The sequence below is a fragment of the Corylus avellana genome, chromosome 6 (genome assembly GCF_965113065.1).
Source record: "Corylus avellana chromosome 6, dhCorAvel1.hap1.2, whole genome shotgun sequence".
Lineage (NCBI taxonomy): Eukaryota > Viridiplantae > Streptophyta > Magnoliopsida > Fagales > Betulaceae > Corylus > Corylus avellana.
The window spans coordinates 3,244,682-3,366,577 of NC_142495.1; the positions used below are offsets into that span (position 1 = coordinate 3,244,682).

The 121,896-nt window shown below is 36.9% G+C and overlaps 19 protein-coding genes and 2 pseudogenes across 20 annotated transcripts; 16 read left to right on the forward strand and 5 right to left on the reverse strand.

Annotated features, from left to right (window-relative positions):
• Positions 1–4,762: 4,762 nt before the first annotated feature.
• Positions 4,763–7,707, forward strand: LOC132187081 (red chlorophyll catabolite reductase). Its single transcript, XM_059601248.2, has 2 exons — positions 4,763–5,114; positions 6,977–7,707. The coding sequence occupies exons 1-2, from the start codon at positions 4,797–4,799 to the stop codon at positions 7,601–7,603; spliced, it is 945 nt and encodes a 314-aa protein (XP_059457231.1). The 5' UTR covers positions 4,763–4,796; the 3' UTR covers positions 7,604–7,707.
• Positions 7,708–8,536: 829 nt separating this feature from the next.
• LOC132187240 (putative calcium-binding protein CML13) lies at positions 8,537–11,415 on the forward strand. Its single transcript, XM_059601486.2, has 7 exons — positions 8,537–8,644; positions 9,418–9,517; positions 9,606–9,642; positions 9,726–9,753; positions 10,246–10,398; positions 10,478–10,580; positions 11,089–11,415. Exons 1-7 carry the CDS (start codon positions 8,642–8,644, stop codon positions 11,151–11,153), a joined length of 489 nt encoding a protein of 162 aa, XP_059457469.2. The 5' UTR covers positions 8,537–8,641; the 3' UTR covers positions 11,154–11,415.
• A 580-nt stretch (positions 11,416–11,995) lies between these two features.
• LOC132187802 (pentatricopeptide repeat-containing protein At5g39350-like) lies at positions 11,996–15,729 on the forward strand. Its single transcript, XM_059602240.2, has one exon. It carries the CDS (start codon positions 12,020–12,022, stop codon positions 15,140–15,142), a length of 3,123 nt encoding a protein of 1,040 aa, XP_059458223.2. The 5' UTR covers positions 11,996–12,019; the 3' UTR covers positions 15,143–15,729.
• Positions 15,730–19,863: 4,134 nt separating this feature from the next.
• On the forward strand, positions 19,864–20,731 carry LOC132188760 (ethylene-responsive transcription factor ERF109). Its single transcript, XM_059603295.2, has one exon. It carries the CDS (start codon positions 19,940–19,942, stop codon positions 20,621–20,623), a length of 684 nt encoding a protein of 227 aa, XP_059459278.1. The 5' UTR covers positions 19,864–19,939; the 3' UTR covers positions 20,624–20,731.
• Positions 20,732–22,963: 2,232 nt separating this feature from the next.
• LOC132186543 (ethylene-responsive transcription factor ERF109-like) lies at positions 22,964–23,723 on the forward strand. Its single transcript, XM_059600521.2, has one exon. It carries the CDS (start codon positions 23,040–23,042, stop codon positions 23,721–23,723), a length of 684 nt encoding a protein of 227 aa, XP_059456504.1. The 5' UTR covers positions 22,964–23,039.
• A 5,262-nt stretch (positions 23,724–28,985) lies between these two features.
• LOC132186545 (ethylene-responsive transcription factor ERF109-like) lies at positions 28,986–29,717 on the forward strand. Its single transcript, XM_059600522.2, has one exon. The coding sequence runs from the start codon at positions 28,986–28,988 to the stop codon at positions 29,655–29,657; it is 672 nt and encodes a 223-aa protein (XP_059456505.2). The 3' UTR covers positions 29,658–29,717.
• A 1,149-nt stretch (positions 29,718–30,866) lies between these two features.
• LOC148584777 (uncharacterized) lies at positions 30,867–33,195 on the reverse strand. Its single transcript, XM_088517845.1, has 3 exons — positions 33,120–33,195; positions 32,329–33,026; positions 30,867–31,968 (listed from the first exon to the last, which is right to left on the reverse strand). Exons 2-3 carry the CDS (start codon positions 32,887–32,889, stop codon positions 31,309–31,311), a joined length of 1,221 nt encoding a protein of 406 aa, XP_088373971.1. The 5' UTR covers positions 32,890–33,026; positions 33,120–33,195; the 3' UTR covers positions 30,867–31,308.
• Positions 33,196–33,729: 534 nt separating this feature from the next.
• LOC132186546 (ethylene-responsive transcription factor ERF109-like) lies at positions 33,730–34,401 on the forward strand. The gene has a single exon (XM_059600523.2). The coding sequence runs from the start codon at positions 33,730–33,732 to the stop codon at positions 34,399–34,401; it is 672 nt and encodes a 223-aa protein (XP_059456506.2).
• A 4,213-nt stretch (positions 34,402–38,614) lies between these two features.
• On the forward strand, positions 38,615–39,346 carry LOC148584778 (ethylene-responsive transcription factor ERF109-like). The gene has a single exon (XM_088517264.1). It carries the CDS (start codon positions 38,615–38,617, stop codon positions 39,284–39,286), a length of 672 nt encoding a protein of 223 aa, XP_088373390.1. The 3' UTR covers positions 39,287–39,346.
• Positions 39,347–40,497: 1,151 nt separating this feature from the next.
• Positions 40,498–43,325, reverse strand: LOC132186354 (uncharacterized). Its single transcript, XM_059600285.2, has 4 exons — positions 43,159–43,325; positions 42,751–43,071; positions 41,960–42,657; positions 40,498–41,599 (listed from the first exon to the last, which is right to left on the reverse strand). The coding sequence occupies exons 1-4, from the start codon at positions 43,319–43,321 to the stop codon at positions 40,940–40,942; spliced, it is 1,842 nt and encodes a 613-aa protein (XP_059456268.2). The 5' UTR covers positions 43,322–43,325; the 3' UTR covers positions 40,498–40,939.
• Positions 43,326–43,360: 35 nt separating this feature from the next.
• Positions 43,361–44,031, forward strand: LOC148584779 (ethylene-responsive transcription factor ERF109-like; annotated as a pseudogene).
• A 4,200-nt stretch (positions 44,032–48,231) lies between these two features.
• Positions 48,232–48,963, forward strand: LOC132186547 (ethylene-responsive transcription factor ERF109-like). The gene has a single exon (XM_059600524.2). It carries the CDS (start codon positions 48,232–48,234, stop codon positions 48,901–48,903), a length of 672 nt encoding a protein of 223 aa, XP_059456507.2. The 3' UTR covers positions 48,904–48,963.
• A 906-nt stretch (positions 48,964–49,869) lies between these two features.
• Positions 49,870–59,836, reverse strand: LOC132186355 (uncharacterized). Its single transcript, XM_059600286.2, has 8 exons — positions 59,699–59,836; positions 54,135–59,481; positions 53,791–54,044; positions 53,564–53,711; positions 52,529–52,727; positions 52,121–52,441; positions 51,330–52,027; positions 49,870–50,971 (listed from the first exon to the last, which is right to left on the reverse strand). The coding sequence occupies exons 2-8, from the start codon at positions 59,289–59,291 to the stop codon at positions 50,312–50,314; spliced, it is 7,437 nt and encodes a 2,478-aa protein (XP_059456269.2). The 5' UTR covers positions 59,292–59,481; positions 59,699–59,836; the 3' UTR covers positions 49,870–50,311.
• A 2,660-nt stretch (positions 59,837–62,496) lies between these two features.
• On the forward strand, positions 62,497–65,950 carry LOC132187005 (initiation factor 4A-like protein). 2 transcript variants are annotated; one of them, XM_059601155.2, is made up of 7 exons: positions 62,505–62,792; positions 62,877–62,925; positions 63,050–63,187; positions 63,921–64,154; positions 65,184–65,223; positions 65,316–65,413; positions 65,692–65,950. In XM_059601155.2, the coding sequence occupies exons 1-7, from the start codon at positions 62,743–62,745 to the stop codon at positions 65,707–65,709; spliced, it is 627 nt and encodes a 208-aa protein (XP_059457138.2). In that variant the 5' UTR covers positions 62,505–62,742; the 3' UTR covers positions 65,710–65,950. The 2 variants fall into 2 exon arrangements, with proteins under 2 accessions (XP_059457139.2, XP_059457138.2); XM_059601156.2 differs by lacking the exon at positions 65,692–65,950 and having other exon boundaries at positions 62,497–62,792; positions 65,118–65,223; positions 65,316–65,375.
• A 2,010-nt stretch (positions 65,951–67,960) lies between these two features.
• Positions 67,961–70,044, forward strand: LOC132188572 (protein DETOXIFICATION 48-like). The gene is made up of 2 exons (XM_059603069.2): positions 67,961–68,534; positions 68,637–70,044. Exons 1-2 carry the CDS (start codon positions 68,406–68,408, stop codon positions 69,999–70,001), a joined length of 1,494 nt encoding a protein of 497 aa, XP_059459052.2. The 5' UTR covers positions 67,961–68,405; the 3' UTR covers positions 70,002–70,044.
• Positions 70,045–72,367: 2,323 nt separating this feature from the next.
• On the forward strand, positions 72,368–72,898 carry LOC132188828 (calmodulin-like protein 30 pseudogene; annotated as a pseudogene).
• A 4,317-nt stretch (positions 72,899–77,215) lies between these two features.
• On the forward strand, positions 77,216–78,373 carry LOC132188347 (membrane-associated kinase regulator-like protein). The gene is made up of 2 exons (XM_059602771.2): positions 77,216–77,778; positions 77,895–78,373. The coding sequence occupies exons 1-2, from the start codon at positions 77,311–77,313 to the stop codon at positions 77,901–77,903; spliced, it is 477 nt and encodes a 158-aa protein (XP_059458754.1). The 5' UTR covers positions 77,216–77,310; the 3' UTR covers positions 77,904–78,373.
• An 814-nt stretch (positions 78,374–79,187) lies between these two features.
• On the reverse strand, positions 79,188–83,733 carry LOC132188473 (B3 domain-containing protein Os01g0234100-like). The gene is made up of 7 exons (XM_059602932.2): positions 83,504–83,733; positions 83,330–83,410; positions 83,045–83,079; positions 82,783–82,933; positions 82,181–82,387; positions 80,158–80,248; positions 79,188–80,043 (listed from the first exon to the last, which is right to left on the reverse strand). The coding sequence occupies exons 1-7, from the start codon at positions 83,672–83,674 to the stop codon at positions 79,316–79,318; spliced, it is 1,464 nt and encodes a 487-aa protein (XP_059458915.2). The 5' UTR covers positions 83,675–83,733; the 3' UTR covers positions 79,188–79,315.
• Positions 83,734–87,697: 3,964 nt separating this feature from the next.
• LOC132187625 (putative membrane protein At3g27390) lies at positions 87,698–92,142 on the forward strand. Its single transcript, XM_059602001.2, has 9 exons — positions 87,698–87,915; positions 88,143–88,251; positions 88,394–88,589; positions 88,705–88,838; positions 89,341–89,629; positions 89,720–89,826; positions 89,962–90,136; positions 90,664–91,112; positions 91,847–92,142. The coding sequence occupies exons 1-9, from the start codon at positions 87,825–87,827 to the stop codon at positions 91,989–91,991; spliced, it is 1,695 nt and encodes a 564-aa protein (XP_059457984.2). The 5' UTR covers positions 87,698–87,824; the 3' UTR covers positions 91,992–92,142.
• Positions 92,143–96,690: 4,548 nt separating this feature from the next.
• On the reverse strand, positions 96,691–98,371 carry KRP2 (KIP-related protein 2). Its single transcript, XM_059601430.2, has 4 exons — positions 97,835–98,371; positions 97,661–97,710; positions 97,257–97,442; positions 96,691–97,084 (listed from the first exon to the last, which is right to left on the reverse strand). The coding sequence occupies exons 1-4, from the start codon at positions 98,180–98,182 to the stop codon at positions 97,015–97,017; spliced, it is 654 nt and encodes a 217-aa protein (XP_059457413.1). The 5' UTR covers positions 98,183–98,371; the 3' UTR covers positions 96,691–97,014.
• A 13,934-nt stretch (positions 98,372–112,305) lies between these two features.
• On the forward strand, positions 112,306–121,517 carry MAP1D (methionine aminopeptidase 1D). The gene is made up of 10 exons (XM_059603165.2): positions 112,306–112,557; positions 113,387–113,456; positions 114,853–115,081; positions 115,357–115,518; positions 115,616–115,657; positions 117,682–117,753; positions 119,349–119,428; positions 119,924–120,021; positions 120,463–120,510; positions 121,048–121,517. Exons 1-10 carry the CDS (start codon positions 112,461–112,463, stop codon positions 121,191–121,193), a joined length of 1,044 nt encoding a protein of 347 aa, XP_059459148.2. The 5' UTR covers positions 112,306–112,460; the 3' UTR covers positions 121,194–121,517.
• Positions 121,518–121,896: the final 379 nt, after the last annotated feature.

Consider the following 121,896-nt stretch of genomic DNA (forward strand, 5'->3'; position numbering starts at 1 on the left):
AGTCACATATATTTTCATATGTGTAGTTTAAAATGAAAAGCATAAAAAAATTAAAATAAAAATAAAAATAAAAAAGCACAAAAAAGGTAAACTAATTTTCAATCGTCAACTTCTATATTTCCATGAAACTGATCAAATAAATTTTGTGCAACCGTCAACTTCTATAGGAAAGTGTTTTGAAACGTTGTTGCCGTAGAAGAAGATGGCGAGTTTAGAGTGAGAGAGACCGACGTGATTTAGGGTGAGAGAGATAAATGTAAGTTAATAAAACGAAAGGTCAAAATGAATTAATTAAGGAAAAAAAAAAAAAAAAAAAGCCGAACAAAAAATTTCAAAAAACAAAACGAAAACATATTCATCTCTACCTAATCTCTAATTTAAAACGGTGTTTGGTACCCAAAAAAAATAAAAAAATAAAAAAATAATCTAAAAAAAAAAACTAAAGATTATCAATTCACAATTGCTAAAAAATTTATACATAAAAGTGCAAAGATACATTCATCTCGAATATCTCATACCTCAAATCATAGTTCGGAGTCACATATATTTCTATGAAATTGATTAAATAAACTTTGTGCAACCGTCAACTTCTATAGGAAAGAGTTTTGAAACGTTGTTGCCTTAGAAAGAGATGGTGAGTTTAGAGTGAGAGAGACCGACGTGATTTAGGGTGAGTGAGATAAATGTGAGTTAATAAAACAAAAAGTCAAAAGGAATTAATTAAGAAAAAATTGTGTTTTAATAAAGGGAGAGATATTAATGAATTAAGACACTTAATTTATTAAAAAAAAAAATCGTGATTTAGGGTGAGAGAGATAAACATGAGTTAATAAAAAAAATGGTCAAAATGAATTAATTAAGGAAAAATCATACACTTAATTCATTAAAAAAAATAGAAAAAGGAAAAACCCCTTTCAATATTTGCACGGTTCAATTATTAAAAATTATGAGTAAAAAAATTTATTTATTTATTTAAAAAAAACATGGACACGTGAGTTAATAAAAAGAAAGGTCAAAATGAATTAATTAAGAAAAAATCGTACACTTAATTCATTAAAAAAAATAGAAAAAAAGAAAAACCCTTTCAATATTTGCACGGTTCAATTATTAAAAATTATGAGTAAAAAAATTTAAAATTTAAACAAAATATTGTTGGTGTGAAAAGAAAAAGGTTATAATTTCATTTATATTATTTGTTTCCTTATTTGATTCGGACATTAATAATACTTAATTTATTGAAAAATTTATGTATGAAAAACTCTTGAAATACAATCAACACAATTAATTAAGCTAATTAATGACCGGAGGTAAAAATTAAAAAAAAAAATTGTTCAGATATTAAAAACATGGACACGTGTCGCAATTCTAAGCACTCTTAGATATTACAAAATATGGACACGTGTCGCAATTTTAAGCACTCTCTACGTCAAAAACTCAGCTATATATGATCAGGTTTTTTGTGCTATTCAATAAGAGAATGACACGCGAGCAAAAATTGAAAAATTATGAAAACACTAGATTATTTGCTGTTCTCTTTCAACAGCTGTCTTCTAATCAAACCAATAAAAGAGTATTGACTACACCAAAGTTGTTTTTTTTTTTTTTAATAAGTGACTACACCAAGTTGTTGAAGGATGGGGGTTTACATTGAAATGGACAAGATGTAATTGTGTTGAGTGTGAAGGAAGTGGTCTGATGATGTGGGTGTGAAAAGGAAGGTGGCGTATGTTATTTGCCCCGATGGAACCCATCAAAGAAACTCTCGTGATGGGATTAGGCTTCTAGCGGTGAGGATTGGGCTTTCCGCGAGGATAAGAAAGTGGTGTTAGAATTGGGAGAACGAGAATTTTGGAGTTTAGAAGAAGATCAAATAACAAATAATTTGAGTTTTTGTGTTCCACGCTACATGTCACTCTCTATTTGAATGATACAAAAATATAATTGAAGTCTTTATAAATAAATGTTATTCTCTTTTATCTTTTGATATTTCCTTAATCATGGATGTGAGGTGTCCGAGGTTAGTAGTGGCCAATATGCCGGAACCAAATCTGAGATCTCCTTTCATTTGTGATAAAAGCTTCATATTGCATTACATAGTGATAGGCTGATGGCAATTAGACTTTTTTTCTTTTCTCTTTTATCTCCTCAAATCTTATGTATAGTGATCTCTCTTAATATTAGATGCATAACAATTAATTAATTAATTAATAATTTTTTTTTTTTTTTAAGAGAATCACCCCCACATGAACTTTGGGATGAAAAGATAATGAAGTAATATGTAACATTACTCATCCACTTATTCAAGCAAGTAACTGTCATATGAGCTTGTTACATGTGCGGACTAAATTAGTAACAATTTAAACAGCAAATTACTGAAATTCCAATCCTAATAAAGTAATGAATAATGATAAAAATAAGACTTTTTGTCTCCCATTTATCAATTTGAATTTAGTATTATTAAATTTTGATATTTAAAGATAAAAGAGGAACGCAAATTATATTTTTATATTACAACTATCTATAAGGAAATAACCTCAGTCAAGATGTGGTGTAACACTCATATTTTACAGCATCTAATAAGAAAGTGATACATCAGCTGAAAACACAAAATACAACAAGAATGAAAACACTGGATCCTAGCAACAACAACAAAACCTATTGACAATAATCTTTTCCCTTTCAAGAGAAAAAACAAGCTCCTCCTCCCCTCTTTCCTGATCTCATCTACCCAAAGCCACTATCTAATGCTACAGGATCTTATGGTTGTGTGTATTTCATTTGATTATGATGAGAGCAACCACACCACAAGCAACTAAGGCCAAGCGTTGAAGCCACCGCCAATTGGTGGTTTGGGAGGTGGAATCCGGTGGTGGAGCTCCATATCTGGCAGTGCTTCCCAGTGGAGAGCGGCCATATTTGTACCGGTTTGGCCACCGTCGCCATCTTCAGTCTAGCAGGCACGATTCCAGCCAGTCTTTGACCAGATCTAGCCATGGCATCCTGCCACTACGGGAGTAGCCCATGCCTCGAACCCTATTACCAGGGCCGGCTTAATGTTTTCTGGGGCTTTAGGCGAAACTTTTAAATGGGGCCTTATTTTTTTTTAATATTTATATATTAATTAAATAATATTTATTTTAATATTATTATTATATTTAGAGTTCTCATTTTTATTAATCCTTACAAAAATAAACACAACAATAAAAAAATCAATTTTTATTTTATTTTTATTTTTATTATTATTATTTTTTTTTATGAATCTTTACCTCTTTGATACACCAGTTTCAAACAAAACCCACAAAAAAAAATTGACAAAAACTCATACAAAACCCACAAGAAAAATCAAGTATAGAAATAAATATTACCAAAAAAAAAAAAAAAAAATCAATTTTTTTATTTTTATTTTTATGAATCCTTACCTCATTGATACACATGTTTCTCTCTCTCACCTAGCCTCTCTCTCTCTCTCTCTTGCTTAATCTCTCTCCATCATGTTCTGTTTTGAGTGAAACTAAGGAAATAGACAAAAGAAGATAAGAGGGGAGGCTATTAGCAGTGGAGAAGAAAAGAGAGAAAGAAAAAGAAAGTGGGTGGTTAGGTAGGGTTAAAATAATCTTTCATTATCAAATAATTTCAGATGCATAGGTAGATATGCTCTTTTTAAGTATAAGGACATTTGCTTTTCTTGGTTAATTGGTCTTATTTTACCATGAGCTTATTATATTGGTGCCTTATTAAATTGAGGCATTTTTTAAATTACTTACTTATCATGATTAGAGGCCTTAAGTTTTTGTTAAAAAAATAAAGTTTAGGCCTAATTAAAAAAAAGGGCCTTAAATTACAAAAAGAAAATTATTAAAAAAAATTTGTGGGCAAAAAATCTTTTTTTTTTTTTTTTGCCTTATTAATCCGGGGCCCTGGGTGAGCGCCTCACTCGCCTAGTGGTCTAGCCGGCCCTGCCCATTACCATCGGATCTAGCCATGACGTTCCTTCTCTGTCCACTGCCATCAATCTCATCCACAAGCGATTTCTCAATCATGTTGCCATGGCACATCGGCACTAGCTTTCTCCTCCCAAACCTATGATTGATAGTGGCTTCTAGCGGATTATGGCAACGGCGTTGGGCAGAGAAGTGGTAGAGCCTTTTGATGATTGATTTTATTTTTATTTTTATTTTTTATTTTTAAGACCGATGTTTCCGTAGATATTGTACTTTGTGTTTTTAAATGATGTGCCAACCACTTATTAGTAGCGGTAAAACCCGAGTAATTTTAGAAGGCCTACTTGTGTCTTACTAAGAATGATGTGGCTATTAAAATCACCATTGAGCTTGTGATTGATCATTATTAAGTTTTGATCTAAGAGTAATTTTAATAGCCACATTATTCTTAATAAGACACAAATAGCACATAAGCATGTCATTTAAAATTACTCGTAAAACCTCATTTTACATCTCATCCCTCTCATTCTATAATCCTGAAGGTTTAATTTTAACCATACCATCAACCGTTGGGAAAAAAATTAGGTATATCAAAATCGTCATCCTAATATGTACAAAAGGAGGTTTAGATATGTTCTCAATGAATAGCTCAATCGGCTGTAGATTATGTTCCAAAAAACGGACGTTACTAGTTTGAATTTACGTTTCTCTTTCAGTGGGCATGTAAGAAAAGAAAAGAAGAAAAAAAAAGTGGAGGAGGAGGAGGAAGATTTGATACGTGTAAGACTTTCCTTTATGCTTATGACCATTAGCTAGTTGCCACACGTGTCTGAGACAGAGTAGTCTCAAATCTCAATGGCTTTCACTTTATCACCACCACCACATCTTCTTCCTCCGAAAACATCAAGAGCAGGGCCTTCATTATTTGTTTGCCATTCATCATCTTCTTCTTCTCGCATGGGCCAGCAGCCGCGAGGGTCGAAGCTCATGGAGTTCCCACACCTGTTAGACCCACATAGGGATACGATGGTCAGCCTTCTCTCGGCCGTTGAGAGTCGCCTCGGCTCTCATCTTCTTCCTTCTTCGGTCCCTCCTGATGTTGAATACTACCAGAACGAAAGTGGCTCTTCTCAAGGCACTCTTTGCGTTAGATCCGGCATCGACTCCTCCCCTGTACGTACTCCTGATTTACGAAATTAATTTAGCCTTCATTATAGTTTGTTGAAGCTTCATGGAATTAGCCCCAGATCGAACAACACAAGTGTAATCTTTCAGGAATCTTCTTTCTCCTAAAAAATAGCCCGTCGGCGAGTCCTTTGTGCTTGCTTAGTTCTTCTTTCTCCTAAAAATCACTGTTGTTTTGGTTTTTCTATATGAAGTGACTGGTGCATAGGTTTTTTTAATTCATTTCTAAGACACAGAAATCAATTAAAAAAACATATATAAAGAATTTTACTGCTGCAATTTCTGAATTTCAACTTTCCAAGGATTACACAGACGATAATACAAAGGTATTTGGCAGAAAGTAATCTTCTTAATTGCTTCAGGTTGGGCTTCATCTTTGTCAATTGTCACGGTGTTTCAGTTGTTGTTTCTTGTCATCCAGATTGCTATGTTTTCCCACCCAACTATTGTGGTTGTTCTTATCCTTATTCAATGCTCAATACTATAGTCATCAAGGTAGCACAAAAGTAAGGATGAAAAGGGTGTTGTTCTAATTATTACTCTTCTATATAAGAAAGAAAAAAAAAAAAAAAAAAGGTTTTTTTTTTTTAACCAAGATTCTCTACAATTTCTAGGATATTCTATCATGTACAATTCTTTAAATTTTAATCATTGCTTTCAAATTAATGAATCAGATTTTATCATATTTTTGTTATTAATTAAATATGGAAAATATTGCAGGGTTGATATAAAGTGGTAATTACTTCATTTGAGAACAATGGTTGGGCTTTAAAGAATTGTATTCAGTAGAATATCCTAAAAATTGTAAAGGAACTTAATAGAATTTCTAAAGGCATGGTGAGCAGGATAGTGTTTTATTTCTTTTAAATTGGGTTGAAGAAACTTCTTTCAACCTAGTATATAAAAATATCATGTGTTTATTTATATGTGAGATGCACATGTAATTTTAATAGCAACGATAAAATAGAAAGAAATTTATTAAAAAAAATATGTGATTCTCATATGTTATTTAAAAATGCATGTGCATCTCATATGCAAATAGACACATGACACTTTTATATATTAGGTTGAAAGAAGTACTCCAAGCTCAATTTGAAGGAAAAGTGGAAAACTATGTCCGAGCTAAGATAGTTCATTGTTTCTAACGTAAAACAAGCTTATGGAATTAATCAAATTCAGCAAATTCAGCAAATGAAATTTATCTTTTTCTTTCATAGGTATACTAAGAATCCGCTTGCTTTCATAGTGGTGATACTTTCTTAGTTGCTATTAATTGTTATTGTTTTATGAGTAATGTTATATACTATATCATCATTTCAATCTCATCCCACTGATCTAATGTTGTGGTGCCCAACAACACTTTGGTCTTTTTATTTTTAAAAAAAGGCCGATCTAAGGATTAATTGACACTATCACATTAGTTGAGTGAAATGTGAGTGTAGTATTTTATAAAAAATTACTCCTATTTTATATTTCAAACATAAATTAAAGAATAATGATATATACCACATCAATATCATATCACTATCTCACAAAAACGACATGACATTGTTAATCCACCCTTGAACTAGCTCTTCTTTTATATATATATATATATAAAAGTATGATGAAATATTGGTATGATACATAAACATTATGCTAAACTAAATTTCAGTTGCTCTAGATTTTAAGCCGGGTACCAACTACCAACATGATGGTGCTATTTACTTGTTGGTCGTTTGAAACCCTTCTGTCAATGAATGAGTGAACAAAAGAACTTCCGCTATTGCTCTACTTGCAAAAACTCTATAATATGTCTGCCATATATGATGGGATGTGAACAAGATCTCTCTATTGCATGGTTCCCGCAGGTTGATTTCATACTGGCAAGCTGGCTACACTTGGAGCAACCAACAGGTGGCGGTGCCTTGGACATAACCAACATCGCCGGCTACCTCAAGTCATCAACGGACGTGCCCCACTTCCAATTCGAGCTTGTGCAATGCAGCCCCACATACTTCATCCTCTTCCTTGACTTAATTCCTCGCAGGGACACTGTCCGCCATCCTGACTACCTCAAAGCCTTCTACGAGGACACCCAACTCGAGGCTTGCCGGCAACGGCTAGCCCAACTCCCTGAGGTGCAGCCCTACTTCTCATCGTCCCTTTATTTTCGCGGCGTGGTGTCGCCGACCGGAATCTTGGTTAGCATAAAATGTGAGGAGGGTGGAAGAGAACGTGTGGAAGAAATTATACGTGAACATATTGGTCCCATATCGAATGAGGTTGCGGGAATTTGGATGGATATGTGTGTTGGTGAGGGTGGTGGCCCTGGTGGGGAGGTTAGGGAGGCGGAGAGAGCAGAATTGGAAAAGAGAGACAGCTTTATCAAAAGCAAGGCGATAGAGATGGACTTGAGCTCTAGCTTGCCCAAGCAGTTCGGGCAAGAAGTGGCAGACCGAGTCTTGCGAGTCATCAGAAGTGTTTACAAGACATGATTTGTTAATGTTTTTTTTAAAGGTATTTTGGTGTGACTTAAAAGTAAAATTAAAGATATTTGTGAGTGTTTTATATTTTGATTTTTATGTTAATAATGTTTTTTGTTTTGAAAAGTGAGAAGAAAAAGGTGTTATTAAACAAAGTTGATGCATGTACTTTTGAAGTGTAGTTGATGTCTTTTATTTACTTGAATACTTTCAATTTATATAAACTTTTGAGTTAGGGGGTCCATTTGAATATGATGAGACTCAAAGCAATTTATTCATGGACCTCTTATTGTTTGTTTCAAATGCTATTTTTATGAAAAGACCCTAATAACCTCGTGTCTTATTTATTTTTAACAGGCTGAAAAAATCAATTCCTCAAAAGGATAAAAATTTGTTCTAAAGAGGAATTTTGTCTAGCCACGCAATATAATTAGGGGTGGGCAAAACCCACACTACCCGCCCCGCTTACCCATATAGACAGGATTTTAGGGTTAAAACTGAAAAATCGGGTTGAATTTTTGCCAATCCATATAGGGCAAGTCGAATTGCGGTTATGAAATTTTTGTTTATGCGGGTATCTGACCCACTCCACATGAATGTAAAAAGAAAACCTAACCCTAATTCCTATCTCTATCTCCTGCGCTTCTTTCTCTCTCTCATATTCGATTCTGCACCTCCCTCTCTCTATCGTTTGCACCTCTTCTCCCTCTCTCTCACCTAAAAAGAATATCAGTGCCTTTGTTTGTTCTTGCTGAACTGTATTATGAAAATTGAAGCACGTCTGGTAAACTTTGTTCCAATCTAATAAGGTATGGGCCTTGGATCATGTCTCAGGCCCAATTCAGGCCACCTTAAGAGTCCAAAATTTACAACCCGACCATAGTCTAGGGCCGGGCCGCAGTGACCCATGGACCAAGTCTAGAAACTCTTTCCTAATACAAAAGCTTCAAAGTAAAAGATCGTGCCGAGACACTTCGATCCCAGCCAGGTTTCTCTCGGAGGACTTTCTTCAACAACCTTAACGCGTTTGCAAACTCATCGAGCGAAGCTATGGTACGTTCTCCCTACGATTCGATTCCCAAATTGATTGAATCTTTTATGTGTCAGTTTTTTCGTGGTTTGGAGTTTAATATCTCCGAATTTAATGCCTAATTTGTTGGGCATTTTGGTGTCTAATCGTTGAATTATTGGTAATTACTTGATAGATTGATGTTTTAGTAGCGGATTTGCTTCAAATGGGAACAAAATGTGTACCCAAAGCTAGGAAAATGTTATGGAAATAGGCTCATATGGTTAAAAAAAATTGAATTGTGATATAATTTATCAATTGGTTTTTCATAAAGTTAAGCACCAATCGGAAGAGAGAAGTTAGCGTAGTTAAATTTCACACAATCTTTCGTATGAAACTTTTAAAGGTCATTATATATGTAATAAAATTTGGGAAACTTTACTTAAATGATCATTCTGGGAACATTGAATTAGGCGTGGGACATCTTAGTGGACTAGTGTATTGTTGCTTTAGTTTCTTTTGCTAATATGGGAAAGTTTGACAAGTAACGCAGTTTTTGAGGGGGGGCTCTCAAGCCTAGTCTAATGGTTCGTGACTGTATTCTACGTGGTTTAATTTGATAATATTTGTTGGTTGTGGAGGATTGCGTGAAGATGGGAGATGAATGTTGAGACAGGTTAAAAATCCAGTGTCGCTTGGATCATGCGTGTGTGTGTCAAGTGCTCATGAAGTCATTTACCTTTTTATTGATCGTTTATAGAGAGCTATTCTTGGTAAATGACATTGTTGTTTCTCAAATATGAAACCAACTCATCAGGATAGGAAAGAAAAACAGAGAGCACGTCATCATGGGTTAACTCAGCAAAAGAGGCAAGAGATTAAGGAAGCATTTGAGTTATTTGACACTGATGGCTCAGGTATTGCAATCTGTTGCTATCATATTTGTCTTTGGTATGGTTATCTTATATATGTTCTGATAATTTTTTTTTTTGCCTTCTTGTTTAGGCACTATTGATGCCAAGGAGCTGAATGTCGCCATGAGGTATGCAATTCATGTCAAATGTACTAAGAACTTTTAAGTTGATTGGTCATAAGAGAATTACAACCATGTTCTTCTCTTTACAGGGCCCTGGGTTTCGAGATGACAGAAGAGGTAATTTCTCTACCCAGTATGCTCCCTTCTTTACCAGGCACATGCGTGCATGTCCCTGCATGAGTCTGTTCACATGGGTTTTTGAAGAGTACAAAGTGCTTAGTTCTCTGTGGCAGTTTCGGAAGGGGAAAAAAGAAACAGCCAATTAATTAGGAAGGGTGACACATACACACACACACTCACTCTCTCTCTCTCTCTCTTCTGTAGTGCTTGTATGTAGTGCTATTTGCTCTTATTTTACAGATTTGGTTGCATCTGTAAATCTGCTTGGTTAAAGCTTGGGCATATGGTAGACTTCTTCTTTAGAGTGATATCTGAGTGACTGATGTAATGTATGTGGTTCTACTTTCTTGGTATTTCTAGGAGAATCTGTCCATGTTTCATGAGAGGTTCTTGAATTATATTATGAGCCATGTAGTTTTTTCTCTTTATCTCAAAGTTAGATTTTTTAGATTCTTGACTAAATGGCTAAAATATACTGTGTAATTCCAGCAAATCAATAACATGATTGCGGATGTCGACAAGGATGGCAGCGGTGCAATTGATTTTGATGAATTTGTGTACATGATGACAGCCAAAATTGGAGAAAGGGACACTAAGGAGGAGCTCATGAAAGCATTCCACATTATTGACCATGATAAAAATGTAAAAATTTTGTTCTCTCAGATATCATCTATGTTTCTTCTTGTCAATAACTGAGGTCTTTTTTCCCATTTGCATTTAGGGAAAGATATCTGTCGCAGACATTAAGCGTATAACAAAGGAGCTGGGTGAGAACTTCGCTGACAAGGATATTCTAGAGATGGTTGAGGAAGCTGACCGTGATCGTAAGTTTGCATACTCATATATTGGATGCAGCTTTTATTCTTTAGCATTTTGTTTATATATATATATATATATATATATTATGATCCTTATCTATTGTTTGTGAAACTTGATTACATGGATTTTAATGAGCAATAGGATCATCTTTTTCCAGAGTTGCCACTGGTTAAATTTTACTGGTTTTATATTTGGAAAGTAAAATCACCCTTCTATATAGCCTAAGCGAAATTGCTCTCCAAGAAATGAAAGGTGCTCCCCTCCCACACACACAAAAAACCGCACAACATTGGACTGCATCACGGTTTGATCATCAATAGTGACTGCATCACGGTTTGATTTTTTTTTTAAAAAAAATATATATATATGTTCATGGATTGGAAGATATAACATCAAATTTCTGTTAGTTATTTTTTTTTTGTAAGTAGATTATCATTGGTAATTATTTTTGTTTTTCGTGCATTGTGAGTAAATGATGAATTTGGATGTGATTGGCTTTTGAAATATGTACAGGTGATGGAGAAGTTGATGCTGACGAGTTTATCAGGATTATGACGAGAACTGCATATGGGTATTAGAAACTCTTGAGTATCAAGCTTGTTGAGAGTTTGATCCTGTGCAGAAGGTTTATTTCTGGACTATGCTGTTTCTGTACTCTAGTTATCCCCGAAGAAAAGAAGAAAAAAAGAGTGGCTTATTAGATATGTTATGGGTACATCCAGACTTATATATTTCAAGTACATTATGTAACTTATATTGGTCATATGGAGGTAGTCCAAGATAATGTTAAGCGCGTATTTCTTAATGTGACAATAAAAATTATTTGATTTCGAGGTGGAAGATTTGTCGTGTGAAATCATTCTTCCCTTCCCTTCCCCCTCCCCCCACCCCTCTTTCGAGTTTCTGAACATGGAGAATGGTGTTATGTGTCTGAACATGGAGAATGGTGTTACACTTGGGAGAAGGCCTTCCACTCTTCGATCACTACCATCTCTCTTTAAAAGTCATCTGCCGCTATCATTTTCACCGGGCACGGGCCCTTCCACTAATGAGGCAGGTAGTGATATACTGCATGCTTGACGTAAAATTTTATTATTTTAATTTTTTTTAAAAAAAATTAAAATTCGGCGTGCATCACTGTTGATGCAGTATATCACTACCCAAGCGGCCCTTTGATTAAGAAATGATGGAACCGGATTGGTTTGGATCCATTTCCCATTTTTATTTTAGTTTTAATTTCGTAAATTATGATGATTATTTTGTTGTATTTGTTGGTCCCACCCCCTCCTACTTAGCTTTAGAATACGTTTGGCACTTAGCAGACGGACTCGTATACTCTTTCCCTCTTTCATCTGATACGATGGTTATCTTGCTATAAAAAATAAAATAGAAAAATAGAAAAATAATGCAACAGCCTGAAAACGCATAACTGTAAAACGAACGGATGCTCAGGTTTTTTCAGCTGGTACGGACTGTAAATGGAGGGAAACCCCGAAAAAGAAATATGCCAGCAACGGTCAACATGGTTTTGAGTCCAATAATTCCAAGGCGTTTTCTTTGTGCTCTTTCTCGTCCAAGTCCAATGCCACCTTCTTTCAGATTCTTTGCTACGCTTCCATGTCCCCCAAAATTCTCTCCTCTGGGAGCTAGACAATCCATGAACACGCCTCCGTTGCTTAGTTCAAGCAATCCCAGAAGAGCTGAGTTTCTGCGTCTGGCAAGGCTTTGCCGAAGCATCAAACAAGTGGAGCCTCTGATGTCACTTCTAATAGTGAAGGGTCTGATTGAAGACGAGTCTTCCATAGGAGAATTCGTTTGGTCTTGTTTTTATCTGGGTGCTCCAGATGTAGCTGTCTCTGCATTCCGACGAATCAAAAAGCCCAGCGTGGTGTTGCAGAATTTGATGGTCAGGTGCCTTTGCAATTGTGGACTATACGAAGATGTCATGTTTCTCTATCTGAGTTGTCGGGCTTCGGGTTTGCCGTCTGATGATTTCACGTTTCCTTTTGTGATCAAGGCGTGTTCGGCTCTAAATGCACTGCGAATCGGAAAGGAGGTTCATTGTGTTGTTTTGAGAACTGGTTTTGAGAAAAATTTGGTTGTACAGACGACTTTGGTTGATTTCTATGCGAAATCTGGTTGCGTGGGAACCGCACGTACGCTGATTGATAGAATTCCACATCCAGACATAGTTTGTTGGAATGCGTTGATTGCGGGTTATTCTTCAAATGGGCTTGATGAGGACGCCTTTGAGGTTTTCAGGCAGATTCTTATGATGGGTTTGAAGCCCAATGTGAGCACTTTTGCCAGCATAATTCCTGTCTGCGCTCGTTTGGGATGTTTGGATATTGGAAAATGTCTTCATGGCTTCGCTGCCAAGTCTGGATATTTTTCAAATGATTTTTTGGTTCCTGCTTTAATTTCAATGTATGCTGGTGATGTCAATTTATCTAGTGCGAGGAGTTTGTTTGATTCGTTACTTGAAAAGAATGTTACCGTTTGGAACGCTATGATCTCTGCATATACACAGAGGCAAAACACTTTTGAAGCCTTTAAGGTGTTCCAGCAAATGATCCGTGCTGGGTTGCAGCCTAATTTGGTCACTTTTGTGTCCCTTATTCCATCATGTGAGAATGCCAATAGCCTTTGTGTTGGTGAATCCCTTCATGCATGTGTTATAAAGCATGGGTCAGAAGATCAGCTTCCCGTGTTAACTTCCCTTGTATCAATGTATTCTAAGCTTGGAGATGTCAATTCAGCTATCTTTCTTTTTTACCAGATGCCCCAAAAAAACCTCCTCTTATGGAATTCAATGGTTTCTGGACATGTGTATAATGGCCAATGGGATGCAAGTTTGGTCACATTTCGTGAAATGCAGTTTGCAGGATGCAATCCTGATGCAGTCTCCATTGTGAATATCCTTTCTGCCTGCTCCAAGCTAGAGGCTGTTTTGCTAGGCCAGTCTGCCCATGCAGTTAGTGTTAGAAAGGGTATTGACTCAAACCTTAATGTGACAAATGCACTCTTGGCCTTTTACTCTGATTGTCATCAGCTCTCCTCTTCCTTTCAGTTGTTTAATTCAATGGCTGGAAGAAATGCTGTATCATGGAATGCTTTGATATCTGGGTGTGTAAGCAATGGTGATGGGGAAAAGGCGGCTGTCCTTTTTCACCGGATGCAGAAAGAGGGCACGGAGTTGGATTTGGTTACCCTGATTAGTATTCTCCCCATTTTCTGCGAGAGCAAAAATCTAGTGCAAGGAAGGGCTTTACATGGTTTTGCTATGAAAACTGGTTTTGACTCCGACGTTTCTTTAGTCAATGCACTTATTAGCATGTATTGTTACTGTGGAGATCTTGAAACTGGGAGGTCACTCTTTGAAACCATGCCTCAAAGAAGTGTTGTCTCTTGGAATGCTCTAATAACTGGCTTTCGACGATGTTACAACTTACAGCATGAGGCTTTGATCTTATTTAGTCGAATGGTAAAAGAGGGTCAGAGGCCAAATTCTGTAACCTTGCTAAATATATTGCCTCTATGCTGCAACCAGTTGCAGGGTAAGTCTATACATGCTTTTGCAGTGAGAACAGGAGTTGCAAAAGAAACCCCTCTTGTTTCATCTCTTATATTCATGTATGCCAGAATTGAAATTTTAAATTCATGTCTATTGCTGTTTCAAATGGGAAATAGGGGGGATATTTCTCTGTGGAATGCTATTATGTCTGTGCACGTCCAATCAAAAAATGCCAAAAAGGCAGTCGCTTTCTTCTGTGATTTGCTTCAACTGGGACTGCAGCCTGACAAAATCACAGTCCTGAGTTTAATTTCGTCGTGTGTTCAGTTAAATAGCATAAATCTCACCCACTCTGTACTGAGTTACCTGATACGCAAGGGCTTTGACAAAGACATGGCCATCTGTAATGCCCTAATAGATTTGTATGCAAGAGGTGGACACATTTTAAATGCAAAGAAACTGTTTGACGGGTTGGTTGAAAAGGATGCTATATCTTTCAGTGTGATGATCAACGGGTATGGGTTGCATGGGGATGCTGAAGCTGCCCTTGACCTTTTGTCTCAGATGGAAGTTTCAGGGATGAGACCTGGTGATGTTATTTATTTGAATGTTTTATCAGCTTGCAGCCATTCTGGCTTAGTTGAGAAAGGACGCGCGGTGTTCAACTCTATGGTAGAACTAGGAATATCGCCAAAAATGGAGCACTATGCTTGCGTGGTTGACCTTCTCGGGAGAATAGGTCACTTGAATGAGGCTTATGACATTGTTAAGGGACTGGCTTGTAAACCTTCTGTAAGTATGCTTCAGTCCTTGTTGGGTGGTTGCAGAATCCATGGCAATGTTGAACTCGGAGAGAGAATTGGTGAGATGCTCTTTGAAATAGACCCAGAAAATTCTAGATCATATGTAATGCTTTACAATATCTATGCTGCAGCTGGAAGGTGGACAGATGCTGATAAACTGAGGGCTGATATGGAACGAAGACAGTTGAGAAAAATACCTGGATTCAGTCTTCTTGTGGAAAATGAACTTCAAGAGGAGGCATTGTCTTGAAGCATTGTGGACGGAACAAATTAAATTGATTCATGGACAACATCGCCAAGTGATATTGTGCATTTTCAAGGGAAAATCAATGAAGTTGACTATCTGGCCAGAGAACCAAGAAGGACAGGGTATTAAGCAAATTGAACCAGATTTGCCTGTGTTTATCATCTCCTGATTTGTCCAGGGCCCAAAAACCTGGAGACACATTCTTTTGACTCCTGGTTACCTGTCAGATTGAGTCATCAAATGGAAACACTCGTATAAGTGACATGGTGGACATGTTTTTGCCAAGCTAGAAGAGGTCAATATCGGGGAATGAGGGATTCAATTTAGCTAGTTGGATGTAGAAATTCAATTTAGCTAGGGAATGAGGGATTCAATTTAGCTAGGGAATGGGAAATTCTGTTGGGAGAAATCGGATGATGAAAACAACAAAGAAGCTGCTACAGTTACGATGGACTGAAGTTGAGGAAAAGAGAAGAATATGTTTCTTCGTTCACACTAGGTGGTCGCATACTGGAGGGAGCCGGGCTTGGCGATTTGACATGTTGGACATACAGTCAGCTCAGCATCCGACCAGGTCCAGCTCAATGTTTTCTGGGGCTGTAGACGAAACTTTTAAATTATCTCTTTTTTTTTTTAATATTTATATATTAATTAAATAATATTATTATATTTAGAGTCATTTTTATTAATTTTTACAAAAATAAATACAACAATAAAAAAATCAATTTTTTTTTTCTTTTATTTTATGAATCCTTACCTCTTTGATACACCTATTTCAAACAAAACTCACCAAAAAAATTGACAAAAACTCATACAAAACCCACAAGAAAAATCAAGCATAGAAATAAACATTACCAAAAAAAAAAAAATCAATTTTTTTTAAAATCATTACCTTGTTGATACACATGCTTCTCTCTCTCTCTCTCTCTCTCTCTCTTCATCACGTTCTATTTTGAGTGAAACTAAAGAAAGAGAAAAGAAGATAAGAGAGGACGCTGTCGACAGTGGAAAAGAAAAGAGAGAAAGAAAAAGAAATGAAAGAAAGTGGGTGATTAGATAGGATTAAAATAATCTTTCAATATCAAATAATTTCGGATGCATAAGTAGATAGGCTCTTTTTAAGTACAAAGATATTTGTTTTTCTTGGTTAATTGGTCTTATTTTACCATAGACTTATTATATTGAGGCCTTATTAAATTAAGATATTTTTTAAATTACTTACTTATCATGATTAGAGGCCTTAAGTTTTTATTAAAAAAAAAAATTAAGCCTGATTAAAAAAAATTGGCCTTAAATTACAAAAAAAAACAAATATATTATTAAAAAAAAAAAATTGGGCAAAATCTTTTTTTTCGAGGCCTTATTAATCCGGTACCCCTAAGCGTGTGCCTTACTCGTCTAGTAGACGAGTGGTCTAACCACCCTGCATCCGAGTCACTGCTCTAAAAGTTTTGGGAGCATTCCATTGCAAAGCAAGCTGCCAACACAACATGTCATTTCATATGCTGTTGACAGCTGTTATGGGCAATTTCGTCGAGTGGCGGCGTTGACGTACGAAGTCTGACATTCTCTCATTCCTCCTCAAATGTTAATTCCGCAGCCAATTTAATTAGGTATTGGTTGTTTTCCAATTCAATGTAACTTAAATAATAATCTGCGATGGAGGGAAACAAATTTCAAAACAAAATAATATGCAACTGTTTTTTTTTTAAAAAAAAAAATAATAATAATGTTATAGTACACCACAATGTTATTCCTGTGGCACTACAAATTAGGCTTTTTTTTTTTTTCTTTTTTTTTTTTTTAACAATGGTTGGTTGACAATACCATATAAAAAAAGTAGGATAAATGTGAAATAAAAATCAAGTATTCGGATATTATTCATATATTAGCACATTATAATCTTATAGTTAACTTATGTATATGATGAATTAATGAAAAATTGTACTTTTTTTTTTTTTTTAGAAATGAAAAATTGTACTCTACTAGCATACAATTCCCTTACACAAATGTCAAATAAACATAAATGTTGGGAGATAAAGTGATTATAAAATTTTTACTAATAGTACATTAATATACATATTTAGACATCTCACTAATTAAAAAACTTAAGTTAATAAGGTTGGGTCTACTTAAGAATATTAACTACTTTATTATTATTATTATTATTTTTATATATATTTTCTCAATATGATGTTGGAAATAATTTGGATGGTGTACAAATTCTCATTGATATAAAATAATTACAATATGAAATTAACAATAAAATAAAATAGATGAAAAGTAGAGTATAGAACAATCTTACAATATGCTATATATATATATATATATATATATATATATATATATATATATATATATATATATTCTCAATATGATGTTGGAAATAGTTGGAAATAATTTGGATGGTACACAAATTATCATTGATATAAAATAATTACAATCTAAAATTAACAATAAAATAAAAGAGATGAAAAGTAAAGTATAGAACGATCTCACAATATGTTATAGAATCACGCAAATGCGTTATTCTTGAAGGTTGATTCGTGCCTCCTGGAGTATATAACTCGATGTGATCGGATTATTTGACACGCAACTTCTCAGGATTAGACTATAGCGTCTACTTTCATTAAGGACGTACTTCCAAGAACAAAGAGTAATAGGACAATTCAAATATTTTCTTGTAGAACAACAATTCCATAATTGAAAATATAGAAGTAATATATATATATATATCAAGTGCTCTTTTTTGTATGTTTTATTGACAAGAAGGTTGGCTTAATATATAGAAATGAAGGTCACGTTTTCCTTCTTAAAGAGAATCTTTTAGGATCCAAAGCCTTGAATGACTTCATGACCAAACGGTCAAAAATGCTTGAAAACCACAAAAGACAAATACCTTTAAACCTTGTTAATGTCAAATGTCGAAACTGGTGAACAATTAAAACTCAAGGAATTGTTAATGGCCAACGGTTAGAAACAATAAAAGTGAAAATCAATAGATTTGATGACTAAGGGTCAAAACGTATGGAGAAACTTAATGCCCTTAATGACCAAACGATCACAAAAATTATTTCTCAAAGAAACCACTAGCAAATATCAAACAAGGAATAAAAGGGCTTATGAAGAAAGAAAAGAAGAAAATAATTTGTTTATAACACATATATTACAACATATGAGACTCCATACTTATAGGTGGAACGATCTTGCTTGGACCTCTTTCATGTGAGACCCGATAAATATTAATAGGATCTCTTTCATACGTTGTCATATTTCTAATTGTCCTATCAGCGTGAAACATTTCTAATTTATGACATCATCCAAATATCGTTACCTTTGAATGGTTTTTGACCCTCTCTTATGCTAGTTGGGTATGTTGCGCTGTAAAGCTCAAGTGCAGCCACGGTTAAAAAAACAAAAAAAAACTTTCAGATGCCGTGTCTCCTCCAGTCGTAAGCGTTCAGCTACATATTCCACGTGGTAGTGAACCCCATGCTGGTCATCACTCGTACGGTCGTGGCGTCGTGCCCCACTTTCGAAGCACTTCTCTCCCCCAAACAGAAACATCTAAAAACCGAAGTAAAAAATAATAATAATAATTTTACTCTTCACGTTTTTTTTTAAACATTTAATAAAAAATATAATAAATGTGATAAATAAGTCAAGTAGAAAAGATTGCATAGGACATGTGGACTCCCGCCCCTTAAATATTTTTTCTCTTTCTATTTATATTTTTATATTTTTTATATTTTTTTTTCTATTTTAAATGACATATCTTGCAATATCATTAGTTCCAAGGGATTATGTCAAAATGCAGAAAGAGAAATGATATATAGTAAATTGATATTTAATAGGTTTTTATGCAATTGTGATATAATTATGATGATGGGGTGATTATTATTAATTAATTTTTTATTTTTATAAGCCCTTATTAATATAAAAATTAATTTTTACTATCACATCGTTGTAGTTGTATGTCAATCAAATAGGAGTTTATTAAATAACATTACTAAAGAAAGAGACCTATTTGTTCAGTCAATTTTTAAATATTAAAAAACGATTTGCAACTAACTGAAATTACTTTTCTTCTTTTTTTCCCCTTAAATACAAGTTGTCCTATTAGTGTGAAAAAAAAAAAAAAAATCTAATTTATCTTTGAATAGTTTTTTTTTATATAGAAATATGTTAACATCTAATAAAAACTTTATATTTTATCCATAAAAATTCATGTGGTAAGATCATCTTCTCTTTATTTTGCCTTTTTTTCCTCTGCAAAAAAAAATGAAGTGTCATCTTGTCAAGTGAACTTTTATGAGCAAAATATAGAGTTTTTAGTAGATTATAGCATTTCTCTATTTCTAACCCTTTCAAACAGTTGGGGATGCTGCGCTGTAAAGCTCACGTGCAGCCACGGCAACCGAAAAAACCCACATATGATGTCTTACAAACCGTCTAAATGCCGCGTGTCTGCTCCAGACGTAAGCGATCAGCTCAGTATCCCACGTGGTAGAGAACACAAGAAGCTGGTCATCACTCGGCCCCACTTCTCTCAAGCCTTTACCTTCCAAGAAGGAAACATCTAGAAACCGAAATAAGAATGACTGTGTGGGAACGGCGCACCAGCTGGCAAGTGGCAGCCACATCAACTCCAGCACCTGCGACCCTCCTCCTATAAAATCGCTCCCTTCGCTCGCTTCGGCAGCGAACCAGGCCTTCGTAGCAGATTAGCTTTGCAAAAAGACCCTCAGGAAAATCATAAATTCCTTGAGGATCCCCAAACTGGATTCGTCTAATGCAAATATGTCCTATCCTAGGATACGATGTATCTCACAGGAAGTGGAGCACTACATCATGGTGTCAGCTCTCAAACACGTGATCACCGGCGGCACTGATCATGGTCTCACCCAGGACTTTCACCTTCAAATACTACCACCCGTCACCCAGAATGCCACCTCAGTATCATTCCATTCCACCACAGCCAGCGGGACCAAGAGTGTGGATGCTGACGCGTGCCCATTATGCAGGATCAACGGCTGTCCGGGGTGCAATCACATCCCCCACATTAGGGAAAACAAGAAGAAGAAGAAGAAGAACGAGAGCAAAACGACGACGACGAAGAAGAAGAAGCACAGGGGAGTGAGGCAGAGGCCGTGGGGGAAGTGGGCAGCGGAGATAAGGGACCCAAGGCGGGCGGCGAGGGTGTGGCTGGGAACATTCGAGACGGCGGAGCTGGCAGCGAGGGCCTATGACAAGGCCGCCATCGAGTTCCGTGGTGCGAGGGCCAAGCTCAACTTCCCGGCGTCGGACTACGCAGAGAAAAAGCAGAGCGCGGAGCATGAGATAGCTGACGAGGATATGCCAAATGTAGCGGCGGATGAGTCTAAGAGAACTAATAACAAGAGCGAGACTGAGAGTGTGAAAGAGGAGTTGTGGGATATGTTTACGGAGGACGACCTTAGAGGGATGGTCATGGATTTGCTTTGAGAATGCAACAAAAAAAAAAAAAAAACAACTTCGATTATATTAGCGCCGTGAGAATAGGATTTACAGCCTCCAAGGAGTCCAAATGGGTAGTTCGACCATGTTTCATAGAGCGGAAGTGACTAATTCGAATTCGCTAATTCGAATTCTTTTTTTTAATCCTTGTGTTAAAAAAAAAAACAGGAAAAAAAAAAGTAAGGTAGTATTAGAATTAGAATCCCATTTGGCTCCATTAGTTAGTTTAAATTAATAAATTTATATATTTTTATATATAATTTCAATATGGGAATTGGTTTTTTTTTTTTTTTTTTTTTTTTTTTTTCCAGTTATTCATTATTGGGAATTTAGGATTGCAGAGATCAAAGGACAGAATTAGGAATTTTAGGAATGCAGAGACCAAAGGAATTAGAGAGATATTAAATCACAATTTATTCTAAAAATTAAACCTTAATAAGATATTTAGTGGTTAAATCACTATTTATCTTAAAAGTTTAAATTGATTAAAAATAATAATTAATTTAATTTATATTTTAAGAAGAGGTAATGAAAAGATATTGGGTTAACATTCTAAAATGCAAAGATAAACTAGCTAGAAGTTTATAATGTTTGGAGGTAATCTATAAGCGAAATATCTTAAGTATATACTATACGTGCCCCCTATCATTAGAATCAAATTTTAGTTATACAGAATTGATTTGTATTTAATTAACTTATTGTTAGGAAAGAAAATTCAAATTGAATATTTGTGCTATTTGTGCTATTTGTGTGTAATACTTGCATTCTATTTTTCTATTTTTCTAGATCACGTGATTGTAAATACTTGTTATATGTTATACATCCTATCGATGTATTCTTAACTTGTAGTTGCAAACATATTCGGATCAGATTGTGTTTTTTGAATGCTTATTTGTGTTTACTTGGTAATTAAATGACTTATGCAGTCCAAGTGGGAGATTGTTGTATTTTATTTCACTTTTGGGTGGACTGCATAGTCATTTTAATATTTAGGTCCATAATGGGCTGTACCAATTTTATAAGCAGTTGAGGAAGCCATGTACTCTTACTCTACATATATAATGAAGTTAGCCCATTATACTTTATTAGGTCATCAGAGCAATTAGGGTTGAGAGACTAATGTCCTCTACACACACAACACAACAGGACAAAGGGAAGAAGATGGCAGACTCATCTTCCAGCAAATAAGGTACGTTTACATTATTTTTATTGTTCACATGCTATGGAATAAGACAGATTTATTTAGTAAAATTCTAACATTATGTAGAAATGCAGAAAGAGAAATGATGTATAATAAATTGATATTTAATAGATTTTTATGCTATTGTCGTACAATTATGATGATATGGTGACTATCATCGATTAATTTTTTATTTTTATAAGCCCTTATTAATATAAATGTTAATTTTTACTATCACATCGTTATAATTGTATGTCAATTGAATAGGAGTTTATTAAATAACATGACGAAAGAAAGAGACCTATTTGTTCAGTCAATTTCTAAAATCTTAAAAAACGATTTGCAACTAACTGAAATTACTTCTTTTTTTTCTTTCTTTTTTCCCCTTAAATACAAGTTGTCCTATTAGTGCCCCAAAAAAAAAAAAAAAAAAAAAAATCTAATTTGTCTTTGAATAGTTTTTTTTTTTTTTTTTTTAGAAATATGTTAAAATCTAATAAAAACTCTATATTTTGTCCATAAAAATTCATGTGGTAAGATCATCTTCTTTTTGCTTTGCCTTTTTTTCCTCCGCAAAAAAATAAAGTGACATCTTGCTAGGTGAACTTTTATGAGCAAAATATAAAGTTTTTAGTAAATTATAGCATTTCTCTATTTTTAACCCATTGGGTAAAGATAAACAGCACGCAGCGTGCCGTGCAAAAAAAAAAATTTTCTTAAAAAAAAAAAAATTTGCATTGTCGCGCGTGGGCGTGCCACGCACGACGCGTGCTCCCAATCAGTACTCCCTCCCTTTCAGACAGTTGGGGATGTTGCGCTGTAAAGCTCACGTGCAGCCACGGCAACCGAAAAAACCCGCATATGATGTGTTACAAACCCTCTAAATTCCGCGTGTCTGCTCCAGACGTAAGCGATCAGCTCAGTATCCCACGTGGTAGAGAACACAAGAAGCTGGTCATCACTCCCACTTCTCTCAAGCCTTTACCTTCCAAGAAGGAAACATCTAGAAACCGAAGTAAGAACGACTGTGTGGGAACAGCGCACCAGCTGGCAAGTGGCAACCACATCAACTCCAGCACCTGCGACCCTCCTCCTATAAAATCGCTCCCTTCGCTCGCTTCGGCAGCGAACCAGGCCTTCGTAGCAGATTAGCTTTGCAAAAAGACCCTCAGGAAAATCATAAATTCCTTGAGGATCCCCAAACTGGATTCGTCTAATGCAAATATGTCCTATCCTAGGATACGATGTATCTCACAGGAAGTGGAGCACTACATCATGGTGTCAGCTCTCAAACACGTGATCACCGGCGGCACTGATCATGGTCTCACCCAGGACTTTCACCTTCAAATACTACCACCCGTCACCCAGAATGCCACCTCAGTATCATTCCATTCCACCACAGCCAGCGGGACCAAGAGTGTGGATGCTGACGCGTTCCCATTATGCAGGATCAACGGCTGTCCGGGGTGCAATCACATCCCCCACATTAGGGAAAACAAGAAGAAGAAGAAGAAGAACGAGAGCAAAACGACGACGACGAAGAAGAAGAAGCACAGGGGAGTGAGGCAGAGGCCGTGGGGGAAGTGGGCAGCGGAGATAAGGGACCCAAGGCGGGCGGCGAGGGTGTGGCTGGGAACATTCGAGACGGCGGAGCTGGCAGCGAGGGCCTATGACAAGGCCGCCATCGAGTTCCGTGGAGCGAGGGCCAAGCTCAACTTCCCGGCGTCGGACTACGCAGATAAAAAGCAGAGCGGGGAACATGAGAAAGCTGACGAGGAGATGCCAAATGTAGCGGCGGATGAGTCTAAGAGAACTAATAACAAGAGCGAGACTGAGAGTGTGAAAGAGGAGTTGTGGGATATGTATACGGAGGACGACCTTAGAGGGATGGTCATGGATTTGCTTTGAGAATGCAACAAAAAAAAAAAGACTTGGTTTATATTAGCGCCGTGAGAATAAGATTTACGGTCTCCAAGGAGTCCAAAAGGGTCGTTGGACCACATCTTATAAATCGAAAGACACTAATTCAAATTTTGTTTTTTAATCCCTTGTAAAAAAAAAAAAAAAGGTACGGTAGTGTTAGAATTAGAATCCCATTTAATTTGGCTCCATTAGTTAGTTTAAATTAATAAATTTATATATTTTTATATATAATTTCAATGTGGGAATTGGAATTTTTTTTTTTTTTTTTTTCAGTTATTCATTATGGACAGAATTGGGAATTGAGGATTGCAGAGATCAGAGGACAGAATTAGGAATTTTAGGAATGCAGAGACCAAAGGAATTAGAGAGATATTAAATCACAATTTATTCTAAAAATTAAAATTTATTAAAATATTTAGTGGTTAAATCACTATTTATCGTAAAAGTTTAAATTGATTAAAAAAATAATTAATTTAATTTATATTTTAAGAAGAGGTAATGAAAAGTGATTGGGTTAACATTCTAAAATACAAAGATAAACTAGCTAGAAGTTTATAATGTTTGGAGGTAATCTACAAGCGAAATATCTGAAGTATATACTGTACGTGCTCCCTATCATTAGAATCAAATTTTAGTTATACAGAATTGATTTGTATTGAAGTAACTTATTGTTAGGAAAGAAAATTCAAATTGAATATTAATTTAGGAAGGAATTATGAATTTTACATTCGGATAGGAGAACTGAGATAAATTCTTTTCCAAGATATATTTCAATGAACAAAGAAGGAAGAAGCGAGAAACAGCGAATATGGTGAATAGGGGTCAAGAGGATTTTGCTCAGATATTCCAATAATACATCAGCAATAGGCCCCAGTGCCACTTCTGATTGTGACTCATGATTGGGAATTCCAATCGCGTGTACTGCTGACTTAAGAGATTGTTTTAAGAGAGCTGTTAGAGATACCATTATTTTTTTTCAAATTTTCTTTCCTAAATAATTTGGACCCACATTCATTTAAAAGAAAAAATATATATATATTGAATAGATTAGATCATTTGGAAAAAAGAATTTGAAAAAAAAAAAAGTGTTAGGATGTTTAATATTATCCCAAATCTTATAATATGTAATCGAAAGAAAATCAAAATTGAATAAAAATTAAAAGGGAATTAAAAAAAAAAAACACAAAAATGTTTTCGGTGGGAATAAGGCCCACTAGACATACTTTTGCCGGCCGGCGTAGAAGATGTCAATATTAGGGAGCAGCCGAACAGGGAATGGTGGGGGGCTTAAATTTAACGTCGTATACAGCAGCCAAAGGAATGTGCAGGTAGTGGACGGCGGAAAGATCATTGATTGACATGCAAAAACCGTGAGGAATTCTCTTGCGAGTGGTCGGAAAATGAAAACAGAACATAAAAAGCTGTACATGTACTCACAAAAATCTGTATTATGTTCCCCCTATTGCTATAGCCAGGGGACCAGGGTTGACCCTTTCCATTTTTGTCATGTTGGAAATTCAGCCAGCTCGGCAGCCGCATCATTGTTTCAAAAGTTTCCTTTACAAGTAGGTAGGCCCACGTTGGACGGTCCATGTCCTTGTCATCTTATCAGCTGTAGACAGTTGTTATGGCGAAGTTCGTTGAGATACGGCGATCAGCTTAACCCGGTCTTGGTCTCTCATGCCTCTACTCTGGTCAAGTCCTACATCCAATTTGACTTTTCCATAACTGTTTCCGCCTAATTATATATGGGAAACCGGGAGAGGGAAGGATTTTCCCAAACCAAAATAATGTTAGCCGCATACATTTTTAATGTGACAATAAACATTATTATTAAATTAAAAATGTACAACTATTTCAATAATAATTTTTAGGGGGTAATTATGTTTTTTCCCATCAACTATCACGCATTGTTAATTTTCCTTATATGTCCCCAAGACGTAGCTCAATCGACTGTGAGCCACGCCGATCACTAATTCGAATTTTCCATTCCCCATTTCTTTGTGTTGGCTAGAGCTGTTAAGTGAGCGAAGCGTCTCGCGAGCAAGCTCGGGCTCGGCTCGCATAAGCTCGGCTCGTGCTCGACTCGAATATTAAATGAAGCACTTCATGAACACAAATCCTGGCTCGAATATTAAACGAAGCAAGCTCGGCTCGACTCGGCTAAGCTCGTGAACAGCTCGTATAAGCTCAAGTGTATATATATATATATATATATATATATATATATATAAACTAAGTAATAAATAATTAATTATAAATCTCATTATTATTAAAACCTTAAAATTGCATTTATATTTAAGTGTTAGAGAATGAAAAATTCTAGACCCTTTGTGATGAAAGAGAGAGAGAGCAATCATTAAAAAGACCTCGATTCAATTAGAGCAGATCCAAACGAAAGGAAGAAGAATAAAGTATAAACTATTGAGGGAGATTGCGAAAGGCATAAACTATTGATGAATCAAACAGACTCAAACACTATCACTACATGTCTGGTGAGTAAGAGTGAGAGAGTGAGAAATGAGAGTTCAGGTGGAAGATCCGTTGTGACTGGTGAGGGGGATTGAGAGAGAGACGTTAAAAAAATATTTTTTTGTAGGGGGCGTTGTCCCAATGCAATCTGAATGCAACCTGTTAACTTGTCCCACATTGTTAAGAAAACATCAATCTCCAAGTTTGCTTATCTATAAAAGGATGCATATCCTCTCTCTTTGAAACCAAATGCCTTGCTGTATTGACTCAGGCTCCATACTTGACTAGTCAGGCTAAGCAAATACTCATATGCAAAGTAACTTCTTAAGCTGTTTAAGAATACTTGAAGTTAAAATTTTTTTTTAAAACAAAAACATTAAATATAAGAGCCAGCTCGCGAGCTGGCTCGGCTCGACTTATTATTAGCTCGAGCTCGATTTTTTTGGCTCGCCCTTAAGCTCGACTCGAGCTCGAGCTTGAGTAAAATTTAAACGAGCCAAGCTTGAACAAGGGAAGCTCGCTCAAGCTCGGCTCGTTTACACCCCTAGACTGTTGGCCATGTTAAAAAAAAAAATCCCCATGAACTGCCAACCTTACTGTTCAACCCTATTAGACTACCATTTTCTTCCCAAAACTTCCCTTTTGTCAATCAAACTCGTTAAATTGGATTGAATATTCTCTTTTAAACATTAAATGTCATTAAAAGACATAAATACCCCAAATAAAAAGTGTAAATTTATAAAATTTATAAATTCATTTTAAAAAAAAACAGCGATGGCCAACAAGCCACCCCCAGAAGTAGCCAGGGGTGGCTTGCTACCACCCCCCAACCCACGTCCACTCCTAGATCTGGCTATGGGTGGCCCATGCCCATGGGGCATGGGGGTGGCGCTACCAACCCTCAACCAGATCAAAGGGTAACCCGAAGGCCACCCCCACCTCAGGGGTGGCATGCAGGCAAGGGCAAACCTACACAAGTTCTAAAATTTTAAAATTACCCTTAAAATTTAAAATTTTATTCCTACAATTTATGGATTTTTATGAAATGTCTCCCAAAAACTAAATTTTTACATTATGTTCCCCTAATCTTAATTGTCTAGTTCCACCCTTGCACGTGAGCCACCTAAGGTGGCTAGGGTGGCCACGTGCCACCCCGGTGGGTCGGAGGGTGCGGCGAGCCACCATCGGCCACTTCTGGGGGTGGCTCATTGGCCACCTCTCAATTTTTTTTTTTTAATAATTTATATATTTATTTACTTTTAATTAAGAATGACACGTATTATTATTCTATTGGTAATGACGTGATACACTAATGAAATCCGTCAAGTATTTTGACGGAATTTGATTATAGGGACTAAATTGTTATTTTGGCTTATCCCGATAATCTTTGAATTATTATTATTATCTTTTTTATATCACACATGAATTTTTAATTTTGACAACCATATTGACTGATTTTACATTTATATATGTTTTTTTAGTTTAAGTATTTTTTAACTGTTTTTAGTTTTTTATATTGACTTTTTTATTTTTATAAATTAATTTATAAGCGTTTTTAATTTTAATATATTTTTAATTTTTATTTATTTATTTAATTTAGTTTTTGATTTTTGATTTTTTTTTTATTGAAACTGGCACCGATACATTAATAATATATATTTTTTTATGTAATTTTTGTTTATAAAGTTATGGTATTTAGGTCATTTCAAATTTTTTTAACGAGTTCGACTGATGGATGGGAGGTTTGGGGAAAAAAATAGTAGTCTGACAGGGTCGGGTAATAAGGTTAACAGTTCACGGGAAGAAATTGACAATGTATGATAGTTGATGAGAGAAAAGGTAATTACCCCTAATTTTTACTGTAAAGTTAGAAACGTGGACTTAAAAGTATATATAGTATTTCTCTTTTAAATTTGAATATTAAGTTCATAAAAAAAAAATTTATTTTATAATTTTCAATAAAATAGATACAATTGATGAGTCTATGTTGAGATAATATTTTATGAGTAATACTATTTAGTAAATTGTCGCACAACTTGATACTGTAGTAATAAAAATTAGCTTTTAGATCAACACTTCTAAAAAAAAAATGCTAATTTTTACTGTTATATCATCTTAATTGTGGGACAATCATTTAACATTCTATATAATAGCATTTATGATATATTTAAACCAACATTTAATTTAAAAATATTTTAATAAAATTATATAAGTGTTAGAACATTTCTAATTTTTAACGATATCTGACACAAAATATCTTGATCTTTTTTGGCATTGAAATGGCTTTGACCCTTCAAAAAAAACAAAAAAAAAAAGGCTTTGACCCTTTTTGGTAGTTGGGCGCGTTGCCGCTGTCAGGCTCACGTCCAGCCACGGCCAGAGAAAAACATGAATACGATGTCTTATAAACCCCTCATCTATACGCCGCGTGTCCTCTACAGACGTAAGTGTTAACTGTAGCATTCTTCGTGGCAGGGAACACGACCTGGCACCACTCGGACCCCATTTTTGAAGCACTTTTGTACGAAGCAGAAGGAAACCTCAGCAAAAGATCTACCGTGTATAAACTGCGTACCAGCTGGCAGCTACGTGGAGTCCCGCCTTATAAATAATAAACTTCTCCGGGAAATGCTTTTTTGCATTCTCCCCCCCTTTCTTCGCCTTCGAATTCACAAATCACTCGCACAATCGTTACCTCTGCAAAAGGACCCTTGAAGAAATCAGAAATTCTTGAAAGACCCAACCAGAGACTGAAATCGTTTCATGCTGTTACATATGACCTCTCCTGGGATATATCGCCCTGTGTCGGAGGAAGTGGAGCACGACATCATGGTGTCAGCTCTCAAGCAAGTGATCAACGGCGGCATTGATGGTCTCACCCAGGATTTGCACCTTCAAATGCTACCACCCGCCGCCCAGAATGACACTTCAGCATCATTCCCTTCAATTGGAGCCAGCGTGGGTGCTGACGCGTGCCCAGTATCCAGGATTAACTGTCCGGGGTGCGATCTCTTCCTCCCCATTACAGAAAGCAACGAGAAGAAGGACAAATCGTCGACAGCGATGACGACGACGAAGAAGAAGTACAGGGGAGTAAGGCAGAGGCCGTGGGGGAAGTGGGCGGCGGAGATAAGGGACCCGAGGCGAGCGGCGAGGGTTTGGCTGGGGACGTTCGAGACGGCGGAGCAGGCGGCGAGAGCATACGACAGGGCTGCATTGGAGTTCCGCGGAGCCAGGGCGAAGCTCAACTTCCCAGAGTCGGACTACGGGGAGACAAGCCAAAGCGCAGCCGCAGAGGAGGCTAAGCCAAACGTAGGGGAAGGGGCGGATGAGTCGAAGAGCAGCAATACAGTGAGTGTGGAAGTGGGAGAGAGCTCTAAGGAAGAGAATGAATTCTGGGATAAGTTCACTGAGGACGAGCTTAGAGGGATGATGACGGATTTGTAGCATTCGCTTTGAGAATAAACAAAACTTGATAAAACGGAGACGTATTAGCATTACAGTATAGTGTCGGATAAGTGACTGCAGGGCTGTTTTTGGGTCCCAGGCAGTTGGAGTCGAATATTAGTTGAAACGTAATTTAAGTTGTGGTTTAAGGTTATTAAATTCCTAGGAAATGGGTCCAAGTTCGTTTGTTGTTTGAATATGTGATTTAAAGATTGAAATTATGTATCTATTAAAAAAAAAAAAAATGAAATTCTTTTTTCTATTCGTATTTTTCATTTCATGGTTGAGCAGACCTCCAAAAAGAAAAATTTGTAGTAGTAGTAATTTTAATTGTCTTTTGCAATCAACATATCTGAGAATTGTTTCTTCATTTCGGACATTTTTTATATTATTCCTGCTTCTGCTAGTTAGCATACCAGGAAAATTCACATAAGCACCAATATATGCATCCACAATGTCGCCAAATGCTAGTTACCTCACTAGCTGTTGTCTTCACTCACAACCTCCTATCATCATCTGCACACTTTAGGGCGGAAATATTGTAATGAAGCACTTACCAGTTCCCTCGACTTTCCATCCAATCAAACTGATGAAAAAGCCTTTCGTTCTCTTCCTTATCCTCATTCGTTTCCATTTTTTTCACTTATTTTTTCTTCTCCTAGCTAACAGAAAGGGAGGAGGAAAAAGGACCCAAAAAAAAAAGAAAAGAAAAACATCCACCCACTTGCTTCCCCCCCTTTTTCCATCCTACCAGAGAAAAAATAAAAAATAAACAGCTCTATTCAACTTTCTTTCTGCAAATGCAAAAACAGAAGGAGGAAAAAGGACCCAAAAAAAAAGAAGAAGAAAAACATCCACCCACTTGCTTCCCCCCCTTTTTCCATCCTACCAGAGAAAAAATAAAAAATAAACAGCTCTATTCAACTTTCTTTCTGCAAATGCAAAAACAGAAGAAGAGTAATTAGACCAAAAATGATAAAAAGGAAAAACAATGGGAGACATGCAATAAAAAATAAACAGCTCTATTCAACTTTCTTTCTGCAAATGCAAAAACAGAACAAAAGTAATTAGACCAAAAATGATAAAAAGGAAAAACAATGGGAGACATGCAATAAAAAATAAACAGCTCTATTCAACTTTCTTTCTGCAAATGCAAAAACAGAACAAGAGTAATTAGACCAAAAATGAAAAAAAGGAAAAACAATGGGAGACATGCAAACCTCATAGTCTAGACTTATCATTACTAACAAGCAAAAAATATGACCTGGATCATTAAAAAATTTAATACATCCATCCCAGGAGATTAACAATGTGGTTTGCAGCCAAAATACAAATGATAGACCACGAATGACTGTTAGGCACCGGTTAACAACAATAGATAGAAGTGCCTATCAACAAATATCACACTACACCCATCCCTCCCCCTCCTTACTGAACAACCTAGAAGACTAAAAATTTGGTATTTACCACCCAGTTGTGCAACCTTCTTTGGGAAAACCGTCATAAACATCTATAGATTCTAGTCAACAAAAAGCACATCTCAACACTAATTGGATCCTACCAATACAATAGAATAGATGCTGCAATAAGTAAGCAAAATTTTTATTTTGAGAAATGCTTCAATCTGATGCCTTTCTCCTCAAATCCAACTTCATGACGCTGTTGAGGTCCCACTATTAGTCTGTTTAGCCACATAAATTTGCTTCATCTTTGATGAGGGAAAGCTTTTTTCTGCACCCAAAGACTGGTTCCTTCCTTGGAACCCCATTCTGCGATGGGACCATTCAGCCCCCGAATTCTTTTGAGAAACCCCACCTCCTCTTTGATAATTATACCCTGAGGAATGACTGTACTGCTGTGCAGACATATTCTTGTGCTGAGCCGACGACTGAGTTTTAAAAGTGGAACTTGTGTTTTGGCCACTGCTGTTTCTGCTACCGCCAGTCTGAACATCAGTCTTGCCACCATCTGTGATGGCGTTTACAGATGAGCTATTAGTGACCACAGCCTGTGCTGGAGCCCCAGTGCTAGTGGAGCTTGATGGGTCTACCAACCCTAGTTCATCCCGCAATTGGGTGACAGTTGCATCAGTTGCCACAGGAAAATTCCGGTTGCTGTCAGAGGGTGTTGAAGATCGGGAGTCAACAAACCTGTTGGCAGTCAATGACTGGTTAACTGGAGGCCCATGGCTAAATGGAGAAGTATGTACACCTTCCACCGGTTTTTGCAATGGAATTGACAGAGGAACAGATTGAAGAGGTGAAGCAGGAACACGCTGCCAACGAGGTTGGACTGACAAGTCCGGAGAAGACTGGGTACAGTAATTATCATCAAACTGTTAGTTATGCCAGAAAGAAAAGTAACAGTGACTATTAAAAAATATAAAGCAAGATATATATAAAGTTAATGTTCTTCCATCTTCTTGCAGCAAACAGTGCCTACATTCGTCGAACTCATATGACAGATCTAGCTAAATGGCATCACTTCTATGTTATCCATCATACTACAATTATACTGCTGTAAACACCCGCTCCCTAAGTTACAAAAATAAAATTCAAAATAGTTTTTTTGGGGGAGGTTTTCTTCTCTCTCTTTTTTTGTGGGGGAGGGGGGTATCATTCTGCCAACCATATGCTTAAAAAAAATTCAGAATCACTATTTCAAACTTTACCTGGAAAGGAGAAACATCAAACATGGCCAAAGGAGAAGGCATCGGCAGAAGAGGTGACCCAGGGGCAAGATGCTGGAGCGGAGCAGGCATGTTCGACGGATTGCGCTGTGCAGAAACCATATTCAAGTTATTTATGTCCCCCTCACCCACAGTCATTGAAGATGATGCAGGATTGTGCTTCCAGTCAGGTTGCTTGCCAGATGGAATGTAAGTGGCACCCATGAAACTCAATCCAACTTGTCCAAATTGTCCAACTGGTGCAAAATGGTTATACACAACCATGTGTGGAGGGCCTTGAACCCCTGGGATGCCTCCAGGAGGACTGATGAAAGGGCCAGTAAATCCTGCTGGAGGACCATAGAATGAATCTACACCAGAATGGCATTGTTGCCAGGCTCCAAGTGGCCCTGAGCCGGATGCACTACTCTTCTGGGACTGCGATTGGGGAGTAGATGAAGATTCATCATGTGGTCCAAATGCAAAGATGGGACCCCCCAAAACGTGGTTCATCTCATAAAAAGGAAAATGAGAAGGTGGCCCTCCGGGAAAATGTGAAAGCATCTGGCTTGAGGAGTTCTGTGGGCTCGGCAGGGGTGGCCATAAGGAAATTGGCGGGGTCTCAACAGATAGATCAGCAGGAAGAGCAACACTCAGAGATTCTTCAGCCCTAGACTGACTTGCTAATTGCTGATCACCACCTGCACCAGCCAAATAATAAAAATACACTTCAATAGGGTATAAATCATGTTAATAATTATGATGAAAAAAGAAATAAAGAAAGAAAAAACCACCTGCTGTTATTCCATCAATATCTGGTCCAAAACTTTTGGTTTCCGACAAAGAGACGGGGCAAGTACCCAACCCATTCCCGACAATCTCATCATTACTGATGGCCGCAACAGCAACAGCAGAAGCAGCTGCCTCAGCTTCAGCTTCAGCTCCACAATCCTCTAAGTGATCACAAGATTCAGGAGCACGTTTCTCTTTTTCAAAGAAAAGACTGCAATCATTCTCAGCTCCAGGAAGATTGTGGGATATTTGGATGTCTGACCGATACCGAAGAGAAACAGCACGGTTGCTAGGAGGGAGAATTGTTGGAGAGGTGACCGCACCTGATAATAAAGATACAAAATGCTTTCAGAATTGAGGCAATTGAAACCCCAAGATATTCTTGAGTTTAAAAGAGAATACATGCTCACCAAATTGGATTTTCTCCCCCGCAAGCAGGGAATTGATTGGGCTTGCACCAGAAGAAAATGACTTATCCTTGGTCAAGATGGATGATGATGGCATGGTGGGCTTGCTAGCTGAGCTATTTTGATCTCCAACAGAAGAATGAGAATCAAATTGTTCAGGCTTCATAGCCTCACCAGAGACTGAAATCGTTTCATGCTGTTAGATATGACCTCTCCTGGGATATATCGCCCTGTGTCGGAGGAAGTGGAGCACGACATCATGGTGTCAGCTCTCAAGCAAGTGATCAACGGCGGCATTGATGGTCTCACCCAGGATTTGCACCTTCAAATGCTACCACCCGCAGCTCAGAATGACACGTCAGCATCATTCCCTTCAATTGGAGCCAGCGTGGATGCTGACGCGTGCCCAGTATCCAGGATTAACTGTCCGGGGTGCGATCTCTTCCTCCCCATTACAGAAAGCAACGAGAAGAAGAACAAATCGTCGACAGCGATGACGACGACGAAGAAGAAGTACAGGGGAGTAAGGCAGAGGCCGTGGGGGAAGTGGGCGGCGGAGATAAGGGACCCGAGGCGAGCGGCGAGGGTGTGGCTGGGGACGTTCGAGACGGCGGAGCAGGCGGCGAGAGCATACGACGGGGCTGCATTGGAGTTCCGCGGAGCCAGGGCGAAGCTCAACTTCCCAGAGTCGGAATACGGGGAGACAAGCCAAAGCGCAGCCGCAGAGGAGGCTAAGCCAAACGTAGGGGAAGGGGCGGATGAGTCGAAGAGCAGCAATACAGTGAGTGTGGAAGTGGGAGAGAGCTCTAAGGAAGAGAATGAATTCTGGGATAAGTTCACTGAGGACGAGCTTAGAGGGATGATGACGGATTTGTGAGCCGTGATTCACAGAACAAGGCGTGTTAAGAAATTTTTTTTTTTTTTAAAAAAATATTTTTGGGTAAAACAAAACAGCACGTAGCGTGCACCTAAAAAAAAAAAATTAATTAAAAAAAAAAAAAAAAGAAAAAAAAGTTGCACACCGCTCGCTAAGCACGCCGTGTGCTGTGAATCATTGCTCAATATTTTAATAATAAAAAAAAAAACAATATAAATATATTTATATATTGAAGAGATTAGATTATTTAGAAAAAGGAAATTTGAATAAAAATGTTAGGATGTCTAGTATTATCCCAAATCTTATAATATGTAATCGAAAGAAAATCAAAAGTGAATAAAAAAAAAAAAAAAACACACAAAAATGTTTTCGGTGGGAGTAAGGAGGCTCACTAGACATACTTTTGCCGGCCGGCGTAGAAGATGTCAATATCAGGGAGCAGCCGAAAAGGGAATGGTGGGGGGCTTAAATTTAACGTCGTATACAGCAGCCAAAGGAATGTGAAGGTAGTGGACGGCGGGGAGATCATTGATTGACATGTGAAAACCGTGAGAAATTCTCTTGCGAGTGGTCGGAGAATGAAAACAGAACATAAAAAGCAGTACATGTACTCGCAACAAATCTGTATTATGCTATAGCCAGGGGACCAGGGTTGACCCTTTCCATTTTTGTCATGTTAGCTACGTTTGGCAAGGGGAAGCCCTGCACTGTAGCTGGAACGGTACTGTTCCAGCTACAGTGCAATCTGACACCAATCTTGACTTTGTAAATTTTTTTTTTTTTTTAAAAAAAACAAAGTATTAAAATTGGGTTAAAAATTGCTGCACGTGATTTTTTTTTTTAAAATTTTTTTTTTTTTCAAAGCAAAAAAAAAAAAAAAAAAAAAAAGGGAGGAGAACGATGGGGTGGCTGGAGCCACCCCTGGGGTGGCCGGACCACCCCATTTTTGGCCAAGGTCCACCCCCAGGCCGATCTGGGGGTGGTTCGACCACCCCCATGGCCCAAAAAAAAAAAAAAAAGGATCGGTGCATTTGGGGGTGGCCGGAGCACCCCCAAAGGGCTGGGGGTGGTTTCGGCCACCCCATACGGCCGGTATGGGGTGGCCGAAACTACCCCAGCCCTTTGGGGGTGCTCCGGCCACCCCCAGGTATGGGGTGGCCGAAACCACCCCCAGCCCTTTGGGGGTGCTTCGGCCACCCCCAAATACACCCCTTCCTTTTTTTTCTTTTTTTTTTGGGCCAAGGGGTGGCCGGACCACCCCCTTGGCCACGGGGGTGGTTCGACCACCCCCAGATCGGCTAGCCACCCCCTTGGCCAAAAATGGGGTGGTCCGGCCACCCCATTTTGGCTAAGGGGTGGCTGGAACCACCCCATCTTTCCCCTATGTTTTTTTTTTTTTTTTTTTAATATTTTGCTTAAATTTTTTTTTTTTTTTTTTTTTAAAAAAAAAAGAAAAAGCTGGCCAAATGTCAGCCTCGCACTGTAGCTGGAACAGTGTCGTTCCAGCTACAGTGCGGAACTTTCCTTTGCCAAACATAGCTGTTGGAAATTCAGTCAGCTCGGCAGCCGCCTCATTTTTCCAAAAGTTTCCTTTACAAGTAGGCGGCCCACGTTGGACGGTTCATGTCCTTGTCATCTTTTCCGCTGTAGACAGTTGGATAAGTTCGTTGAGTTGCGGCGATCAGTTTAACCGGGTCTTGGTCTCTCATGCCTCTGCTCTGGTCAATTCCTACTTTCAATTTGACTTTGCCATAATTGTTTCCGCAAAATTCTCTACGGGAAACCGGGAGAGGGAAGGATTTTCCCAAACCAGAATAATGTCAACAGCATATATTTTTATTGCGACAATAAAAATTATTATTAAATTTAAAATGTATAACTATTTCAATAATAATTTTTAGAGATAATTATATTTTTTCTCATCAATTATCACGCATGGTTAATTTTCCTTATGTCCTAAAGGCGTAAATCAATCAGCTATGAACCACGCCTTATGAAGCGGAGTTCACTAGTTCGAATTCTTCATCCCTCATTCCTTTGTGTGGCCACGTAAAAAAAAAAAAAAAAATTCCCCATGAACTTCCAACCTTGCTGCTCAACCCTATCAAACTACCATTTTCTTCCAAAAACTCTCATTCCATCAGTCAAACTCGTTAAATTGGATTGAATATTCTCTTCAGACGTTGAATGTCATTAAAAGACATAAATACCCCAAATAAAAAGTATAAATTTATAAAATTTATAAATTCATTTTTTTAAAAAAAAAAAAAAATAGGGGATGGCCAGCGAGCCACCCCCAGAAGTGGCCAGGGGTGGCTCGCTGCCACTCCTAAATCTGGCTGGGGGTGGCCCATGAGCCACCCCTAGGGCATGATGAGGGTGGCGCTGCCAACCCTCAACTAGATCAAAGGGTGGCCCAAAGGCCACCCCCACCTCAGGGGTGGCATGCGGGTAGGGGCAAACCTACACAAGTTTCAAAATTTTAAAATTACTCTTAAAATTTAAAATTTTACTCTTACAATTTATGGATTTTTATGAAATGTACCCCAAAAACTAAAATTTTACATTTTGTCCCCCCTAATCTTAATTGTCTAGTTCTGCCCATGCACGCGAGCCACCCAAGGTGGCTGGGGTGGCCACGTGCCACCCCCGTGGGTCGGAGGGTGGCGGCGAGCCACCACCGGCCACTTCTGGGGGTGGCTCATTGGCCACCTCTCAATTTTTATTTTATTTTTTAAATAATTTATATATGCATTTGCTTTTAATTAAGAATGACACGTATTATTATTCTATTGGTGATGACGTGATACACTAATGAAATCCGTCAAGTATTTTGACGGAATTTGATTACAGAGACTAAATTGTTATTTCGGCCTATCCCGATAATCTTTGAATTTTTATTATTATTTTTTTTATATCACACATGAATTTTTAATTTCGACATCCACATTGACAGATTTTACATTTATATATATTTTTTTAGTTTAAGTATTTTTTAACTGTTTTTTAGTTTTTTATATTGACTTTTTTATTTTTATAAATTAATTATAAGTATTTTTTAATTTTCATATATTTTTAATTTTTATTTAGTTTTTAATTTTTGATTTTTTTTTTATTGAAACTGATACTGATACATTAATAATATATATTTTTTTATGTAATTTTTGTTTATAAAGTTACGGTATTTAGGTCATTTCAAATTTTTTTTAACGAATTTGACTGATGGATGGGGGGTTTGGGAAAGAAAAGAGTAGTCTGATAGAGTCGGGCAATAAGATTGACAGTTCATGGGGAGAAATTGACAATGCGTGATAGTTAATGAGAGAAAAGGTAATTACCCCTAATTTTTACCGTAAAGTTAGAAACGTGGACTTAAAAATATATATAGTATTTCTCTTTTAAATTTGAATATTAAGTTCATAAAAAAATTTATTTTATAATTTTCAATAAAATAGATACAATTGATGAGTCTCTGTTGAGATAATATTTTATGAGTAATACTATTTAGTAAATTGTCGCACAACTTGATACTGTAGTAATGAAAATTAGCTTTTAGATCAACACTTTGAAAAAAAAAAAAAAAAAACGCAGATTTTTACAGTTATATCATCTTAATTATGGGACAATCATATAACAGTCTATTAAATAGCATTTATGATATATTTAAACCAACATTTAATTTAAAAATATTTTAATAAAATTATATAAGTGTTAGAACATTTCTAATTTTTAACGTTATCTGACACAAAATATCTTGATTTTTTTTGGCTTTGAAATGGCTTTGACCCTTTCTGGTAGTTGGGCGCGTTGCCGCTGTAAGGCCCACGTCCAGCCACGGCCAGAGAAAAACATGAATACGATGTCTTATAAACCCCTCATCTATACGTCGCATGTCCTCTGCAGACGTAAGCGTTAACCGCAGCATTCTTCGTGGCAGTGAACACGACCTGGCACCACTCGGACCCCATTTTTGAAGCACTTTTGTACGAAGCAGAAGGAAACCTCAGCAAAAGATCTACCGTGTATAAACGGCGTACCAGCTGGCAGCCACGTGGAGTCCCGCCTTATAAATAATAAACTTTTCCCCCCCTTTCGTCGCCTTCGAATTCACAAATCACTCGCACAATCGTTACCTCTGCAAAAGGACCCTTGAAGAAATCAGAAATTCTTGAAAGACCCAACCAGAGACTGAAATCGTTTCATGCTGTTAGATATGACCTCTCCTGGGATATATCGCCCTGTGTCGGAGGAAGTGGAGCACGACATCATGGTGTCAGTTCTCAAGCAAGTGATCAACGGCGGCATTGATGGTCTCACCCAGGATTTGCACCTTCGAATGCTACCACCCGCCGCTCAGAATGACACGTCAGCATCATTCCCTTCAATTGGAGCCAGCGTGGATGCTGACGCGTGCCCAGTATCCAGGATTAACTGTCCGGGGTGCGATCTCTTCCTCCCCGTTACAGAAAGCAACGAGAAGAAGGACAAATCGTCGACAGCGATGACGACGACGAAGAAGAAGTACAGGGGAGTAAGGCAGAGGCCGTGGGGGAAGTGGGCGGCGGAGATAAGGGACCCGAGGCGAGCGGCGAGGGTTTGGCTGGGGACGTTCGAGACGGCGGAGCAGGCGGCGAGAGCATACGACAGGGCTGCATTGGAGTTCCGCGGAGCCAGGGCGAAGCTCAACTTCCCAGAGTCGGACTACGGGGAGACAAGCCAAAGCGCAGCCGCAGAGGAGGCTAAGCCAAACGTAGGGGAAGGGGCGGATGAGTCGAAGAGCAGCAATACAGTGAGTGTGGAAGTGGGAGAGAGCTCTAAGGAAGAGAATGAATTCTGGGATAAGTTCACTGAGGACGAGCTTAGAGGGATGATGACGGATTTGTAGCATTCGCTTTGAGAATAAACAAAACTTGATAAAACGGAGACGTATTAGCATTACAGTATAGTGTCGTATAAGTGACTGCAGGGCAGTTTTTGGGTCCCAGGCAGTTGGAGTCGAATATTAGTTGAAACGTAATTTAAGTTGTGGTTTAAGGTTATTAAATTCCTAGGAAATGGGTCCAAGTTCGTTTGTTGTTTGAATATGTGATTTAAAGATTGAAATTATGTATCTATTAAAAAAAATAAAAAATGAAATTCTTTTTTCTATTCGTATTTTTCATTTCATGGTTGAGCAGACCTCCAAAAAGAAAAATTTGTAGTAGTAGTAATTTTAATTGTCTTTTGCAATCAACATATCTGAGAATTGTTTCTTCATTTCGGACATTTTTTATATTATTCCTGCTTCTGCTAGTTAGCATACCAGGAAAATTCACATAAGCACCAATATATGCATCCACAATGTCGCCAAATGCTAGTTACCTCACTAGCTGTTGTCTTCACTCACAACCTCCTATCATCATCTGCACACTTTAGGGCGGAAATATTGTAATGAAGCACTTACCAGTTCCCTCGACTTTCCATCCAATCAAACTGATGAAAAAGCCTTTCGTTCTCTTCCTTATCCTCATTCGTTTCCATTTTTTTCACTTATTTTTTCTTCTCCTAGCTAACAGAAAGGGAGGAGGAAAAAGGACCCAAAAAAAAAAGAAAAAGAAAAACATCCACCCACTTGCTTCCCCCCCTTTTTCCATCCTACCAGAGAAAAAATAAAAAATAAACAGCTCTATTCAACTTTCTTTCTGCAAATGCAAAAACAGAAGGAGGAAAAAGGACCCAAAAAAAAAAGAGAAGAAAAACATCCACCCACTTGCTTCCCCCCCTTTTTCCATCCTACCAGAGAAAAAATAAAAAATAAACAGCTCTATTCAACCTTCTTTCTGCAAATGCAAAAACAGAAGAAGAGTAATTAGACCAAAAATGATAAAAAGGAAAAACAATGGGAGACATGCAATAAAAAATAAACAGCTCTATTCAACTTTCTTTCTGCAAATGCAAAAACAGAACAAAAGTAATTAGACCAAAAATGATAAAAAGGAAAAACAATGGGAGACATGCAATAAAAAATAAACAGCTCTATTCAACTTTCTTTCTGCAAATGCAAAAACAGAACAAGAGTAATTAGACCAAAAATGAAAAAAAGGAAAAACAATGGGAGACATGCAAACCTCATAGTCTAGACTTATCATTACTAACAAGCAAAAAATATGACCTGGATCATTAAAAAATTTAATACATCCATCCCAGGAGATTAACAATGTGGTTTGCAGCCAAAATACAAATGATAGACCACGAATGACTGTTAGGCACCGGTTAACAACAATAGATAGAAGTGCCTATCAACAAATATCACACTACACCCATCCCTCCCCCTCCTTACTGAACAACCTAGAAGACTAAAAATTTGGTATTTACCATCCAGTTGTGCAACCTTCTTTGGGAAAACCGTCATAAACATCTATAGATTCTAGTCAACAAAAAGCACATCTCAACACTAATTGGATCCTACCAATACAATAGAATAGATGCTGCAATAAGTAAGCAAAATTTTTATTTTGAGAAATGCTTCAATCTGATGCCTTTCTCCTCAAATCCAACTTCATGACGCTGTTGAGGTCCCACTATTAGTCTGTTTAGCAACATAAATTTGCTTCATCTTTGATGAGGGAAAGCTTTTTTCTGCACCCAAAGACTGGTTCCTTCCTTGGAACCCCATTCTGCGATGGGACCATTCAGCCCCCGAATTCTTCTGAGAAACCCCACCTCCTCTTTGATAATTATACCCTGAGGAATGACTGTACTGCTGTGCAGACATATTCTTGTGCTGAGCCGACGACTGAGTTTTAAAAGTGGAACTTGTGTTTTGGCCACTGCTGTTTCTGCTACCGCCAGTCTGAACATCAGTCTTGCCACCATCTGTGATGGCGTTTACAGATGAGCTATTAGTGACCACAGCCTGTGCTGGAGCCCCAGTGCTAGTGGAGCTTGATGGGTCTACCAACCCTAGTTCATCCGGCAATTGGGTGACAGTTGCATCAGTTGCCACAGGAAAATTCCGGTTGCTGTCAGAGGGTGTTGAAGATCGGGAGTCAACAAACCTGTTGGCAGTCAATGACTGGTTAACTGGAGGCCCATGGCTAAATGGAGAAGTATGTACACCTTCCACCGGTTTTTGCAATGGAATGGACAGAGGAACAGATTGAAGAGGTGAAGCAGGAACACGCTGCCAACGAGGTTGGACTGACAAGTCCGGAGAAGACTGGGTACAGTAATTATCATCAAACTGTTAGTTATGCCAGAAAGAAAAGTAACAGTGACTATTAAAAAATATAAAGCAAGATATATATAAATTTAATGTTCTTCCATCTTCTTGCAGCAAACAGTGCCTACATTCGTCGAACTCATATGACAGATCTAGCTAAATGGCATCACTTCTATGTTATCCATCATACTACAATTATACTGCTGTAAACACCCGCTCCCTAAGTTACAAAAATAAAATTCAAAATAGTTTTTTTGGGGGAGGTTTTCTTCTCTCTCTTTTTTTGTGGGGGAGGGGGGTATCATTCTGCCAACCATATGCTTAAAAAAAATTCAGAATCACTATTTCAAACTTTACCTGGAAAGGAGAAACATCAAACATGGCCAAAGGAGAAGGCATCGGCAGAAGAGGTGACCCAGGGGCAAGATGCTGGAGCGGAGCAGGCATGTTCGACGGATTGCGCTGTGCAGAAACCATATTCAAGTTATTTATGTCCCCCTCACCCACAGTCATTGAAGATGATGCAGGATTGTGCTTCCAGTCAGGTTGCTTGCCAGATGGAATGTAAGTGGCACCCATGAAACTCAAGCCAACTTGTCCAAATTGTCCAACTGGTGCAAAATGGTTATACACAACCATGTGTGGAGGGCCTTGAACCCCTGGGATGCCTCCAGGAGGACTGATGAAAGGGCCAGTAAATCCTGCTGGAGGACCATAGAATGAATCTACACCAGAATGGCATTGTTGCCAGGCTCCAAGTGGCCCTGAGCCGGATGCACTACTCTTCTGGGACTGCGATTGGGGAGTAGATGAAGATTCATCATGTGGTCCAAATGCAAAGATGGGACCCCCCAAAACGTGGTTCATCTCATAAAAAGGAAAATGAGAAGGTGGCCCGCCGGGAAAATGTGAAAGCATCTGGCTTGAGGAGTTCTGTGGGCTCGGCAGGGGTGGCCATAAGGAAATTGGCGGGGTCTCAACAGATAGATCAGCAGGAAGAGCAACACTCAGAGATTCTTCAGCCCTAGACTGACTTGCTAATTGCTGATCACCACCTGCACCAGCCAAATAATAAAAATACACTTCAATAGGGTATAAATCATGTTAATAATTATGATGAAAAAAGAAATAAAGAAAGAAAAAACCACCTGCTGTTATTCCATCAATATCTGGTCCAAAACTTTTGGTTTCCGACAAAGAGACGGGGCGAGTACCCAACCCATTCCCGACAATCTCATCATTACTGATGGCCGCAACAGCAACAGCAGAAGCAGCTGCCTCAGCTTCAGCTTCAGCTTCACAATCCTCTAAGTGATCACAAGATTCAGGAGCACGTTTCTCTTTTTCAAAGAAAAGACTGCAATCATTCTCAGCTCCAGGAAGATTGTGGGATATTTGGATGTCTGACCGATACCGAAGAGAAACAGCACGGTTGCTAGGAGGGAGAATTGTTGGAGAGGTGACCGCACCTGATAATAAAGATACAAAATGCTTTCAGAATTGAGGCAATTGAAACCCCAAGATATTCTTGAGTTTAAAAGAGAATACATGCTCACCAAATTGGATTTTCTCCCCCGCAAGCAGGGAATTGATTGGGCTTGCACCAGAAGAAAATGACTTATCCTTGGTCAAGATGGATGATGATGGCATGGTGGGCTTGCTAGCTGAGCTATTTTGATCTCCAACAGAAGAATGAGAATCAAATTGTTCAGGCTTCATAGCCTCACCAGAGACTGAAATCGTTTCATGCTGTTAGATATGACCTCTCCTGGGATATATCGCCCTGTGTCGGAGGAAGTGGAGCACGACATCATGGTGTCAGCTCTCAAGCAAGTGATCAACGGCGGCATTGATGGTCTCACCCAGGATTTGCACCTTCAAATGCTACCACCCGCAGCTCAGAATGACACGTCAGCATCATTCCCTTCAATTGGAGCCAGCGTGGATGCTGACGCGTGCCCAGTATCCAGGATTAACTGTCCGGGGTGCGATCTCTTCCTCCCCATTACAGAAAGCAACGAGAAGAAGAACAAATCGTCGCAGCGATGACGACGACGAAGAAGAAGTACAGGGGAGTAAGGCAGAGGCCGTGGGGGAAGTGGGCGGCGGAGATAAGGGACCCGAGGCGAGCGGCGAGGGTGTGGCTGGGGACGTTCGAGACGGCGGAGCAGGCGGCGAGAGCATACGACGGGGCTGCATTGGAGTTCCGCGGAGCCAGGGCGAAGCTCAACTTCCCAGAGTCGGAATACGGGGAGACAAGCCAAAGCGCAGCCGCAGAGGAGGCTAAGCCAAACGTAGGGGAAGGGGCGGATGAGTCGAAGAGCAGCAATACAGTGAGTGTGGAAGTGGGAGAGAGCTCTAAGGAAGAGAATGAATTCTGGGATAAGTTCACTGAGGACGAGCTTAGAGGGATGATGACGGATTTGTGAGCCGTGATTCACAGAACAAGGCGTGTTAAGAAATTTTTTTTTTTTAAAAAAAAATATTTTTGGGTAAAACAAAACAGCACGTAGCGTGCACCTAAAAAAAAAAAATTAATTAAAAAAAAAAAAAAGAAAAAAAAGTTGCACACCGCTCGCTAAGCACGCCGTGTGCTTTGAATCATTGCTCAATATTTTAATAAAAAAAAAATAAACAATATAAATCTATTTATATATTGAAGAGATTAGATTATTTAGAAAAAGGAAATTTGAATAAAAATGTTAGGATGTCTAGTATTATCCCAAATCTTATAATATGTAATCGAAAGAAAATCAAAAGTGAATAAAAAAAAAAAAAAACACACAAAAATGTTTTCGGTGGGAGTAAGGAGGCTCACTAGACATACTTTTGCCGGCCGGCGTAGAAGATGTCAATATCAGGGAGCAGCCGAAAAGGGAATGGTGGGGGGCTTAAATTTAACGTCGTATACAGCAGCCAAAGGAATGTGAAGGTAGTGGACGGCGGGGAGATCATTGATTGACATGTGAAAACCGTGAGAAATTCTCTTGCGAGTGGTCGGAGAATGAAAACAGAACATAAAAAGCAGTACATGTACTCGCAACAAATCTGTATTATGCTATAGCCAGGGGACCAGGGTTGACCCTTTCCATTTTTGTCATGTTAGCTACGTTTGGCAAGGGGAAGCCCCGCACTGTAGCTGGAACGGTACTGTTCCAGCTACAGTGCAATCTGACACCAATCTTGACTTTGTAAATTTTTTTTTTTTAAAAAAAAAACAAAGTATTAAAATTGGGTTAAAAATTGCTGCACGTGATTTTTTTTTTTTTAAAAAAAAAAAGGGAGGAGAACGATGGGGTGGCTGGAGCCACCCCTGGGGTGGCCGGACCACCCCATTTTTTGCCAAGGTCCACCCCCAGGCCGATCTGGGGGTGGTTCGACCACCCCCATGGCCCAAAAAAAAAAAAAAAAAAAAAAAGGATCGGTGCATTTGGGGGTGGCCGGAGCACCCCCAAAGGGCTGGGGGTGGTTTCGGCCACCCCATACGGCCGGTATGGGGTGGTCGAAACTACTCCAGCCCTTTGGGGGTGCTCCGGCCACCCCCAGGTATGGGGTGGCCGAAACCACCCCCAGCCCTTTGGGGGTGCTTCGGCCACCCCCAAATACACCCCTTTCTTTTTTTTTTTGTTTTTTTGGGCCAAGGGGTGGCCGGACCACCCCCTTGGCCACGGGGGTGGTTCGACCACCCCCAGATCGGCCAGGGGGTGGCTAGAGCCACCCCCTTGGCCAAAAATGGGGTGGTCCGGCCACCCCATTTTGGCTAAGGGGTGGCTGGAACCACCCCATCTTTCCCCTATGTTTTTTTTTTTTTTTTTTAATATTTTGCTTAAAATTTTTTTTTTTTTTTTTTTTTTAAAAAAGAAAAAACTGGCCAAATGTCAGCTCTGCACTGTAGCTGGAACAGTGTCGTTCCAGCTACAGTGCGGGACTTTCCTTTGCCAAACATAGCTGTTGGAAATTCAGTCAGCTCGGCAGCCGCCTCATTTTTCCAAAAGTTTCCTTTACAAGTAGGTGGCCCACGTTGGACGGTTCATGTCCTTGTCATCTTTTCCGCTGTAGACAGTTGGATAAGTTCGTTGAGTTGCGGCGATCAGTTTAACCGGGTCTTGGTCTCTCATGCCTCTGCTCTGGTCAATTCCTACTTTCAATTTGACTTTGCCATAATTGTTTCCGCAAAATTCTCTACGGGAAACCGGGAGAGGGAAGGATTTTCCCAAACCAGAATAATGTCAACAGCATATATTTTTAATGCGACAATAAAAATTATTATTAAATTTAAAATGTATAACTATTTCAATAATAATTTTTAGAGATAATTATATTTTTTCTCATCAACTATCACGCATTGTTAATTTTCCTTATGTCCTAAAGGCGTAAATCGATCAGCTATGAACCACGCCTTATGAAGCGGAGGTCACTAGTTCGAATTCTTCATCCCTCATTCCTTTGTGTGGCCACGTAAAAAAAAAAAAAAAAATTCCCCATGAACTTCCAACCTTGCTGCTCAACCCTATCAAACTACCATTTTCTTCCAAAAACTCTCATTCCGTCAGTCAAACTCGTTAAATTGGATTGAATATTCTCTTCAGACGTTGAATGTCATTAAAAGACATAAATACCCCAAATAAAAAGTATAAATTTATAAAATTTATAAATTCATTTTTTTTAAAAAAAAAAAATAGGGGATGGCCAGCGAGCCACCCCCAGAAGTGGCCAGGGGTGGCTCGCTGCCACTCCTAAATCTGGCTGGGGGTGGCCCATGAGCCACCCCTAGGGCATGATGAGGGTGGCGCTGCCAACCCTCAACTAGATCAAAGGGTGGCCCAAAGGCCACCCCCACCTCAGGGGTGGCATGCGGGTAGGGGCAAACCTACACAAGTTTCAAAATTTTAAAATTACTCTTAAAATTTAAAATTTTACTCCTACAATTTATGGATTTTTATGAAATGTACCCCAAAAACTAAAATTTTACATTTTGTCCCCCCTAATCTTAATTGTCTAGTTCTGCCCATGCACGCGAGCCACCCAAGGTGGCTGGGGTGGCCACGTGCCACCCCCGTGGGTCGGAGGGTGGCGGCGAGCCACCACCGGCCACTTCTGGGGGTGGCTCATTGGCCACCTCTCAATTTTTATTTTATTTTTTAAATAATTTATATATGCATTTGCTTTTAATTAAGAATGACACGTATTATTATTCTATTGGTGATGACGTGATACACTAATGAAATCCGTCAAGTATTTTGACGGAATTTGATTACAGAGACTAAATTGTTATTTCGGCCTATCCCGATAATCTTTGAATTTTTATTATTATCTTTTTTATATCACACATGAATTTTTAATTTCGACATCCACATTGACAGATTTTACATTTATATATATTTTTTTAGTTTAAGTATTTTTTAACTGTTTTTTAGTTTTTTATATTGACTTTTTTATTTTTATAAATTAATTATAAGTATTTTTTAATTTTCATATATTTTTAATTTTTATTTATTTTTTTTATTTAGTTTTTAATTTTTGATTTTTTTTTATTGAAACTGATACTGATACATTAATAATATATATTTTTTTATGTAATTTTTGTTTATAAAGTTATGGTATTTAGGTCATTTCAAATTTTTTTTAACGAATTTGACTGATGGATGGGAGGTTTGGGAAAGAAAAGAGTAGTCTGATAGAGTCGGGCAATAAGATTGACAGTTCATGGGGAGAAATTGACAATGCGTGATAGTTAATGAGAGAAAAGGTAATTACCCCTAATTTTTACCGTAAAGTTAGAAACGTGGACTTAAAAATATATATAGTATTTCTCTTTTAAATTTGAATATTAAGTTCATAAAAAAATTTATTTTATAATTTTCAATAAAATAGATACAATTGATGAGTCTCTGTTGAGATAATATTTTATGAGTAATACTATTTAGTAAATTGTCGCACAACTTGATACTGTAGTAATGAAAATTAGCTTTTAGATCAACACTTCGAAAAAAAAAAAGAAAAAAAACGCAGATTTTTACAGTTATATCATCTTAATTATGGGACAATCATATAACAGTCTATTAAATAGCATTTATGATATATTTAAACCAACATTTAATTTAAAAATATTTTAATAAAATTATATAAGTGTTAGAACATTTCTAATTTTTAACGTTATCTGACACAAAATATCTTGATTTTTTTTGGCTTTGAAATGGCTTTGTTCTGGTAGTTGGGCGCGTTGCCGCTGTAAGGCCCACGTCCAGCCACGGCCAGAGAAAAACATGAATACGATGTCTTATAAACCCCTCATCTATACGTCGCATGTCCTCTGCAGACGTAAGCGTTAACCGCAGCATTCTTCGTGGCAGTGAACACGACCTGGCACCACTCGGACCCCATTTTTGAAGCACTTTTGTACGAAGCAGAAGGAAACCTCAGCAAAAGATCTACCGTGTATAAACGGCGTACCAGCTGGCAGCCACGTGGAGTCCCGCCTTATAAATAATAAACTTTTCCCCCCCTTTCGTCGCCTTCGAATTCACAAATCACTCGCACAATCGTTACCTCTGCAAAAGGACCCTTGAAGAAATCAGAAATTCTTGAAAGACCCAACCAGAGACTGAAATCGTTTCATGCTGTTAGATATGACCTCTCCTGGGATATATCGCCCTGTGTCGGAGGAAGTGGAGCACGACATCATGGTGTCAGTTCTCAAGCAAGTGATCAACGGCGGCATTGATGGTCTCACCCAGGATTTGCACCTTCAAATGCTACCACCCGCCGCTCAGAATGACACGTCAGCATCATTCCCTTCAATTGGAGCCAGCGTGGGTGCTGACGCGTGCCCAGTATCCAGGATTAACTGTCCGGGGTGCGATCTCTTCCTCCCCATTACACAAAGCAACGAGAAGAAGGACAAATCGTCGACAGCGATGACGACGACGAAGAAGAAGTACAGGGGAGTAAGGCAGAGGCCGTGGGGGAAGTGGGCGGCGGAGATAAGGGACCCGAGGCGAGCGGCGAGGGTTTGGCTGGGGACGTTCGAGACGGCGGAGCAGGCGGCGAGAGCATACGACAGGGCTGCATTGGAGTTCCGCGGAGCCAGGGCGAAGCTCAACTTCCCAGAGTCGGACTACGGGGAGACAAGCCAAAGCGCAGCCGCAGAGGAGGCTAAGCCAAACGTAGGGGAAGGGGCGGATGAGTCGAAGAGCAGCAATACAGTGAGTGTGGAAGTGGGAGAGAGCTCTAAGGAAGAGAATGAATTCTGGGATAAGTTCACTGAGGACGAGCTTAGAGGGATGATGACGGATTTGTAGCATTCGCTTTGAGAATAAACAAAACTTGATAAAACGGAGACGTATTAGCATTACAGTATAGTGTCGTATAAGTGACTGCAGGGCAGTTTTTGGGTCCCAGGCAGTTGGAGTCGAATATTAGTTGAAACGTAATTTAAGTTGTGGTTTAAGGTTATTAAATTCCTAGGAAATGGGTCCAAGTTCGTTTGTTGTTTGAATATGTGATTTAAAGATTGAAATTATGTATCTATTAAAAAAAATAAAAAATGAAATTCTTTTTTCTATTCGTATTTTTCATTTCATGGTTGAGCAGACCTCCAAAAAGAAAAATTTGTAGTAGTAGTAATTTTAATTGTCTTTTGCAATCAACATATCTGAGAATTGTTTCTTCATTTCGGACATTTTTTATATTATTCCTGCTTCTGCTAGTTAGCATACCAGGAAAATTCACATAAGCACCAATATATGCATCCACAATGTCGCCAAATGCTAGTTACCTCACTAGCTGTTGTCTTCACTCACAACCTCCTATCATCATCTGCACACTTTAGGGCGGAAATATTGTAATGAAGCACTTACCAGTTCCCTCGACTTTCCATCCAATCAAACTGATGAAAAAGCCTTTCGTTCTCTTCCTTATCCTCATTCGTTTCCATTTTTTTCACTTATTTTTTCTTCTCCTAGCTAACAGAAAGGGAGGAGGAAAAAGGACCCAAAAAAGAAGAAGAAGAAAAACATCCACCCACTTGCTTCCCCCCCTTTTTCCATCCTACCAGAGAAAAAATAAAAAATAAACAGCTCTATTCAACTTTCTTTCTGCAAATGCAAAAACAGAACAAGAGTAATTAGACCAAAAATGATAAAAAGGAAAAACAATGGGAGACATGCAATAAAAAATAAACAGCTCTATTCAACTTTCTTTCTGCAAATGCAAAAACAGAACAAGAGTAATTAGACCAAAAATGATAAAAAGGAAAAACAATGGGAGACATGCAAACCTCATAGTCTAGACTTATCATTACTAACAAGCAAAAAATATGACCTGGATCATTAAAAAATTTAATACATCCATCCCAGGAGATTAACAATGTGGTTTGCAGCCAAAATACAAATGATAGACCACGAATGACTGTTAGGCACCGGTTAACAACAATAGATAGAAGTGCCTATCAACAAATATCACACTACACCCATCCCTCCCCCTCCTTACTGAACAACCTAGAAGACTAAAAATTTGGTATTTACCACCCAGTTGTGCAACCTTCTTTGGGAAAACCGTCATAAACATCTATAGATTCTAGTCAACAAAAAGCACATCTCAACACTAATTGGATCCTACCAATACAATAGAATAGATACTGCAATAAGTAAGCAAAATTTTTATTTTGAGAAATGCTTCAATCTGATGCCTTTCTCCTCAAATCCAACTTCATGACGCTGTTGAGGTCCCACTATTAGTCTGTTTAGCCACATAAATTTGCTTCATCTTTGATGAGGGAAAGCTTTTTTCTGCACCCAAAGACTGGTTCCTTCCTTGGAACCCCATTCTGCGATGGGACCATTCAGCCCCCGAATTCTTCTGAGAAACCCCACCTCCTCTTTGATAATTATACCCTGAGGAATGACTGTACTGCTGTGCAGACATATTCTTGTGCTGAGCCGACGACTGAGTTTTAAAAGTGGAACTTGTGTTTTGGCCACTGCTGTTTCTGCTACCGCCAGTCTGAACATCAGTCTTGCCACCATCTGTGATGGCGTTTACAGATGAGCTATTAGTGACCACAGCCTGTGCTGGAGCCCCAGTGCTAGTGGAGCTTGATGGGTCTACCAACCCCAGTTCATCCGGCAATTGGGTGACAGTTGCATCAGTTGCCACAGGAAAATTCCGGTTGCTGTCAGAGGGTGTTGAAGATCGGGAGTCAACAAACCTGTTGGCAGTCAATGACTGGTTAACTGGAGGCCCATGGCTAAATGGAGAAGTATGTACACCTTCCACCGGTTTTTGCAATGGAATCGACAGAGGAACAGATTGAAGAGGTGAAGCAGGAACACGCTGCCAACGAGGTTGGACTGACAAGTCCGGAGAAGACTGGGTACAGTAATTATCATCAAACTGTTAGTTATGCCAGAAAGAAAAGTAACAGTGACTATTAAAAAATATAAAGCAAGATATATATAAATTTAATGTTCTTCCATCTTCTTGCAGCAAACAGTGCCTACATTCGTCGAACTCATATGACAGATCTAGCTAAATGGCATCACTTCTATGTTATCCATCATACTACAATTATACTGCTGTAAACACCCGCTCCCTAAGTTACAAAAATAAAATTCAAAATAGTTTTTTTGGGGGAGGTTTTCTTCTCTCTTTTTTTGTGGGGGAGAGGGGTATCATTCTGCCAACCATATGCTTAAAAAAAATTCAGAATCACTATTTCAAACTTTACCTGGAAAGGAGAAACATCAAACATGGCCAAAGGAGAAGGCATCGGCAGAAGAGGTGACCCAGGGGCAAGATGCTGGAGCGGAGCAGGCATGTTCGATGGATTGCGCTGTGCAGAAACCATATTCAAGTTATTTATGTCCCCCTCACCCACAGTCATTGAAGATGATGCAGGATTGTGCTTCCAGTCAGGTTGCTTGCCAGATGGAATGTAAGTGGCACCCATGAAACTCAAGCCAACTTGTCCAAATTGTCCAACTGGTGCAAAATGGTTATACACAACCATGTGTGGAGGGCCTTGAACCCCTGGGATGCCTCCAGGAGGACTGATGAAAGGGCCAGTAAATCCTGCTGGAGGACCATAGAATGAATCTACACCAGAATGGCATTGTTGCCAGGCCCCAAGTGGCCCTGAGCCGGATGCACTACTCTTCTGGGACTGCGATTGGGGAGTAGATGAAGATTCATCATGTGGTCCAAATGCAAAGATGGGACCCCCCAAAACGTGGTTCATCTCATAAAAAGGAAAATGAGAAGGTGGCCCTCCGGGAAAATGTGAAAGCATCTGGCTTGAGGAGTTCTGTGGGCTCGGCAGGGGTGGCCATAAGGAAATTGGCGGGGTCTCAACAGATAGATCAGCAGGAAGAGCAACACTCAGAGATTCTTCAGCCCTAGACTGACTTGCTAATTGCTGATCACCACCTGCACCAGCCAAATAATAAAAATACACTTCAATAGGGTATAAATCATGTTAATAATTATGATGAAAAAAGAAATAAAGAAAGAAAAAACCACCTGCTGTTATTCCATCAATATCTGGTCCAAAACTTTTGGTTTCCGACAAAGAGACGGGGCAAGTACCCAGCCCATTCCCGACAATCTCATCATTACTGATGGCTGCAACAGCAACAGCAGAAGCAGCTGCCTCAGCTTCAGCTTCAGCTTCACAATCCTCTAAGTGATCACAAGATTCAGGAGCACGTTTCTCTTTTTCAAAGAAAAGACTGCAATCATTCTCAGCTCCAGGAAGATTGTGGGATATTTGGATGTCTGACCGATACCGAAGAGAAACAGCACGGTTGCTAGGAGGGAGAATTGTTGGAGAGGTGACCGCACCTGATAATAAAGATACAAAATGCTTTCAGAATTGAGGCAATTGAAACCCCAAGATATTCTTGAGTTTAAAAGAGAATACATGCTCACCAAATTGGATTTTCTCCCCCGCAAGCAGGGAATTGATTGGGCTTGCACCAGAAGAAAATGACTTATCCTTGGTCAAGATGGATGATGATGGCATGGTGGGCTTGCTAGCTGAGCTATTTTGATCTCCAACAGAAGAATGAGAATCAAATTGTTCAGGCTTCATAGCCTCATCAAGTTGGGTTTGTGTTAGAGCCATAACCTGCCAGACAAGTCAGTTTCAAGTTCTCGGCAGATATAATGACCAAATCATTACAAAATATGATGGGGGTAGAGTAGAATCAGCTGAAAATAGATCAGCGCCTGTTGCTTGACATCGCGTTAAGGATCAATAATTTATGCATTGTCAAGTTCAAAGTAGCAACCATCAATCTTGAGTTTTACCTGATCACTTCCCAAAAAAAAAAAAATCAAATGCCTAAGAAAAAAAAAATCATGAACTCTTGGAACTGTGCTATATTAACTTATGCTGCTTACCAGGAAAAAAAGACTTTGTTCGACTCTCACTATCAATACACAGCAGTCGATCTCCAAAATTTCAAGAAAAAACTTTTCACTAACACAGATCCATTACACACGTACACAAAACTCATGCAGCACACATTACATACAGAATACATGCAAAGCGTTACTAGGTGTCCCTAATAGTTCTAAATGCCCAGCCTCACATCAACCACACGAGGGCCAAATATAACAAGATGAGTCCATATTACGAACCAAACTCATGCAGCACACTCATTAAAGTCGGCAAACCAAGGTACTAAATAAAACAAATTAAGCCCGCACTAAAGTAACATAATTTTTTCCCAGGGTCTAAAGGTGACTTTAATTTGATCAATTAAAATACTGTATTAAGGAGGGGGGGAAAAAGGAAAAGAAAAACATAAAAATAGCAGGAGCCTATAATCACACACACACAAACAAAAGCAAAAATAACCAAGTCTTTTCCCTAACTCAAATTTGATTGAGCAACAGAGATTGCAAAAAATAGAATTGACTAGGGACATTGAAAAGTCAGCAACACTTAGTCTTGCATACCTGTTGATTAATTGGTGAATCACCCCAAGACCCCAAAGATGATGTTTGAACATTATCAACAACCTTATTTTTGCTCTCAAATATCACTCCTGGTCCAATGCTCTTTCCACCACCGGTTACTACAGGAATGGAGCTTGTCTGGAGGGACCTGTAACAGAGAATATGAGATTTCCATGTCTAATTCATATCCTTTTGGCAATTTAAAATTTCTTCAGGTGAGTAGATACCTGATTCCCTGGGATCTCATATCAGCTTGGGAATCAGTTTTCACAGGAGGAGTACCAATTGGAGCCAATGGTTGTGACACTATGGCAGCGTTAAATCCAGCTGATACTTCAATGTTTGCCAAGCGACGCCCCTCAGAGGAAATGAGATCAGGCCGAAGGCTCTTTGACGCTTCTCCACTCGCTGATGCGGGAATTTTACTTAACTTGGCTGGGATGATAGTGTTCTGTGAAGTAGAACGAGGCTTACGTGGCATCTGGTATAAACAACACACTAAAGTAAACACAATATTCATACAATGCAAAGCAAAGCGCACAACAGATTGAAAATGAGAATGCATTTAAACCTTTGAGACCCGAGACTTTGCCTTGCTTTCTTTTTCTCTTTGTTCACGACGATCATTCAGCATTTGCCTCTTTGACCTCACCTCAATAAAGTCATCTTCATCGCTAGGTGCTTCAATGCCAGGTTGCTCGAAAACACGCACAATTCCACTTTGCAAAGAAGCATCAACATCCTCTTCGGAACAAATATTCCTTTTAAGGTTTCCCTCTCCAGAAGGTAGGATGTTCTGACTCTTTGTCAAGGCTTCCTTTCCAGATCCCTTTTCAGCCCTGCTTCCAGAATCCATCTCCCGTGAAGTAGATAGACTTGAGCTCAAGCATTCTGAGTCTAATGTCTGTTGCAATTGCTTATTTGACACAACCACCTTTCTAGGCACACTTCTTGCTGAAATTTCTGTACCCCTTCCATTGCCGTTTGGCTTATCATCCATCCCAAGGTGGTTAGATGAGACCAAACCAGTAGATTGCCTCTTATCAGCACTTTCCCGAACTCGAAACTCAGTGCGCTGAATATTACGCCGAGGCCTCCTCTGGAATCCACTAGAGTCTGTGCGAGAAGCATCAGCAGCTTGATATGAAGATTTTGGGCCAGGATTTTTAGCCGTGAAGACATATCTTTTCCCTCTGCCACCAGATATTGGCCGTTGAGCCCTTGGCCCACTCAAATCTCTTTCCTTTGAAACCAACTGAGACGCTGCTGCTTCATTTTGATGCTGCCTTTCTGATTCTCTCATATTGGCCAAGGAATTGTAGTTCTTCACAACTGCATTATGGTGCTCCGGATCTTCATCCCGATAACGCGATTCAGACCTAGCACTGTTATCACCAAAATGGGAAATCCTTGCATGACCCTGCTGCATAACACTATTTCCAACATTTTGTCTTGCAGGCAATGAATTCACCTCTTTCGATATGTTCCCTTGAGATAGGTCTAAAGGCGTTGAAACAACATCTGGTTGGTTATCAATTGCAAGAGACATAGCATTGTTCTTCATCAGATTATGAGCAGATGTGTCTTGACCGGTTTGAAGTGGCAGAGGACCTCCTGTGTTCCGATTTAAAGAATAACTGGCTTGAACATTGGGCTGAACAAATGAGATGGCTTGAGGAGCCAATGGCAGTACTCCCTGAGAAATAGGAGATGTATACCTTAGCTGGCCAAACTGGAAGAGAGGAGGCTGTGATGGGTGCATGTGGCTAAGGGATGGGCCAACCTGAGGATGCAGATGAAGAGGCATCTGAATTGAGCCAATTTGTATGGCAGGAACTGGAGATGGTATCAGAGAAGGACCAGAAAACAGCCCAAACTGAAGTTTAACAGGCACCTCAGCTTGACTCGGTACAGCAGGTACAGTAGACATGACAGTCGGACCAGATGAAGAATGTGAGGCCAAGTTGATTGAAGATGGAACAGGATGCTGAGCAGACATACCAGAGCTACTAGAAGCCTCCACATGATCTAAAATCTCAGATGCTGCTGAAGTATGAGGAGCATTATTGGGCTGAATAACCAAATCCTGCATTGCCTTCTCAGTTTCCTGAAACATTCTGGAAGAACCATCACCGCTCACCTGAGTAGTGGCATTGACAGGTTGAAGGGCTTGTCCATCACCGCACATTCCATTAAAAGATCCACGTTCTTCTACAGTGCCTGTGGATCCTTGTGATATCACAAAAGTACTTTCTTCATTCCTCGAACTTCTTTCAAAGTCATCATTAGGCATCCCAACTGCAACACCCTCATTGAAGCCTAAAACCAAATTATCAATCATGTGGGGTGACCCTTTCTCCTCTAGATGCATATCTTCGAATTCCTGGTCTCCTTCATGCACTTCATCTTCTTCCTGGTATCCATCTTCATCCTCGTCATACTCTTCCTGCAACTGCAGCTGTTCATCATTCTCTAATGTCCATTCTTCATCATCACCTGTAGAGACAGCACTTGAGGTAGTCATCACATTCTCTTTCTCAGCTTGGGTGGGTAAGCCAACAGGTTCATTTTCAGGTTCTGACAGGGGAGCATCTTGAGATCCTCCAGCAGCTGATACTACTGCAGAATCTCCAGATTCATCCAGATCATCATGAGAAAGATGAGTTGGAGAATTAGGAGGGCTTGAAACAGAGAGTGAAGACTGCGAGTCACACCTTGGGGTGGCGTTATTATCTAGCTTTGGTTCCTCATTCTCGATATTCTGTCGCTGGATACCAATTATTTCACGTTGTCCAATATTCTCTTTATGACTATCATCATACCCAGTCTGCATGCTAGGCTCACTTCGTGCTGCATGATTGTACTGCATCTCATTTTCCAGAAAAGTAGAAGGGCCAGGGCGTTCATTCTCAACCCTGTAGGTCGTCTTGTGCATGGAAGTTAACGATGGAGGGGGGAGAACACGAGGCTGCCTCATGGAATACCGTGACCTCCCAAGGGAATAAGGCCCATCTGACTCTGTATTTGGATACGATCGTTCAGAATCTTGAGGATAAAGACTACCACGAGGACGGCCTTGCCCCCATCCAGCATCACCAAATTTTTCAACAAAATTCTCATGATACTCAGAGTCAATCTCCGTGTTGCTGCCATAATGATCTCCATCCCCAGAAAGGTTCCACCTCTGCCCTCTTGAATGAGTGAAATCATCCATGTGAGGCTCTGGAATCCCACCTCTATGATAAGTCCTAGAAGACATAAATCCAGCTCCTCCATGGAACTCTTTTCTAGAAAAAGATCTTCGACCCACAGATACCTCTCTCCTGGGACTATGGTGACCATTCTCCTGGTCTTGGATAAGGAAGTTTGAGCTGCTCCCATTCTCATACACATCTCTTCTCCATGAAGTAACAGGTTTTCCTCTGTCCATAAAGGCAGAAGAACCATCACTCGAAAGGTGAGGCCTAGAACCAATCTCAAAGGGCCTATTAAGACTGGATGAATCAGAAGATGCTGAAGTTGTAATCCTCTCCACCATTCTTTCACCATCTTCCCAATCACCCAAGTCGGCTAGCCTGGAGGCATCTCTTTCTTCTACCATCCCAGACATTTTCTCATCTGCTGAAGCCAGAGAATTACTTCCTGGCTTTGCTCCTTCAGCCTGCCTCTTGGCAATCCTTTGCTCCAATTCTAAAAGCTTTTGTTTAGCAGCTTGTTTCCTCCTCTCTTCCTCCATAAACATCCTTTGTTTCTCCTCATCTCTAGCTATCCTCTGTTCTTCAGCTTTTTGAATGGCTTCCATTTGTTCTTGTTCTGCTCTCCATGCTGCCTCCCTGGCTTCCTCTTCCAACCTTCTCTGCCTTTCTTCCTGTTCCCTGGCCAACCGTGCTCTCTCCTCTTCTTCTCTTCGAGCTAGCTCTAAAGCTCTTTCTTGCTCTTCAATGATCCGCTGCCTCTCCTCTTCTTGCATCTTCTGAACTCTCTCAAGTTCAGCCTCGAAAGATTCCCTTACAGGATCATGAAAATCAGTCTGTCTAGGCACATCTTTCTTCCTTTTAACGACACCAACAAGACCACCAGAAAAGGGATCCCGTCCATCAAAACCAGTAGCTCCAAAGTCTTTCATGAAAGGGTCCTCCAAATAAGGTTTCTCACTCTTTGAGAGTGAATGCTTCTCCCTACCAAAATTGAGTAGTGGATCATTAACAGGAAGCCCTTTACCACCCGATGAATATGAGGATTTCGATGCTGAGTTATTTTGAAAAGCATCACCCCTGTATTTGTTGTAATGTTCATTGTGGTACCGTTCCCGTGTAGTCCTTTCAGCCCCTCTGCTGCTATGCAGATCTGTACTGTTGTTCCATGGCTGTCTCCCTCCCTGTCTATACCCAATATCTGTTCTTCCAATATCATTATTAGCATTAGCTCTGAATGGTGATGGAGTGTACTTATTCTCCTTAATTGTTTCTCTATTCAGGGTAGACGGCCTCGCACTGACACCATTTCTATCATTTTCAACTTTTGGAACACTAAATCCATCTTTGGGAAGAGAGGCAGCAGCTCGCCATGAGTTTCCTTCCCGCCCATCTTTACCAGGCATTCTGACATCTCTGCCGAAAGGGTCCGCTTTACAGACTTCACTGGAAGAAACCTTTCCAGCTTCATTGTCACGCTGACCCCACCTGTCAAAATGATTATGAATCGGCTTTTGTGGTAAAACACTAACCCTGGGGAAATCAAAATCTCTTTCCCAAGAAGCTTCGCTCCTAGGAAACCCATGATCTCTGCCCCGGTCTGTCAAACCAAAACTCGTGTCACGCTCATCATCAGCCCAATCTGATCTGGGATTCAACCGAACAAGCGGCAGTGGACCTGGAAAATACTCTTCCTTCCTCCGAGCTCGCTCTGACACCCATGAGCCACCAGAACTGTTACTTTCAGCCCCATTCTCAATCAAACCATTCCCAACACCATGATGGGATGACTGCACTTGAGGGCGCATATCAACAAGCGAGCCCAAACGGGAACCATCCCTCTGCTCATTGGATGACTCATCGCCAACTACTTGCTTCTGTTTCTGATTTAATCCATCCTTCTGCTTCTGTGTAGGCCCCGATGTGGAAGGCAAAGCAGCCTGCAAAGAAGGAAAATCCTCGCCCCTCAAAACCGTGGCTTTCTGCGCCACAACAGGAGGTTGAGGCTGACCTGAAGAAGAACCTGGGGGTCCCGCAATGACCGACCGAGCCGAAGGGGGCAAATACACACTGCTACCCCTACTCACCCCATCAACACTAAGCACACCCTGGTCGATTCCATCAGTCCCATGATCACTACTAAACCCTTCTTTCTCTTTCTCTTTCTCTTGTAAAGCAATCATGCCCGGCTTTGTCCACCCCATACCAGACGAAGTTGGCCTTGGCCCAGTTCCCGAAACCCCACCAGCAGCCCCACCACCCGACCCCAATGAATCAAACCTCTCGTGCTCCTTTCGCAACGAGGGCAAGTTCAAGGGGGGTGGAATAGAAAGCTTCGGCCCAGCCTTCTGCGAGCTTCGAGGCCTCGTGAGGACCACCATTCCTCCTCCTCCACCACCACCGTGACCACTGGGACGGGTCCGATTCGACCCGTACGAGCTGGAATTAGACGAGTGGTGATGATGAGGAGGTTGCCCATAGGACTTGTTCAGATTCACTGACACAAACTTGGTCCCGACTCCGGGATTAGCCATGGCACGGTCCCACCCGAAACGTAACCGGTTTAACGGATTCGGATCTCCGCCAACGCATCAAAACCCTAGCCCTAATTTTCCCCTCCACCACGAAAATAATGACTCACAGATTGCTATTCCCTTCTCACAGATCTTACGCTAGAAATCGATGATCCAATACAATCAAACCCTAGAAACTCTCTGCCAAACCCTGATCAAAGCAACAACCAACAAATTTAAAAAAAAAAAAAAAAAAATCAAAAGCTATGATCGATTACGCAGAGGTTGATTAATTGAAGTAAATAAAATAGTGATCAGAGAAATATGAACAGAGTGTGTCTTGGTTTGGTTAGGGTTTCGATGTGGTGGTAATGAGAAAGCAAAGAGATCAACAAGAAATGGGAGGGGGCGTAGGATAAGGAGCTCACCTCCGGGGGCGTAAGTTAGCGAACGGCCGGGATTAGCGTGCGCCGCGGAGAATCGAGCACGAGAGAGCGTCAGATAGAAGCCCTACTGTAACCGGAGAAAGCGAGAGAGGGAATGAGAGATGAGCCAAGTGCGCGAGAAGAAAGTCTTTAGAACTGTTTTCGTGTCTGGATGTCTTCGTGTTTGTTCCCCTGTATTTTCGTTAATTTTATTTGTTCCCCATAATAATGAATAATTGGTAAATACATCCTTTTATGTATACATAAGAGAACTGCTACACATCCCAAATCTTCTTCTCAAAAGTTAGTTCTCAAATAATATGTCAACATTTTATGAGATTTATTATTTTGAAAAATGTGTCACCAACTCATAAAATGGTGACAAGGTTTAAAACTTTAAATCTGGTTATCCCAACCTAATTACCGGTCCATATTGTATTATATTAATTTTTCAATAAAAATTCACATGTAGCTACTGATTTGATTGAGTTACATGAGTTTTCATGAAATACAATTTAGAACACGTTTGATCAATTTAGCTAATCGGGCCCAAGCCAAATAAATATTTTTGTAAGCTTGATTAAGTATTTTTCAGCTTCAAAATTTATATAACCTAGTTAGGAGAAGGTTCAAACAGGCTAACTTTGGTGATTCCATAACTTATAAATTCAAGGAATAATTTTAAAAAATTCTGAATTTTTTTATAAGTTTATAGAATGAAGATAGACTAATATGTATTTTTTCTAAATGAAAATGTTTTAAAAGTATGGAAAATTCTAAATGAAATTATTTTGACAAGTTAAATGTTTATTTAAATTAAATTATTTATTTTTGGATTAATTCCAACAACAACATAAAACGGTGTTTAACTATATTAAACACTAAGCTTATTTCTATACAAATATTTTATAAAAATGGATAACCCAATAAAGGTCTTAGTTAAGACCAACCTCTAGCTAGAATCGGAGTATGTTTAGTTTTAGTGATATCCCTTGTCCCTTTTATGCATGTGTTTTATGTATGATTTTATGTTATGCTTATACAAAACTTATGATTATCAATGTTCTAAATTGGTTATGTTTTATGAACGGCATGCTTTGAATTTATTTAATTATAAGCTTTATTAAAGTTAAACTGCTATAATGTCACTCAAATACATGAGGTACTAAAAGAAGGAAAAGTTCATTTTAAAGAAGAGAAAATCGTCTTTCTCAAATTGCCCCTTAACGGGTTGGCGGTGTTACATCCCCATCCTATAACCTCTATTCTTCCATCTTTTTTCCTTCTAATAAAGTCCCATAAAAGCTAGCTTTGATGTTGTTATAGTTATTGGCATTTTAGCTTGAAAGCAATACTCACCAAAAGTGGCAGGAGGCTATTAAAAGTCACATCTTATGTGCAATGTGTTTTACCTTCTCAGTCGGTCGAGGGATGTAATTTGGCCTAGAAGGTACCTTTCCATGATTGGTAACATAGAGACACCAAATTACATAAATCTTGGATCCTTTTGCACACTTGTAGGTAGCCATCAACTAATTGGCTTTTCTTTTTTTTTCCTTAGCCATCAAGCAATTGCCTTTATTAGAATTAAAAGTTGGCCACAAAGGAAGTGGTGGGACAAGGGAAATTAGTAGAGGGGGGATAGTCAGCATAATCCATGTGTACATTTTATTCTGTTTGAATATACAATCTCTTGTTGTCTCATTAGGCTAAAAGGGTATTGAAAACGTGATTATATATATCAATTTAAAATCTTAATTTACTCAAATTTTATATTTGAAAAATAATCAGGATAAATAACAAATTTATGTAACTTAAATCAATATTTTGTATAATAGATATAAAATATACTAATTAGACAGCTTGCTCAAAAAATGGTAGAGATTTTAAAAAGATATTGTGTATTTATTAATTTATTCATTGATTAAATTGACATTAATTTTTCTAGTTGCAACAACCATATATTGAAATAGTTTTTTCAGTAATAAATATTGTCATAAATTAAATTAATTATTCAACTGAATAAGATATTATTAGATGAATGATTGTTTGGCTAGTATTGAGCATTGAGAAAGATATATTCAATAGTACAATAAATAAATCATGCATTGATTTTAAAATATAAAAACTCATCGATAACAAACTTCATAAATTAATGTTAGGCATAACAAAAAATTACAAGTTATATTTATATATTTTAAATAATAACTAGTTTTTTGTTAATTATATTATTTAATATTTTAATCATTTTTTGTTTTAACCCTTGTTGAGGCACATTTTTGGTTGTTGTCTAGGCATTCAAAATTGGGTGAATAATTCCTTTGGGCTTAGGTTCATTAAAGAGGGAATCAAACCTCGAACTCACTCAAATTAGAAGAGTTGGTGGCATAAAACTACAAAAGACTCAAGCCCACAATTCTACTAGACAAAAAAGCCCAAGGTTCAACAATAGTAATTTTGACGAGTTTAGCAATGACAACCATGTCAAATTTAGTAGTAATAGTAGATGCATAATATGCATCTATTGGTAATCATAGTTGTGCGCCCAACAATAATAATAGTAGCGTGTTTAATGATGATAATAGTAGATGTGTATTATGCCTGTGCCTTCATTTGTAGTGGTAAAATGCATTATTTCTCTTGTTAATAACATATAATTTTTAGATGGATGTAAGAGTAACTTGTAGTATTATTTATTCCGTTAACAACTCAGCACGCTTTAATAGAATCTTATATTAAGTTGTATTTCTTGCCGTGCCAAAATATTCTTTGTAGCTCATGTCAAACACAGAATATATAATCCGATATGCTCTCTGTCTCTCTCTCTTCTCTTCTCTGCGATTCACAGCCCAGCTTTGACCCTGCCCCTCGATCGAACCCGTTAAACCGCCCGAGACCCGACACAAGTCAGCAAAGCTGGAAATAAAAAATAAAGGGTTGCTCTTGAAACGACGCCGTGTAAAGAATTACGCAACAAAATCGACAGGGAAGGAGAAACTAATTGTAGAGTGAAAGTAAAAAAGCGAGGCGTCTCAGGTGGAGAAGCAATGGCGATGGACGCAGTCGAAGCTCCCTCTCTGCCCCCTTCCCATTTCAGGTACAATTTATTTTTGTTTATTTTTAATTTTTAATTTTTGAAGTTTCCTCTAATTTCAACAACGCCATTTGTTGTCTCTCGCAGTCAACAACGCCATTTCTACCTAGCCGTGGACAGGCTCCGATTCAAAATGGTTTTTTTTTTCTTCTTCTTCTTAATCACTTAAAACTTCTCAGTATCACAATTTATACATTACAATGAAAACCCAAGTCAAAACTAAATTATTTGATTTGGTGGTACGATCGAATTTGGCGCAGGAGACGTTGGTAGACTTGTTGGGCGTGGTGGGACGGCGTCACTCCCTGCCGACGGTCGTGTGCTGCAGCTCGCGCGACGAGCTTGACGCCGTATGCTCCGCCGTCTCCAACCTCCCCTTTATCTCTCTATCCCCTCTGGTACTTTTCTTTGATCTTTAACTTGTGCACTTAATTTTATGACTTTTGTTGATTTATGCATTCTGGGTCAGCAGTGTTGCTATATATATATATATATATATTCTTTTTCTCGTTGCGCCTGTATTTGTATTATGAAATCTAATGAGCAAGTAGTAACGATTGAAGGGTGTTTTGCTGTAGTGAACGTAATTCATGTATTAATGATCTCTTTATTTTTGGGTAAGGGCTCATGGGTCGCTTCGTTAAAGATTCTTTACGAATGGAATGTGAAATTGGGATGAATTCGTGTTTGAGCTTGATAGTGTGAGCAAACCTTGTTACATATATGATCAAGTCATTGTATAACATTAGCAGTTTAGCACGCTCTCTCATGTTGCTTTTGTACCTAATGCTGTTTGGTTTTATTCATATCTCATGACAAACTCCCACCGGGTGTAGGACCAATTTTTGCCACGCAGTTGAAGTATTACTTTCAGGGATGTTTCCTATTTTTAATATTAAATTTACCCAATATATTGTGAAACACATACATGACCCTCCCTCCTCCCTCTTTCTTCTTTTTTGTTTCTACATGTGCTGTTGCATTCTCTGTTGATGCATTCATTTCGGAGATGTTGTAAACTTGTTGGCCATCAGCACCCGTGTTTTCAGGGTTTGAAACTTGGGAACCATTCATTTGCTAGAACTTTGAATGTTTGCTAATATAGCGTGCATATTGTTTTCCATATGCCAGTACAGTGACCTTGCTGAAGCAGAACGTGCTCTAGTTTTGGAGAAATTTCGGCAAGCCACAATGAACTGGAACCAAAATGTCAGTGTGCAATCAGGAGATGACAGTGAAATTGGAAAAGATGAACAAAAGTCTCATATGATAGTTGTGACTGATGTTTGTCTCCCACTTCTTGCTTCTGGGGAGTTGCCCATTTCTGCTCGTGTTCTGATAAATTATGAGTTACCAACAAAGAAGGTGCAGTCTGTCCTTCCTTCATAACTTGATAAGTGGAACAATTCCATGCCTTCATTTGTACAATCTCTTGAAGCCAATTTTCTCGACTGTTCATCACTTCTTATGAAAGATGTCATATCATGTTCTTGTGCAAATATACTTTGAGCTTGTTTGACCTTGCAATGATCCTACAGATCAGAGCTCTTTTCAATAGATTGCAATTATAATGCCAACTTTTTTGTTGTTTGCACACAAATTGTCTGTGTAATTGCATGTTTTAGCACCCCAGACTACCACATCTCCAAATGACTGAACGACAGCGTGTGCAGTTTTTCCCTCTTAATCTTCCACTTGGTGGGGTTGCGCCCTATTTTGCAGAGGATATTGTCTCTATGAAAATTGATATATCATCCTAGATGTCATACAGCATCCAAAGTCTTCTTTCTGTGTGGTGCCTTGAGAGGTCTTTAAAGGGTGTCTACAGACTAGCTGATGACAATCTACCTAATGTTTTGCCATCTGCGTTTATAACACAAGAAGTAAAACACAGAAAGAAAACAATTATTTTTTTATTTTTTTTATTTTTTACGTTGGAGAACCTCTTCAAAGCAGGGCCCTTTGGACCCACCCCTGCAGAGTAAACTTCAGTCCCGTGCACCGCATCCTCAGAAGTTTTACTATACGAAACTGGTTTAATCACTGGCTTTCACCAGGGGTGTGGTCCCAAGAGATTGTTTGCACCCATGAGATGTTGAACTTTGGACCTTGAAGGAAGCAAACTTTAAGACCAAGGCTTCAACCACTTGGGCCAACCCCTTGGGTTTCCTAGGCTACTTCATTTTCCATCCAAAAGTCGACCCATACTTAATAATTCCTCATATGTTGTGGCAGTTTCCTAGCCATCACCCTCGTGATCGCTAAAGACTGAGATTCTATATTATTAAATATCTTTAATGCATGTGGATGTGTTTTATTTGTTTCCAGTTATATGCAGTATGCATGGGTTGGGTTGTGACCTTTTTTCCCATGTTGTGTGTGCCCGGCTTGTAGGAAACATATATGAGGCGCATGGCAACTTGTCTGGCAGCAGGTTCTTTCACCTATGCCATAACATTTTACTCGTCAGATGGCATGGATTTTTGCATTCGCATTCTGACAATAACTTAATATAAATATCTGCAGATGGGATTGTAATCAATATGGTTGTTGGGGGTGAAGTGGTCACCCTCAAAAACATAGAAGAAAGCAGCAGTCTTGTCATAGCAGAAATGCCCATAAATGTGAGTTCCTTGCTTACCTTGTGTTCCTTTATTTATGCTCTAGAAAACGTCTTTTGACAAACATGAATCTAAAGCACAAATAATTGCAACTGATGGAGTCCCCTTTAATTTTTTCGAGTAAAAGTTAAATGTAAATCTATCAATAGTTCATTAAACTGGACCATATTTATGTCCTATTTTTGGACCTTAGAATTCTTTTTTTCCACTGACGTGTTGTCACCTTCTATTTCTTGTTGTTTTCTGGGTCTGAGATGGCTTTGAAATTTGGTCTACTGCAGATCTCTGAGATTTTGTGAAGATGTATGGTCTTTTGCGATGCCAGAAACATGTCAAAAGACTTGATTCCTTGTACTCTTTTAATTGTTGAAGCATGTGATCATATTTCAGTGAGTACTCGGAACAATATTGATTTTTTTGTCTGAATTGTTCAGCTTATTAAAAAACGATACCAAGTTATTTTGTACTTTAGATCTGTTATTTTAGCCAGAAATATGGAAGGAAAGAAGAGAATAAACATAATTTGGTTCGGGGACAATATTCATTCTAAATTAGAAATTTTACTTTGAGGACTGCTGTTGGTTAAGTCTAATCTTAATCATGTGTGTATAAGCTCTTGAACACCTTCCCCTTACAAGCCGGTTTTCAATAGTGAGTTCTACCCAAGATTTGTATAATTTGGTATCAGAGTTAAACACCACATCACAAGTTTAAGTCACGGAGGGGGTGACCTATGAGCTGGGTTAAAATACTGATGGGTGAGTGGAGTTTTCAAAAAAGAAATAGCTATTATCGAGTCAGTGTCGATAGAGTACTAAGCCGCTGTGGACGCCGTCTGCAGAAGTGTAGTGATATGTTGCGATTTTGTGTCCCATATGGGTTAAGTATAATTTTAATCATACTTATATAAGCTCTTGAAGTCCTTCCTTTACAAATTGATTTTCCAAGAAATGTTTGAGTCTCTGACCTATTTCTTTTGGCATAAGAATGCTCCGTGAGGGTAATAGTATTTGATTAGCCAAGAGTTTAGTTAAGTTTTAACAATTAATTTTAGCTATTCACTTTTTAAAAATATTTTTGTCTCATAAAATAATTTTTTTTTTTTGGAGAAATTACGATTGCTTCTTCCAATTATCACCTCAATTGCAATATATATTGCCTATAAACTAAAAAAAGTTCGTAATGTTTTTCCTGAACTATTTGCCCCTTTTACTTGGCCCTAGCATTAAAAATGGTTTTGTTAAATCTGACGAAAATGCATGTGACCCAAAATAACCATAATACCCTTCTAAATTTTTGTTTCTTTTCGAGAAAAAGGCACCTTGGTCTCTACTTATTAAATTTTCTTTAATTTAAGGACATTTGGGTATTTTCGTATATTTCGGGCTGAAGCTCTCCAAGCCAATACCTAGGAAGTTGGAACGCCCCTATGAGCTAGAAGTTAGGTTAGAGATGAAATGACGTGGTTTTGGTAAAATATGCCTTTATTTAAAAATAAATAAAACACATCTATATACCGGTGTCTAAGCAAAGAAAAAAAAAAACAGAGCTACTGTAACGTCAATTCTTAAAATTGTCGTCGATATTTCTGCATTTATGAGAAAATGCTAGAGTTGAAATAATGGGTGGTTGCTCGCTAGCAGTACTGCAGCCTATGGTTGAGGTAAGATTTTCGGCAGCCTTGGGTCATCTCAGCGCCTGCCAAATTTGACGTGGCCAATTTTTATTTTATTTTTTAATCTTTTTAAATAACGTCAGATATTTTGCTTGCATCTCTCTTCTTTTTTTTTTTTTTTTTTTTTCAAATTGAAGAAAAGAGATTAAAAGAAAATTTAAATTTAAGGTATTAACACTAAATTTGAGACATTAGCACCAAATTTATGATGATCGAATTCCTTTTGAGTAATACAATCTCTAAATGGGTTAACTTGTTATCCCTAGATTTTAATTTTAAATTTAAAAACAAGTTTTGAGACATTAAAAATTAAATATTAACTCATAAAAATTTAACTTAAAAAAAAATGACAAATTTTTTTATTTATTATTTTTTAATATATGTCTTACACTAGAGGCAGCCGCATAGCAGAACTCATTTTATATATATATATATATGAAACAATATTATTTTGGTGTTTAAATATATAAAACTCTAAAAATGACGTCGTATGTAGTAAGTTATTATTTTCTATTTTTTTTTCATTTTAAAAAGCGCTTAGCGTTTAATATTGATTTTTTCTTATTCAATAACCACTTAATGTCTAGGCAAATAAAGGAGATGGTTATTCGATTTTACTAATCGTCTTAACAGTTGTGGTTAATAGTTTAGTTAATAACTGTGAACCGTAATTGTCATAAAAAATGTGTAAGAAAAACATTGTTTTCCCAGCAAGTCACGGTTTTTTGGTTTTTTTTTTTAAGTGTTAAAAAAAAAAAAAGAAAAAAAAGAAGAAGAGAGGTGATGTCTGCCGAAAGTAGCTTGTGCTCCTAAAAGTCCTAATCGTGCAACGCAAAAAAGTTTGATGTCTGATAAATTTTTTTTGGAGTCTTTACCTAACGGCTAAAACAGCACATTAATGTAGTATGTAGTATGAGAAAAAAGCTTGCATGCCTTCTTAAAAGGCACGTGGGTGGTGCAGTGTCCAGAAGCACACGTGCACAACCCTGATAGAGACTCAAGACCCGACCCGAAAGTCAGACCCACTGTTTTGGGCATCTGCACTGATTTTGTGATTTGTTGACAGCTTTCCATGCTTTGGCATTTGCAGGGACTGCCACCAACTGTCTGAAGTCCCTCCCAGAAAATGACGAACAACCCGCATGGCCACCTCTTTATCTTGCTCACACTCGTCTCTTTCCCACCATCTAAACCCAACCAACCGAGAGAGAGAGAAAAATCTCTTTCCTTTGGGTTTGTTTGATTGTCATCTATTTTTCAACATTTTCACGTTCATTTCCTCCTCCCTGCACGAAAGTACTGAAAGGTTCTATCAAAAAGATGTATGAGGATGCACCTTCAGCCCCATTGTTATCCTTTTACAACTCCTCGAAATTGGAGGAAAGTGCTGAGAATGATGAATTAGGTGTTGAACAAGATTCTCAATACTCCCGCCCCACTCTTTCAGAGGTTTGTTTTTGTGACGCCAGACTTCTTGTAGTTTTCTTTGCATGCTGTGCACTTGTACTAATTCTCTCTCTCTCTCTCTCTCTCTCTCTCTCTCTCTCTCAGGTGGTTGAAGAGATCAAACAGCTATATATCATAGCCATTCCAATGATCCTTACCGGGCTTTTCATCTACGGCAAATCTGCAATATCAATGTTCTTCATGGGGAAGATAGGGAAGGAAGCATTAGCCGGTGGCTCTCTCGCAATCAGCATAGCTAACATCTCCGGCTACTCTGTCATTTCCGGGCTTGCAATGGGCATGGAAGGGATTTCTTCTCAAGCTTGCGGGGCCAAGCAATGGCATCTCATGGGTCTAACCCTCCAGCGCACTATCATAATACTCTGTTTAGCCTGCATACCCATTTCATTTCTGTGGCTAAACTTCCAACCCATCCTTCTCTTTTGGGGCCAAAACCCCACCATTTCATCCATTGCCGCTACCTATCTCGCCTTCTCTCTTCCCGACCTCCTCTTCCAGTCCCTCATCAGCCCTCTCAAAATCTTCCTCAGAACCCAAGAAATAACCCTCCCTCTTATGCTCACCGCAGCTTTCTCTCTTGCCCTTCACGCCCCCATCACCTCTTTCATTGTACATCATCTCAACCTCGGCATTCGAAGCATTGCCTTGGCAGGCGTGTTAACCGACCTAAACCTCCTTGTCATGCTTCTGCTTTACATCTGCTTCTCCGGCACTTGCAGAAAATCATGGCAGGGCTGGTCGCGCGAATGCTTCAAGGAATGGAAACCAATTCTCGACCAAGCCATCCCCAGCTGTATCTCCGTCTGCTTAGAGTGGTGGTGGTACGAGATAATGATACTTCTTTCAGGCATTCTCACAAACGCCGCCGAGGCAGTCGCCACCATGGGAATTCTTATACAGGCAACTGCGCTGGTCTACAACTTCCCTATTGCTCTGAACCAAGCTGTTTCGACTCGGGTCGGTAACGAACTCGGCGCTAACCGGCCATACAAGGCGAAGAAGTCGTCAATTATAGCGCTATCTTGCGCCGTTTTCACCGGCCTCATGGCCATGCTGTTCATGATAACCATGAGAAATGCTTGGGGTCGGATTTTCACCGCCGATAAAGCGATACTGTCGTTGACGGCAGCGGCGATGCCTGTGGTGGGACTGTGTGAGCTAGGGAACTGCCCGCAGACAACCGTTTGCGGGGTGCTGAGAGGCAGTGCCAGGCCATCTCTGGGTGCTTACGTCAACCTGGGATCGTTCTACGGCGTTGGATTGCCGTTTGCAGTTTTCATGGGCTTTGGGATGGACATGGGCCTATTGGGCCTTTGGTTGGGCTTACTGGCTGCTCAGATGGTGTGTGCTGCAATAATGGTGCTCGTGCTGTCGAGAACGGATTGGATGGAACAAGTAGGCAGGGCCGAAGACCTTACTAGTATTCATGTGGAGGACCAACACCCTTGACGGATAATTAGCGGCCTAAAGGCTCACACTTATAAGCTTACCATACGAAGCAGATTAAAAAAACAAAAAAAGAGTTCATAGTTGGTGTTTTTGTTTTTTTGTTTGCAACTTGTAAAATTAGTAGTTCGGTTTGTGTTGATGGATTTGCAAAGAATCCACCAACCTTTTCGTCTGTGCTTTATTTCTCCATGCTCAACTCATTCACCTTTCATTTAGTTAGCAATTTATGCGATTACTAGTTTCAATTGTTCAATTTTGAATTACAAGTTATTACTTTAAGGATATGCAAATTTCCAACTTTTCGACCGTAGACTTGTCGATGACACGGTTTTGACCCGACTCGCCTCCGAATTCGTTATAGGTTACAATATTTTAACAAGATATTTTTGTAGGTAAAACGGTATTGTTTCGAAGCCTTCATCGTTTTAAGGCTTAAAACTTGAAATCTTTTTGCTTCTGCGGTTTGTTTCATAAGGATTCATCTTCTCTTCTCTTGTCCCTTTTCGTAGTTTGCATCCACCCTGAAGGAGATGAATTTCTCTTTGCAATTTGCACCTACGACCATTTTCGACTCCTTCACCTCCAAGATACACTCCCGTAATTTACTTTATACACTAAAAAAAGAATTTATAGCTCATAGGCCGGATATAATGGATAACTAAACTCTCTAAAATAGAAGTCAATAACCCCCCTCCAAAAAAAAATCAGCTTAGGCTACAAAACCTTTGGTTAATATAATATAATTTAGTCATAATTGAAATTATGTCTAGATTTGACATTTTTCTTTGACAAAAAAAAAAAAAAAAAAAAACGCTTTATCCTATATATGCTAGTGTATATCGCACTTTCACATGCATTGTCACCATGTGATTCGAAAAGCATCCCTTTACCTCTTTCTTTGTGGTGTTAACTTAATTAAATGGAAAGAGTAGATGCAATCTATGTGCGTCGAAAACCATTCTTAACAAATCAGAGAGCTTCGAGAATCTCCATGGGACTGTCATTTATAGCTCCAATCGTTTGATTCTTTAGTGGAGGTAACTGGTAAGGCAACTGAATCAAACAAATGAAACTGGGGCTGAATTTTGATGCACTCGAGTTAAAGCACAAATGATCTGTTAATTTTAATGAGAAAATCTGCTTAGAGAGGTTACCATACATTACAATGGGACCCTTTTGAACCACATAATGGTAGTACGGATCATGATATATCAGGTCAAATGATTTTTCCTTTTTTATTTTTTTATTTATGAATATTAGTTGGAGGTTTATGTTGAGATAAAGTCCATGATAAACTAGAAGACGATTCTTCAATTGTTTTTTGGTTGTCATCCATATCCTTAACACACTATAGTGACGGTAGTTGTGGACCTGTGGTTGAGTTTGACACTAGGATGAATCCGACAATAAAATTTGTTGAGGTTGGTACAAATACAGTACAGGTTGGCACGGTACGATTAATCCCAACCACCAACGATTCGCCCCAACCACCATCGATTCCCGGGTGCATAATTGATAACTTGTATTTGATGGATCGATAGATAGATGGATAATCAATAGATGTGTAACTCGTATATGTCACCTTTAGGTGGTGACGTGCATGTGGTCAATTTCACACGTCACTAATTCCTATTAGTGACTTTTGAATTTTTGACATGTCACACACGTCGTTAATTAGTAACACATTATAATTCCCACGTCGTTCTGACAAGCTCTTTTGATAATTACAATTCTTCTTATAGGCATTTCTAATTAGCACCTCAACTGATTTAACAATTTCCTGTGAGGCGTATAGAATTTCATAATAAATTAAAAAGAAAAAGAAAAAAGAATTAAGTTGTTTGTTGTTTGGCATATATCCACACGTTAAAGTCTTTTTAATTACATATTTCCTTAATATTTAATTTGAATAATTTCAAATACAAATAAATTCCTAACAAATTCCTTATAATTAACTTACGTAATACAAATCAACATTTCTATTCTTATTCCTTAGTTCATGATGGAATACAAATCAACATTTCCTTGTCACAGCAAGAAACCAGCTACTTCGCCGAAAAGAGGTTTGAGGGAGAATCAATGAATTGAAGACATTGAAGAGCATGTACGTCAACTTGTTAAAGAGAGAATATCTTTTTGCTCTGCATACTTTTTTAGCCCACCGAACTCTCCTTTCTCCCGGTGATGAGATCCGTGTGCTCAGAATTATGGAATTCTTGCAAGTTGCGTGAAGTTAGTGTTTGTGAAAAAGGAATACGCAAATCTATCGTCCCTTAATCAAGAGAATAAGTTCTTGCCAAATGTTTTTCCTTAATAAATAGATGGAAGGCTAATTAACATTGCTGCATAGGCCGGAGCTTTACAAAATGTCGATGAGTTTTCTCGATTTCCAGTGTGGGGTTTCACGAAAGTCGTCACTAAAACCAACCCAGTCGAGCAACTCCACGTCACGGTCTTTCCAGCCAAGCATGGAGGAGATGAGATGGGTGTTCGATAAATTTGACGCCAACAAAGATGGGAAGATCTCCCGCGAGGAGTACAAGTTAGCACAAAGGGCACTGAATAAAGGAATCCCGGAAACGGAGTTGGTCAAGTTATTTCAGACCATTGATTCTGATGGAGATGGGTTCATTGATTTCAAAGAGTTCATGGAAATGTTTAACGTGGGTGGCAGGGTAAAAGCGACTGAGATTCAGAGTGCTTTCCGAGCGTTTGATTTGAACGGCGATGGTAAAATAAGCGCGGAGGAACTTTCGCAGGTTCTGAAAAAGCTAGGAGAAGGTTGCAGCCTCAAGGCTTGCCGGAAAATGGTGAAAGCGGTGGACATGAACGGGGATGGTTTTATTGATATTAATGAATTTATGAGCATGATGGCAAGCGGCAAGAAACTGCCATGATCGAGTGGCTTAAAGTCAAAATATTAGATAGTTTAAGGAGCCATTACAATTTGGATCAAGTTTGAGAGATAAGTGTAATTTTGTTTTCTATTTATTTATTTATTCAGCACTCCTTTAAAATAAAAAATAAAAAATAAAAAGAATTATTTATGCTTGGGGGACTATGTTGTTCATAATCTGTGCTTTTAACTCAATTGAAGTGTCCTCCTGCACATGCACCCACGCATGCAACAATTTGAGTTTTACACTAGTGACTAGCCTAAATAATAAATGAATATTTACTCTATTTAAATATCATTATTATTATTATTATTATCATTATTATTGCAATATTTCAATTTTTATAATGTCATTCGTTCATTCATTCATTCAAAAATGCATCAAATATTACAATTTTCAGTGTTTACAATATCATTTTCTTCCATTGACATAAATTAAAGCATTTAATTATAATGTCATTTCAATTTACCATTGAGATTACAATGTCCCATTCTACAATAGAAAAAACAAAAACACCTTCTATAAAATAAAAAATTCAGAAAAAAGTAATTTATTAGAGTTTTAAGCTTTAACACATGCACAGATCTAATATCTTCTTCCTTTTTATTGCTTGCCCTGCATTAAGAAGTCTACGTACGTGTTAAATGCATATTTTTTGGAGAAATGTTTGGCTTTATTAAAAAGTTCATCTTTTGGTCATTTTAATCTTAGGTGGCATGATCAATTTTTCAGAAATTTATTAATTTATTGTTTAAAATCTATTAATTTTAAAATGGACCATGCCACCTAGAATTAATATGACCAAAAAATAAATTTTTTAATGTAGCCAAGCATTTCTCTATTTTTTGCATGCTCAAAATTATCCATCTAAAAGTATATGACCCGTGACGAGGCCCATGACTCATGAGAAGGTTAGCTGGTAGCCTTGCTCTTGGACACTTTGCTTATATATAATTGCAAGAATAAAGCAGTGGATTTGAAAAAAAGGAAAAAAAAAAGAAGAGATAATCCTAAAGAAATGCTAGAGATGCGGTCAGGCCATGCCAATAGCTAGCTAGATTCGGTTCTCCACCACAGCCTCCTCAAGCCTTAGCTTTAGCCTTTAAGGCCGGCATGCAATCCTAAGAGAATAACCTTGCGTTTTATTTGTATATTTCTCATAGATTTTTGCACAGAGAGAGAGAGGGGGAGAAATCGATGGCTCTTGTGTTGTATGCAGGTGCAGCCTCAACGAGGGATGACAGCGGAACAATTCAAGGCTTGGCTGCGCAGGTTTGACGCGGATCACGATGGAAGTATAGCCATGAGGAGCTAAAAGAGGCTCTGCAAAGCTTGAGAATTTGGTTTGGGTGGTGGAAGGCCCGTCAGGGAATGAAGGAAGCCGACTCCAATCACAATGGCCAAATAGACAACCCCAAGGAAATAGAGAAGCTTGTCAACTACGCCCAACAACGTTTGCACGTCAAAATTTATGGAGAATAGTTGGTCGGTCGGTCGTATTTCATGTTACATATGCATGCATGCGTCTGCTAGCTTGTTCTGATCAATCCACACTAGCTAGTAAGTATTAATTTGGGTTTTATTAATTCCATGCTTTTTGTGTTTGTTGAATAATGAACATCATTTCCCAAGCTTGAGTTGGCCGTATATTTATTGCTGATCAAATCACTTGATTAATTGTTTGTCTCTGCTCTGTTTTTTTCCCACTTGTATCTTCCTTCTACTTTGTTGATTATATAGGACTCAGAAAAAGCTTAGATGTGGCTAGAATTTGATAAAACATTTTGTGCAGGGTGCCAGAAGCAAAACCAATTATTACACCCAATTGATCATAACCACTCTAAATTTGACTATTCCCCGAGCAAAATTGTGAGTATTAAACACGATAAAAATTGAAAATATCCATAAATCATTTTTCTTCTGGGACAAGTTGGGCTTTGTGTAGATGTTAATCAATACAAATTCACAACTCAACCCAATTCAACCCAATCCAAAGTGTCAGATGAATAAGAGCACCGGTTCGGCCAGCAGGCGAGCGAGCCAATAAAATATTTTGATATGGGGCAAAAGCCGCAAAAATATAAAAGACTTTTTAGAGAAAAAAAAAAAATTTAATTTAATTTTGAGAGTTCAAAGAAATTTCTTACAATTTAACCTCTAAAAATAATGACTTGTCCCGTGTGAAAAAAATATGCGCTTTTTGAAAGACGGATTTATAGTTGTTTGTTTCTCATGCGGTTTGTAGAAAAAAGTTTCACCCTACTCATTCCTTGGGTTTTTAAGAAGGAATTTTCTATTCAAGTTATGGAACCCTACTCGAATAAAGGCTCTCTTTGTTATAGAATTACTTTTATATATTATAATTCAAAGCGTCTCTCACATAAATTAAGTACAATCTTAACTAAAGAGTCTAATGTATATAAGATAATACTTTCTCCTTACAAGCCAATTTTAAAAAATTGAATTCAACTCAAAACTTACATATAAGAACACTTATATATAATTTTTCCTTCCCAAAGAGGAGAGAAACTGTAGAGAATCACTGTCTGCAGTAATGCATTTGCACTCGCAGGTGGCTCGTACGCCGCGCTACTCGACTCAATGACGCGTTGTATAAATTGGTTCCAGAGACTACAAAAACGAGCCGCTCTTCCTTCAGATCTGTTATTTGGAAATGAGCCAATAAGTAGATAATTAAATTATACATTAGAACCTATAAAACAAGTTTTTTATTTAGAGTTTTTTTCTTTTTTAATGTTTTTCTGGGCAATTAGTTTCATAACCTTAAAAGGTTACTGCTAGCAAGATTGGAGACCAAATCGAGGTTAAAAAAAGAAAAAAAAAAAAAAAAAAAGGCCCGAAAGCCCTGCACGCTCGATGGGAATCCACCACGTGGTGTATCCCTATTTGATTGACCAGTTGAAAAGGATTAAACTATGTGAGAGTGACAACCATGTCCTTGGAATACAAGTTAATGATATAATAATAGGGGTTCCTCCTAAAATCCTGATACACTCCACTTCCCCTTTATTCGTCGCACATGGATGTTTCCAGAAGATCTACAAATATTTGGTCAAAAAAGCAGTCCAATATTATGGAAAATTCAAACTATATATCGACTTCCCACCTGACTTGTGTCAGAAGTCTAAAATAACTTATAAAAAAATCAATCCACCAAGCCAACCCGATTGGATCGGTTTCGGATGCACGGGGATTTCAACAACCCCAAATTAAACCAATGCTTGCATTTGTACTACTTAAAAAAAAAAAAAAAAAAGAAAAGGCTTTCATTAGCAAAACTATTATTCTTTATTATCCTTTCCTGCCAATAAAAAAGAAAAAAGAAAAATAAAATTTTCTTTCCCTTTTTTAACAGGAAATTATTACTTATTAAGTAGCACTTAATATGTATTATTTAATTTTTATTTATCAAAGGCAACCTGGTCACGTGGTCCATTTGATCCGTCTGCATCGCCAGCTCATTCACTGCTAATTTACTTCTAAGTCAAAGCGCGGTCAACCAGACCAATACATGCCAACTGCCAAGCCTCTCTGGACTCTGCCACTGCGTCTCTCTCTTTCTCTCTCTCTCTCACACACAAAAAGATGAATTCTTCACTGTCCAATTTGATGACGTTCATCGTTGCATAGCCTCACATTTACTCACTTTCTTCTTTCGAAACAAAATAAATCTCCCTTTATATATATATATATGTTTGGACATTTACGGTGAGTGAGTAAAGTGTGCCATGCATGCTTCGATCATCACTGATTCACTGCAATATTGCTATTCTTGTGAATATTACCCACGTCATTATAGCGTTGCATTATGCATGCTAATCCTTTTAGAATCTTGTGAGTTTGCTCCTTCTGTCACATTTAAAACTGAATATCTGATGTGAAGATTTCTCGGAATCCATATATGACAAGTGTGAAGAAACTTTTGACCATGGTGAAGAAGATTACAGTAAAAAAGGCCACTTTTCTTGGAAACTTCGTAAAAGCTCTTCACCAATATTTCATTGCCTTATAAACAGAAAAATAGGGGGATTGGTTCAAACAAAAAAAGGGAACCTTTTTATTTGTTTATTTAATGGGAAGAATGAAAGAGAGGTTCTCAGCAACTTCGCAAACATCGAATGAAAACATTATATGATTTAATGGCCAATTTAACATGTCAAGACAAAACATCTTATCATGGCATGCGAATTGCGATGTGCATGAATGTCCAAAGAAACAGAGGAAAAAAAAGAAAAGAAAAAAAACATAAATCTCCAACCCCATAGGCCCTTTTAGATATAAATACAAATATATGGGTTGTAACAGTAGAAGAGGGGTCCCTACTCCTAGTAGAATTTATTAGGGTTTATTTTGGTTTCACTCTTTTTCATTTCATGTTGGTTTGAAAGTCCATGGCATGCTTAGACATGTACAACTCCGAGCATAAGGGTCACCACTGCGCTCCAATGAGCCCAAGAATCTCCTTCTCCAACGACTTTGTGGATATCCAGCAGGCCGCCAGCAGGCAAGAAAGGAGCTCCAGAGATGCGCCAGCGTCATCGGATTTCGAATTTTCCGTGACAAACTATTCCATGATGAGCGGCGCCGACGAGCTTTTCTTCAAGGGTAGGTTGTTGCCCTTCAAGGACAATTACAACAACCAAATGCAGAGGACCACCACTCTCAGGGATGAGCTTCTTGTTGATGACGACGACGAACACGTGTCGATGAGGCCGCCGAAGGGGTCGACACGGTGGAAGGGGCTTCTGGGTCTGAAGAAAACCCACATTGGGTCCAAGAAAGCTGACAAGGGTGAAGCGTCCGTCGAAAGAAGGCCTGATTTCGTTCGTGAGGAGGCCCATGTCAGCAAGGCTTCACAGGTGAAAAAAAAAAAAAAACACACACACACACACACACTTTTTTGCTTTTTTACTTTTTTGTATTTTTATTTTTGGGTTTGTCTCATTAATTTGCTTAATTCCTTCATTGATCGCAGGAGCTGTAGAACTAATGGGGTTCGAGTTACAGAAATGTGGAGATTGGGATATAGATACTTAAAAGGTGTGTGGCATTTTTTTTGGGAAGGAGAGGCTAGAGTGATAGTTTTCTGTTTGGACAAAACTTAGAGAGGGTCCTGATCTGATCTGAATTAGTAGGTTGGTTTTCAACTTTGGTGGATTTTTTTTCTTCTGAGCTTTCAACTTTGGTAGATGTTTGTCCGGTTTCGCTGCTTGGTGTAAAAAATGATTGCAGTTGAACTTGTCTCATGTTTTTTTTTTTTTTTCTTTTTTTTTCTTTCAATTTTGTTAGTAATTTTCTCCTTGTTCAATGGTGTTATGCATCTTCCTCTAAGATCTAATTGTACGTATCGCTCTAGCTTCTATGAATGGGGAGGTGGAAGAACTCTCCTTTTAGCATTTTGTGCACAGAAAGAGGGAAAGCCTCACCGAAGATGTTATTGTTAATTACTCCTACCTCCATGTGAGAAGATGACATCGCCAACATACTGAGATTCTAAGGTATCTTTTTAACTAGGAAAAAAAATAAAAAAGGGGTGTTCTGGGGAAGGGGTAGTTTGATAGGCAATGTGCTATAAATGTGACAGCTAAGCCACCGCTGTTCATAGTGTAAAAAATCAGTGTGGTGTGGCAGTGCATTGGGGTCCGGTCCGTGACCAACATAAATGGTCTTACCCCATCCGGAAAGGAAAAGCATAGGTACTTTAAGAGCAGGCTCCAACTCACCTCCTTTATTTATTTTTGGTCCAACTCACCTCCTTTGTTTCTCTCGTTCTACTTCTTTAGCTGTCAACTAATTGTGATTTCTTTTACCAGCATTTCCACCTTCAAAGGCTTTTTTTTTTTTTTTTTTTTTTAGGTGTAGGGGAAGGAGAAAACATGAACGAATAAGCATTATAGCCACAACTAAAAAAGAAATCATATTTACTTCGTATGTATACCAAGAAGGTACAAAGGTTGTAACCCAACCCAACGCCGTAGTAGAATCGGGACTAAGCACTCACTCTCTCTCTCTCTTAAGGGGGTATGAGAAAAATTGATACATTTTCCAGTTTCGACAGTAAAGCAGTAATTTGCTCATGATAAGCCGCTACTGTTACACATGGGAGAATAGAAGTATAATAAAAATGGTAGGCAAGCAAGCCAGTAAAGTTCCTCTCCACCACATGCATGGTGTTCAACTATTGCGAGTATCTAAAGCCCCTTCTCACACAGCTCCTACAATACCAACATATTAATGTTACTAACTGTTAGTTATGTCAGAAATTTATCAAATCATACAACAAAGCATGGCTGGTCTTGTTGTTTTAAGATACAGCGGGAGATTAGAAAAAACATATCCACAATGCATAACTGAAAACACAAAAATATATACATTTGGCGCTTAGCATGGACAATGTCACCATGGAGCGGTAGCCTCTACCTGGAACTTGAACTCGTAGCTTTCAGCTTTCGACTTCATGTTATCAATATAGGCACCAAATCCATAACAGGCTTCCTTTAATTCCGATAGTTTTGCTTCAATATTCCTTATTTCATCTTCTGCGCAACCTTGTTCAGTTCTAGCTTCGAAGTACCTCCTTGTATTTGTGGCACTTTCTGATTCATAGGCAAGGCTTATAACCCGCCGGAGCCGAGAACGTAAGAACCTTACATTCATGCCTAAATGCTCAAAGGCTTGCAAAGTCTTGTCCCAAGCAGAAAATTCCTCTCGAGAGGTGGTAAGCTTACTAGCTTTTATGGCATCAGCAATATTGACAGTCTCGGAAATAATCCCAACAACCAAGATAAAATTGATGCCGTTTACTAGACTGTCATGAAGAAATGCCTTCTGACTATAGCAGAGCTTGTAGTATTTCTTCCGAACATCCTCAGAGAACTCAGAATCCATACAAATTCCATCTACTAGAATGCAGAAATTCTTAAAACTTTTGATGTCTTTGAACTGGATAGCTGGATCCGGCAACTTAAAGTCTTCCAAAACTTCCGAAACAACCTCCTCACTTTCGTTTTCAGATTGTTCTGCTGGCGGTCCAAGGTTAGGAACAGATCTCGGCGGGTCAATCTTTTTCTTCTTTTCTAAGAGACCATGAGGCTTTGGCCGTTTCCTCTTGGTATTACTGGAACCTATTGTACCCATCCGCACCCAAGAAGAAACGTTAAAATAGTACAAAATGAAATGTTAACTTCCTGAGATGCATGGATGATACTAAAACTTTAAACATAGACAAAAGAACTTGCCTGCAGAACTTTGTTTTGTCTGAGCATCCAAATTTAGTAGCACAAGAGCCCCATCCACTTCAGTTAAATCATTTGGTCTTATTATGTAAACCTACGCAAAAGATTGATATACATTACAAACAGTTATCCTAGATCTGAATTATCATTATAACAAAAGAAACAAAAGTATCTTGAAATATCAATTTTCTCCTGCAGATAGTCTCAGTATGAGAAAGCTACAGATTAGCAAAATTAAAAAACTTAAAATTACTCTCTCTCTCGCTCTCTCTCATCAATTATAATGCACTCTAACTATGTGGGGATGGGTCCCTTAAAGCAGCTTTTCCTAAATTATCCAATATTGCTCGTTTTAAGGATGCTTCTACGGTAGATTATTTGGAGTTTATTAGTGATTCTCATTAATGGAAAGTTAATTTTATAAGAGCAGCGCAGGACTAGGAAGTGGATTTCTTTACTTTGTTCTTCAATTTGTTGTGCTCCTTCTGATTGAGACGGGGCAGTGAAGACAAGCTCTGTTGGGCCTCTTCCAAGAAAAGGTTGTTCAATGATAGGACTCATGTTGCTTAGAAGAATACTAGGCAGAAAAAGGTTTCCTTGAATGTGACGTTCTTTGCTTGGTCGGCCATATTAGGGAAGATTCTCACTACGGATAACATAAAGAAACAATGTATCATGGTGATAGATTGGCGTTATATATATAAGAAGAGTGAGAAATCTGATGATCGCCTTTAACTCTATTGTGTGGTTGCTAGTGCCTTAAGGGATTCTATTTTCACTCTTTTTGGGTTAGACCGGGTAATGCCTAGACTTGTGGTAGATCTCTTCCCATGTTGAAGAGGTAAGTTTGGTAGTCTTCATAGAACACCATTGTAGAAGATGGTTCTATCCTCCATAATTTGGTATTTTGGTGTATCGATCTTGAGAGAAAAAAATGACCATAACTTTGATGACCGCAGAAGGATGGTGGTGGAATTAAATACTCTTTTTTTTTTAATACCTTATACCACTGGATGGCTGCCTATGATTACTTTCATATTTTTAGCTTTCATTCTCTCTCTCTCTTTTTTTTTTTTTTTCCTTTTTTTGCTGGTTAGGTGTTTGGAAAGCTTATCCTTTGAACAGACCAAAACCAGCGGAGCTTTCATGTTCCATAGAAATACACAGGCTAAAGTGGCAGTATGTTTCTTGTTTCCGTTGTGATTAAGGATCATGGATTAGAATACTTGATGCACTCTCATCCCTCAGGAATCATTTGCTTTATATCCAAAATTCTAAGACTATTTATTGTAATTATGGAAGGAAACATTTTTATTAGGGAAAATTACAGTTTACCCCCCCAAAGTTGACAGCGTTTTTCAATTCGAACATTAAAGTTTCAATTTTTGCAATCCACCCCCACAAAGTTCCAATTTTTTTCAATTCGACCAATATCATCCCAAAATTCCCATATTGCCCCTGATTTATTTATTTATTTATTTTTTATGAAAACGAAAACAAATTTGGGGGTGCAAAAATGACTAGATGACCAAAGAGCCACCCCGAATTTTTTTTAAAATTTTTTTTATAAAAAATAAAAAAATAAAAATTATGGGCAATATGAGAAGTTTTGGATAAAATTGATCAAATTGCAAAAATTTGAAACTTTGGGGGAGTGGATTGCAAAAATTGAAACTTTGGTGATCGAATTGAAAAACGCTGTCAACTTTGAGGGGGTAAACTGTAATTTTCTTTTTTTATTATTTTCTGAACATGCATCACCTTTCCCACCCTCAACTATATGGTTTTCTTTTAAACATTTCTAACATATCCCTCAATCTTCCTAACATGCCAGACTTGTTACTTTGACCAGTGTTCACTCCATTCACATGTAAATAAGACTACACAAGATACAATGAATTTCCATACATTAACTCATAAAATTATTTAACGATCATATCATCTTGACATGTTATAACAATATCTAGAAGTTCCAAACAGACATTTACAATATAAATATAATTAAAAAAAAAATGTAAATCATCACCTTAAATTTGGTAGGTTCAACTAATTGGAAGACCAAAACATCTCCCTCGAGCAATTTGTGTGCAGCAGAAAACTGTCTCCAACCAGCACTCAATCCAGTCTTGCATGCAATGTATTTCAACTCATATTGTTTTCTAGATTCATCTTCCAAAATGACTGTAGTATCCTTACCTGGTAAGTATGCCTTGCAGAACGCCCCGGGAAGCCCCTGTTATTTTGTTTTATAAAAAAAGAAAAAGAAAAAAAGATGTAAGCTAGATATGTATAGTTTCATCAGTAGTATTATTAACAGGATTGGGGTTTTCTAGATTTTTTAGATAATTTCATGGTGGAGTTCTTGAAATCTTAACCAAAATGGTTGGAATTTTGTCATTTTGGTGTTTATCACCCTTAGAGAATCCTGAAATTTTCTTTAATTGATTGTATATCAGAAAGTTGTATGTTAAGATGGCAAAATTTGAACCAATTAATTTAAGACAAGCAATAGGATTTCAAAAATTCTACGTACTGTATGATTATTACCCTAGTAAATATAAATATTTTCTAGAGAATCCTCATTGTAATGAGCGGAATTCAAATTCGTGCAATTTTAACAAAGCTCACCATCCAAAAACAACTAGCAACATGTGATCTGACCAAAGATTTGACAAAGCTAGGGTATTCTTGTGGAAGATTCAACCGAAGTTCCTCAGCTTCAAATACCGCCGATGACCTGGCTCCACCAAGTCCATCCGCAGCTTTACCTTTCATAGAGCTTCAAGTAAAGCATAGCACAGAACCAGCATTGTCACCAAGCATATCCACCAAATGCAAGCACAAATCATTGAAGCACATCAAAATTAAGCATCTAAGAGACCTTACTAACCTTATCACAGCCTTCATTGCCTGACTTGTCACAGCCTGCTCAGCATTTACAAAATTTTCCAATTAATCAACAACTCCAGTTTGTAAAAACAACAATTCCCTCTCATTTATGCGATTTTCGTTCCAGAAACAAAATTTTCACACAAAATAAACTGATTCTTGAATGCGATCTCCATTCTAATGACGAAACCACTAAAAGAGCCATAATCTTCGCAAACCAGGCAACGCATTTCATTGATTCGAATAAGACACTACTACACACATTTGAAGCAAATGAAACGCTTACATGCTTAACCATCGATTCCGGACGCTCTTTCTTGAAGCTCGAGAGCGCTTCCTTTTTATCCATTGGCTTCTTTTGCTTGGCCTGTCAACAATGCACCAAAGCTACCACCAAATTATGAAACGAAACGGTGATAACAAAAACACACACAGACACAGAGAGAGATTGGAGCTTAACCGTGGAGGAAGAGGGCCTGGACTTGGGATTGGGAGACCTGTACAGCTCCGCCAGAATTACGTCGTCCACGTCCGTGGATTTCATCATGATCTCCTCCTCCTCCCACGACGCCGTTTCCATCGGTTCTCCCCTCACCTTCTCTCCCTTTTCCCTCTTGACCACTCGATCCATAATCACAAACTTCTCGGCAACAAATGTAAGTAAAACGGGACTAGAAATTGATTTTTTGGAACCTGAAAGAGAGAGAGAGAACCGTAACGTTCGTGCGTCGTGACCTTTATTGCCTGCCTGGCATTTCGGGTATATATATATATATATATATGCGCGCAAATCCGCTGGAATATTTAAGATACGAGCAAATTTCCCCTGTATTTAAATTCACGTATATTTTTAATTTATATATACATTTTAAAAATGTAAAATAAAAATCAACATATATTAATTTAATAGATTAAATTTAATTTTTACGAATACTATAAATATAAATGATGATTATTGATGTTTACACAACCTTTAACAGTGAGATTTAGCGGCATAATCTATTTTTTGTTTGGAAGGGCCGGGCGTTATCGCACGGTTTCCGCGGCAAGAGTGTCTGTTTAAAACAGAATCTGAGTGGGTTTGGCTCCAAGTGGACGCGCGGAAGACATTTTTAACTGCTCTTGAAGATCTGTAGCTTTTTTGGAATGTTGTAACTGTCTCTCTCTCTCTATTTCTGAATAGGACAGCCATTTTACCGTGGTTGTAAACTCTTTTTTTTTTTTTTTTTTTACATGTTCACACAAAGGAAGAGAATGAGAATTCGAACTAATGACTTCTGTTTCATGAGGCGTAGTCCACTGCCGATTGAGTTACCTCTTGAGGACTGTCGTGGTTGTAAATTACGGTAACTAGCAATGTAACAAAAAATGTTCCACATCAAGCTCAATAAAATGACTAAGAGCATTCCCAATGGAAAATCTATATTTTTATGTAAAATGGCTCTTCAAAACTCACTTTTATCTAGTTTAATTAAGCCATTTTTAAGTGTCTCCACATCCGATTAGCTAAATTTCTAAAAAAAAGGTGGGAAAAGATTTGGAAAAAAGATTAAGCAGGAGAGAGAAACACTAAAAAATAAAATGGCTCCCTTAAGAAGTGCTGCTACATTTAACTTTTTTTTTAGCTCTTCTAATCAAATATTTATTTTACATATATTTTTGGCTCATCCAATGTGGAAGGTTTTTTGAACATTTGAAGAGTTACTCTAAATAAAAGTAACATTTGGCTCTTCCATTGGGAATGCTCTAAAGATTTGTGGAGCTAGAAAAATGAGTGTAGCTCAACAAATCCTTATTTATATTAATAATAAAGTAATATTGTTCTCTCTTTTTTGGGAACAGGAAAAGTAGATAAATAAATAATATTTTAAATAAAAAAGTGAAAGTGAATAACTAAACTATTGAGCCGAATGTAAGTTATTTGAAAAAGTTGATAGCTAAAATAAAAAATAATAAAAAAAAGTGTTTTTAAGCTATATGTTTGTTGAGTCGGATATGATTTATGAGTGCTTTTAGGTTAATAAAATGACAATAAATTACTCTTAAAAATATTTAAAAAATATGTGAAATATGACACTTGTTACTAGGTTGAAGGAAATTTATGTCCAATAAAAATTATTTTTTTAAAAAAAAACAGAGGTTGAAGTTATTTACCTGGGTTTGGGCCGATAACATTGTGGTTTGCGTGAAGCTGCAAATTCAACATCTACTGGGCTCCGAAGAATCAATGGGCCCCTTAATGGTATTTCCCAATCCAATGAGAGATTATCCTAAAAAATGCGTATATTTATTTGAAATGATCATTTTATCTACTTTTAATCAAATAAATGATCTATGGTTGTCAATATATGTTTTAGTAATAAAAATGTAGAGGTTCTCTGGGGTATCCTCAACTGGTGAGGGTGTATGTTCCCTATAATCCCTACATTATTGTCCAAGGTCTAAATTTTCTTATTGATTTATCTGTAGGTCAACTCAAATGTTCGAAAATTTCAATCTCTTAGTTAATATTTTGTTGACCAATCCTTCTTGATTCACATCTTTATTAAAATAAAATAAAAGTCTTTGTAACTCCTTAGAGCATTTCCAATGGAAGAGCCAATGTTACTTTTATTTAAAATAGCTCTTCAAATGTTCAAAAAATCTCCCACATTGGATGAGCCAAAAATATATATAAAATAGATATTTGATTAGAAGAGCTAAAAAAAAAGTTAAATGTAGCAGCACTTTTTAAGGGAGCCATTTTATTTTTTAGTGTTTCTCTCTTCTGCTTTATCTTTTTCCCAAATCTTTTCCCACATTTTTGTTAGAAATATAACTAATTGGATGTGGAGACACTTACAAATGGCTTAGCTAAACTAGATAAAAGTGAGTTTTGAAGAGCTATTTTACATAAAAATATGGCTCTTCCATTGGGAATGCTCTTACACACACAAAGATCCTGGAAATATATGCATATATATATATATATATATATATACATATTGTTGACAAAAATTAAATTAAATAAAACCACGTTTTAAAATCATTATCAAACACTTAAAAAATTAAATAGAAAAAAAGGAAGGTGGGTCAAAATAAAGAGAAGCAGAAAATGCCAAAGGAGTAGGAAATACTTGACGTGGTAATATTCCTCCGCCACGCAAATGCGGAGTTGACCCCATTCCCAGTCGGATCAATGGCAACGAGGTGGAAGTAAGATGTCCCTTTTAACAATTGATTTTCTGCCTTTTCTATTTGGGTTCTCCCAATTTTTTCATCCTCGTAATCCTTTTTTTTTTTTTTTGGTAACAATCCTCGTAATCATTAACTACCAAAAGAAATTAAAGAATCATCAAAAGTACTAAACTCCATCGATATATGCCAAATTCCTCTGGTTGTTCACATTTTTTAAATGGTATTTTTATTTTTTTTTTTTAAATATTTTAATCTGACATAAATCTTTTTGAGTATTTTGTGAATTCTTTCAATGTTTTTGTTTTTGTCTTTTTTTTTTTTTAAAAAAAAAAAGAAAAAATATATATTATCAAACAATGTCAATTCATTGTTACACTACAACAAATCAATCTTACCCTTTTTATATTTTCTTTTCTAAGCCCGTAGTAATCGGAAGAGGATTTTTATAAACTAGTTGTTGGAATTTTATAAAAATTTAATTAACTTAAAAGATGGAAGTGCACGGCTCACCTATTCTGAACATTTTAAATAAGTGGGTGCGAATTTATGTAAAATTAAAAATAAAAACTAATTTGAGGATCCCAATCCTCACCAATCACCCCTAACTACCAGAGTGTCAAGGTAACGTGGGCTGAACTGGACCGACCCAAAAAGTTTGTCAAAATCAAACTCAATATTCTTATTTTTTACATCACATTAATCACTTTTTATTACTATTTAAATAAAAAATCATTACAAAACAAATTTTTTCACTTTTTAATACAAAATATTTTTATTTTTTTTTGTCTCACATTAATCAATTCTATTATAATTCCGGTCATTTTCTTTTTTTTCAAGCCATTCGCCAAACACACCATAAAACCCTAAACGCATTATTGTGGGCCAGCCAGCCTTTGTGGCATTTTCTGACATGTTTGTGCGCTGTCTAGGTGGCTATTCCCTCCTGAGCTCCCAAAAGCCCCATCAAAACGGTTCGTCAAAAGGCGTTTTATGTGCATATGTTATTTGCAATTGCACGCCACATAGTACATGCATATATTTGACCAGGGATTCGGTAGTACCACATGGCCAACAGCTTAGGACCTATATATAAAAAGCTAAAAAGTTTTTTTCTTAAAGAAACAATAAGAGAAAGTATCACAAAGGTGATAGTTGCATGTAATAATGCTATACAGCCTCAATAAGAGCCGTTGGATTCCGAGTTCTGGTGATGGTGGCATGTGATTTGTACTACGTTGTCAAGAGCTCACAGGTTAAGTCCTGCAACGACGGCGCAGGGAAGGAACGAACAAACAACTTTGCTCCAAATATAGTTTCATTTTCTTATATATATATATATGTGCAGTGAGTATTGTTTCCTAAAATCCTGGTGTAATTGATTCTTATTGGGTTTCGGGTCTTGTTCTCTTTTTTTGTCACCTTCTTGCAGCACACGTCTCTCCTGTCGCTTTCTATCTGTCTCATATATCGATAGTTCTTGTACCTTCTGTTAACTTCCAATTTTAGTTGCGCTTAATCGTTTTCAGAAGCTGTTGTTGTCAATTTTTGGTCAGTAATATCTGTTTCATGGTGCTATATATTCTTGTTCATGCGATCTCTGGGGTATGGATTTGCCACCCTCTTATAGCGGCTGGCTGAGGATCCTCTATGTGGTTTTTGCTTTCTGCTCTGCTCTGTGTCTGGGTGCTCTCAAAGGTTCCCCTTTCTCATTCCTTTTTCAGTTTTATTGTTGTATTTTTTATTTTATTATTATTTTTTTTAATTTCCTTGCATTTTTTGATATCATCAATTTATGGTGTATTTTGTTTTGTGGTTCTAAGTTCTAATCTCTCTGTTGGATTTTTTATTTTTATTTTTATTTTTCATGTGAATTTGATAATGGGTTCTTCAAATCTTTATTGGTTTTTCATTAAGTGTTGCAGGTTTACTTGTGGGTCCTATTGCTGGTCTAATACTGGTAATAGGGAATGTTGGGGTAATTCTTGGTATGTTTCCTGCACATGTTGCCTGGACAGTTTACAGCCTTATAAAGTAATTACCTTTCAAACTCCTTTTTAAGAATCTCTTCAATAACTGTATCTTCCTGTAGTGATTCTAATTTAGGTTATTATATGGTTTTTGAATTTTTTTTTTTACCTGATTCAGCAAATGGTGTGGGGTGTGGTAAATACAGGACTAATAGATTTGATGCACCGCTTAAAGTTGCTATCTTGATAGCTTTACCAGCCTTATTTGGATTATGGCTGGGTCTAAGCATTGCTGGGAGTGTTCTTGTGGGAGTCGGCTATGGGTTCTTCACTCCCTGGGTTTCTACCTTTGAGGCCTTCAGGCATGACAATGAGTCCAAGAAATTCTCACATTGTATTGTGGTAAAGTTTTGGACAGGCCTTTTTCGTTTGAGCTTTCTGTCGCTTTTTGCTTGTTCTTTTTGTTTCTGAAAGAAAGAAATCGACGTTTGTATTAATTACATCAATGAATTCTTAGGATGGAACATGGGGAACCATTAAAGGAAGCTGTACTGTGGTCAGAGACTTTGCAGATATATGTTTTCATTCATACCCACTTTACTTGGTGGAATTACGTGAATCTCCTGCTTCAAATGAACTTCGAACACTTAGGTAATGGTGCTGTAATTGATGATATTAACTATAGTCCTTTTTCTTTTGCAATTCAGAAATAACATCATATCTTATGTTATGTTCCAATTGGTTCCTGAGACTTGGGAGTATATTTTTATTAGGTGCTGCTGAAAAACTACGGGAGATTGTTTGCAACTTTTTCAACTGTCAAGATTTAATTTCAAGTTTTCCATAAGAAAGAGAGAGAGAGATTAAATCTAAACTGTTGAAAAAATTACATGCAATTTCCAGTGATTTTTTTTTAGTACCTAAGCCAAATCCTTCAATTGAGCTTAAATTAGTTTGGAGCCCAAACCAGCATAGGAATTAAATATATGTTGCTCTTACTTTCTTTTCTATGCAACCAAATGGAACACAAGTTTAAAGGTTAACTTTATATTGTTGGAAAAATGATGAAAACAAAATATTGGGGGGTTGAGTTGATCATCCTTATTGAAAGCAGCAAGGCTGTCAGAACTTACTCTTTGGAACTATCTTACAGGTTTATTCATATACCTGCATGTATCACTGCTGGGTTGATGGGACTGATCGTGGACATTCCTCTTTATACTGCAATTGCTATTGTAAAGAGTCCATATATGTTGTTCAAAGGCTGGTTCAGACTGGTACATGATCTAATTACCCGAGAAGGCCCATTTCTTGAAACAGCTTGCGTCCCCATTGCTGGTTTGACAATCCTTTTGTGGCCAATTGTTGTTACGGCGAGCATCTTAATGGCGGTTTTTTCGAGCATTTTTGTTGGATTGTATGCATCAGTTATAGTATATCAGGTTTGTTTGTACTTTGGTGTAATCCTTTATATTCAAACCTTGGCCTTTTAGTGCTATTAAACTTACCCATAAACTTTCTTGTGGATATAGGAAAGATCTTTCCGGAGAGGTGTAGCTTATGTGATTGCAATGGTTGCTGAATTTGATGAATACACAAATGATTGGCTTTATCTTCGAGAGGGGACTATTCTTCCAAAGTAATCATTTTCCCCTTTGTTCTCCAAAGTGTTTTATCATTCCCATTAAGCTAAACTGCTAGAATTCCTTTTTTCTTTTTTTCTTTTTTTTTTTAAAAAAATTTTAACGCTGATAATCACATCGTGTGCAGCCAGGCCCCTGTATCGAAAGAAATGTGTCCCTCAATCATCTGAATTTTCTTTTAGAGGAAATCACATGAATGGAGGCATAATAGGTTCTTTTTCTACAGAAGCACCTGCAATGCTAGTGCCAAGTATAGCCCATTCAAGATCAGTTATGGAGACCATACAAGAAGTAAAAGTGGTGCAGGTGGGCTTTTATATTGTGAGGCAGATGTGTGGCTTTCCTAGATTTTATTTTATATTTTGACTGTGTTATTCAATAGTTACTTTCTTCCTCATTTTGATAAAGCTTGACTTGTACAGAATATAACTTTGACTAGTACAGAATATAACTTTGACTACAGAGATATCTGATCATAGGAAAGGAACACCATATCAAAATTCTTACTATTTTGTTATTCTGAATAGAGAAAGGTAACTTAAGAGAAATTTGTTTCCCAAGAGTTTTGTTTGAACACTAGCAATGTGATTTATTCTTCAAAGAATCCTGTCTCACAAAGAAGCTCTTTGACTGGTAATACCAATTATAACAAGTTCTAAATCATCATCAAACTGCATATTCCTAAATAAATAAGAGTGCCTCAAGTTAAAAATGGCAGAGGCATCTTTCTGAATTATAAAAGAGCTATTTGGGAATTAGCACTCTAGCTTGTTATATTAGAAGATGAATGAAACAATTTCTTGTGTTTTTTTTTTTTTCCCAAAATGCAACAGATCTGGCAGAGTATGATGAGGTCCTGTGAAATGAGGGGGAAGGAACTTTTGGATGCTGATGTAATTACACCAGCTGACCTCTATGAATGGGTGAGGGCAAAGAATAGTGATGAAGCAGCCGTTATTAGTGTTGGTTTGCCTTGTTATTCTCTCTTGCAGGCTCTTCTCCACTCTATCAAAGCCAATTCGGGTGGTTTGTTGCTTCTTGATGGTGTTGAAGTAACCTACTTGAATAGACCAAAGGACAAATTGTTGGACTGGTTCTTTAATCCTGTAATGGTCTTAAAGGAACAGATTAGTGTCATAAAATTAGAAGAGGATGAGGTGAAGTTCTTGGAGAATGCAGTTCTATTTGGAAGCAATACACAACGTATGGAGGCTTGGCAAAATGGCAGTTTAGCACCTCAAGATGCTCTCAGAGCTGCTCAAATCCAGGGCATTACTAGAAGGTATAAACTCTTTCTTCATTTCAACTCCACGTAGTTAGAGCAGCAAAACTTCCAATATACTTGTGCCTTTTAAGTTCATGTCTTCTTAACAACTGTTTGATTGTTGCAAAATTATAGAAAAAAACAATGAAACTGTCTAGAACTTCCTTTGTTGTGATGTTGTGTTAAATCACCATTTATCCCAAAAGCTCAAGTTAATATGAAATGATAAATTTAATCATTTATTTAATATCCTAACACTTCCCCTCAACAAATGAGATACAACATGTGAAATATTTATCTAAAATTGGGATGAATTCTAGAGTCAAAGTTCGAACTCATACCTCTACTTTTATACTATGTTAAATAACGACTCATCCCAAAAGTTTAATCCAACAAAAAATGATAAAGTTAATCATTTAATAAATATTTTAACACGTCAAAGCATGCCGTGGGAACAAAACTTAGGAAGCCTAACTGGAATCTTCTGGAATTGCACAGCAATTAAATGGAGATAATTAATGATTTTCACCTTGCTGTCACTTTGTAAGCCTTGAGCGATAGGATTTTGGCCTAGAAAATGGAGCTACTCTGTCTTCCTCCCTCCCAACTGCTTTAATCCAAATGCAGCTAATGCAGAAAATGGAATTATCACTCCATATGATGTAGAACTTGAAAAAGCAACTGAAGAGATCTTCTCTTACTCTGTTTCTTCTCCTAGTTTAATGTATTCTAATAATATTATACTTTGGCAGGATGATTGGAATGATAAGAAGTGTATCAAAGTTTCCTACTTACAGGAGAAGATTCCAGCAAGTTGTGAAGGGTCTAATCTCGTATTCCCTAGAGAAGGAGCGTTCTAGCAGATCAACTTCATTATGTTCAATTGCTTCATTTTAAGATATGTAGGATATGATGAACTCAAACCTATGCCTTCTGCTCTTTGTCAAATTGCTTTTAGCCTGCCAATTTCTTTAGGTTTCTCAATTGCTGTAGAAACTTATTAAGTTTGGAAATTATTGATACTGAGCAACCATTAAGAACATGCCATTGAAAATGCAAAATGCATGATAAGAGACAAAAGCTTAATGTGACACCTCAAAAAGATAAGTTTTACAAAATGTCCGTAAATACTAGGTAAGACATGTTTTATTTTCGAGTGATAACGTAAATGTGATTAACGCGCTTGTTCTTTGGTTGTTACAATTAATCAGTTTAGATGAGAACCTTGTGCGTGACACCTAAGATCTACACTGATCTTTTTGAATTTCGTAGCATATAAAGAAGCAATTTATTCAGTCATTACAAATTTTACCGATGAATATGTTGTTCAAAAGTGAGAATCATACTAGAGCAAGAGCTTTAGAGTAGTTTTTCCAAACGCTAAACGGAATAGAGAAGTGTTACTTATTTCTAATTTTATTCTTAAAAGTTGTTCTCAAATAATGTGTCAACATTTCATGAGATTTATTATTTTGATAAATGTGTAACCAACTCATAGGATGGTAACACATCATTTGGGAACTAACTTTTGTATAAAAAATTTGAGATGTTTAGCATTTCTCAACAGAATTAACTGTTTGTAACACATTTGCCTTTTCCTTTTGTTTTGGGGGTAAATGGGCCATGGCATCTTGGCCCAATTTTCCAGAAATCGGGCTTGAAAACTTGGGTTAAATCACCCACAGAAGCGAAGTTGTAATGACGGTAGACAGACTGTATTGTGTTTTGGGCCTCGTGAATATACCAAGACACAAGATTTGGGCCACTGGGTTTTCTTTGTTTGTTGGTATCCGGTTTCCCGAAGTTACACGACGGTGACGTTCAGTGACCCAATTCACCCAATAAATGAAAGAAAACAAAACTGTCGTTTAGGTTCTTGGATTGTTGTGACAGATCAGAGATGTGGGCCATCTTCAGCGTTTATATCGGGGGCGGCGATGGATCAGAGCCATCAGCCTCTTTCTTTTTTCCTCCAAACTTCTGGCTCTCTTCATCTGCTGGTTTATCTTATAAATTAATTGACATAAGCTTCCGAAATGGTCCAAGCTTCGGAAATTTTGGTAGCTAGCGTTGTAGTCCAGTTAACTTTTTTTTTTTTTTTTTTTTTTATGCGATGAAAAGGAAAAGACGGAATTAGCTTTTGAGTTTCATACAATTTCTTTAGTTCTATGTAACCAAAAAAAAAAAAAAACAAAGCACTGCCAAAGAATAATTGGTTCACTGTAAATTGTAATGTTTCCGGATATGTGTATTATATTAGGACTGATAATTGATCATAATTCTTTATAAAGTGTGCTCCACAAGGACAGTTTTTTATATATATATATAATTTTATTATACTAATTTGGGTTCTTAATCTTGAAACTCGAGATTCCGTTTCTGAATTTTTAGTTCGAATTCTTTAAAATTCAGCAGAAATTGTAGAGTAGCTACTAGCTAGCAAGGAACAAGTTGAAGCTGAAAGCAAGAAAATCTGAAAGGGAACAGCTGTGTTTGGCAAAGGGCCCGACCAGACCGGATCCGACTCAAAAATTCAAAAAATTCTTCTCAAAATCAACATCAACATTATTATTTTTTACATCATACCAATCACTTTTTATTACTATTCAAATAAAAAAATTATTACAAAACAATTTTTTAATTTTTTTATAAAAAACTTTTTTTTTTTTTTTCTCTCCTTTTTCTCATTCCATTATCAAACACAGTTGTTAACATTGGGGTCCCACAAGACCAAACAAAATGGCTCATCGGGGCACCAGATCCAAGAGAAATGCAATGACGCCACCTTGGGTTGCTTAGTGCCTACCGTATATACCTTATGCCTCTGCATGTCACATGCATTAATCCTTTTATTTGGTTGCGAGTGGCAAGATCTTAATTATGGCGGCCGCTATGTCATCTGTTTTTGTGTGATAAATAAATAAAATTTGCACGATTTAGGCATACTCTCGTAATTGAGTAATGCTATAAGTTTTCTTAAAGTATTTTTAAAGTCATCACAAATGTGATATAACTTTTAAAATTACTGTTAAATTTGAGATGTCATTTATTGATTTTTGATATATTGGTGATTTGAAAAACCACATCACATTTAGAATGACTCTAGGAAGATTCTAGGAAGATTTATAGCATTACTTCTCAAAATTAGGAATCTCTCCATTTCATTTGAACTGAAGAATATCAGTTAATTATAATGAAAATGTATTTTTGTCCCTCAAAAAGTGAAAAGACAAAAATACAATTTCCAAATTTCACTATAACTAACAGGATATTATTAAATAAATGTATGTTTACGCAACTTATTGATTGCTTTTTCCTTTTTTTTTTCTTTTTTTTTTTTTGAAAAAAGTTAGGAGTACTTGAGAGGGAGAGGGAGAGGGAGAGCGAGAGAGAGAGGGAGTATTTATTTCTTTTATTTGGATTTAATAAACAATAGGAAGAGAGAGAGACAGAGAGAGAGAGAGAGTATTTATTTCTTTTATTTGGATTTAATAAACAATAGGGAGAGAGAGAGAGAGAGAGAGTAAATATCATACACAATAACACAAAGGACGACTGATATTTCCATTGATGCTTCTGCACCCTCTTGAATGGGAATAATAAGATGAGGCAAAATGGCCCCCTTTTCTATGATACATCAATATACTTCAATATATTCAATATATATATCAAGATGTAGCCCTAAGGTTTTTACCAGTCTCCTTATCTCTCTTTACTTCCAATCTATCTTTCACTATATATTATATATTTCTACATTGTGTATTTGTGGGAACATTTATGAGTTTATTTAACCATGGATCAACCTTTTCTGTCCTATATCTTGAGGCTCCCATCTACGAAGAAAGCAAGATTGATGCTAGATCTCTACTACGATGAAAGAAAGGTGGATACTTCTGGGAAATACCAATTCAAATTTCATCTCATGAATGGCTTCTTTGAAATGAAGCCACTTTAATGCCTCCTTGGAATCAATTATCTACCTTAGAATTTTAGGATTTCTTTGAGAAAAGAAAGTGTCCGTTGGTTCAATGATGACATATGTTTCATACACTTTTAACACTTTCTGTTTGGCATGCTTTTCCTATGTGTACGCTTGCAGAATCTAACCCCGAAAGCGCCAACTCTCTCATTTAAAAAAAAAGACTTCATAAAAATTACCATTTAGTGTTTAGGCTTGTGAATGAGTCAAACCGAACCATGCAAGATCGAGCTCAAATTGAACTCGTTTCCAGCTTCGAAATCTAAGCATGAACTTGAATTAATTAATATAAGCTTATAGAGCTGATAAACACCTTATTATCTAAACCCACAAGCATCTAAGCTTGATCTTGAAATTAGAAGGTCTAATAGTGGTATTGAACACCGAATCACCCGCACCTTTGCCACAACAATAACTACCAATAGATGGGGACTATTATTGAAGGCCTAGATGTCAAAGTAAAAAAAATGAAACAACTATATATGGTAAACATGATCGATCGACATATGTAGGAATAAAATCAAACGATGGGTTTGGAAAAATTTAAATATATAAGAAACTATAAGTAGTAGTGAAATTTGTTTTGATCCTAACACATTTATATATACTCCTTGAGATAGGGCAGCATTCTAACTGTATTTTACCCCTAAAAACAAACTTGTATTGAATGAACGTTTGAGGTGCTCGGACGAATTGGGCTCATTTAATTTAAGACCCTTTTGCATCTTTTTTTCAAGGCTGCGACATCTCCTGGTCCTGGAATAATAGCATCACCCTCTATAGGCTCTATTGCAATGATTACACCAAAATTCAGAGAAGGCAAAGGCACATTCTCTGCAACGTCTCCTAGAATAATATAACGCACAAAAAGAGAAGGCACATTCCACGGTTCCACCTCCGTGCTTCCACTTGTCTATTCAATGGCTGAAGCGAGTCAAGTATCTGCTGGGCGCGACCAATAATCATACTAGTACGTGGCTCAGAGAAAAACAATCATATTTTGTACCTGAAGATCGGTCCTCCTACTAATCAGAAAAAGCATTACAGTCCGCCAATTAGGAAAGTTACGTATAGCTCTTGTTACAAGGTCCCTAGGGGGCTACGACAACCATGGCACCACTCCACAATATGATCACCAACAACCTTTATCCGTTTTGGGGTAGAGATAACAGATCTAGAAAGTGGGTGGAAATAACAATGAATTATATTTTATATACATAAAAGAAGGATGTACAGAGCAATAATATTATTCTTGTCATCATTTTCTGTTACGCGTACTCGGAAAAAGTCCATACTTAAGCCTGTGAGCGACGCTCGCACATGGAGGATAAGATCAGCTTTACAATCCTCAACACGTGTCCGTAACTTACACGGAAAGGTGTGCTCACCTGCCAATCACATCTAACACCGTCATCTCCTCCGCTCATATTTTGATCATCACCTTCTACTTAATTTTCCTCCTCAAATTAATACATAGATAAATAAATCACCATTTATATATAATTCAGGATATTTTCAAAATATAGCAAAAAAATAAATTGTTAAGAATATAGAAGAATAAAATAAAATTACTGACTGTGATCACAGCGGAGGAAACAGACAGGAAACTCAGGGGACTAAAAGGAATGAGAATTGAACTTTGTTATTGATCAACTGTTTGTTCTCTCTCACGAGGATTTTTTGCAATTTTTTGGCAGAGCCGTACAAGGAACAAACAGAGAGCTAGAGCGCTTCTTCTACCTGATAAAAGAGAGCTAGCTGTACATATACGCCAAAAGCAAAGAAGAAAAAAAGAAAAAAAAAACGCCAAAAGCAAAGGGAAGGGAAGATAATTTAATTAAGAGAAGAAGAAAAAAAAAAAACGCAAAGAACTCTAGAGAAAAGCTTAAACTAATTGAATTGGAAGTAGCTGGAAGCCTGGAAAGGTCACTTTGTTTCTCTTCATGGCTCTAATCGAACCCACTCGTAGCGTCCTTCCAAGGGCACGTCGTTGACAATATCGTAATTGTACCTGCAACGAATTTCGGAGTTTCAAACTCTTCAATTGAATATCCAGCGCTTGGTTACCGAAAAACCGCCGGGGAAAAAAAAAAAAAAAACTTCAACGCTTCTACGTTTCTCTTTTTATCTTAAGACGACGAAAAATTAAGAGAGACGAAAGTAGTACTTGTTTGCGAACTTACTTTTCCATGAAGCGTTTTTGCATGTCCTTCTCGGCGTCGGCGAAGAATTCTTCGATCTCGGACTGCGTTGGCTTCTGTTTCTTCTCCGCCGCTGATCTGCAGCTAGAGTTCGCCTCGGTTGGCCGAGCCGTTGAATCCAGGTCGTCCGATTCTGCTCGAAGCTCGCTCGACGGCGTCGTTTCTCTTCTGCCAGAAGATGCCATAAACGAAAGAGGAAATTTAATAGACATACATATATACATGTATTTATAGTACGTAGGAGATATACAATTTGAAACCGAAGGAAATTAAATTGAAACAGACGTTTTGGTATCACACTTTTTTGAATTTCGAATTTCAAGTGTAGTGACGGAAAGAATTACAAGGATTTCAGATATTTAATTATTAAAGTATTTAATGAAAACCTTTCTCTGCAGCAACTATACGTGGATGTTTCGGCCTCAGCATTTCCTTCCTGCAAACATTAAATTCAGAATTAAACAACAAAAAAAAAAATTGAAATAAAGAGCCGCAATTAAAGCGCGATGAGCCGAAAGTTCTTGAACAAATTGATTTTATCACAGAATTCAATTTTTCACCTGCAGATCTACGAATTCGCTTCTCTCCTCCTCCTCCGAGAGCAGCGAGCTCGATCCGTTACTAGAGCAACACGACGTCGCCGTATCGTGATCGGAGCTAGGGCTGGAGTACCGACGTTCCTCCGTCGTCTCCGGCGTTATCGTCAGGCCTCTCCGGCTCCTTAATTGAATACAGGATGAGGAAGACGTCGGCGACGATACCTTCAGTTCCCTGGCAGGGTTGAGCTTCCTCTTCTTCATCTTGGTGGCGGAGCTGGCGGCCTCCACGGCTAGAGGCGCTCGAGCCCTGGTCTTCACACCCACCGGAGTCACCTCCATCACTGCAATCTCCCTACACTTCCTCACCATTTCTCTCTCTCTGCACTAACTTTCCGTGTGTTTCTTCGTGTTCGTTGGTTTTAGAGAGCTAGAGAGAGAGAGTATCTGTGTGTATGGGGGTTTGATGGTGATGGTGATGATGACCAGTCCGTTGGACGGTTCGGATGGGTTTTAGATTTTAAGGGCGGTGGTCCAGTCTCCGTGTAAGGGTGATGGGGAATCTCTAAACGGGAATTTGACGGCGCCGTTATCCAGATCGTGAACCGAATAGGTCGGGCCAGAATGTTTAGCTAGTCGGTATGCGCCACGTGGATCCAATCTTATTCAGTTTAGATTTGGGAATTTCTTTTGTTGTGGGTTAGAATTGGGAAATTTGTTTGGTGGAGAGCTGGTCTTAAGCCTAATTATTGTGGACAAATCCGAATTACTTGTTTACCCTTAAACTCAATGCCTCAAAATTGCCGTTAATTAGTTTCCAAGAAATTCTAAGTACTACACTTTTGTTTAATTGATTTGATGTGTAATTGTCTTCCGCCTTTAGAACAATCACTATTAAAAAAATAATAATAATAATTTAATAACAGATAAATATTATTACATCACCTTAATAAAATAGAAATAAAATAGAGAAATATTAGGAAACCAAATAAATGAACCTAAAAAAATTTTCAAATTGACATAGTAAGAATTTTTAAATTAAAAAAAATACAATTTTCTTTCCTTTATCTTCTACTCACGGTCTCTCTTAATGTACTCAAAAAGATAACATTGCTCAAAATTTTGACCTCTTAATGTACTCTCTCTCTCTCTCTCTCTTTGTGTTATTTTCAAGGATTTGGCTTAGGTATACTAAAATAAACTTTTTTAAACCACCTAAGTCAAATCATTTTTCGAATGTACTTAGATTTTTTTTAAAAATATATATATAATACTTGAATTTAAAAAAATCCAAAATTTTAAAGGATAAATAAAATTTATTTAAATTAAAATATATCATCTATTGTGAAACAGATGAAATTAATATTGGCTATGTTTGTCAAAATATTGTATTCTTTTATTTTTTTTAGTTTGAATTTTTCATTTTTGTCAAATACATAAATAAACAATAGTACAATACAACATACAAAAAAAAAAAAAAAAAAAAAATCAAAATACAAAGTGCTCTTTATAAAATTGTCGAATAAAGCTAAAACTACGTTTTTACCACATAACTATCTCACAGTGCTGACATGACAGTCCTAAGTCCTAACAAATTAACCTTTAGATTAATCATTGTTAAAAAAAAAATATACAATAATTAGTTGAGACGTTCACATAAATGTGAGATAAAAATACAAATTTTATAATATTACTCAAAATTGTATCGTTACCTTCCTATAAGAATATTTGCAAAAGAGACGTTTAACTTTTGGAGGAATGTAAGCTAACTTATTATTTGAAGAAAATTAAAAAGAAAAATAATTAGAGTGGTTATGTGGCCACCTAAATGGAGGAGAGGTGGCTATGCCGCCACCATAACAGCTAAGGGTGGTCAGCAACCACCCCGATTAGGATATTGTCCTCTACTTTAGAATTTGATTAGTTTATATATATATAACTTCAACTAACTATATGTATAAATAACTAACTCTAAGAATTTATAAATTGATCAGTTTAAGAAGATACAAAATCTATATATAAATAACTCTTACGGTCTGTTTGAGATTGTGTTTAAGGGGCCTAAAAGTGCTTTTAATACTCAAAAAATCTGTTTGAAAAAAAAAATACTCGTTTGGTAAAAAAAATTAAAAGCACTTTTAAGAGTCTAAAAAGCTAAAAATGACTAAAAAACACTTTTGACAAAAGCTTAAAAATGAAGTTTTTGCTCAAAAGCTCTATTTCTCAAACGCAATCCCAAACAAGCTCTAAGTCTCTAGTAGATCTTCGATTAGGCCATTTAAGGTGCTTATACAGAAAATTGCTTTCAAGCACAACTAATTAATTAACCAAATGCATCCTTTCCTGTTGGACTTACTTTTGTCAAAATGAATTGCTTAAGCATTCACTTTCATTCACCAAATTTCCTGTCCATTTTAGTTAAAAAAAAAAAATTATCTTTCATTAGTTTAGTTACCGACTTTCATAGCATTTACATCAAATTTTCTATTTGACCTATTCACTTTCATTATTCTATTAAAAAAAAATTATTATTATTATTATTATTTTTTATAAGATGAGAACGAATGTGCGTGAGAGTTTTTTTGTTCACATTTGGTGAGCGATTAGCGAACAATGCTCTCCAAGCATCGTAGCATCTCACCAAATACTTCTCCAATTTTCTTAGCCGGATGCAATTCATTTTAGTCTCATTTTAACGTCTCATGAGAATGCTCTTAGAAATAAATTAGCTCAACGTGTAAGATGGAGCAAGCACTAGGACCAATTTGGTTCAATAAATGTAAGGTTTAGGACTTTTTTAAATTATTTTTAACAATTTGGTTCAACAAGCGTGATTTTTAACCTTTCTCGGAATAAAATGCACATGTGATGCATGCACATGTGATTGAGAGACATGGCACGGCTGGTCATTTAATTTAGGGACATGGCGGCACAAGTGTTAGGTACGTGTAGAAATACGGATGTCTTTAGAAATACGGATGGGTCCAAAATGTTCAGACAACTTCAATTCCACCACACCCAAAAAAATAAAATGTTATATCCGTTGTTGAAAGTGGTTATACGGTCCAAAATTACCATGCGAATACACAGAAATTGGTGGTTAGATACTTCCAATTCTTTTATCCATCATAGTTCCTTCCTAGGTTGTGTGAAACACATTTAATCAGTTTATGGTAGGGTACATGCTAATCGTCACTAATGTCTTTAACACGTGCCACTACCACTACCCTTAAAATAATTATGGTTTTTTCTTTTTTTAATGTTCCCTCAAGATTACCAAAAGACAATTTTGCTTTATTAATAAGTGTTAACTAACAGATTAATTTGTCCAAGTATCTTTAACAGAATAAACTACCCCATCATATGTTACAAGAAAAAAAAAAACTACCCCATTCTGACCATCATAATCCCATTATACAGTAGTTTAGATGTTACATAAATTCTCGCATCTTTTTATATTGTACATTGCCGACAAAATCCCCCTTTCATTTAATTTGATGAAGAAGGCACAAGAATTCAAAGTACAATTATGAAAGAAATAATTAAAGGGGCTATAGTACACTTATGGAAAGAAATCATTTTCAATATATATACATAGAGAGAGGGTCGAGAGTTTGTTTATTAGGTCATTTTCCTTCTCTTATTTGTTTTATTTTACGTTTTCAAAAATAAAATATAAAACACTCTTAACTGCTTTTTTCAAAAGTATTAATTAATTATCAAACGTTGTCAAATTTCTACCATTTATTTTCTCTTTTTAAAGTAAAAACAGTACTAAATAACCTAAATACAAAACACTTGCCTTGTTGCAAAAGAAATTCTAAATCCATATCTAAACCTCAAAATACACTAGCATTGCTATTATTTGTTCCCAACCCATGGTGGGTAATCATTATTTGTATGTATTTTATCTTTTAATTTTCATAACTCATTCTGTAACTAGTCTGAAACTAAGAATCTTTCGAGTACTTTTTGCGCTCACAACTTTCATCATGGGCCACTATTAGCAGCTTTCCCACTTTCTCCTTCCATTTTGATGATCCTCTTTGAAGCGGTGGAAAGAATTGTTTGTAATGGATAGTGTTATTTTTTGGTCTTTATTTTGGTTATTTGTATTTTTTTTTTCCGTTATATTGGGTTGAGGTTGTAATTGTTATATTCACTCATATAAACAAAATAGGAGGAAAAAAAAAAACTAAAAACAACAACAAATTTCACCTTTAGGTTATATCAAAATACTTTTTTAAACCAAAAAAAAAAAAAAAACACCCCCTAAAATGAATTAACAAACAAAACCTCTAGACTTTCCAAATAAAATATGGAGCACTTCAATTAGTCCAGAAGTGATACTCTATTTAGTAAATGAAACATGTCAAATGTAAGCTCGATGTTTTGCTTCAAATTAAAAGGGTAGTTATGATCAAGTCGTTAAGTTGTGGACGATATTAGACTACCTTTTCACCCCCCTAAAACTACCACTTACTTACAAATTGTCTCCATAAACTACTGCATCTCGTCGTAGGAATACAATAACGATCATATTGATCTCCTCTTGTACCTATTGGTACATCAAGATTTAATTGGTCATAAACATTGTACGCTGTCACACTCATCCGCGTTGAACTATGTACTACTATTTTTTTAAAAAAATTTAATTCTTAATTTTTTAGTAGTTTTTTCTTTTATTTTTTTATTTGAGGATATTTATTATCCGTTTACATCTAAAAAAGCATATTCTGTTTGATTTAACAAGAGTTCCTAACATGCATGGTTTTTTGTTACAAAACAAGTGTGGCATGTGATAATTCACAAGGACGACTTGTAAATAAATGATAGTTCGAGGGAAAATAAATAATTAACTATAAAATATATGTTTGCAAATTTTAAAGATTCTAATTAAATTTAAATTGTATTAGGGTTTATGTTAGCAACTTTTATAGAGTCTAATTAAGTTTAATTTATAAAACAGTCAATATTTTCAGCTTAATGACTTGCATCTTGGTCCTCCCTAGTTCTCTTATCTCTTTCCTCAGTTGTAAGCAGTTTTAATTTCTTTGCCATGCTGAAAAAAAAAAAAAAAAATCCTAGCAAAAAAAGGAAAAAGATATATAAAGTAGATTCCTTGAAGATGATAAAAAGGTAATGGACATGGGCAGTGGGCACATGGATCTTACTCCTTCGGTGAGGTTGGGCACGGAAAACTAGGATAATTTTTTTTTGCCTGGCATGAAAATGGGGCGGCAGACAGGGAGTCACATTAATAAGACCACTCTCCTAATGCTATTGAAAATTTTTATTTTATTTTTAATGTGAAAATCTTTAATCTGAAAGTGCTTTTGGTTTGCTTTAGTAGAATATGCACAGAACGAATTTTCTTTTTATTTATTTTTCAGTTGAATATGTAAATATGGCTGCAAAAGGTAATTGAATGATTACCAAATGTTCTCCAATTAACCCTGCATGATGGATTGTCCCCCCTCGTTATCTTCTTTATCAGAATGGTTGTATGAGCGATACTTGTTTGTTTTGCGCAAAACCCTACTCAAAATATATTATTTATTTAGTAAAGAGTTGCGTACATTTTAAATATGACTTGTTTGTGTGGCCAACGATACTACAAATTGATAAGGATTATCAATAATTTTCAGCAGTTTATATGGAATTTACCTGTTCGAGTACTCAAAATTGATTTGGCCAAATATATCTCGTATACGCTCTCTCACAATGCACTGCCTAAATTGCTGAAAATTCTAATATGCAACAACAATAAACACTTGAATAATTGTATTTATTGTAAACAAAAATGAAGTAATGGATATCCTCTTCCCCATTTGTAATCTTCAAAGAAAAAGCTTTCTCTTCTTTTTTTTTTCTGTTTTTTTTTTTTTTCCTCTCTTTCCCTCCTCTTTGTTGTCATGGGTTGCACACAATAAACCATGGTACTTGAAAAGAGAAAAAAGAGAAAAGGAGATTCAACCCAAAGTTTTTTTATGCTGCATGTTGGTTTGAAAGAGGGAGATGGCTAGGGCCTAAAATAGTATAAAGTAGGATGGGAATTGATAAAAATTCTTAAAAATTCTATCTTTCTAGTTCCCCATAAATCTCTTAACTTTCTAATATTACAAAAATGGCCACACCTTTTGTTTCTTAAAATTCTCAAAAGGGTCAAACCATAAAAAGTCCTTCAAAAAAACTTTTGAAAAAAAAAAAAAAAAAAAAAACAAATATACCCACAATTTTTTTAAAAATAATAATAATAAAATTAGTCGGGGGCAATCACTCGATCGGCATTGCCTCTGCACTTTGTACTGGTTTCAACCATTCCCTAGATCAACCATGCACAACACAAGCGTACAACTTCTAAAACCCCCTCCAGCACAGTGACATATCCAGTCTTTGTTGACTATGTTTGTTAATATATATATATAAAATTTTCTATTTGAAATATATTTTTTCTTTTGTTAATTTTCTATTTTCAAATAGAAATACAAACAAACAATTCAAAACACAAAAATATATATATTTTTTTCAATTTTAAACTTTGTATCAGTGGGAGGGTTTTGAGTTGACATAGATGATAATGGGGCATGTTCTAAATAATTGAAAGGTGCCGTTTACCTGTTTAATTATTATTTAAATAATGTGGGTGGTAGCTATAAAGAAATGTTTAGGAGATGGGTGATGATTGTGGGAACATTTCTCAATTTCAAAGCCATGGGAGTTCCAGCAATGATTGATGGTACTCAAAGTTAAGGTCAAAACAAATTAAGTGGTGGTGGATCCAAGGCAAAGATAGAAAATTGGAAAAAAGGGAAGATCGTAGGAGTACCATATTAGGTTTTGCCTCTCTTTATGAACACTACACAGTAAAAAGATGTGCTCTGCGTAATTACATGCATGACTGGGAAGAAAAAGAGGTAAAAAAGAAAGAGAGATAAAGAAGAAAAGCAACAAAAAAAATGAGGAATCTCAAGGTATAGGAGTAATGTTGAAGTAAAATTTCAATTTCAGAAATGGCATGATCATGCCATGAGAGAGAGAGAGAGAGAGAGAGAGAGAGAGAGAGGTTTCAAAAGGGATTCCTTTCATGTCCAAGACACGTTTTCTTTGGTAGTGCTCAAATGGCCCTCTCTCATTGCCAAAAGCATGCCCTTTTTCTTTCCAAAGTCTGGCATCGGACAACTTTTGGACCCCTCTTCCTTTTAAAAGCGACAGACTTTTGCGGCTTACGTCTTTTAGCTCTTTTCAAACCCATACAAAAATTCAATGTCCCCTGCCTACGTTAACGTTGGTTTTTTTTTTTTTTTTTGGTTTAAAAAAAAAAAATCGATATCGTAGTCTTTAACTTGATCAAAGCCTAGTTTTTCGCCTCTAGGATTTTGCCGTGTGTCATTCTTGATGTGCCCGATTGATTGGTGAATTGTGGGCCGTGTTGTTTGAATTATTGGTGGGATCAATTTCTGTAAAAGTTCCCGCGCCATTGGTAATAATAATGCATTTAAGATACAAACTAAACCCTAAATATGCATAGTGTAAAGTGGAGGAGACCAGTGACGGAACTCTAAGATACACACACACACACACATATATATATATATATATACTCTAAGATACACACACACACACACACATATATATATATATATATATATATATATATATATATATAAATGTGCAATATACTACTCTTATTCTACCAACATCTCATTGGGTTGACATATAAAAAGAAATGTAGGGGTTAACTAGCATGAGACGAGGATATAGTATGTAGCATTACTTTTATTATATATATATTTGAGAAAGTTTGAAAATGGCCCCATAACTAATATGTAGTTCTGTCCATCCCTAGACGAGAGCATTGTTATTCAGTTGAATCAAATATTGCATTCAAAAGGCTTCTCATGTGACCTCAATGTCAATGCGAGTTGGGGAGTGTTTAGGCAGGCAGGTAGACTTAGCATGTGACTTTTGTTGCTTTAAAATGAAGTAACGAGTTTTTGGTGAGATAGTCATGCATGTACTATTATTCTAAAAAGACTAAACAACTTACAATTGGGTCTATTTCAAATTACATATAAAGCCTTATCTTATCTAGTAAAAAATCAATGTAGAACTTAGTACTTTTATAATCTCCCAACTCGATCAATGTGGGTATAAAATCAATTTTACCAATACAGACCAACTTTATGAGGTGTTGTACTTATTATTTCATTAGAGAAGTACAAATAATAGAAGAAGGAAGAGCAAAGAATTGAAAATCTCATCCAAATTAATGCTGGGAATGCTGTGCCAAAAGATAATCATATATATATATATATATATATATAAGAGATCGACATTCAAATACGTACACCTTTGAATTTCTTCCAAGTAAAAGGTTGAAAATTGAGAAAGAGAGACAAGGTGACAAAAGACGGAACATTAGAAAAGATAATTAGGTAAACCATTAAGAGCCATGTGCGGTTGTGGGAAAGGCCTTTAGGTTGCTGTGGTCCATTTGGAGCTAAGTACTGTGGTGGGGATATGCTTCTTTGTCCTCATCGCTTCCATCAACCCCCAACACCAACACCCACCAGCAATATCTTTTCAGCCTGCACCAAAGTCATCCCCATGCATCGCTTACTTCTCTACTCCGGCCACCTTAGTCTACATCTGTCACGTCTGGCATCAAATTTGGTCGTTAAGGCAAACTTTCCACAACTACAGTGACTGGAAGGTGCATTGATTTTCATGCGTACCCAGTACCATTGCCTACGGCCTATGTGATTTTAACGTCAGTAGTTGGACCAAAATGCCGGGTTTAAATCATGTAAAAGTAAGTGTATATATATATATATATATATATATATATATATATATATATATATATATATGTATATTGATTTATTTAATTAAACGAGTAAGATTTTTCAACCATAATTTGTTAATTTCGTGTTGATCAATTCTTATGTCGTGTGTTTGGTTTAGTTTGTGTCGAAGCATAGATATAAGATTATATAGGTTAACTGTAATCCGACCCATTTAATTAAACAAGTTAGAGTATCTCTCAACTTTAATCCGATAATTTCTTGTTTGATCCGTATTAAGTTTGCAGGTGATGTTAAAAATTGCTGATCTTATATCACTTGTCAGGTTTTGGTCGTATTAACATATACACATAAAACTATATAAGTTAACTCTAATATAATCCATTAATTAAAATAGTCAAAACCCCTCATTCATAACCAACTAATTTTTTATTGGATTTGGATCGTGTCAAGATGTAGGTATAAGATTATATAGGTTAATTGTAACCCGATTCATTTAATTAAACGGATTAGACACCTCAACCCCAATCTGCTAATTTCTTATTTGATTCTTGTTGTGTCAAAAGTTGTCCGTCATAGTCAATATTAGTCATTTGTTTTAAAGTCTAAATTGATTCAAATATGAATTTATTTATTTAATATATATTTTTGTATATATAGTATATTTGGAATCCAAAACAACCAAAAAAATTAAATATTGATTTTTGTTAATATAATCACCCCTTTCTGTAGTATGATAAAATGAGAAAATTATGGATCTCAATTCGTATTCGTGTGTTGGGTTTGGGTTGTGTTAAGACATGTGTATAAGATTATATAGATTAATCATAATCCGACTTATTTAATTTAACGGATCAAACATCTTAACTATAATCCGCTAATTTCTTGTTGGGTTCATGACAGGTTCATGGATTATGTATAAATTGTCAACCTCAATGTAGCTTGTCAGTTTCGGATTGTGTTAAAGCATACATATAAAACTTTGTAGGTCAACTTTAACCCGACTCATTTAATAAAACAAGTAAGATCTCTCAACTATAATCTATTAATTTTGTGTTGAATTTATGTTAGATTTGTAGGTCATAAAAAAAAATTATCTGCCCTAAAAAAAAATAAAAAAACAATAAACTTGAGTAGCAAATGTGATTGTTTTGACAAGCTAGCTAGGCACTTCTAGTACTATAAAGGAATTTATTGGTCCAACTCTTAATTATGGAGGTTGTTCGATCTGTGACTTCTGTCCACTAACAGAAGACAACCTCTAGACACCTAATGGAAAGAGAGTCTTCATTGAACCCCATTATATTTTGAAGGATCTCTTTCTTTGGTGCATTGATCCCACCCCACTACAAGTGAATATAGTGGGCACTCACATACGATTAGCCAAATGCTAATTTTGCTAACCTTAAACCAAAATATGTTAAAAAAAAAAAAAAATAGCTGGCATTTTGAAAAAAATGACTAGCTAAAATAAAAAAATAAAAAAATAAAAAATAAATTTAACTAAAAAATACTACCCAAGCCAAATATGAGTGCCCTATAAGAAAGGGGTTGTTTGTTAAACAACACCCCACAACACCTCCCATTCTCAAACACTATTCATTTTATTCTCCAAAAAAATTAACATAAAAATGTTCTCACTTTTATATTACATCATTCACTTTTTACTACTAGTCAAATAAAAAAAAAATCACTAGAAAATAAATTTTTTTTACTTTTCTATACCAATTAGTATTTTATTTTTTATTTTTATTTTTATTTTTGTGAATAGTACAGTGAAAGTGAAAAAGCCACGTTGTTTGCCAAACACTAACAAAATTATGAGAAAAATCGTGGAGAGCACTAAAGACAATTAATCCCTATTTATATGTTTTTTCTTCCTCTCTGGTTTATATATATAAACCTTGTATTTGTCATGATACCGGCACGTCGCAGATCGAGAAGCAGGGCTGCTGCATTCGTATACAATTGAATTCATTGGTACTTATCGACAACTTTTTCATTTGAAGGTGAAAAGGGAACAAATGCTCTTACCTGATGGGGCTGCTACATCGTACGTACCCATTTTACTAAAACAAGCTTTGGCTGATTTTGTCTTGATCAGTTGAGTAATTTTTATTTTTCATATATCTCACTGTCTGAAGCTCGATATATATATCTCTAGTTGTCTTTACTCGACCATTTTGTCAAAATTTAAAGCAAAAACATCCGAGTATCCTTTTTGGGGGAGAAAATAAAAGTATCATACAATGTCGTAAACTGAAGAATTATCATTATATATTGTACATTCCAAAATGATTTTACGTTCTTATAGATTGAACATTTGGGTGACTCTGTGTTTTCATGTTGGACCAAAAAATAGGAAAATTCTATGTGGTTGTACGTGTCTTTTTTTCTAATAGATAAATCATTGATGAAACGAACCTAATTCTTTAATCTAGATGTGTAAATTGTAATATAATGCTAAACAGGAAGTAAAGAATCGCTCACACGTACAAAAACTTAGTAGCGAAATCCGGCATTATTGTGTCAATCGAGTCGCGTTTAATAGTTCAGTAGCTAATAAGGTAAGTATCACGTACTTTCATGTTAATTTGTAAGAAACTTATAGAATGATTAATATTATTTCCATTTCAAGTAAAATATTGTCAAATTAAGGTTGAACATGTTTCAACATTACGTACATCGTTAAATGCAACAAAACTAATTTTTAACCATGAAATAATTACTTTCCGTTTCGCTTAAAATAAAAATAATCAATATTTTATTATAGTAAAAGTTGTAGTATCTCCAACAACACCCTAATTAATCACCCTAATTAATCTTGTCATGCTTGAACTTCAATTATTTCCTAAAAGAAAAAAGAAAAAAACGTATATAATTATTGACCACATATTCTCTGTAAAAAATTGTGCTCTGGAAGGCAAATCCAATTTGTATTGGTGATGGAAATTATTGGGAGAGGGAGGCAGTTGTCGTGGTCAATCACTGGGAAGCGGACGGACGTGAATGAAGTACTAGTACAGTTGAAGCTTCTGACACGTGGTGTGGGCCCCAGCGGGTATTGAACAAAATTGATAGTGGGTCCATGTGGGCATCAGAGAGACTGAGCTAAAGTATCTCTCTGTAGCATCGGATTCCGAAAAATTGTCCTCTAGAAAAAAGAGTCGAAAATGACGGGTCGGTTTGGCATGGGCTTTGTGCGGGGCGGGCCGAGGAGCCAGAGGTGGTGCTGTTGTGTCGAAGCCTAATCATGCAAGCACTAGTTCACGTCAATTGGCAATTTCACCTACAAAACGTCATCGCTTTCCCCTATATTTGAGGCTGATGCTTGGAATTACCCAGAAACACAGAAGAAGTTGATGCTTGGAATTATACCCCTTTCGTTTTCAGGCCTTTTGTCTTCTTCAAAGTGCAACCCTAGATGTGATTGCTTTGTGCTCTAGCGCAATCTCTCTCTCTCTCTCTCAATTATATACTGAATTATATTTTTCCATCAGGGAGTTATAATTGATTTGAGGCTCTTCAGGAAACTTTATTTTTGAAACTTTGAGTTATTGATCATGCATTATTAGTTTGGAAATCTATAGATTAATTGGTTCCCAAATAATTAAATGAATAAATTGTGGGGGTGAATTTTTAAGCAATTAGTGAAACTACCAAAAACACTTTTAACATTTTAACGTGCTAACTGTTTTGGTAAATCTATTATTCTTCATATTAGGTTTATCATTAAGGGTAATAATCTTAATTTTGTTTTGTATAATGCTTCCATATAGTTTGCATGCTTTGCAGAAATGACTAGCAATATTTGATTTGATTAATTTGATTCATCTAGAATATATATATATATATTTGATTTGATTGTGTCTTTACGGCTTTTCCTTGTCAACTTCCTTGCCGATCCTGAGGGAAAGACAAATCCTCAGCTGCCAAAATAAGCAATCATGACCGGAGCCTTCTAATGGCCCATGCAAAATTGTCTGAATCAATCCAAAGCTACGTCGGTGACAGAATGAATGGGAATGACATATGTCCTTTAATTCCTTTTATTTTTCTTCAGAAAGGAAATAAAGTAAAAATATATATATATATTCTTCTTTCTTCTTTTTGGTTAGACAATTTCACAATTCCTTCGGCTTATGCTTAGCAATAGCATAGGAATGTCAGCTTGCCAGACTTGGGCTTTGTCTTGACCGGAGCCCATATGACCCGCTATGTGTTCCTTGCAAGGTCTACAGACTCTACACTGATCCAGTTACCGAGTTAAATAGATAAAGATAAATTCTATTTTGCATAATTTTAGTTCCTTTTTTTTTTTTTTAGCATATTTAGTTGCTGTGGCATGTTTAATTCATTATTAATTTATTAGATTAATTTTAATTAAATAATAATAATAAAAAATGTGGATTGAGTATGTCACGTCAACCGAGAAAAATTGGGAAACACATTTTTTTATGAGAAATGCTAAGCTCTAAGGGTCAATATTTTCCCCAAATTGAGTCAATTTAATTTTACAAATTAATTATTAGATTTGTAAACTTAGGGCCCGTTTAGGAGTGCGATTTTAATAAGTGCAATTTTAAAAATTGCGTTTTTAAAATCGCACAGGCGTTTGGTAAAACATACTAAAAAGTACTTTTTTTATCAATTGGGTGTTTGGATAACATTAGCATATAATTGCGGTTTCATGACCAAATTACGAATAAGGATGAACAAGACAGAGTTGATGAAGAAAAAAAGAGAAAATAAGGGTTTTAATATATTTTAGGTGTGTATTCTTGGTATTTTTTTCATTCCCGTTCTAAAAAAGGTAACTATTGCGCCAAATATCTTTTTAATAGAAATAGTGATTTTGTTTTAAATTCACACTTTTTCAAATAAGCACCCTCTAATCAGCTTATGGAAATTGCATATTTTTTTGCGATTTTAAAATTTGCGTTTTTAAAATCGCAATCCCAAACACCCTAAAATTGCAATTTGGTTTAAAATCGCAAATTATTTTTTTAAAAACGCACTCCCAAACGCACCCTTATGTGAGTCCATATAAGCCAACAAATCTAATAGTTGATTTATTGAATTTGTAAAAAAATATGGGCAAAATATGAAAAATTTATTGACCCCCTAACATTTCTCTTTTTTTTATTAACATTAAAAGAATCAGTAAAAATTCTATTAAAAAAACATATAGTTTTCACATGCTATTCAGAAAAGTGAAATGCTACACAAATTCTCAACTCTACACTTTCAAATGTTTGAACTCTTCCGTGGTCGTGAAAATCACCATTATATCCAAAATTTAATAGTAATTTTTACTACCACATAAAAAAAATAAAAAAATAAAAGTAAGTAAAAAATATATATGATAAAATATTTAACATTTCTCTTAAAAAATGCTTTTGCATTATGAAATATATATGACAATTTAATATAGAATTGAAAAAACTTCTTTATGCCCAATTTAAAGAAAAAACTTTGTTTATTTATTTAAGCAAACTCTCGTTTCTTTTCCACCAAAAAAGAAATCTCATAACTAAATAATTCTGACCAGGAACAAGACATATATATATATATATATATATAAACAATGGGCGATTTACGGTTTACCAATTGTTGTGGTTTCTTCGCGGCTGATTCTGAACGCTTTGGGTCAAAATCAATAGTTAGAAAATCTCTTCTTGGGTTTGGGCTGAACAATCTGTCATGAGGCCTCACCCCAGGCCTAATTCAATTGAAAAAAAAAAAAAAAAGGGACACAGAATAACGAAGAACCATTAAACCCATGATAAGAAGGAAAGTGTAGAAAGATACAAGAATTTGTGAGTGAAAGAATAGCAGGCGATATGTCTCTGAGACCCAAACTTCTATCTTCTTCTTTTGTTGGAGACCGCTTTCTTCGTTCAACGCCGCCTCTTCACCAACTCTTCTGCTACAACCCAGGTCCTTCATTTTCTTCCCACTTTTTTTTTTTTTTTTTGGTTTAATTTTAATATTTCCACACATTCTTTTCCTCACTGAGTTGGTTCTTGGAAACTGTATTTGTGATTTGTGATTTGTGATTATGTCTTTAGTTCGTAAAGGTTATTGGAATTAGACAGAGTGTTTTTTTTTTGTTCTTTCTGTTTATAAGTTTTGTTGGAGTTAGAGCTCAATGGCAACTGCTAAGACTGTTTTGTATTAATGAGTTACAGATAAAAAACTGTTCAAAACAATTTCTTCGCGTTTAGTTTGCTTAGGAAAGTGGTATTAAGGTTTTAAATTACCACATATTTCAAAAACAAAAACTTAAGCGGATAGGAAGTAATAAATTTATAAATTTAACACTCCTCACGTGTGAGCTCACTCAAACTTTCGGTCAACAATGAAATGTTTAATTGAAAGGGGATAAACTATATACTTAGGGTTTGAATTCGGGACTTGTACTATCATACTATATTAAATTATTAGTTATTCCAAAAATAGTTGATTTAATAATTTAATTAATATTGTAACATGCTTCTTCACATTTGAGGCTCAAATTCTCTCTTAATACTTGAGGCCCAAAATGTAGATATTTAACTGAAATATGAGGTAAATTACTGAGAGAAGGTTCAACTTAGGATTTTTGTTCTGATACTATATTTTAAGCTCTTAAGCCGATAGGAAATGATAAATATAATTGTTTTAATTAATATTTTATACTTTTAACTAGTATAATTTGTTATGGACATCCTAGTGAATAATGGTATTTTAAGTTGAGTAGTTATTGTTATCTTGACTGCTTTTGCAGGAAGCAAACATGTGACATTGCAGTTATCAAGAACGCTTTCTGGCTTAACCAACCTCTTATTCAATAGAAGGTGAGTAATACTCTATTTGCACACAATTCTTTTAATTTAGACAGAAGCAAGCATAAGATGTTCAGATTACTTCCTAGGACTCCACTAAATTGGGACTGGCACTGGATAATGACCCTTCTAGCATGCTTTTCGTGATATGAGCAATGTTGTTTTATGGATTTGCTTGTGTTGATGCATAGTTTCGAGTTACTAAAATCTATAAACCTTATATTTCTGTTTACTCTTTTGGTTGTTTTGTTGTATTTATATGTCAAAAAGTGACCTTTAGGTAGAGCATAGTTGTCAAATTTTCTATCTTTTCCTTGCTGATAGTATATATATATTTCACCAAATATTTTCTTTAAATACATTCTGATTAAAATAAAGGATGTGTTAGTCATGGTATAGTTGAATGGTTCTATGGAATACTTAAAATTGAGATCTTAACAGCAAAGTGGGTAATACTTAAATTTTATAAATAAGGAAGAAAAGTGGGTAATATTGAGAATGGGGATGTTATGAAAATTTGTTTTTAGAATAAGTGGAGGCCTGAATCATTTACTTCGTGCCAATCGGCGAAAATCATAAAAATTGAAACATGGTTGACTGCTAGTAAGATTGGAAATCATCAAAATGTATGAAATTAATGATGTGATTCACTCCCGTATTGTCTTTTTATCTGTGGGTCATGTGAAAGCAATTCAATACGGCAAATTATTACACACCTTTGCATGTGCAATATAACAGCAGCTAGGATTAAAGATGAAACCACTTATTAAGTGAGGTTTGGATATCATATAAAATTTAATTTAATTTTTTTATTTTATTTCTCAATATGCAAAAAGTAATTGCTGTACCGTGGTAGCAAACATAAATGAGATGGAGTAATTTATGAAATTTTGTAAGTGCGTAATTTAAATCAATGTTGGAGAAAAAAAGATAGACACAATTAAATAACATGAAAACCATAGCGGTGTTTTTTTTTTAAAGTCATCCAAGGATATAAGTTTTGGTGAAAATCTGTATGCCCTTTGAAGCTATTATGAAAAAACAGTAAGGAAAATGCTACTCCATTGAAATTATGTCACATTTGAGCTGACCTCCTAGTTACATATTATTTCAAATGACCGGCTTTTATACAAAAATTTATCCATTGAAGAATTATGATGTGATTATGGGTTTATTCTAGGCTGATTTTTGTTCAGAAATTATGATGCATACACAGAAGTTCTTGGTCTCTGGGGTCTGTATTTCCTGATTTGCTTAAATTCTTGATCTGGTCAAGGTCACTTCTTTGGGTTTTTTGCTGTATGGGTGACGACTGGACTTAATCAATCATGAAAATGTCCTTTGGCCTCTCACACATGACACATTTTCAGAAATATATATTTGACAGCCTTCCTGTTGAAATTAGCAGAAATCTAGATGAATTGCCAAATGCCAAGCGTGAACGTCTAAAGCCTGGAAAAGTGTCTCCTCATCGACCTGTTCCAGGTCATATACTGCGGCCTCCTTATGTCAAATCTAAGCAACCACCTGGAATTGCAAGTGGACCTGAAGTGCATGATGAGAAGGGGATAGAATTTATGAGAGCTTCTGGAAGGCTGGCAGCACAGGTTCTTGAATATGCTGGGACTTTAGTCAAGGTGACACTTCGATTCTTTTGGTTTGCTAGTACTTGAAAAAGATTTTTAATTTGTAGTCTATTGTTCAATGTAAAACATCGTGTGGTGGTACCAGGCCTTAGATGATAGACTTGGTATTATATTTCATCCATGAAATATTTACTGTCTGCTAATTCTTTCCCCCTCCCCCCCCCCAAAAAAAAAAAAAAAAAAAAGAACTTGAGTCCATGACTTGCATGAAGTTGGTGGTGAGCACCTTAATTTATCAAAGTTTTAATTGTTGCTTCTGTTGGCAGCCAGGCATAACAACAGATGAAATTGACCAAGCCGTTCACCAAATGATAATTGATAATGGGGCCTACCCCTCGCCTCTTGGCTATGGTGGGTTTCCGAAGAGTGTATGTACATCAGTGAATGAGTGCATTTGCCATGGAATACCAGATTCTTGTGCACTGAAGGTCCTTTTCGTTTAAGCTATTAAGTTACTTAACTATGTATTTCTGATTGTTTAAATTTAAATTTAAATGAAATATCTGATACGTGTTCTATTTGCAGGATGGTGACATTATCAATATTGATGTTACGGTTTATCTAAATGTAAGTATGTTCATTTTAGGCATGCATAATTTGAATGAAATGAAAGGATAGTATACAAATGTAGATTTAAAAGTGGTGATAATTGATGTGCATTGTTTTGAGTCTTTTGACCGTGTATGTGGTTCCTTTATTATTTTGTTGGTTCTCCGATGTGTTAAGTCTTAGTGTGTTCATGTGTCAAAACATGACATTTAGGTTGTAATGTTTAGGTCTTGAGTTAGGGTTGAGTCGGTGTCAAATGTCAGTTCAAGAGAAGGCAAAAATTGAAGAATTCAAGACTTTGATCGTAGTTGAAGTATTGCAGACGATCCTCATATAAATTCCAGAGAAGTTTGATCGCTCACACGATCGATGTTTGATCAATCAAAGATGTGCATCAAGTGTCGAAGTGAAATCCCATAGGTTCAATCGACACCTCGATCGTAGCATGATCGATTGAACACATGCGATCATGAAACCCGAAAGTTCGATCCATCTTGATCGATTGAAGTTGACACAAAGTTGATTAGGTCTAGAGTTAGGGTTGAGTTGGTGTCAAATGTCAGTTCAAGAAAAGGCTAAAATTGAAGAGTTCAAGACTTCGATTGTAGTTTAATCGATCAAATTAGTGCAGAAGATTCTTATACAAATTCCAGGGAAGTTCGATCGCTCACACTATCGATGTTCGATCCCTCACACATTCGATGTTCAATTGATTGAAGATGTGCATCAAGTGCCATATTGAAACCTTTGAGGTTCAATCGACATCTCAATCGTTGCACGATCGATTGAACACATTCGATCCTGAAACCCTAAAGGTTGATCAATACTCGATCAATCAAAGTTGGCACAAACTGTTTTATTTTTCAACTACTTACCTATCTAAACCTGGGTTTCACCCTACCTATATAAGCATATTAAGGCACAATTTATAGGGAGAGAGGGTGCAACTATTACATACACTTTGGAGAGAAATATAAACACTTTGATCCTAAACATAGATTAACATACACTTTGGAGAGAAACATAAACACTTTGATCCTGAACATAGATTAATCCTCTCCTTTTTTGTCACCACTAAACCACAAAAAGAAAACCTTTAGCCATGGGAGTTCTAGATTGCAGCGAGTGAGCGAGTTCCATAGAAAAACGCCAGAGGTTCTAGAGTCATTGCGGTGGGAGGCAGACAGGTCTTTGTTGGGGTTGCAAGCCTGTGTCTAGGTTACAAAGGTTTTGTAAGTAGAGTGGTTGTAACATTTGATTTTTTCTAGTGGAATTCCTTTAGGGTTGGCTGGCCCTCAGAGTTTTTTTCTTTTGATAAGTTCTTCAAAAAAATTCAATTTGTTACCAAAATCTTTGTGTTAATCTTGGTTTATTTTCTTGCCTATTATTCGGATTTATTTTTGTAAGTTATTATGTGGATTTTGATAACATAATCTGTGTGTTTGGCTTCATTGTTGTTCAAATTGATAATTGGAATTGTGGTAAAATTGGGATATTCTCTGTTTAATTCAATATTGGGTTTAATCTAGAATTTTCACGATGGTTTAATTTATGTTCATGTTGCTGGGTTATAGGCCTTGAGTAGTGTTTCAAGCATTTTCTTTTTCATTGTTGTGAGCAAATAGGGATATTTGGAAGAAGAATTCCATATCCAGGGAAAAGAATCCAAAGATTTGAGAGAACATTGATAAATTAATCATTTTTATTGTTTCTTTAGTTGATAGTGATCTTTCTTGTATTTTAGTAGTACATGGTTTATTACTGAATCTGTTGCAAGTATTTAAAATTATATCACCTGCATGTTTTTGTTTCTAGTTTCTTGTGCTCAATACCCCCCTTCTTGTTTTATTCTTCCCCCAATCCCTCCTCTCTCTTTTTTATCTCTGCCAATTTTTTTTCCCTTGACCACTATGTTAGTAAATTTCTCTTAGACCCTCGTACCATTAGTTTCTTGCATTCAGAGTTGTTGTAATTCATATTCTATGATTTGTATATTCTGTGCTCAAGTATTTACATACTTGTAACTTAACTGTGATTCACAGGGGTATCATGGTGATACATCAGCAACATTCTTCTGTGGAGATGTTGATGATGGGGCCAGACAGCTAGTTCAGGTAGCTACCTTGGACTTTAATCTTAGCAGGTCTCCATCCATTCTCTTCAGATTCATGATAGTTGGAAATAAGTCTATCAAAAATTCAAAATCATGTCTTCACTAAGAAGATGATTTGTTGTTAAGAAGTGAACATCTGTATGGGTTCAGTAAATGGGTAAAAACTCCTAACTCCACCAGAATCATTACTTACTAACTTTGTAAATTTTATTATTATTTGATGAAATAACTATACTAGCACTATATACTAAAGGATACTCGTCTCTTTATTGACTTTGGAGATGTAAATGAGCTAAGTTGTGATAATATTGGGAATTTTGATTTGACCTTAGGTGAAACGCATACAAGCTTGAAATTTTAACTGAGCTCAGATCATGTTTAGAGCTATACTTTTACCTAATGTTTTCTTATGTGCCATCAAAGATCTATTTAATGTATCTGTGTTAGTTAAGTGGGGATAACTAATGGGTTAGAGCTACTCAACAAGGGCACTCTTATCTTTGTTCTTGAGGACTTGTTGAGTCCATTCGTGTGCCTATAATCACACCTTATTCCAGCGTTTCTGCAACTTGGGTAACCAACGATTGTTATCTTTGTATTGTTTTTGTGATAAGTAAAGCAAATTCATTGAAAAGTTACACAGCATATACCTGTGTTGGTATTGTTGAAAGTATATGGCATAAACCTCCACTAACTTTTAATCCTAAATGAGGCTTAACTGGGTGAAGCCTACCTTGGCTCCTAGAATTCATGTTGAATAATATGACCTTGAGTTCTTGGAAGCCGGTCAGTGCAATTATTTCGGTAGATAAGTGCAATAATTGAGCTGCTCTTTGAAATGCTAGTGGATGGTAAGCATAAGATGCATCCACTACAACGGAGCCTATTGTTTTGAGTTTACTCCTCTCTTTTCCATGCACTCCAACAGGTGACCAGATAAGTGAGCATAATTTTGGTTTTATTTATTTGGCTTCATTGTTAGAAATTCACAAGAAACTAAACAAAAAAGGGAGAGTAATGCTACACTTCGCACCCATTTATCACCCCGACTGACATGACGTATTTGAAGTCACTTACACTTTTGTTTTTGTTTTATTGTTTTTTTTAAAAAAAAGTTGTTGACATTGTAAACTAATTAAAACACACCATGTCAGCCTGAGTGACATGGGTTTGAAAAGTAGCATTATTAAAAAAAAAAAAAAAAAATCTTATGTTGCACAGATGCTGTGAAAAGCTTTCCTGAACAAATACAAAATAGTGACCAAAGGGAAGATAAATACTGGCATACTTTGTGTTTTTGGCACTATATGTTGCCCAACTTACTAATGACAGAACATTGTGTGTTGATTTGCAACAAGTATCACTATATGCTAAATGAGCTGTTAACATCTTGAACTTGCGTTTGATATTCAATAATTATTATTATTTTTAAACCTTTCCTGCACTTCTTTTTTGATTCATGGTTTCATTTGATGCTCTTAGGAAATGTATCTTGTATGATGTTGGTTGTAAAGAAGATTGTTTAACATATCAAGATGTTTTCTTCTTTATCTTAATCATATATTTGGAAATGATTGCTTGGAGTATATGCTTCAGGTGACTAGAGAATGTCTGCATAAAGCAATTTCAATATGTGCACCAGGAGTGGAATTCAAGAAAATTGGCAAAACGATTCAGTAAGGCCTTATGTGTACTTTTATTTCTTAATTCTGTGGCTCTCATTTCTCCTCTTTAATCTCTGCAGTTATATTAATGAATGAATTTTTTAAGAATTAGAGAATTGTAGTTCTATTTGCCATTTCTTTTGCTGTATCGAATTCCCTAGGCTTAGGTTACCTTCTGCTCCCCCGTCAAATCTTTTTAATTGGGTAATTTGCCAAAAAAAAAAAAAAACGTATAATAATAAACACTTGCGTTTTAATGAATCAATGCATCATTAATTTCTTACCCGGAACTTGGTTCCTTTGATATAGTCATGTGTGCACTGACTACTTTGGGTACTTTAAAGTTCTTCCAGCTGGTTGATTTGATGTTGAAAGACTTGGATAATCGGTTTTTTGGGTACATATTATTATTGAAGGTCATTTTTAGTTCTCTATACATGAAAGCTAAGTCTCAGTTTGATACTAACTCATAATTACCATGTATGTGTGCAATTTTTTTTTTCTCAGTGACCATGCAGATAAATATCGTTACGGTGTTGTTCGACAGTTTGTCGGCCACGGGGTTGGACGTGTTTTTCATGCTGATCCAGTTATTCTACACTTCAGTAATTTTCCTGAGCTTTTATATTACTCCTTTCTTTGTTTTAGGCTGCAGTTTCAATACCATATTGATTTTGGTTGGTGTGATCTTGTTTAAACCAAAATTATATTTTTAATTGTGCCTCCTTTCTAAGTTATGCAAATTGCCGAACTCATATAAAAGGTATATCAATTTTGACAAGACCATCCGGAACATGAAAGTGCCATTTAACCTAAATGCAATTGGCTATACTGGTATAAAATCCAAATTTTGTACTTATTGAGTAGTACATGGAAAACAATGAAATAATATAGAGTTTCAATATTTGTTGTCATTACCTCTTTTATTCAAGTGTTATGATAACATTTTCTCCTTCACAAGGCGGCTTCTCTCTCTGCATCTGTGTATACATTTTCTGCCGGATTTCCAACATATTCTGTTGGAAATAATACTTCATTCTTTTCAGGGAACAATGATGGCGGACACATGCTGTTGAATCAAACCTTCACAATTGGTAAATGAGTTTCCGTTATTATAGTTTACCTTTGAGTTCCTTGTTAACTCTCATGCTTTTGATTTGTGGTTTCTCTACAATTATCTCAAAACTTGTTATACAAATCTGTACACGTGAACTCAAAGTTGGCCCTAGGTGATATGAAAAGAAAAGTAGAACCAAGTAGGCCAGATGGAGATCACCGTTGATGTCTTAGCAGAAATCTGTACATGTAGGCTCATGTTGTTTATTTTGAAGTTTTGGGGAGAGCAAAAGGTGGTTTTGTTGGACCAAGTTAATTATTCAACTTTATGTTTAAAACTTTGGAGTTAATACTTGTAATCAATGACTAAAACTTGATGATTTTGACTTGGGAAAAATGTTTAGATGGGGTGGCTGGTGTGGTTTGGGAGTATCATGGCTTCCACATGGTTTACTTGGATTTTGAAGTTATAATGTAATCAATGACTCAAACATGTAATGATTGAAATATTTCTATTTCAATTGTATTATAGATCATGGATGATAATGTTTGTGCATTGTGATAAACCTGTGCAGAACCAATGCTGACAATAGGTAGCAGTAATCCTGTAATGTGGGATGATAACTGGACGATCGTTACAGAAGACGGGAGCCTGTCAGCACAATTCGAACACACAATTCTAATAACCCAAGATGGGGCTGAGATACTGACAAAGTGTTAGATATGGTTTGAACTTGCCTCCTAATCAAAAATTTTGCATTGGAGGAGGTTTCATTGCAATCCTTATTTTATCTCTAATTTTGGTTATGCCCTTTAGACCTGCTTCATGTGGCCCAGCTTCTGGTTCATCTGGTATTTATTTTCCTTCTTTTTTTTTTTTTTCCCCCCCCTATTTATTCCTCCACCCTTTACTTTTTTGGGCTACAGACAGGAATTTCGTACAATATCTTGTTGCATATCATAAATGTCTTAGGAATTGTGGATATTATGTATATTCATTTATTTTGTTAGTGACAATATAAACTCACATGTTTTAGAATATCCATCATGCTCTGGATTCTCTGAAGAACATGATCAAGTGTCAACGTCCTTGATTTTAGGTTTCGTAATATGGTCTTATATTCCAAATTGAGGTAATAAAACAAATTAGAGATACTCAAATTCAAGTTGGTAAGTCATTACCAACTTTCCCATGATTTTTAATGAATCATCAACTTAAAAAGAAAAGCACTTTAAAAGGTACCTCGTAAATAAATTAATGGTAGGCAAGAAAACAATTATGTTGAAATCCATCCACAGCACGAAAAGGTTGAAGAATTTTCCTGTGAGCTTAAATTGAGCATTAATTAAACCTTACAGGATGTGATAGGTCGGTTCCTACTACTTCCTAGTAGGTTGTCTTTTTTCTTCTTCTTCTAATTATA

Excerpts from the sequence above, each read along its gene's own strand:
- LOC132187081 (XM_059601248.2), top strand. The coding sequence starts at position 4,797 with ATGGCTTTCACTTTATCACCACCACCACATCTTCTTCCTCCGAAAACA. Across the intron at positions 5,115-6,976 it reads CCGGCATCGACTCCTCCCCT|GTTGATTTCATACTGGCAAG; the intron begins GTACGTACTCCT and ends TGGTTCCCGCAG.
- LOC132187240 (XM_059601486.2), top strand. Across the intron at positions 9,518-9,605 it reads ATTTGACACTGATGGCTCAG|GCACTATTGATGCCAAGGAG; the intron begins GTATTGCAATCT and ends CTTCTTGTTTAG. Across the intron at positions 9,643-9,725 it reads GAGCTGAATGTCGCCATGAG|GGCCCTGGGTTTCGAGATGA; the intron begins GTATGCAATTCA and ends TTCTCTTTACAG.
- LOC132187802 (XM_059602240.2), top strand. The coding sequence starts at position 12,020 with ATGCTCAGGTTTTTTCAGCTGGTACGGACTGTAAATGGAGGGAAACCC.
- LOC132188760 (XM_059603295.2), top strand. The coding sequence starts at position 19,940 with ATGTCCTATCCTAGGATACGATGTATCTCACAGGAAGTGGAGCACTAC.
- LOC132186543 (XM_059600521.2), top strand. The coding sequence starts at position 23,040 with ATGTCCTATCCTAGGATACGATGTATCTCACAGGAAGTGGAGCACTAC.
- LOC132186545 (XM_059600522.2), top strand. The coding sequence starts at position 28,986 with ATGACCTCTCCTGGGATATATCGCCCTGTGTCGGAGGAAGTGGAGCAC.
- LOC148584777 (XM_088517845.1), bottom strand. The coding sequence starts at position 32,889 with ATGCTTTCACATTTTCCCGGAGGGCCACCTTCTCATTTTCCTTTTTAT. Across the intron at positions 31,969-32,328 it reads TTGATGTTTCTCCTTTCCAG|TCTTCTCCGGACTTGTCAGT; the intron begins GTAAAGTTTGAA and ends TACTGTACCCAG.
- LOC132186546 (XM_059600523.2), top strand. The coding sequence starts at position 33,730 with ATGACCTCTCCTGGGATATATCGCCCTGTGTCGGAGGAAGTGGAGCAC.
- LOC148584778 (XM_088517264.1), top strand. The coding sequence starts at position 38,615 with ATGACCTCTCCTGGGATATATCGCCCTGTGTCGGAGGAAGTGGAGCAC.
- LOC132186354 (XM_059600285.2), bottom strand. The coding sequence starts at position 43,321 with ATGAAGCCTGAACAATTTGATTCTCATTCTTCTGTTGGAGATCAAAAT. Across the intron at positions 42,658-42,750 it reads TATTGATGGAATAACAGCAG|GTGGTGATCAGCAATTAGCA; the intron begins GTGGTTTTTTCT and ends TGGCTGGTGCAG. Across the intron at positions 41,600-41,959 it reads TTGATGTTTCTCCTTTCCAG|TCTTCTCCGGACTTGTCAGT; the intron begins GTAAAGTTTGAA and ends TACTGTACCCAG.
- LOC132186547 (XM_059600524.2), top strand. The coding sequence starts at position 48,232 with ATGACCTCTCCTGGGATATATCGCCCTGTGTCGGAGGAAGTGGAGCAC.
- LOC132186355 (XM_059600286.2), bottom strand. The coding sequence starts at position 59,291 with ATGGCTAATCCCGGAGTCGGGACCAAGTTTGTGTCAGTGAATCTGAAC. Across the intron at positions 54,045-54,134 it reads CAAAGTCTCGGGTCTCAAAG|ATGCCACGTAAGCCTCGTTC; the intron begins GTTTAAATGCAT and ends TGTTTATACCAG. Across the intron at positions 52,442-52,528 it reads GGGGGAGAAAATCCAATTTG|GTGCGGTCACCTCTCCAACA; the intron begins GTGAGCATGTAT and ends CTTTATTATCAG.
- LOC132187005 (XM_059601155.2), top strand. The coding sequence starts at position 62,743 with ATGGCGATGGACGCAGTCGAAGCTCCCTCTCTGCCCCCTTCCCATTTC. Across the intron at positions 62,793-62,876 it reads CTGCCCCCTTCCCATTTCAG|TCAACAACGCCATTTCTACC; the intron begins GTACAATTTATT and ends TGTCTCTCGCAG. Across the intron at positions 63,188-63,920 it reads TTATCTCTCTATCCCCTCTG|TACAGTGACCTTGCTGAAGC; the intron begins GTACTTTTCTTT and ends TCCATATGCCAG.
- LOC132188572 (XM_059603069.2), top strand. The coding sequence starts at position 68,406 with ATGTATGAGGATGCACCTTCAGCCCCATTGTTATCCTTTTACAACTCC. Across the intron at positions 68,535-68,636 it reads CCCGCCCCACTCTTTCAGAG|GTGGTTGAAGAGATCAAACA; the intron begins GTTTGTTTTTGT and ends TCTCTCTCTCAG.
- LOC132188347 (XM_059602771.2), top strand. The coding sequence starts at position 77,311 with ATGGCATGCTTAGACATGTACAACTCCGAGCATAAGGGTCACCACTGC.
- LOC132188473 (XM_059602932.2), bottom strand. The coding sequence starts at position 83,674 with ATGGATCGAGTGGTCAAGAGGGAAAAGGGAGAGAAGGTGAGGGGAGAA. Across the intron at positions 83,411-83,503 it reads CCAGGCCCTCTTCCTCCACG|GCCAAGCAAAAGAAGCCAAT; the intron begins GTTAAGCTCCAA and ends CATTGTTGACAG. Across the intron at positions 82,934-83,044 it reads GCAATGAAGGCTGTGATAAG|CTCTATGAAAGGTAAAGCTG; the intron begins GTTAGTAAGGTC and ends CTTTACTTGAAG.
- LOC132187625 (XM_059602001.2), top strand. The coding sequence starts at position 87,825 with ATGGATTTGCCACCCTCTTATAGCGGCTGGCTGAGGATCCTCTATGTG. Across the intron at positions 88,590-88,704 it reads AATTCTCACATTGTATTGTG|GATGGAACATGGGGAACCAT; the intron begins GTAAAGTTTTGG and ends ATGAATTCTTAG. Across the intron at positions 88,839-89,340 it reads AATGAACTTCGAACACTTAG|GTTTATTCATATACCTGCAT; the intron begins GTAATGGTGCTG and ends ACTATCTTACAG.
- KRP2 (XM_059601430.2), bottom strand. The coding sequence starts at position 98,182 with ATGGTGAGGAAGTGTAGGGAGATTGCAGTGATGGAGGTGACTCCGGTG. Across the intron at positions 97,711-97,834 it reads GCGAATTCGTAGATCTGCAG|GAAGGAAATGCTGAGGCCGA; the intron begins GTGAAAAATTGA and ends TAATGTTTGCAG. Across the intron at positions 97,085-97,256 it reads CAAAAACGCTTCATGGAAAA|GTACAATTACGATATTGTCA; the intron begins GTAAGTTCGCAA and ends AATTCGTTGCAG.
- MAP1D (XM_059603165.2), top strand. The coding sequence starts at position 112,461 with ATGTCTCTGAGACCCAAACTTCTATCTTCTTCTTTTGTTGGAGACCGC. Across the intron at positions 115,519-115,615 it reads CAGATTCTTGTGCACTGAAG|GATGGTGACATTATCAATAT; the intron begins GTCCTTTTCGTT and ends TTCTATTTGCAG. Across the intron at positions 120,511-121,047 it reads GAATCAAACCTTCACAATTG|AACCAATGCTGACAATAGGT; the intron begins GTAAATGAGTTT and ends AAACCTGTGCAG.